Raw genomic sequence first — 114957 nt, forward strand, 5'->3', positions numbered from 1 at the left:
CGCAGCTCTCTTTTTGTTGCCTTTTTGTTGGACACACGAGTTTCGTGACGAATGCAGCTCGGTTTTAAATTAAAATAAAAACATCTACGAATCTACGTTTTCATTAACTGGTAAATTGTTTAAATTGGGTGCTGACTTACATTTGGTTCGATGGAGGCGAAATGCTAATTTTAGGCAGCCAAAGTAGGTTTTACAAAAACAAATATCTTTGTACAGAAACAGCTCCGTGCCGATTATGTTTTGCTACAATCTTCGTTCCTCTGGAATCCATAAAATATTCGATTTTTCATATTTTTTTTTTAATTCGTTTATTTCAATAAAAACAGAAAATATATTTACAGTCACATGTTTCTTTTGTTTCACTTCCGTCTCAACCCATTTTCTTCTGTATGGGTTGAATGTACACTATATTTAAACGCTTTGCAATCCCCTATCAATTTTAGATTAGCTAAAAATATCGATGTAAATCCAATAGATTATTCTTAAAAATATTTTTATTTTTGATATAATATATCTATCTGTCTGTGTTGTAATTTATATTTAATAATAACCTTCCATAAAGAATATTTTCAATTTTTCCTTTCACTTATCGCTGTTTATTTTTAATATTATAATTAGTTTTTCTTGTTTATTGTTGTTTAAATATATTTTTATATTTTGTTCCAACACATCTTTTAACTCTAGTAAAATATTTTTTTTTAACTATTTTGTTGTTTTGTTATTTTTAATAACATCTAAGATCTCTTTTTCATTATAATTTTACCTGTTACATACTTTTCAACGTAAACCCCACACCCCCTTGTTACAACAGCACGGAATGAAAATTAACATAAAATTTCCGAGAAAATTAAAAGTGTAATCTAGTTAGTGCAGAGTGCAGCTCAACTGGAATGAATTTTTTTGCTTCAACCGTTTTGCGTGTGGAGAATTGAAGACCTGCTATTAACAAGAGCTAATAAACATTAAACATACACCTACTTTGCAGACGAAGTATTAATAGAGAAAAATTAAAAAATTATTTAAAAAAAATACTTCAAAGGCAACTGCTGTGGTTGGAAACACTTGAATGTCGACTTATATAATTGGCAAGCTAATGCATGTCACGGCTACTTCGCATAGTCAAAATGGTTAATGAAATTAGTTGTAAAAAAAACTGAAGTAAAATGTAGAGGAAATTCAATGCTAAATTTTGAAAATGATTCGCGACCAGTTCTTTTTCTGGAGCGGTATTACGGCAATCGTATTCTATTTTCTTCTCTACCCACAAAATGCCGTGGCCCATGATCTCGGCAGTATATGAAACTGATAAGAATTTGGAAAGTCGAATTTCGTCTTAAGGAAACGGTTGCTAGGCATAGACATCCCCACAGGTATGCCATACGGCCACTTAATTTCAAACAGCGAGATTTCGAATGGAATCTATACTGTGTTTTACTGGTGTTCATACAGGCAGGTAACTGTAACTTTATACCTCAGCCCTTTATTTTGACAGCTGTCACGCCCAGTCACTGTTTAGGAGTTCGTTAAGTTGTTCACTATTCATCACAAACGCTTTTAGACAAAGACTTAAAGAAATAAGTATTTCATACGATCATGACCACCTCAAAGTTCCGCCGTGTTATTAAATCTCTTAATTTTATTAGTCTACTTTGTTCCACACATTCAAATGGTGTTTGAGTCACAAGATGTGAATGTGTGGGACAAAGTGGAATAAAAAAAAGATATTGATAACACGGTGGCACTTTGAGGTGCTCAATGCTCCTGGCTGTTTGAAATTCAAACCTATTTTTTACATTTTACAAAATTAAATTCCTTGAGCTATGCTTATAATATCGAAATGTTTGCAGTTCACATAAATGTAGGATATACTTGTATCATATGAAGCGTAGTGTGAACGGATGGAAAATCTCCATATATTGGAGCTAACATACCAAGATGTCGCCTAGAATGTGTTAATTTACAATGAGGCGGGAATTTCAGTGAAACATTTTTTGTTATAAATTCTTGACATTTTATAAAGGATTTCCTTTTTGTGTGCAGTCGCTTTGGATAATAAAATGAATCTAAATCTTTTGCCGCAATATTCACTGCTGTTTCACGTAACATTTCCAAATTGCATCTTCTGTTTCCGTTAAATAACGAGCGCGGTTCCTGAATGCAATCAGACTTCCTATACCAACAAAGGCAAATATCATCAGCGAATAGTCAATTTCTATTTAGAAAACTAAAATCAAATTTTATAAGTTACACAGTTCGAATATCTAAGAAACGAATGAATGTAAGACATTGGCATTGTGATGACTAACGTACTAACCAGGGTTGTATTAGCGTCACTAGTCGTTATCGCTCTCAACGGCAACTCAATGGCGTAATGGTTAGCATGTCTGCTTTCCAATATACGATTGAGTTGTCGGTGGTTCGAGCCTCAACCAGGCCAGAAAAAAAATCGGTTGTCACATGTACACAAATACACAGCTGGTTGAATCGATTCATAAAAATCTGGTATGGTTGTGCACATTGTTGGAAGCTGCCGGTATTCTACTCCTACTGCGCTTTAGTAGGTTTAGCACTGCTATAGGTACTAAGGCGCAATATTCAAAAAATCCTTCAGAGTGTAAAATACTTAGATGGCGTGGTCACGTTAAGCATGTGGTATTGCGATTAGCGCTTCCTAAATATCGCTAATTCACATGCATTGCCCAGTTTCACGACTCAAATATTCGGTATTTCAATATACAACCAGACGTTTACGCATACAACGCTGGTATGGTATGTGATTTGTTCGCTTAAACCAGCGTCGTGGTCGCTGCACCACGAGATCCGCATGTGTTAGCAGATGCAGTGATGAGATGATGCGAAAGACAACTTTCATTTCATTTATGATTCGCTAGACTTGTACATGCAAAAGGGTATGACCTGCTTCTTTAGTCATTTCCTTCCCACTGTTGGCATGGCCTAAAGAGATGTAGCATTTTTGAAGATCAATATTAAATTATTGAATGCAAAGCATCGTAAGGTGTTAAAATCTCATAGTTCGAAACAGTGGCAGAGACCGGTTTCGTTCAAATCTTGGATTTGTTCGTGTAACGAAAACGTGTTTAGCGCATACAACCCTGGTCCTGACATAACAAATGAGCAGCCACGTTTCGCAGCCACCCTTGGAAACGAGATCGAAGCGAGTAAACAAACTTTTTACACATTTAAACATAAAACGTACGTGTCAGCAATTTGAAAAATAAAAGATTTTCTTTTTTATTCTGTCTATCCTGATTGAGATGTTGTTATAGCTGTTGTAACTGTGCACCATATTAAACAAATTTTACTATCGAAAACGAATATAAAATTATCCCATCACTGCCATAAACATGAACAAAAGTTAAAATGTTTTATTTAAATTTACTTAGTTGTTATAACTATAATACGAATTTCCTTTCCTATTTTTATTTATTTTTATTTTTTATTAGTTTATATAAAGACTTAACTGTATTATATCCTTGCATCGTATCCGACTGCTATGCATTCCATCAACATAATTAATTAGATTCTTTTTTTATTACATTTGTTTCGCTTTCCTTAGTCAGTATACAATAAATGGAAAGCATAAACGCAAACACAGAAGAAAGAAAAAACGTATAGAACAGAAAACTCAATAATTCAGTTACCTATTCAGCTCCCATAAAATTAAATTCACAACAATAAATAATAGAAATATTCTAGTTCCGGTAGCGATAACTTTACAAGAGTTGCCGTGATGTAATTCCGCGAAGCTTTCTCCTGAAACAAATACATCACTGAAAATTGTGTGTCATGATATTTCGTTACGTTCGTTTTTTTCTCTCTCTCTACTTTCGCATTATGTGCTTTTAATGTGGGTCATAGTTGTACGATAAAAGTATAAAAGGGATTTCATGTGGTATACATAACAGTTATATCAAGCGCAATGTTAGAAGCTTTTCATATTTTTTTTGGTTGCTTTTTAAAATCGTATTGTAGTTTTACCAGGGCCTATTTTTGGATTTTTTTTTAATTTAAAAAAAATTGCCAAACATTTCCAAAAACTGCGAACGTCCAAAAGCCGAATTTTTCGATCATTTTGAACGGGTTTGGCAGCTCCTGAGCTCAGTCTTATGTTTTATCCGGCTCTCAATGATTTTTTTTTGATTATTGACGCTCATCTTTCAAATTAATCATGCTCGACTTCACTTGGAAGCTGATAGTGTCAAGAATCAAACAAAATAATTGAGAGTCAGCTAAAACGCAAGGCTGAGCTCATGAGTTGCCAAAACCATCCGAAATGGTGGAAAAATATTTGGAAATTTTTGGAATTTTTGTTGAAATTTTGAAAAAAAAATCTAAAAATAGGCTCTGTGTTTGACAATATCTGGAAAGTAAACGTAAATTAAATAATGCAGAGGAAGACTTACCATTTTAATGAAATTGTATAGCGCTCGTGATGTTATGAGATGACTACAATTATTTCACATGTTAGAGATATGTCGTTCGTTTAATACGTGGTAGAAAAAAAAACGTATGAAAACTATTGTACTTAGAGGAGTTGCATTATAAAATCGTTTTTTTTTTTGCGACACATTCATAACATCTTCCTTTTTGAAGAAGTCGTTTCGTTCGTTGTGTAGCAAGATAGCGAAGTGCAACCAAGAATATAACATGGTACGACAGCATTTATTTGCATCATTTAAAGAATATTTGAAAGCTTTAGAAAATTATGAATACAAAAGACAAACATTCGTTTGAAAGTTTTCGAGATTTTTGTGTTTCGACAAAACTCTCTCTAGCAAACAAACTCTTAGCTAGCTGTGTCAAATTCACACATTATTTCTTTGTATTCTACACACACTATTCTACATTTTGACTGACTACCCTTAATAAAAGTAGTTTGATTGCTAGACAGAGTATTGGTTTCGATGTTAATTTAACTTACAAATAGTCTCCACTCCATTGGCTAGATTGCAGTCCTTATATCATTAATTTTTCTAAAAAATATTTTTTTTTAAATTCGGGAAAATACACTCAAATGATTGTACGAGAATGTCACTGTATGAAGTACTAGATTTTTTTAAATTTTTTGGTAGGGTTCTCAGTTCCTTAAATATTTCATGTTTTCATTGTATTTATCATATTGTCCTTAATTTTCCCACATTTCCCAAAAAAAAATGAAAAACACTGAAAAAATCTAGAAAATTTAATAAAAACTTTATTTAAAAAAATCCTGACAAAAGTACTAGATTTTTTGATTCTATTGGATTTACAAACTAATACCAGACTTTCCCATAATTTCCTTGAATTTTCCATTTTTTTAATTCACCGAAAAATTTCATGGAAAATTTGGAAAAATTTCTAAAAACTTCGGAAAATTTAGTAAAGATTTTTCTCAAAAATAGTTCTCGGTTGAAGTACTAGATTTTTTGATTTCATGTGATACATTTACTATTTCAGATTTTCCCATAATTTATTTAAATTTTCCACATTTTCCTAAATTTTCCAAAAAAAAACATTTGGAAAAATTTCGATAAATTGTGGAAAATTTAGGAAAATGTTTTCCCAAAAATAGTCACTAAGTGAAGTAAAAGATTTTTTGTCTGCGCTCACTGTAAATGCAAAATACTGTAACTTGAATATCTGATTCTTCGTCTGTTTACCGGAATATTTAGATTCCACGTCCCATGTCCCATGCTGTTAAAAGTTTCCAATACTCTCAGTTGTTTTAGTTTTCAGTTCCGAAAATTTGTTGGGCTTCAAAGTTCCGTGCGTGTTTACTAGGTAAGTATTACGACCCCATAAGTAAGACATATTAATTGTTGCAGGTTGCTGCTTAAATAGTAACACAAAAAACATAAGATGTTTGAAATTCATCGTGACATGTCACCATCTCTCCAACTCGCTTATATTTCGGATGCCGTTATCATATTTCGTAAGTAAAGTTCGTAAAGTAATAAATTACCGGCACAACACCGACGTCCAATATTTATTTTAACGCAAAGATTTCATCACGATAGATTACCGATAGATTTGTCACTGTACGGTTAGCCCCGGTTAGGCGCATATGCTTTCCACACATTATTATATCGTTAACATTGATCTCTTCCAATAAACTTTCCTCAACTTGAAACAAATTCTCCACTTTTCGCAACTGATTGTGTTGATATTCGGATTAAAGATCGTACAACAAGGCTTCGACATAATGGAATATTGTTGAAAAGTTAAAAGTTCCCAAATCCACTTCCTATCGCACATGTACACATATATCGTTTTCAACTTCGGAGTTACACAAATCATCAATGAATTCTCGCAAAACTTTTGTTTGAATTGGATCGAGAGCCGTTTTGTATAGTTAGAGGTATTTGCTATTGGGAGGGGTGTTAGTTTTGTGTTAGCAAATAAATATGGAGAGGTTTCGCTTTCATTTTAATTTGAATTCGGTGTAAATACACCAACCGAATTCTAGTGTAAATTTACCATGAAAATCGTAGAAGGTGGATCATTTGTCCCGTGTCAATATTATCCGAATTACGAATCTATTTATTGGAAATGAATAAGGAAGGAAACCGATATAACCATCTAAAGTGTTATTTCCTCTCAAATTCATGGACCAGATTTAATGTTTATTGTCACGTGGGTGGTTTGATGAGGAATTATTGCGGTGAGGCAGACTTACTGATTTTTACTCTCCTGAATCATATAAACAAAACGAAAGTACGGATATTGAAAGCCAGCATAAAAACGAGAAAAGAAAGTTTGTTATTTCAATAACGCAATACATAGTTGAGCCGATATCAAACATCAGCCAAATTTTATTACGAAAATCATATAAAAACGAAAGCCGCAATATATTGGTATCGAATGAGCTTACAATACAAAACCGAATTATATATCGGAAAATAAAATTTTAAAAGCCAAAAATATCGATACGAAGCAGTCCTGTCGATGCAGGAATTTAGTTAGGGTTGCCAGTTGCCACTCATCTTTTTATTTAAGAGGCAGCGTCCCCTTTACTTGCCAAATTCTATGACTAAAGCGAAAAGAAAGTTGTATCGTAGATGTTGATATTAATGGGCTTATCCACGTCAAAGGTGAGTACAAAAAAAATCTTTTCTTCCTCTTTTTTGCTTCGTACTACGGACTTTTTAGCCCGCTATGTCGTTTGTAACGCATAGAGTTCGATGCATACGGTAAGCGCAAATAATGTGTCTACGGGTTTCGGAAATGTAATCATAATTTACGCTATAACTGCGTTAAAAATGGCAAAATGACGATGACGTCATATAACCATTGTAAAACATGGCGCTAAAATGGTATGGTATGTTTTGAATTGAAAGGTTTGACATATTTATATCGGTCCTTCCGTAGCTGGTGCCGCAAGGGAAGTGTTCTTTTTTTCAAGACAATAGACAATGTCAACGGGCTTTTCGCCTAACTGAATGAATGACAATACAAAAGTCATATAACACTTAGGACAACGGGAGAACGATAGATGTCGCTCGTTAGTCAGCTGCTACACTGAGAAAAAAGTTGACAGTTCTGTCCCCAGGTAATGTAATTTTTCATATAAAAATCACATTCAGGCATGAGCGCCGCCGAAAATAAGCCGCCGATCTAGCCGCCGCCGGACATTTTTAAGCAAGCCGCGCCGCAGCCGAGCCGGTGCCAAAAACACGGCTCAAGCCGGCTTGAAACGGCTGGAAAATGAAATAAAGATTTCGAAAGGTGAATGGGTGAAATAATTTTGAAAACCTGAGATTCCTGTTGATCCTAAGCAGCTCAAGTACTTTTTGAATTTTTTTTACAAAATTAAGAAAATTTTGAAAATTTTCTTGAATTTTCATGAATTTTCCAGAATGGTATATTACGTCCTCGCTTCTAAGTTTGTTGTTTTGGCAAGTATGACCTTTGCAGAACGAGCCGAAGGCGCACAATCAGTTAATTCACAAATTTGAGAAAACTTTATCGATCTTTGCGAATTTTCTCGATTTTTTTTTCTTTTCAATTTTTACTTGATTTTCGATTTCTTATCGAAAACCATTTTCTTAATGAGTTAAATGAGTGTACCGGAGCATGATTTTCCATTTAGTTCAAGTTTTGAGGCAATAAAACTTGACGTGTTAGTAAACCATAGACTTACAGACTTGCTTGTAACAAGACCAGTTCCACTTGCACTTTGAACAACCTAATCTACCTACATTTTCGCTTTCCGTACAATTTCATTTTCATGCTTACTAGTTCATTTTCCATGAATTTATCTAAACGTTTTTATTTTGAAAAAAAGTTAAAAGGAACCTCCAGCCGAGCCGTTTTAAGCCGGCTCAAGCCGACTTTTTCGCCGCCGCCGAGAAATTTTTTTCGGCTACCCGCCGCCGAGGTTTCTCCGTCGGCGCTCATGCCTGATCACATTATCTGTGACAGGAAATGCTGTTTTTGTATGAGAAATTACATTACCTGGGGAAAGATTATCTGTCACAGGTAATAATCTGAAAACTTTTTTGTCACTGTAACCAATGAACCGATTCAATCAGATATTGTTTTTATGGATAAATGAAAGGGCAAATTGCCGATAACAATCCCTGGAAAAAAAGGTTGATTAAAATAGATTGAGTGGATCGTGAGTGAGGGCTGAGGCCGGTACTCGACCCAAAGTGGTTTTTGCACGTAAATCCAGTAAATTTTAACTGATTTTGCATTTCTCGTTAGGTTTATGGGGGCAAGAGCATGAAGTACGTAATACGGTTACTAGCGTTCCGGGTTCGTACGGGCCTTATGTCTCAGCGTCTGGTACATTCTCCCCGTTGTAAATGCAAAAGGTTCCTCTTTTTTGTCTTGTTTTTCACTGCCAAACAGAACTTTATTTCAAAATATTGAAAAATAGCCACCCTGATTCACCACAACGCAATCAATGGAAAACATAAAAAAGGGCCAAAAACTTCGATCGAAAGAAATAATAAAAAAAAATGTGCGTTTTTGTTGCGTTATATTGACGGATATGGAATAGACAAGAGAAAGCAGAAAAAAAGATTAAAACTTCCGTCTAGCGCAAAAAAATCATCGCATGCATGGGGGGGGAAACTTTTATATTATAAGACGAGAATAACCAACCGCATTAATTCAAATGGTGGCTGGATATTCTATCCATATATGGCTGCATAAAATTTGAAGAATTTGTCGATGAAAGCAATTGATAAAATGGTAAGCTTATTGTAAGCAGCATTGCTGGTACAATACAATGATTTGGTTTTATCAATTCGTGTAGAAACTGTATAAAGCAACCAAAAAAAATATTGATGTATGCCGCCAGCTCGACGCTAGTTTCTGATAAATCGTAACAACAAAAAATCTAAAAACTAACGAAAAAATCTCCGAAAAGTTGGCTTGTATTCAAGAATAAAATACTGAAAATTTTATTTTCAAATCGTTAGAGACAAGCACCGTTGTACACAACGTACATAATATAATACTGCCACAAATATAACATTTCGATTCCAGAAAAACAGAATCGGGATATTATTGATGTTGATATATAAATTCGAGGGATCGTTGCTTTGACATCGGTTTGCGTTGTAAACTAGTGAAATGTGGTGAAAATAACGTAATGAAGAGTTGTCGACATAATTTATGTCTTTTCTTTCTTATTTTATTCCTTAAATCGTTTTTATCTTGATTTCCGTCCGACTCATTTTATTTCCCCTTTTTCTCGAAATAATCGAAACTGAATTCCCAATTTTGTTTTCATTTTTGGTTGCATTAGTGGCTGAAGGGTATTTTGTACATATATATATAATCACACCCGTATTCTATATGGCGTAACATCTCAACATAATCCCATAATCGCTATATCGATTCCGAAGTTTAAATATAAATCGTTAAATGGTGATGGTGAAACGTTTCCGGGTTATAACAATGCGATTCATTTGCAACAGACATACGGAATAATAAAAAAATGGAATTCATTCCGGAAAACGTTTTCAATCGTTTGAGCAGATTATTGAAGCCCAACGCATTTTTATGTGCCACATGGGCGTGTTGTAAAATTTGATATGCAGACCGGTGCAAAAGTTTTTTTTTATCTGACTGAATTGTATACAGAATGGAAGTCGGAACATCCGTATTGGACTTGATGAACTGATCACATTTAACAGGTTTGATGGATACGATTGTGTTCAATGTAAAAGGGTTATTGAGGCCGGGGAAATTGCTCTCGAAAGTTTCAGAATTAAATCTGAAATAAGTCGAGAAATATGCAAACTGCGAAGGTAAAATTATGTCTAGTCCCATAAAGAGATGACAGACCATAGACCACTTCATAAAATTTGTATTCCCCAAGTGATTTAAAAGCAATGGACCCTTTGCAAAGTAGCCTATATTTAGGCGGAAAAATATTTTTTTTTTGATGGTTTCTCTGAACCAAAATTATTGTTTTTTTAAGACGTAAAATCATTAAAGCACGCAAAAAGAGGTCACTTTTAAGACGAATCTACACATGCCTGAATTGTTGCCTACATTTCGGGGCAAAATTATTATTATTTTGATGATAATTTTGGACTCGAAGTCTTTTTCGAAAATGTACGACCATCGTTTGGTGTTCAAATGCGTTAGCTTCCAGCAAAAAATTTAATGTTTGTGGTGATGGAACTTCAGTCCGAGAAAACTCAGTATTTCACGGAAATTTACACATATTTTGAGTTTTCTCGGACTGAGGTTACATCACCACAAACATTAAAATGTTTGCTGAAAGCTAACTCATATTAACACCAAACGATGGTCGTACTTTTTCGAAAAAGGCTTCGAGTCCAAAATTATCATCAAAATAATAATAATTTTGCCCCGAAATGTAGGCAACAATTTAGCCAAGTGTAGATTCGTCTTAAAGGAAAAATTGGTTCGTAGGTGCAGATTGTGTAAAGTTATGACTCACAGACCAATTTTTCCTTCTAAAAGTAACACATTTTTCCGTGCTTTAATGGTTTTATTTCTTCAAAAAAAGATTTTGGTTCAGAGAATTCATCAAAAACGATTATCTTTCTGTCTAAATGAAGGCTTCAAATTTGCCAAGAGTCCATTGCTCTTCAGATTTAATTCTGACGACTTCACTGAAAAAGTGTTACATCATTGGGACATGACAGGACAATTTCCCGAAAATGTATGAAAAATTGTATCACAAAAATTCACCGAAAGAATTCAAATAAACCCACAAATGATATGTCAGATTAGCTTCATTAAGCCTTACAACAACTTGCTTAAGCCTAACAAACACTTATTGAAGCCTATCGGAGACTTTCTTTGCACTAAGGGGTAGCGTTACCCCAGGCTGTACTTAGAATTGACCTGAAAAATAAGGGGGATAGAGACAGACATTTCATTCAATCAGTGATTGAATATCCTGTGTAGATCAAACCTCTGCCAATATTTATATGCAAAGAGGTGGCATAATTAGACTTAGTGAAGTCTTGGTGGCTCACTGAAGAAGTGTGAAACCTAAACCTACATTTATTTATGCTCAGCGCAGTATCATGAGAGGTTACAATTTTAATGACATGAAGAGACTATGCACGATACAATGGAAAGCATCAGAGAATTCTTTTGGTGAATTTTTGTGATACAATTTCCCATACATTTTCGAGAAATTGTCCTGTCATATCCCAATGACTGGACTTCATTTTTGAATGATCCCTTATTGACTAAAACTTATCAAAAATTTCAGGTAACTTAGCAAATTGGACGGTGTTACCAACACCTCGTTACCACCATTAAATAAACAACGATAAAATTGAGACAACAATAGCATACACCGGTCCCCCTAGGAGTTTTTTTTTCTCATTTATAATAGAGTAGGTAGACGAATTTCTACCTAAACTCTGTATAAAATTGTAATAAATTCTTGGATATTTCAACAGAGACGTCTGACCCAACTAATGCATTTAAAAAAAAAGATGAAGAAAGCAACGAAGAAATATCGAATAAATCTGAGCATAAAAGGAATGGTATAGAACTGACAAGATAAAGTACAAGCAGATACGTTACAATTAATCATTATTATAAACTGTTCCATTTGAGGTTCCATTTCGATTATTCCTCGAAAGTTCCCTTTCAAGAAAAGGGAAATAGTAAATCAATGTCACATCATTTTCGGCTACTATGTAACGTAGCTCGAGTTGGTATTCATCGCTGTACGATAATGTTGAGTTTTCGTTTCAACCGGTTTCAACGGAAAACATGGAAAACTTTAAAAGTTGAAAATTTAATTTTTCCTTCTTTAAGTTGTCTAAATGGGTTTTATTAGTCTCGGCGGTGCTGTTTGCAGAACTTGTGTATTTCGACGAATGGATTTTAATAATAAACTAAAGTACACAAGAACCGAATGGATACATAAACAATTTGTTATATTCCTTATTATGACATGCTATGTGCTGTATAGAATGGAGCAGTTTCGTTGCAATAGAATATAATAGGATATTGAGTGTGTAGAGCACTTGAAAGTTATACGATAATGTAGATAATGTAGAGCGATTTGATTTACGAAAGTGCTTTAGCTAATTTTTTGTTTGTTGTGGCGTGGAGTCGGAATAATGAAGCAACGTTTTTTGGAAACTTATTCTTGCACTCAAAAATTTAACACTTTTGAAATAAGCGGTTGGATAGGTCTCCGTGCCCAGATCGAAAAGTCTGTCTGACTTAGAAAATTACTAGAGATCCTATATCAAGTGACAATGATGCCACGCTTACCGAATATTGGGGAATGAGAAAGACTCCGAACTAGCCAGAAATGGACGTAGTACGGTATTCATTGAAGCTGAACCAGCGGTCGCAAGTTGCGCAGGTTTGATCAACACTTTGGCGAGAATGGAGGTAGTCAAAGAAATTTCTGGTGATCTGCATTAAGAAGAACACCAAATTCATTGTAAGTCTGTATCTAAGCAATCATCTTAACAGTGAGAAGGGAATCGGTAACGACCCAGTCGGTAGAGGACGTGGATTGGGTGGATTAGACCCAGAGGTAGCGAGACATTTTGCGTGCACATGTCCAGCGTAAAACTAAGCGTTTATGACATTTTTTATAACTCTCGAAGAGCCATTGGAACTCGATTTAACTTACAGGATTTCTTATATGTATTCCAGCTAATTTGAGACTTTTCGAAATATTTTCACCAAATGAAAACCGATTTCAGTAAACTTTTTTTCCTTGAAAGTTGTTGACCAGTCGTTTAAGTCTCATATTAGGTCGGTGGCCGAAAATCTCGGGGAGATACCACCATAAAAGTGTATGCTTGTTTTTTAGCAAATTTTTGAAAATTCTAGTTTATTTCACGAAACCTGAACCGATTTTACTGAACTTTTTTTTTGCTGAAAGCTATTGACAAGACGCGTAGTTTAACACCAATATTACGTCAATATGAGTATAACGTCTCGGGGAGATATGACCAAAAAGTGTTTGTTTGTATTCGACTTTCCAAGATATTCTCAATAAATCTCAAATGATTTCTGTAAACTTGTTTCCCTGTAGAAACGAACGCTATAATTCCACAATTGCACCAAATGACACGAAATTAAATTTTTAGAAGATTTTTGGTTCATTCTGCTTCGAAGTAAGGTGAAATCACCTCGACCCAAACGTTGCCAAAATTACATTTTTTCATATAAAAACTGAAGATCGGTGTCATTCGAAAGCTACAGCATATGACTTCACGAGAAAAATAAGTTTGGCTCGATCAGGTTAGTTGGGTAAGTGAAGTAGGTGAAATCAGCTTAACAGTGGTGATAAGTGTCATCCTCGAATTTTTACTCGTCGAGGTTATCTTGGAAAATTTTGTAACCATTTTTTTAAACGGTTTTGAACCAAAGAAACATTTTCTGTGAGACAAGCACCACCAATTACGAAAAAAAATTGCTGGCTATTAATGACCACCGAAAAATATCACTTTTATAGTCATATCTTCCATAAATTTTGGGCTACCAACCTCATATTGGGCTTAAACTGCTTTCAGGGGAAAAAAAGCCGACTTCTTCGATCACAAAAGTCACACTTCGCAAGCTAAAAATTCCAATTCTTGCAATGGTCATTTTTAAATCACTTAAAGAGGTGTACAGCACAATGGACACAACACCTAGGTATTTTGGCAAGAATTTGTGCTTTAATTTGTTCCAATTTAATTTAATTTAGCTCTTAAGTGCACTTAATTAAGTGTTTAAATTGTGAATTATGTTGTACGAAACTTCTTACTTCTTAATAAATCAAACCAACTACTCTTCAAAAATTATAAACAACACCTACTTCCACCAACTTTGAACTGCTCTTCTTGTGTATATAACTGAACTTAAACTAGAAAACAACTACAACAAAGATCTCATTTGACCGGCAACAATTCAGATGCAAAAATTATTTTAAAATATTGCAAGTCAAAGCACACATACAGTAAACGAATCACAGCTTTCACAGTACTTAGATACCACATTCAGCTAACCCACAAAATCCACATGTGTATAGACTGTATTATGTAAACTCTAATGCTGAAAACAAACGAAGCATTCAAAACATGTTTTGGTCCTTGTTTTCATGACGAAATTGTCGCAACTGTCAAAAAAAGTAAGAAATTTCTCTATCGAAAATTACGATTGCTGAATTTATCAATGAAAACTAGGACCGAAACACGTTTTCAATGTCTCGTTTGTTTTCAGCTTAACGACTCATCATTTTCATCATTTCTAAAGTGGCGACATCTGTATATTTTCACAGCAGATATACGGTTCAAGCTTTAACCGGTCCTCATTTGTTATGTGGCGCAATCTTTGCTTTCACAGCTGAATACGGATTAGGATAAAAATAATGACACGCTGTATTTTATTGACCGTTGAGAAGCGCTCGAAATACAGGTTGCTCTCTGGCATTGCGTAGCATAATTTACGTTCAGGTGTCAGGTTGAAAAAAAGTTTCTAAGCTATTTCCGTCTGGTGTAAATACCAACTTCGGTGACCGGATTTAATGCCAATCAAAAAAAAAAAAAATTACGCGACGCTACCCTCTCCGGGCGAATTTGTGTGAAGCTCAATCTGTTCTTTAGTATATATTGAACTTACAGTTTCATCAGAAATTATGGTATGTGACAGATCAAATATTGGAAATACGTTAAAATCGTATGTGATGTGAGACACTGAAGAAATGTTAAAGCTTCAGTTAGCTTACAGCAGCTTTTTCGAAACAATATACTTTCAAGACATATTTCGAACGTCATATTTTGAGTCATCGTTCTATCCAAATTTGGAAAGTTCACAACAAGGCGTAAGTTCATTTCATAAAACATAAATTGTGATAGCTTCCACATTGCCCTGATTTTTATGCACAACATTCACTGTGCATATGAATCCATTATTCAGCTTATATTCTTCACCCGTCTAAAAAGAAGTCTTAGCAACAAAGTTGTGTCTAATGAAAACGTTTTTTGCTCATTAAAGTTATAATGCATGTCCCCGAACGATAAAGAAATTTAAAAGTTCGTACTAAATGAAATTGCAACATTTTTGCGAAACTAAAAAAAAATTTAATGGAAAATATGGAGAAACTTTAGCCAAGAAAACTAAACTTTCAAAGCCACACACTTTTGCCGGGACGTATCAACTGCAAAATATGCTTGATATTTCACTTCATATTTAAGTGTTTCGAGGATGTCAATAAAACGTTCAAAATGTTCGTAAGATCTGCAGCAAAACTTATCGGCATCATGATGAGAAATAACTTACAATTTTGCAGTTTAAAGAGATATACCAACCGGGGGAGCTTATATTTATGTACACAACGAACGTCGGCGCTTTCTCCATTGGATAATGTTCGCAAACACCAACCGTATCACAAACAGAAGTATAACTTTTCCCAGCATCTCTTGTTGCAGTCATCCGCTATAGACGCCGTTAAATTTCATATTTGGCTGGTCGAAATATCGCCTTAGTTTCATGATAAACGATGCTTTATGGTATCGGGGTGTTAGTCAGCTGTATATCATTTAAGTGGAAAAATGGTAGCGGAAAATAGAACGAAAAATATTCATCAACATTTAACACGATTAAACCATCAGCGCTTGATATAACTGTTAAAACACAAGCTCTGTATAAAATATCCCATTTTTCTAATTACTGTAGGAAACAGTTTGCACTTACCATTCAAGACATGTACCAAAACAGTGAAATCATGCGTTGAATTTGGTATGGAACAGGAATAATTCCCGCTGTCTGATTTATTTATTTTTGCTATGAGCAATGTAGAGTTTGCACCTTTTTCCATTATTTCTGTTTTAACGCTGGAAAAATAAAAATATGTTTTTATGACGCTCCATTGTACGGTATAAGGATTTATTTATTTGACTTTCGAGAGTTTGAATGAGGCGGATGTGTGGGGTGGTTATAATTTTCTCACTTCTTCGAACACCCCGAAAAAGGACGTGTATTTGAAGAGATCATCCAAATATGGTTGTGTTGTCATTTTGTTGTTGGTTGTCCTAATTTTCTTTACTTGTAAAACTCTCTAAAAGTTTTACCTGACTGTTTAGGGTGGGTCGATATTATCTTTTTGAAAATCAACACTCACACAAAAAATAGTTGAAAATCTCACCTACAACAGGTAACTTTGTCTCTAGGCAATCTGCATTATCTGCCACAGTTGTATTTTTTGTATTGAGTTCTACGGCTGAGGCGGCTATCGTAGATTACCTGGAGACAGAGTTACCTGATACAGGTGAAAGTTTCAACTCCTATTTGTCACTGTCCACTTTCTGCGTTTTTATTTTTATCATTTCCGACTACTTCCACGGCTGCTTGAATGATTTTTTTTGTGTTATTGTCGTAAGTTTTCCTAGATTTTCCCACATTTTTCTATACTTTCCAGAATTTTCATATATTTTTCCAAAGTTGTCTAAAAATATTTTTAAAGGAAAATTGAGGAAAATAGAAAAGATGGTATAAGGTTTGCCAAAAATAGTCCCTGATCTTTCTACAGACTGCCTCATATTTCGAGTAGATGTGACATATTTACACTACTTGATATCAGGAGAGGGATTACGGCATCAATTCTCTTTCCTCTATTCCATGTCAACTCTACCGATAAATTACGATTCACTATTTCACCGAAAGATGTCGCTGCAACGAAGCCCATGTCAACCGAAATAATTATTTTTTTTTACCAGACGAATTTTACTCAAATAAATTGCCATCGTAGCACATGACCTCAGGACTCCGGAACAGTAATCTTGGGGTTAAGAGTTTGAAAAAGCGTTTGGTATCGTTTCTTCATATCCTTTTCTGAGACTCTTATTGCCAAGCCGATATAGGACCGCTTGAAAAACTGATTACTGTTCTGCATTCCTGAGGTCGTGTGCTGCACGATGGCATTTCATTTTACTAAAATCTAAAAATATTTTTCTGTGGACATTGGCTTTGTTGACTTCTTTCAGTGAAATACTGAATCATACTCTACCAGAAAAGAAAACTGATGCGGAATTCCCTCTCCAGCTGTGTGGAAACTACGATGCATGTGGGGAAACTTTAGGTAAAGTACAAAATTTTCATGATCTTAATGTGATTTGTTGGAATAGCAGAACTACTCAACGATCACAGTATACGTTCATGCAGACGTTAGAAATGAGAAAATCGACCCACCCTACTAGTTACCTTTTATAGAAATAAACCTAAATATCGAAATACCGAAATGGTTTAAATACGTAAGATTGACTCAATTTTCGGGTGTCATACAAACAATAGTCACAGTTTTATGAATTAGTCTGAGATCCCGGCAACCGATTCACGGATAACAAAAAACCTCAAGTGATCTCCATCTTGAACATAAATTGAGAACCACCATATTTACCACAACTCAATTACCTAAAATTCCTTCTTTTCCGAAAGACAAGACGATTGGTTTCAAAGTTAAACTCCCGAATTCATTTGTAAAATATCTTATGATGTGCAATTCTACCACAAATTTTCCCAACATTCCGGTTGAAAGTTTCCTTTTGTTTGTAGCCATTGACGATGTAAGTGACAACTACATTTGGTTGAATCAATTGGGCGAGGCGGAACTAATTTGTAACCGCACACCGTTCTACAAATCGATTGTATGATTGTTCACTTAATTTACGGTATTTAGAAAGCTTTAAAATTTCGTGTTCTTTGAGATTGAATGTGACTGGAATTAATGAAATACTCAACGGCAGGTCCTACAATTATTAAACGTAAAACTTGTGCAGAACCAGCAACAGCTGAACTTCACCAGCTGATCAACAAACACACTCTACTTGTATAATATACAATCAAAACACATTCTAACCAACGAATTTACTACAGTCATACGTGTTATGTGCGCACATAGATGACCTTAACGTATGTATGCTGCTGTATTGCCTCTGAATTGTTGTCGATACAAATGTATTGTCTTTGTCGACCAGCTGGAGATGTTCAGCTGTTGCTGATTCTGCACAAGCTTTACGTTTAATAATTGTTTTTTTTTTCGTCAAATTTTAATTAAATTTCGTGAAATGTCGTAAAATTTCGTGATTGAAATAAAATTTCACAATAGCTGCTCGATGCTTCTCCGCCTTCTTTAAATTCTTCAAATTTGTAGGACAAATTGTCAAAAAAAGCAATACTTGAGAACAGCCACCAAGTCAATACTGAACGTGTCGTCAAATGCGCTACCTCAAGTATTAAAAGCTAATCAGGTAACAGATTGACACTGTCAGTCTGAAAGAAGTAACATCATCGATAAGTTGCCTGTTAAAGGGTTCATTACAGCATATCACTTATGTTAACGACGCAAAACATAAGTAGAAACAATTCTGCTATCCAAACCGAATGTAAAACTTCAGTTTCGTTGCTCTACTCCGAAAAAGGATTCGTAGCGCTTTTAAGCTTAGTTACAAACGCACATCCCACCGAACGTACGTGAGTAATAGGATATTTGAACTGTCGCTGCAGGACAACATTGTCACTCAGTTACAAATGTATGAAACACAAAAATGAATTTCAAAATTAAACCCAACGAATGAACACTAAATTCACGTTAAAATCGTGCACCCATATCAAACAGATATGTGAATACACACATTTTGAATAAAAGACGTTTCCTCAGCTTATTAACCCTTGTATGTGTAAATAAACATATCAACCCTCTTTTTAAGAAATCTTCACATCACACAGCTTGAATGTATAATGTGTATATACCGCACAAACTCGTGAACATATATATATATTGGCTTTCCACTCAATTTCTCGGAAACATATACAATACACAATACATGGTTATGCGAAAATGTTCCTATAAACACTCTCGTTATGCCAACATGATTATTTACATTTCTAATGTAATCAAAACATAATATCAAAGAGAAAATTACTTCGAATTCAAAATGTAATTTATGCAAATTTACCTTACTCCGCCACGGTTCGTATCATAGTTTAGTATACGATCACCATGACTCCAATAAACCACAGACGTTGACATGGCCACATGACGAACGATGCAGGATAATTGCATTGTTGAATCGACTTCATAATATTTATCTTGTAATGGAATACCTTTTTCGTCGATGATTAATACTTTTGGATCTGAAACGAATTTAAAAAGTCCACACAATGGACGACGATGAAAATGTTGAAAATATTTTAAAATGATTTAATGGCAACTTAAGAAAGAAAGAAAAAAATCATAAATTAGTCCGAAGGGAAAGGACCAATTTATGGAGCAAATTGTTGTTTGTGGAAAAAAATGATTTTTTTTTACTGTTAACAAACACCCCCATAGTCCCTCCGTTTCAAATTTTCAGCAACAACAGAGTGTTTATTTTCTTGGCGAGATTGAATTTTATCCCTCATTAGTTTTGATTGATTGCAATAACGTAATTAATTGGTTGGTTTGGCGTAAATAAATTGGTTATTCGGTGCACAATGATGATATCGGGTAGAAGTTTAAAAAAAAGAAAACAGAAGTTTAACAAGACAGAAATGCAAAAAAAGTGTAATTAAAAGCGATTGAAAATCTGCGAAGCAAATCATTTTCAAATAAAAAATGACTTTTCGAAGTTAGCGCCATTCAAAATTAACTTCGGATAATCAGACATTTTATCGAAAATGGGGTGAGTTCTCTTATGACGTTATGATGTTTTAAGATTTCTTTTCATACTTTTTGGGTTTGTATGAGAGAAAGTTTTATATAAATTGCTTTTGTTACATGGCAGTTGACGAGATGGTTGCTGTTTTTTTCGTCTTTCATTTACATGTTATTTTCGTGGTCGGAAAACGTCGGGAAACTTTTAAGGATTTAAACTATTAAAGAGCGCAGTTTAGCCAAATAACTAAAAGTTTTCTGCAGAAAACCTTTTGATTTTTCTTTGCATTTCATACTTTTCTCTGAAATATTAGACACTTTACTGGCATGATCAGTAAAAAAAGAATGAAAATATGATGAATATAACGAGGTCTCTGCACTAGACATGACATTTTATCGTAATTTTGTTATCTTGATCTTTTGCTTTGTTGTTGAGTAAAATACCTGCAAGAGAATAGTTTTATCGCGAGACTTTATTCTGAGGCTAGGATGATAAAAGCCTCCGGCTCGAAAGAAAAGCTTCTCCCTCGACGATAAACAAATCTTCTCGCAGAAATGTGAGCTGTTTGAGTCAAAACAAAGCAAAAAGCACAACAAATTTTCGTTTTTACCACTTTAAGAGCAATGGACCTATTGCATATTTGTAACCTACATTCAGGCGGAAAAATATTGGTTTTTGTATGATTTCACTGAACCAAAATCTTTTTTTGAAAACTTAAAACACGCAAAAATGTGTTACTTTTATAGGAAAAATTACTTATGTCACTTCGAGAAACCTTTGTAGATTGTGTAAATTTATGTAATCTACACAGGTAAGTGGCTCAAGTGATGACTCACAAAACAATTTTTCCGTTAAATTTTTCAAAAAAAGATTTTGGTTCATATAAATCATCAAAAAACGAATATTTTTGCGCCTAAATGTGGGCTAGAAATTGCAAAGGGCTCATTGCTCTTAAGAGCAATCTACACATGGCTAAATTGTAGCCTACATTTCGGGGCAATATTATTATTATTTTGATGATAATTTCGGACTCGCATCATTTTTCGAAAAAGTACGACCATCGTTAGCTTTCAGTAAAAATTTAAATGATTGTGGTGATGTAACCTCAGTCCGAGAAAACTCAATATTTCACGAAAATTGACACTTATTTTGAGTTTTCTCGGATTTAGGTCACATCACCACAAACATTTAAACTTTTGCTGAAAACTAACACATTTTAACACCAAACTATGGTCGTACTTTTTCGAAAAAGGATGCGGATCCACAATTATCATCAAAATAATAATAATTTTGCCCCGAAATGTAGGCTACAATTTAGCCTAGTGTAGATTCGTCTTAATATTATTAGTTTGCTAGAGGGACTAAAGCAAGAATACAATTACGTTAATTTATCTCCGTAGACGCATGCTGCATTGAGTAGAAGCATATTGCAAATCTCTGGGAGATACATTGACCCAAGTAAGTCAATTTTCCATCATTTCTCTAATAGATTATACCAGTCCGGAAAGAAGTTGATTAATAGTATTTGTTGTTGCGAGTGCTGAAAAGCGTAACTTTTCAGGACACGTCGTAAGCTTGTCCTACTCCGCTTCGCCTCGTTACGACAAGCTTACGAGTGGTAATGTCAATATGTGAAAACTGTGGATTCAGTGGAATTATGCTTCAATTTTTAGGTGGTGGCTTTATCTTGTGGTAATTCCGTAAAATTCTATAAAAATTCCTGAAATATTTTTAGCCCCGTACGAAGTACTGGGGGCTTATAAGATTAATATGCCGTTTGTAACACGTCGAATTGGAAGCAGACAGTAAGGGCAAAGCATTTGGTTATGTTCATAGATGACGAATCCGCAATAAAAAAATGTCCGTCCGTCCGTCCGTCCAAATCACAACCTTTTTTCAAAATTCTTTTTTTCCTGCTTGTGATATATCAAATGAAAGGTATTGACGAGTAGAACAAAGTTGCTGAACATTGTTTTTGTGTAGGATGCAACGCGAGCTTGTTGGGAGGGCTCAAAGGTCGTTACTCGGCCCTAAGTGTTTTTTCCACATAAATCGAGTAAATCTCATCCGATTTTGCTAGTTTTTGTTTCATTTGAGAGATAATTGAATACCCAATAGAAAGTTGGCAAAAATTTTGGGTTTCTAAAATAATATCGTAAATTGTTGGTTTTATTTGAGAGGTACTTCGTACGGGCTTTCGTAATTTTAAAAATGAACAGTTTCAGTAAATTTGACAATGCCCAACTTGACTTGCATTTTGGTAACAGACGCATTAGAGGGTTGTAGACGTATTAGGGTTCCGGGTATTACGGTATTACGGCTACGGATGTATTATGGTTACGGACGAAATAGGATTACGGGTCGTACGGGGCTAAGTCGCAGCAAACGCTCCGACTGTTCTGATGCCTTGTTTATTTATTTTTTTCAATTCTGAAATTGTTTCAGGGTTATAGCTTATGCCCTGAGTGCCTACCATTCATATTTTTTTTTTTAATTTTGCAGTTTTTAGGATTTTTTCCGGCTAATAAGCCCTGTTTTAGCTATATCTTAAAGTGCAATCTAAAGTTAAAATCGAGGCTAAAAGTCGTTTTTCGTGTAAGTATCAATAGAATAGAACTTCTGAATCCATTTTATTGACTCAGGTAAATGGCAGAAAATTAAAAACAAGAACAAACTAGGATTACAAACAACCATAATTTATCACCGTTTTCCTACTCATTTCATTATACGATTCGTTTCTTCACAAAAGTATTACTTCCCGTCTTAGGATTTATCTTTCAGAATGCAAACAGAGTTCTTTACAGAACATTTAGCAGATAATTGACGATTCAACATCGCGCGAAACTATTCCATCACTTACGAATAAATTTCAGTTAAAATATTCATCATCCGAAATGTTCATTTAGAAAAAATCCATTTAAGTTTTCCAACCGACTAACCAATAATCAAATTTCATTGTAGAAATTCGCAGCAAAGCTCTCAATTGTTACTTTGATCGCTAGAGAGCCCCGGCACCAAATTACGTTACAACTATTCAAGAACATAAAATAAATATTTGGGATAAGAAAAAATTGAGAAGGAGACCTTTACATTGTGCACAACAATCTTTATCAAAATGCTGAATCCATATACCAACAACTGATTCTCATATTATGTCAATAATTTTCATAAAATCTTTACTCAAATGAATGGAAAATCTCTTCAATAAATCTTTTGCCCATGTATTTACAGTCGCACAAAAAAAAACTTCTTATCCCTTATCTTTGTTACGAATTTAACATCTATACACTGTGAAGAGGAATTTATTTCTGAAAGGGAGACACAATGTTCACAAGTAGTCTTTTATTCAGAATATTATATTTAAGGGAAATGGAAATTTTTTTCGAGAACGAGGATTCTATGGAATTGTGTTTAAAAAAAAAACTGGCTTTTAGTTGTAAATGGAAAATATTATGCAATCTCATTCAGTGAAAGAAGTTGCAGCTATGGAATACCAGTTTACAGTTGAGTATTATGTTTGGGCTGTGGTGATTTGATTTTTTTTTCTTTTTGCCTCTTACAAACTTTTTGAGGAACCGCTGAAAATTTGAATGCACACTCATAAGTTGCAAAATTATTACTTTTAACGTTTTTAATGAAGGTCCACAATTTTAAAAAAGAACATTGAAAATTAGAAGATTCAACCATTTCGTTATACGTTCGCAAAAAGAGTAAGGATAAGAGCACAAGCCTGGAAAACCATACAAGAGGGTACGCTATTTACAGAAGAAGTAGGAAAGTACTTCTGAAATTGAAGAACTAAGTATGGTTACTCTTTAGATTCAGAGATGCTTCAAATAGATATTTTGCATAGGGAACATCTATAAATGTCGTCAGCTGTTTACGACAATTTTTCGACACTTCGTCGCCTGTGAACTCATGTCCCTTCGGTAATTATTCGAAAATAAACGAAATCATTAAGTAAAACTAGAGATCTTCAAAATGAGAAGACGAAAAACTTACTCAATTAAAAGTAATAAATGCAAAAACGGGGCGTGTCACATTAGCGACTTGTAAGAAATATAAAATTTCATTCATTTAGTACCGACTCAAATAGGCTAACGATGTTTTATGTTTTAAACTATCGCTAAAACTTTTATTGACACCGTCATCCGATTTGAAACAGAGCTGATTCAATGAAATTTCATTTTTCTTATATAATTCGCTAATAGATAGTTTGCGCAAATGACGTATTTATAAGTCAACTTAAATGTTGGAAACTAGAAGTAACCGTCCAGAACTTCTTGTATGTGACTTGTAATTTCCAACTCATAAGTTTATTTATAAGTCATTCGCGCAAACTGTCTTATGAGACATGTGACAATAGCTACACGCTAGGAATAGCCTTTTCAAATAATTTCTAATTGTTGTATTGCTGGTCTGGGAATATTAAATTAATTTTTCAATGAGATCCCAAATTTATTGTTACAAAATTGTAGTGAACTGAACTCAAACAAGTTTTTCATGGGTTTTTCATCGTTCTGTGCGTTCTTCTCCAAGCGATATAGTGCACATCTGCAATAGTTTTCGAAACATTTTTGCGTAAAGTCTCGCTATTTCACATTATTACATTGAAATTTCAATTGCACAATCAATACATACAGTTCTTGTATCTGTTTTGCAAGCTTAGAAAGTGGTGTGGGACAAACGAAACTATTGATCCATAGGAAACCTCCGTTGGCTTATATAGAAGTGCAAAAACTGTTATTTCCAGTACTTCCTTCTTTGCGCTCTATTTCTTAATGAAATAACTTTACTCTGGTAAATATCGATGAAATGTAATAGCAGTGAAGTTTGCAAAACAAGAGCGCTAACACTAGTAATTATCTGACTAGAAAAGTAACAAAATTATACAAAAATCTATTATTTACATTTGTGATTTAGTTTCCAACAGCACTTCCCAATTAGAAACGTACAAACTTATGTTGAATTAAGGTTACGTCCCCCTCTCCCGTCGGTTCTTGTCTTCTTTTTGTCTTGACGTATACTTTAGTAAACCAACCATAATTTTACCACCCAAAAGAATGTGTAACAGGCCACACCGAGATTTTCTACGGTAAATTCTCCCATTTTTTGTAACCACTCCAAATGTTTTGAATTTTGTTTTTTTGAATTATAATTATCTCTCAATTGAAGTTCGTATTGAAACATGAACATTTCAATTGTGTGATATTTTCTTCCCTTTTTCTGACTTCCATGGAATTGAATTGAAACAAAAAACAGAATCCAACAGAAAATAAAAAGAAAAATTCTTAACTTTTAATGCATGAAATGTTTATACGAAATCAAATAAAATTCACAAGAAAAGAACTGAAAGCATTCAAACTGAAGTACATGTATAACTCTTCAGTAAACATTAAGTACGCTTTTTATTTACTTTTCTTTCGTACGTACGCAGATAAGGTATGTTATAACGGGGTTTTTCTTTATGTTTTTTATCGTGAATTTGAAAATTTTTCATTTTTTATTTCGTGTGCCTAATGTAATGTCTGACATTATAAAGTAATAAAAATGAATAAAAACGCGGTTTATACCATCAACACATGTATGTATAGAACACACATTTCGTTGAATGACTGAACATTTCGGAAACATTTATTTTCATTTTTACTTTCAAATATCGACTGCATCGGATTTTATACCATTTTTAATGGTATCATTCAAGCCAATGTTGCAGCATCAACTGATATTTTTGTTTGATTCCTTTTTATTGTTTTCTTTCACTTTCAGCAGTAGATTACAATACAAAGAATTTTATTTCAGACACCCAGGTATTACTTGGCAAGTAAGTAGTTGCGCACGTTCTAAACAATAAAATAGGCAATGGTTAGCTTCTATTGTTCTATTGTTTGCTTGTTCCCTTCTTCGTCAACTTTCTGATTGCACTGTATCTATTTTGCTCAGAGAAGTGATAACAGATGGAGTTTGCTACAGCCTCACCGGGCAGATGCAGCGCCATCTGTTATCATTTCTCTGATTTTGTTTCATAGCAATACCCGAGAATTGTTACGGTTAATATCCATTCCCTTCTATTCATTGCAACTTGCCACATCATGCCCGCACGTTACTAAGCGGGTGTGACGCAAGTCCACTACCAAAAAGTTTAAAAATATTTTTTTGGTGACGGCGGATATTTCTTACAGCACAAATAGTAGATTAAATTGGATGAATCGGACGCGATTCATTACATGACGGATCAATGTTGTGATTTGATTTGAACATACAAGAGTACTTTCGAGCAACGAGCTTCGGAAACTGTTATTTTGACGAGTGTATTTTTACCGCAGGCGAGTAAAAATAACAGTTTCCAAGCGAGATATGCTTAGAATCATACAGTTGGCGAGTGTCACAAAATATTCCCGAAATTATGAACCACTTCGCAGCATCAAATGAATTGTATTTTATTCGCTGCCCTGTCGCAAAGTTCAACCTAAAACAAATAAATTAGAACAACAACTCGTTCATGAGATCAACGTTTTCCCCAAGGGACCGAACATTGCACGTGTATGTAATAATAACTGTTCGAGTGGGCCAGCGAATCATAGTATACGTTGGATAATGTGAAAGTAATGAATTACATGAAGTAACAGTTTTTAAGCAACAAACTGTGGTTTCGACAATTGTAGAGTCGGAGGCGAGGTATACAATACATTTGTCGAAGAAGAAAAAAACAGTTACCAACAGAAGCAACACAAAAATTTTAATTATAAATTTGAACTCCTAGAATCAGTGGACCGTGGAACTGCAATATTACCAGTCCATATAAAATAAAAACTAAAGCCAATAAAACTTTCAACTTTAACCTTCTCCTTATTTACTCACCATTGACATATAAATTCTTTTGTATTACTCGTGGTGGATGTGTCGATATTTGACAAAAATAAGATCCCTCGTCTTCTTTAACGGTTGATTCAATCTTCAGTTTCCAATTGTTCGGATACTGGAATTCCATTTTATATCGAGTGTCACCACTGTATGTGTGCATTCCAACAGTCAACAGATCCAAATGGGTTTCTCCGCTCTTCCGTCGCACCCAAGATACCTAGACGAATGGGAATTATGTGTTTAAAAAAAAAAGTGAAATTCCTTGGGTTGGATTCTCCAGTTAACTTTCATATTGTGATGCTTAATGAGAATGTTTCGGCGAAATGAAAAGCAATCTTCCAGTACACACACAAGAGAAAACCAATAACAAAAGAACTGGACGATTATATAGTTAAGTATAGTCGGAGTCGACGATATCACAGTGATGCGCAACCCCATGAAAACAATCAGCATTCCAATTTCGATTCTAATGAAATAATGACATAGAGATATATATATAGACGTTGTGTGTACGTTGTGACCGTAGTGAAGTGATGATGATGACATAGGTATAACCGTCTAATCTCACAGACAAAATACGAAGCCGGTGGTTTTGCGCTCTTGTTCGAGTTAAGCTTTTTCTCTTACAATAAATGACAATATAAGCAGTAGACTACCGCACGTCGTCACTAACATATAATAAAATTAGTTATTCATAATAGCTAACAACAGATTTAACAAGGAGGTGTGCTGTGAGTCATTAGACGAGCCGGTTTTTCACACCCTGATTATATGGCTGAACGTATAGTTAATAGCAAGGGATGTGTATATTCATAGCAATTTACTTCGATCGTCTGCAATTTATGGCAGCACCCACTCAGCGCTTTATCCAATTTACTTTGAGGTAATAATAAAACATCAAAATTTCTGGATAAACGCTTCACATTTATGTAAGCAGTGTCGGACTGGCCACACTGGGAATTCGGGGGATTACCGAAGAGTCTTTTGCCTGAGTCGGACGAACACCCAAATGGTTTTTTTTTTTAGATTTTCATTCACCAAGATTTGAATGTCGCCTTTCAATGAACATGACACAGGACGACCATTTTTCCGTTGCTTATTATAGCTTCAGACATCTTTCACAAGCGGGTACAACATTATGAAAAATTTATATGAAAAACATATGTTGCTTCGTGTGCAAGCAAGTGAGACGTCTGATTCATTAATTTTTTGCACTCGGCTGATTACCCGACGTGACCTTTCATTAAAAACGTTTCATTTTTAAAGCACAATTTCTACTCGCGTGAATATCCGACGTGAGCTTTCATCGAAACGTTTGAAACGGTTTATTTGAAGAACTATTTCTACTCGGGATTTTCGCGCAATGTTTCTATGAATTAGTTAATTCTTCTTGAATTAAGGCCCTTATGATAAGCAAATGAATCTAGATTTCGAAACTCAATGAAACTTCTTAATGCTTAGTTTCCTCTTACCAAAAAAGTACTCCGTGTGAGAGACAAAATTGAATTTTTTCTTGATTATTTGACAGCTCGCTCTCTCACGGCCCTCTCACGGAGTACTTTTTGTTGAGTGGAGTGGACACTTAAGAATATGAAGAAGATGAACACAAGATGAAGTCAGTCGGATCGCCATTTTAAGCATTGAATGACGTTGAGAGCAAAGATTTTCTTCAGTGATTCACCGAAGAAGCCGAGCTTGGCGCTGGGTAAAATTTGGTGCAATTTTTTAACTTTAGTCAATCGAAACCATTTTTAATTGAATTCATAAACCAGAACAAAATTATAGAGTTTTCACTCGCTCCGCTCGTGGTAATAATATCTCGTGGACACTCTTCGTAACCGTTGTTGCAAATAGCGTCTACCTTTTCGTATAGCTTCTAAATTGTGAGCAGACGCAGCCAATGAGCCTTATTTGAAACAGTCGTCAGAAAAGATGGATTTTCCCCGAAGAGATTTTTCAAGCCAGTCCGGCACTGTAATGTAGGAGCTACTAATTTATATAATACCATGACTGAATAGAATAACCGATAAATTTGTTAACAATGCATTAGTAAATTGATCGTACCCACACACCGATTAATGCCGATAATTTCATTAAAACGTGATGTGCTTTTAATATCCGTATCATTAAGATATATATTGCACACTTCACCCTTTTCCCATTGAACGAATATTTTTTTATGGAACAATTAACCTATACGTAACACCTCGCATACATACATCCATTATTAAAGTACATAAAGTGCAAATTGAAATTAATGGTCAGCTCTCCATCAATTAAACCCCCGAAACTCGGTACACATTAGTCATTCAAGATTATTCAAATTCACCTAATTCAATTCCATCTTCTATCGGATAAATAATGTTCGCCGCTCCATGCTCGTATACAATAGCTGCAAACAGCAAAAGTACTACAAAATAATAAATAAAAGTCTGTTTTTGTCCTTAATTAAAAATTATTGATGTTGGTTTTCCCTGGGTTTTGTATTCTGCTTTGAAATTTCCTGATTCCGAGATATTTTCGGATATGGTAACGAAAAACCGTCACGAGTCAAAATGTTTCATTGCTGATATATGACTCTAATTGGAAACCAGAAAATGAATAATCTTTTTTATTTGGCTTTCAATACGGTATTTTTTACCAAACATTTTTTTTGCTGTTCGTTTTTGTTCACAGCAATCGTACCACTCTCTTTAAACAGCAAAATATTTTTTGTTCCCTCTATCCATGGGAAAGCTAAAGAGATTTTGTTTCATAATTTATGACAATACATTACAAGCGAAGGGAAACACGCAAAAAAATAAAACTTTTAAGCGAGGCTTGTTTCCGCAACCGAAAGGGAAAAAGGCAAAAATTAAATGTTGAATAGAACCAGTGTGTGTGTGTGTGTACGGTATCGGCGCAAATACATATGGCCATACCATCCTATACGTATAATTCCCTTGACTGTAAGTCATGGGTCTTACAACAGAACCGTACGTAACACGATCACTATGATTAAAAATGTACGGAAATATGATTAACAGCGTTAATTGTACTTAAATGTAACACTTTTCTGCACTTTGTTAACACCATAACTTGAGTATATATCTCAACCGATTTTCAAAAACTTTTTTTTTCATTCTTATGAAGTATATTGAAAACCTCAGGTCAAGTTCGAAAATGGGTTTTATCGGTTCAGCAAGCTGAACACAAATTCACCGAAAAAATTCAAAGAAACTCACCTCTTATACTTTCCATTGTATTCGGCATAGTCTCTTTAGGTCGCCAAGGCATATTTGAACACTAAAACACTTTTTACTCGATGCTTTTACTCGAGTTTTTTTTTGTTTTGTCGCGACAAAAACACAGAAAATATTTCGACACAACTGTGACACTCCGCTATTAAAAGTACTAGAATGAATGTTTCCTGTGTTCACTTCGGCGGTAAAATATCTTCATTCAAAAAAGTGTCGGACATTTTAGCGATGGTAGACATTTATTAAAATTGTAACCTTTCCCATTTTTTTAGTAAGCTAACAAGACTTCGCTAAGTCTAATTATGCCGAAGTGAACACAGCAAACATTCATTCTAGTACTTATAGTAGCGGAGTGTCACAGTTGTGTCGAAATATTTTCTGTGTTTTTGTCGCGACAAAACAAAAAAAACTTTTTGTTTTTGCATCGAGTAAAAAGTTTTTAGTGTTCAAATATGCCTTGGCGACCTAAAGAGACTATGCCCGAATACAATGGAAAGTATAAGAGGTTTCTTTGAATTTTTTCGTTGAATTTTTATGTTACAATTTGTCATACATTTTCGGGAAACTGTCCTGTCATTTCCCTATTACGGGCCTTAACCGTTCAAATGTCAAACAGGTTAATGTCTTTGGTAGAGAAAACAATTAAAATGTTGGACATTCAAATGGTTTTCTCCACTGAAAACCAGGAAAAATGATAAGTTGGTACGCCCGTGGCGAGATAGAAGGAGCATGTCGAAAAAATTGGCACCTCTCTTGAGAGAATTCGTATGTAATTCTATCCCATACCGTACACAATTTGTAACCTCAGATTTCTTCTATCTCGCCACAGGCGTACCAACTTATCATTTCTCTGCTGAAAACACTAAAATGTACGACATTTTAATGGATCATGGTCCAGGTCCAGGTCATGGTCGAATATATCGCACAGATGTAAGCGAGCATGACCTGACCTTAACTGCAATGGAATTGAAAAAGGAACCCGTTAGAGAATGACAACCGTAATTCCTCTCCATAAAATGAAGTTATCGGTGTTCACAGAACTTTTCGAAGATTCTCAGAAAAGATAGATAAAGACCGTTCACGTAGTTCTTGTTATAATTATGTTTTTGTGGCATTAAAATTACATTTCATTGAAATCAATCAATTCAATACAAAAACTATTGAGAAGTTCAGACATTCAAGGGATATGATCCTACCAATAGGTGCGACCTAGTGTGCGGTGCAGAGAGATGGTAATAAGGAACATACGCCGAACATCTCGTTTCCATTATTATGTTTATTATTTGAATTTGAAATTATATTTAATATATCATCCCCGGCGTATATGCCAAGCGTATGTATATTATAGCACAAAATGGGATCATACAAGATTGATGCCAAAATCGTGATCAACTAAATTGATTTTTATCAACAAAAAAAAAATTCGATTTGTTTTTGGTAGAATTTGAAACAGCCTCTGTTTATACGCCATCAATATATTTTCAAGCATGAAGTCGACTTAAAGTGTGTGTATGTGTGTGGGTGGGTGTATGTGGTGATTTTGATATACACAAATTTCCAAGCATAAACCCAAACAACGTGTCAGTGAGCCAAATTTTGTGAATATAGGCAGTTTTTATTATTCATTTTACGTTCATCACCGAAAACCGATGGTGTACATTTGTCATTATTATTCATTTTTCCCAAAACGAGTGCTTTATAAAACGTTACAATGTATAACGTGGCGCTCTCATGCAGATTATTATCCGATCTACGTACACAAAACACACTTTATCCTCGGCGTGTCAGTTATATATCATCCCTAACCATTCCGACATAGTTACATAAGAGAGCGTAAGAGGTATGCTATTTTTAATGTAGCCACTGATTCTTCTTATAGCCCGACGGCGACCGACGACGCCATTCTTTCTTTTAAAAAAATTTGAGAGAGTAAATCGATTTTTATGATAAACTGCCAGAATGCTATTGTTCATTGAATCTGAATTATTTTTAAAGAAAAGTAAAAAAAAAACATTTTCTGTTAGGAATAGACACAAAAGTTTGGTTGCGTGGTATGGGGAAAACCTCTCCGCAAAAACATTTAACTTTCCGACATCAAGGATGATTTAAAGTTTGCGATTTCTTTTAGAATTCCGATACCAGGGTAAACAGTTTAGTTTCAGCTGAGATTTAAATCAAAATAAAAAATAAATGGTAAACTTGAGGTTAAACCACAATGTAACGCATTCATAGAACACTGTGTGCATCACTACCTTTTAAAGGTATCATTCATAAATTACGAAACGCTTTTTCAGTGCTGCCATCAAAATTAAATCTTAAATAAGTCGATAAATACACGGCCTGCGAGGTTAAAACCATTTTCTATCTTTCTAATAATCCCCGTAATGAGGGGATGAACATAATTTTAACTTCACAGGATGAGTATTGCTCGAGTTATTTAGGATTTAATTTTGGTGACAACACTGAAAAAGCGATACGTAATTTATGAATGATCCCTAAACTGTGAAGAATTGACCAGATTTGTAATCGGTCAAAGGGTGTGAAGGGTTTGTCACTAAATTTTCAATAGATTGATTCATATTCCATGACCTCCGAACCATCGCAAGAACTTATTGAAGGAAACTCTTCATTCAAATTATACATCAGTGTCACTGCTTATACAGTTGTATCGCTCATCATTCGATTTTTTACTGGTTTTCTGGTAATTTTCGGCCTGCGAAATTATCCTTATTACCCCCAAACATTCGTCACAATCTAAAATGGCTATTCACTTAATCCCAATATTAATTTGTTTGTTCTGCTATGCTATATATGGTCGCATTGCATAATTTTAGAATACACCACACAGAATTGGTTTATGTATGTTTATCAAACCCATTCGAAATTTCGTCAGACACAAACAAACTTTGGCATTATTATCAAAGTTGTTGTTGCTTGTGGTTGTGGCTGGAAATGTTAATAATCTATTTATAACCGGAAGATCATATTGCTGAAATGAATAATCAAGATGTACGGTTACTGTTCTAAATTGCACACATTTCGGTTTAGACATCGGTAATTGATTCAAACTTGCAATGTCTGAATAGTGATGTAGGTCTAGCACTAGAACATAATTGTAATGGATGGAGCGTCTGATAAGTTGCTACTTTAGTTTAAATTTTAAGTTGTGCCGGTTTGCTTGATATTAATAGATGAAGTCATTGCGGATAGTATGCTCTGGCTGATGCAATTTTGATGATGGTAACTTTCAATCATTTTAAAATTTTTTGCTCTTCTGCTGAAGTTACAAACAAATAGGCCGCTCATCACATAACAACTTTGGATAATGGAAAATGTTTCTGCCACTGTTTTAGACTGTGAAATAGTGTGATAAGCATGTTACGGTGCCTTGCATTTAATAATGCTTTTGAAAAATAAAACCACATCTCATCAGGCCATAGCGACAGTGGTAAAGAAATAATCAACCTTTATGAAGTAGGTCATACCTTTTTGCATGTACAAGTCTAGTGAATCATAAATGAAATGAAACTTTGAATAGATATTAAACGAAATCATTAGAGTAGACATTCGAATTTCTGTGTGAGAAAGGGGTTGCCATACATTTTACTAACATTGTATTATGAGCTCTTTAAAAGAGCCTCTTTTATCATCGTAGCATCGGTCACACTAGTAGTCACACAATAGCAGATTGATGTGATTTGCATATGATCTGTATCATTGTGAATAAGCAGGGTACCGATGGAATATTTGCTTCCTTATGAGTTGAACGAGGTATGACCATCAGTCAGAAGATCAAATTTTATGATTGTTTAACAACAAAACTTCCTCCAGTAACTAGGGAGTGTGGTTCTTCACTATAGTATGACATTGTGCTTAGGTATCAGTGTACATGGAAGTGCTTAGGAATCAGTGGACAATGTCCACTGGACATAGAAGAATTTTTATTAATTTAGCCACTGGAGCTATACTAGTACAACCAAACGTTTCGACATATTTGTTGTCTTGTGTGATTGGCCTAATTATTTCCCCTAATATTTAAACGAACTTATTATCCGACAGTAGCGTTTAAAACCAGCGTTAAAACACGACACTTCAGAGAGAGGTGAACTCGCAATGAAGCGAGGATTCCATCGGTACAATGCTTTTCGAAATTCCGAATGGGATGACTAGTCGATTGTTCGAAGAGTTTCACTTTTACAATGAAAGTTCTACGTAAGGTTCTACTTCTTCCTCGCTTAATTTTTGCCTATGACCGAGCCTACGACTAATGTCTGCAAAAATATTCCTGATTTTTAGTTGTTTTAACTTTCAGGGTCAGCGTTGTAATGATACGTACAAACACGTTTAGACATACGTACGTATACGAACTAGTTCCCAACGGCATATAGCTTGTTACTTTTCCTGTAACGAGCCTAATTAAACCACATAGCAAACGTGGTAGCACAATAATTGCCCGTCATTTTCCCGTTAAAACGTTTTACGTCTTACTATTGTCATTAGAAGTCACACAATAGCACCACTCACCTCGACTACAGACAATACAAGCATTCAGCATTTTTTTGTTAGTCATATCCATCTAATGGATCACATTATATTCGTCTTACACACATCCTCAATGATAAGCTTCCATACACTACATTTAAACCATTTCCATTTACTCCATTTAAAGTCTGAAAGTGTAAAATATACGTACCGTCTTATCTTGCAATAAACTGATTCGGCAATTAAGATAAACAGCACTACCAACTTGCACTGTAATGTTTGTTACATTTCCTGCACTGGAAATATCTTCAAAATGTGGTCCATATCTAGAACAAGAATTTATATATAAAAAAGATGGGGGGGGAAGATACCGTTTTCCATTTTGTATTGTTCATTTAAACATGCTATTTATAGTGCCGAATGCATCGAAGTGAAAATTGGTGATACGTATTCAGCTGTACCATCAAATAAATGAGATGGTACACCATACGGATAATACAGATACACTTTCAAGCACATCCCATAAAAATGGTTCCATCTTCGATAGTTACCTGTGGTCGTGGTGATGATGTTTGTTTGCCGATGATATTGAATCGAAAATGTAGTTCAACATTGGTGCATCAGTACGTTGAATTTTCGGTAAGTGTTTTTTCGGTGAATTCTGTGGCTGTTTGGTTACTACTTTATTTGGTGCCACAGTTGTTACGTTAATTAATGCTGTACTATCTACTGTAAGAGTGTTTAAGTACGTTGAGAATGTAGATGTCGGACGTGGCAGTGTGTAGTCGGTAACACTTTCTGTAATTAAAATATTCGATCTGAACCATTTGGTAATTGTTTAAAGTGTTTCTATCCCTCTCTCCCTCTCTGAGTACAAGTCAACTAAATGAAATAAAAATGTAGCAGAATCCGGAGCAAGATCATCGCGTGAAAAATTGTAATTCCGATTTATGCTAACAACAAATTTAATGTCTGTTTGCTAATGCAGATACAGGAAAAACGTAAACGTTCCGCCATAATACACTCCGTTCAATCATATCAATTTTATAACGGTGGATTTTGCGATAATAAATTTGAATTTAAATTGAAGGATCCGTTCAGATAACAGTGTCGTTGCATTTATTCGTGTAAAATGAGATGCATTTGGGTTATCTCAATAGGAAAACAGTAAATGAAGCGAGAATGGAAAATAACGTTATTCGCTCCGCAAGAATGGAGAAATGGAATATATTGCAAAATCGAACCAGTTTCTATTTGATGAAATTTCCGTAGTAGGGTTCATCCATAAATGACGAGTAGGGTTCATCCACTTTTGTCAGTGCTGTCAGCATAATTAAATCCTTAGTAGTAACTCGACAAATATGCGTTTTCGTAAGTCAAATTTGTTTTTCAATTAGGGGGAAATATTTGGGGGAAGAACTCGTTGAACACACATTTCACTCATAAAAACGCATTTTTGTCAAGGTGATTCAATGATGCTGGCAGCACTGTAAAAAATTGTCGTCCTTAATGGATGAACACTTAGAAGCTCCTCTATAATCTGTTTAAAGAGCGAAATAAAAGCATGAGTGTAGTAGTAAAACCGACCAGTTAAAACTTCCTGGAGGTGTAGCTGTCAAACTTCTTGTTGTAAACATTCCATTGTCAATTTCAATTTTGTTTTGTTATATTTGACAGCCGAATCTGACCAAAAGTAGTCTCAACTCACAAAACTGGTCTCTTTCTCGATTTAAGTGTTAAATGAGCGGAAAAAGAGAGAAAAAGGAAAATTAATCAACTGGTCTCTATATGTCAGAATTTGTATGTAAAAGTCCAGTTAACAAGTAACAAACCAATTAATTTAACTGAGCTCGACGGGGAACACTCTCATTGACATTTTCTTTTAACACTCTATTGACGATATTGCGGAAAAATCTAATTATCTCTCTCCGCACAGCCTCTACACGAATTATGTTTAAAAAAATTGAAGAGAAATCATCAAAAAAGAAGCTCTCTGTCGTAATTAATTTGATAGAGAATGACCCTCAGTCAATCAAATTAAATTGTGTGCACTAGGACATCATATAATGTCCTTAAACGTTTGCACTTCGTTTAGCTCCGTTAGCTTAATGACCTAAGATTATCTGAATGTACAACATTTAATCAAAATGTTTCAGTTGAACGATCAGAAGAAACGAGTTGAAGGAAGTGCTGAAATCATGTTCATAACACATACAGAAAAGTTCTCTCGGAACTCTCCGTAAATTTTTAATAGAAAAACTTCCGCAAAAGTGCAACGAAAACTGAATTAGGACAGATATACCAGCAAACGATCAATCAATTATTTATAAAATGATGAAACATACCCACTGTACCATCAACATAGCTTTGTATTTCGGTGCCAACATTTCCATCATCATTCGTTTTAATCGAATTACCAGAAACAATCATTGCAGTTTCTTGCAATTTGTCTGCAATCCGTTCAATTCCATTGTTATCGTTTCGATTGTTTTGTGCTTGATTTCCCATTATAATACGACAACTATGTAATAATAAATGCACAATGTGAAACAAATAAATTTTTCGCATTTTCCAGGGTATTATTATTTATGCTTGTCAATTATTGTGGCACATTTCTCTGGCTTATTTGACATGTTTTCACTTTCTATTTTTTTTGTTTTATTTGCGGTAGTTTTCGTATTGTGGTTGACTCATGCACACAGTAAATGAGTTAACTTTTTTCTCTCGCCTTTGTTGTTGTTGTTGTAAAGCGTCTAGTTGCAAATGATTTATGTTGCTTGGTTAAAAACAGCAGTCTGAAAGGAAAAGAGAACGGAAAATTCTATTATAAATTTTCTTTTCGGTTTGCATTGTTTTTGTGACTGATATTGTCTCAATTTAAATGCGAATGGAAATTTGGATAGAAAGATTTACAATGTTTGGTTATCGAATGCAGCGTGTGAAATAGCATACAGTGTGTGAGTTGTATGAACGTCATAAGTTTTCTGTATTATGAGTTCATGTTAAATATTCATGTGATGCATACACGAAGTGTCATCGTCTTTGTGTATACAATGAGATGCGGGAAATTTGGAAAGGTACGAAACTATGTAGTTTTGCTTGCCTTCTCGTCTATAACTACTGATCGACTAAAATGTAGATATTCGAATTTATCTCGTCAATACATTTCATTTCATATAAAAAACAGGCAAAAAAAAACAAAAACACTGTCCCGGAAACTTGACTCCAAACTTCTGTCGCTGTTTTGGAGTTAGGCTTTTCCACCAGTTCCGCATATTTAGGAAACGTTTTAAAAATAAAAAGCGAACTCTTTCGAGAAAATGGGACAACAACAATTAAGATAAAACGTTTATACGACTTATTGTGCGATATGTCAAATAAAAAGTATTGACGAGACGAAACAAAATATTTAATTTTCAAGAAAATCTAGTTTCTTCATATATAACAGTAGCTATTGATGAGAAAGCAAGCAAAGCTGCATATTTTCCTACATTTCCTGTTTTCCCGCATCTCCCTCAGTATAAATTCAATGCTTATCGAGTGATTTTATTTTCAAAATAAATTATAAGAAATTGAGTCTGCTTTCGCTCAATTTATACATTAATGATGCATGCTTCCCACTTCGCCGGCTAACCTTCATGAAATACGTAATCAACGAAAAACCGCTTTTTAATTAAAATTTTAAATCGAATGTCACATCCAAACCGTCGTCAGTTTAAAGACATTAATCATGTGAACAATTTTGGTTGCCTTAAATCGAAACAATGTCAATCATTCTTTGAGGTTTCTTTATATTGTAATGAACTCAAAAATGACTTTGAAATTTAAAACGCGTTAGTACTCAAAAGACCTCCTGAATTTTCTCACATTTGTACACAAAAAAAACTGACAGAACTAGTGTAAGAAACCGAATCTCTATGATTCAAGTCTTAAAAAAATTAAGTTGCAAAATGACTATAAACTTCACAAAACTCTTAAAGTTTACGACGCGACGTAAGCTTAAACTGCACAAAAACTAGTCCATATCACGAAAGTCATAATTGGAGGCCGAAATGACGGCTGATCGTCACAAATATTTTAATTTTTTATTGAAAGCTAATTTTAACAATAAACCATGTTCGTACTTTTTCGAAAAAGGATGCGAGTCCAAATTTATCTTCAGAATAACAAAAATTTGCGCGCAAATGTAGACCACAATTTAGCGTTGAGAAATTCATCTTGAGGCCGACTTTGTTTGCCTCATCATTCAATTGTTGTAACATGTCTTGAGCATGGTCACGATTGACTGCTATAAGAACGATGTCATCTGATAATCGGAGATGGTTCAGGTACTCTCCATTTATGTTGATTAGCATTTTACTCCGGTCCAGTTTCTTGAAAACACTTTCCAGAGTTGATGCGAATAACTTCGGTGAGATGGTATCATCCTGTCGTACACCTGTACCGATCGTAAATTTCGTCGTGTTTTTATGAAGCTTTATGCACGACGAAGCATTTTTTTAAACATATGGAATTGTGTTGGAGTACCTTGAGTCTACTCTACATTCGTCCAACGAATCCAATATTGACCATGTTTCCATACTTAGTCGAACGCTTTTTCGAAAACGAACAATGCCAATCTCATAACTTGCAAATGGTAATTCGTGGAACGATTGCATTTTGCCATCCTTCTGGTGTTTGTTCCCATTGGAGATATAGATTGAATAATTTCGTTATTGTACTAATGTAGAGTGTTTTCACCCAGGTCAATCGTCTTGATTGGTAGACCGTCTTCGCCAGAAGATTTTTTGTTTTTCATTTCAGATACAGCAGCTTTTACTTCTTCAATCGTTATGTTGACATTGGTTAAGACTTAAGAGTTAAGACCAAGATAAGGCTTTTTGTCTGCTTCTGGCACTTTCGATGTTAGTATTTTCAACAGATTAGAGAGCAACCGAAAAGCATATTTTCATGTGAACAGAAGAAAATGAATCGTTATTACCAAATAATCAGAGAGAACAACTTATTGGGAAGTCTTTATGGATGGGAAGAACTTGTAGGGATGCCTCTATCTGCGTCCTTGCCAGTGGGAAGAATTTATCTGGAAGTTTTTATAAGGGTGAGGAACTCATTGGGTAAATCATCATTTGGGAAACTCTGCCGGTAGTAAAAAACTACGGAAATAAACACGAAGAAATAGTGAGGTCCGAACTGGCCATCTTGCCGTCATGCAATTTGCATTTCTACATTTTAAATCTTATTTTTATTCGAAAGATGAATTAATTGCTTGCGACAACGGCTCAAACTGGAATTTTGTTTTCGGAATTTTTCAGAATATTCAAAATTAAACTTCCCAAAAACAAGCCCTGCTTTGCTAGCCTATAATCACTTATTTCGCAGAAATATTCAATACACTGATGTGTGAATGAGCCTGCAATCGGCAAAGCTGATAGAACACACAAATTTCTTCCCGACGACAGCTTCCTGCAACAAGGATATCAAATTTTATTTTCACATTTCGTTATTATCACCAAATAAATTCATTAAAAACGAGAGTGGCTTCATACATTATTCATCAAGTTTCGAATTTACTATGTCGGAAGGAATTTCGTTTCGTTTAGATCCATAAAAACAAAACATAAAAGTCGGAATATAAAGCCGCTTCAAAGGAATTTTCATGATCCATAACATTAGAGATTTTTTTCCCCTTTTGTATGGCTGTCACCCCACAAGTTCATGCTTAAATTTTCAGCAAAAATCCTGCCTTATCATTTACGCCAACGTTAACATTAAGTGTAGGTAATAATTTTCTTCTTTTTTAAATTTACAATTCTGCTCATATATTTCATAATACGAACACTCCTTTTATTTCTTTTCTTCCGCACATAAAAATACTCTCGTTCTAAACGAGTGAACGAACACCACCACCCCCATTCAATGTGCGAGTAAATGACTTAAACCACACTACATTAAGTACTGTGATTTCGACTGCCATATCATTGTAACTTGATTTCAAAAACATTTTCTCACCAAGTTTTTCCATGGAAAAATTCATAGGAAATTTTTGCTGGGGAACTCGTGCTCAACGCAATGAAATATTTATTAATATGTGTGGGAAATATCGCATTTTCCGCAGACAGCTTAAGATGTGAGAAAATGATTAATCGAGTAATATCAACTTTAATGTCATTGTGAACGTCAATGTTATTAATTTCCATGTGAGGAGGTACACCAGGGACTATTTTTAGGGAAAAGTGTGTTATCATATGTTTAACAAATTTCCCGATTTTTTCCAAAATTTCCTCAAAAATGTACCAAAACCTTTTTCTGGGAAAACTTGGGAAATTGTAGGAAGATTCGGAAAACTTAGGAACATATTTTTCTCAATAGTCAGAGGCACACACACCCATGCTACCATATTTTCTTAAAATTTACAGAATTTTTCCAAAATGTCCTTAAAAATGTCTATTTTTTTGAAAACGTGGTAAATTGTAGAAAAATTCGGAAAATGTTTTTCTCAAAAATAGTGTCGAAGGCACACACACCAATGTTACTTATTTTCTTAAAATTTCCAGAATTTTTCCAAAATGTCATCAAAAATGTCCCAAAACCTTTTTTTCGAAATATAGGAAAATTCGGAAAAATTAGGAACTTGTCTTTCTCAAAAATAGTCTAAGAGGCAAACACACCATATTTTCTTAAAATTTCCAGATTTTTTAAGATTTTAAGATTCGGAAAACTTATTAGGAACCTTGTTAGGAACGTTTTTTTCTCAATAGTTCGAGGCACACACACCCATGCTACAATATTTTCTTAAAATTTCCAGAATTTGTCCAAAATGTCCTTAAAAATGTCTATTTTTTTTAAGCGTGGTAAATTGTAGAAAAATTCGGAAAAGTTAGGAAAATGTTTTTCTCAAAAATAGTGCCGGAAGCACACACACCAATGTTACTTATTTTCTTAAAATTTCCAGAATTTTTCCAAAATGTCATCAAAAATGTCCCAAAACGTTTTTTTCACACACATTCATCCTACTATATTTTCTTAAAATTTCCAGATTTTTTCCAAAATGTCCCCAAAAATGTACCAAAAACATTTTTTTTTTGGGAAAACGTGGGAAATCGTAGAAAGATTCGGAAAACTTAGGAACATATTTTTCTCAATAGTCAGAGGCACACACACATATGCTACCATATTTTCTTAAAATTTCCAGACTTTTTTGAAAAAAATATAGGAAATTGTGGGAAACTTCTGAAAAATTAGGAAAATGTTTTCCCAATAAATAGTCCCTGCGGCGCACACACCCCATCCAAAAATTGAGTTATCGAATGTACAATTCGAACGCATGGATTATCGGATAAATTTGGATATATAAATATACAAAATAAGTTCATGATTAATAGAAAAGAAAAAACCAAATATTCATCGGAACAATATTTCCTTAAACGATAAAAAAAAGGAAAAAAGGCCTCCCCAAAAAAATGCTATAAAAAAGGTGCTTACATTCGAATTCTTTTTTATCCGGTTTCGGTTACGACTGATAACAGGACTTTTATATAGCCTTTTGTTTGGTTAGACAGCCCACATAATGGCCTACATTGGTATTTCCGGTGAATAGTTTTTGGAATGTCAATAATACCACTATATGAGTGTCATTATACGGTTGGGTTACACGTGAAACTGTATAGATATATATGGTTGGAGAATGGAGGTATTAGGTGGAAGAACATTAATTACGGGGATGTATTTATATGAGATTTTCACAAAATCCGGTTTGATGCAAGGTAATCTGAAATTTTGTGCTTTACAACCGAGTAAGTCTGTCATGCCTCACAGAGTACAAAAACTAAAATCAACATCAACGAACGTTGTACTGTTTTTCGGAAAACAACGTTTCGCTTTATACCGTCTGTAATACATTCGTGTTTGTTTTACCATCTCATGTAGTCATGCAATGATGTTGCTTACTCGTTAAACACAAATCATAAACAGAACGATAGGTAACAAAAGTAGCTTGAGTAGTGTAATTACCCATTCTCAACGAAATTTACTGGGAAATTAATGTTGTCAATCTACAACATAACGGCTGCGTTGGGTTAGGCTAATTATAGAAAGTCAAAAGCAGGCCTCCCACACATCCGAAAAAACACTCAGAAAATTTCAAAAATGTCGCGAAAATGTAAATTTGGTGTACGAGGAAGCAAATGTCCAAAATTGGTTCTGGATAGATCCATTTCCGATCCTTTAAAACGGACCATCCCTAAATACTTAGTCTAATAGTATGTTAAAAGGTGAGTTTAATTTTTATGCACGAACAAGATAATACGAAGGAAATCAAAGGATGTTACAAGAACTAGAGACTTCCCAGCAATAGCCATTGTACAAGGAAAAATATGAGTTTTATCCAGAAGATAACACATCGAGCTGTTTGTGCGAGGAAACATAACAGGTTGTTAAAAAATATATTCTTCCCAAAACCTAGGCCTAAAATATCCTAAAACTACAATGAACGACATCTCATTCATTCATTCATCATTTTATTTTCCCATTATGCAAGGGTAACCCTTATACAAAAATTTGCGCATAATTTCGTTGGCCCACAACAGTAAGATAAAAACAGAAGAAGAAAAAGAAAAAAAGGAAACAAAAGACGTTACACTCTACATTAACACATGAAAAATTTACGAAGAAGAATAAAAATAAAAATAAGAGAACAATAGCAGAATTGGCACCACCCTCACTACTTAATAATAATTTATACAAACAAAGTATTAAAACATAACGTTTGTCTGTCATGAACAAAGCAACTCAAAACCGGATACAACTAGTCTCGTATCATAACTTTCATCTCAACATTATCTGATTTACGGAGTTCTCTCACTCACAAAAATAGACTAATCCGATAAAAGTCCTCACTCACACATATATCGTTGGCCTTCTTTGACCATTGAAAAATTCCACACATTCCTTCCGAAACAGGCTCAACGAACTAGCCATTCTCGTCCTCACTGGTATTGAATTCCAATCGTTGATTCCTTGTACAAACAAAGTCTGCTTTCCCACCACATGTTCGGCTCGAGGAATAACAAATTGTTTCGTCCGAGTTGACCGACCACGCACAAGAATTTCATTCAGATAAGCCGGTTGCCATTTGACATCTCAAATGTCTCACTGTCATTTTTTTCAGATAATGTCATTGTGAATTTGCAATGACACAAGAAAATTCTCAGAAAAAATTGACAGTGAGACATTTGAGATATCGTTCACTGTACTAAAATAGGAGTATTTTTTAAGAGTGGGAGGCCTGCAAATGATACATCAAAAATCGAACCACATTTGTGGCTCATTTTATAATACAAACTTTGTATTGTGTGTCACAAAGGCTTGTATTTTGCAACGAGATACAAGAACCACACAAATAAACCGAAATATGTGAACTGTTGATCCTTGATAAAGTGTTGGCAATTAAATTAAAATTTTCTCCTTCGGCATAAAATTGGAAAACTCGGCACAACAACAGTATCCGGTACATTTTCTTTTGCATTTTGAACGGATCTGTATTGGCTCAAGACCAAGATCCTTATAGTTGCAGTATAATACACTTTTCATTGCTCTTGGTGTGGCTGTCTACAGCTTCTTCTTTGTTTATCATATCAGGTCATATGGCCAAGAATATTTAATACAAGGTTGGTTGGGTGACAGACATTATCAAGTAGGTGCCAAACTAAATCAAACAAACCAAAAAAAAAAATGTTGCGAAACTGTCTGAGCTAACCAATCAAATATGAGATGATCAGTCACATCGTGAATTCAAAATTTATTGGTAGCGTCAAGAATATGGCAAGAACACTCATTTTGAGAAATATCGCGATGACAGCAATATCAATGATAACATCCGTAAGGAAAGTCACTTGTTCAGAATTCTTTTCCAACAAAAATTGTACTTCCTTTCTAATTCTGTTCGTGCATCGTAGTGTACCACATTAAGCCTCTGTTGGCCTGTTAGTCTGGGTTCTTATGGTAAAAAAAACCGGTCTGCGCGCAAAAAATGTATGAAAAATGACTATTTTTGAATGACATATGTTTCATGATTTTTCAAGCCCAATCGAACAACGAAAGTGTAAAACAGGTTTGGTCTATTGTCCGCCCGGAGGACATAAAAATTTGATTTTCGTACTTAAACGCGCTCATTTTCATATTATTTTGACATAAAATATGAGTGCGTTTAAGACGAATTCGCCGATCGACCATACCTGTTCTAGACTTTCATTGCAATCGAATGCTATAACGGAAAAACTCGGGAAACGCCTAGCTCACGTATTGACTGACTATGTCGCAACGATTTTTTCAGTACTTTATTTTTTGCGCTCTAATTTCTGGTGAAATAACTTCACTCTGGTGAATATCCATAAAATGTTACAGCTGTGAAGTTGGTTCACAAAAAATTGAATGCTGCCATTGGTAATCTTATGACGAAATCAGAGAGATGCTAATATGACGACTGGGACGACGAAATGTGCTAGAAATGTCGAGTGAAACTACCCGAATTAATACTGAGACAGGTGCTACTTGTTATTGGTTATTTAGACGGAAATAGTACGTCAATAGACGCAAATTAAAGTAGTTGGGGCAGTAGTTGAGCGAGTAGTTTCTCCCTCGAGAAATGTAATAGAATTATGCAACCGAGCAGCTCTTGCCTACAGCGAATCATTGTAACACTGGCTATAAATGAGGTCACAATTACCCAGTGTCGATTCCAATTTATTATTCCTTCGACGACATTAAAATTATGCACAAACTTGGAATAATTGTGAAAGAAAACGATGTCTGCGAATGCTACAAAAATATCGTGCAGTTGTTACATGCACACGACAAAACGATAATAAGTTTGGCTTAAACAATATTCTTATTTGTTATTGAGTATTGCCAGTTTAAGCTCGCAATAAAGGAAAAGAAAACGTTTCGGGAATTAGAAATTTTAATTGCAAACTTTACTTTTCCAACAGTGAAAATGTTTAAAACTGTTTATTTAGTAGTCAAAGTTTGTTTAGTGCACGTAGAGTTAACGAAACCAGTTTAAATTGAATCTCAGCAGTGCCAAATGATAATTACATTGATAGATCGTCAGACAGGCTGCAGTTGAATGGAGTTTAATGTAGATGTACTGTCGATATTTTTTGGTTATAATTAGTCAATTTGGAGGCCTTGGAACCGCACCATTTGAACTATACGAACATTCTGCTACGAATCACAAAAAAAAGGAATTTTCGAAAACAATCTGAATGAGCACTCACAGCGGTTGAAATACGATAACCATCTTCGTATGTACATTTTCATACAAAGTAAGTTCTGCGGAATCCGGTGTAATCTTATAACAGTAGTGAGCGCTCGTACAGATCGTTTTCAAAAATGCCTTTCTTCTAATTCGTAGCAGGACTAATTAGAAAATGTATTTCGCACGATTGCCTTCAGAAAATTGCAATTTCTGAACTTCAGCCACTAGCTTCCCTTGCATCCAGGGAACTTTGTACAGGGCATTCACATACTTAAATAAAGTTCATTCAACCGCACCGTGCAGAAACATATACATAGTATTTGCAAGCCGTAAAACGTATCTTTATTCCATGCAGAAATAGTGAAATAATAAAATTCTTGGAATTTAAAGCAGATGGATACATGCAGTGCAATGGCAGAAATAAAAAATTCCGTTTGAATTTTATTCTATTTCATTTCCTATGCTCTATGCTCAAGGTAAATACATTCAACGATGCAAGACATAAAAACCAAGGATAAAGAAAATATTAAAATAAAAAGCTTTAGCCTCCAATATCACTATGTCCTACACAAACGACAACATCCTTATCATAGACATGATGCATTACACTATGCAACCTCGTTATCTTTCTGTTTTCTGAAACAATTTTCAATATTCCGAAATGAGACACTATATAATACGTACTGGGCTAGGTGCCAAATTGTAGCCAAACAAGTTTTCGAGCCAAGAAAATATATCATCTTTATTTTGTACAAACTAAATTACACCCAGGGCTAAGTACATACCGTGTCTGTACCTAGGATGATTTCGTTCGGAACAGTTACATTTTATTCGTCGCAAAATATGATATGCAACATGAGTTAGCTTGGTTAAGAGTTAGATGTGTGGGTAACCAGATAACCGGTAGAAATTGTTTTTATCTCGTTTCCGGAATATATTTTATTGGGGAAACATTATTTATTACCAAGAACGAACATAATTAACTTCTTTCCCAAATATTTTCCGTTTTATTGATTGGATGAGAACAACATTTTTTGTGCATACCATGGTGGCATGGACGCGTCCATCTGAATAGAATTTTATACTTCATTATCGTCGTCATTCTAGCGTTAATCGATAAAGGTTTCGTACACGGTGAAACCAATTTATTTCTGTATCGAATCGGTGCTTTAATCCAATTGCAAGGTATTTCGGCTCGAAATTTTCGAGTGTTTGTTTGTTATATAGAAATATTTGATGGATCCACCCTCTGTCTGTTGTATTATTGTTGGACCTGATTCAAAATATTTTGTTTAATCCGAGTTTCTAACTCATATGTAGAGCATATGTGATCTTGTGTGAATCAAATCGGAGCCGATTTTTTTTGAGACAACACAATCATCAATACAAAGGCTTTTGCCCAGCTGACTGAATGGCATTTACCAATACTCTCTCCAGCAAACAAACTTCCAATACCCTCTCCAGCAAACAAACTTCCTTTTGACGAAGTCAAAATACAATCTTATTTTGACAAATTTGACACTGACTTTGCTGTAATGCTGTGCCGCCAAACTGTCAAACTTTCCCTTTCCGTTTGGTTTTTGTTTTCATAAAATCTGACGTTCCTTAATGGTAAGATTGCGATTTTCCCTTATAGTTATAAGTTGACGTAAAACTTGAAAGTTATAAGCTTACTCTACCCTCCATATAAACATTGTATGGAGAAAATACATATAATTTCCACGTTCTACGCTACTTATGAGTGAAAAGTCAGTATGGCGATTGTACTCAACTACCGACTAAAATGTACTAGCCACCAAGTTGAGCCGACGAAAATCTTCAAAGCATCGTTTCCCGTTCTAGAAGAGTTTCTGCTTTCAGTGTTTCGCATAAAAAACCATAGTTCTCTCTGATCAGACCTTGTAAACAGGTCTAGGGATATAGATGATGTTTTACTCGCATGCGACCTGTTTTGAATTGATGTATACGAAGGCGGAGCTAACTCTCTCACTTTCTTTTGCTCTTTTTGCTTTTTTCTGTTTTTCGTATCATAAGCGTATAAAATTGTGTTCATCATATGGAGAGAGCACACTCAATCACAGTATATGTGTGAATTCGTATCCCACGAGAATTATTTTTGCATACGTATGTATGTTGCGTCTCGAAACATACATACCTATGCAAAATAATTCTCTCGGCATACGAATTCACACGTATAATGTAATTTCGTAGTTTCTCTCCTTATGATGAAAATAACTATACTTCCACTGAGCACACTAAGGTCGAAAGCTTTACTGCTGGACACCAACATTTTTATGTTTTTGTTCCAACTAAAGTGTGATTGGGAGAAAAGAATCATGTTGTGTAATCAAACACTTTACGGCCCAAAAACCCATGCAAAGCCATCGAAACAAATTCATTTTTCCACTGATTAAATTATCGGATTTAATTAAACAGCTCGGACATAACAATTTTACCATGAATTTCATGGCCGACATAACATCAAGAAATTAAATAACTAATCGAATCGAGCTTTTCATTCCGCAAAACAACCACATTTCGTATCGGTAATCTATTTTATTGCATTTAATCGTTGCTCTACCGAAATATGGGTCACACTCACATTATATGAGGCATTATAATCATTTTGATTAATATTTACAGTTTGAAATTAGTTCGTAAAAAATGTAATTTCAACTTTATTCAGTTATTGTTCTATGAAACTAATAACAATAAAGCCGGGGCTTTTTGATCGTAGTGATAATGCGAATTGAATGTTAGGCTAAATTAAACAAAGGAGGAAATTCGCATGGGTCACCACAAGCGGCATAGATGGTGGTAAATTTATTTAAATTAGATTTAATGGTCAACAACTGTTTCTACTTTCACAATAGGAAACGTCAGATTTTCTGAACAGAAAAGCCAAACAAAAACGCAAACGGTCCGTTTGAAACGGAATGGATAAGTGTGTCAGATTCACTGAAAAATAATTAATTTTTGGGATTGTAATTAAACGAAATGTCATTATGTAGTGCCATGATCTCGGGAGTCCACTAAACTAATTGTTTCTCATTCAGGCCAATAGTGTCCGAGCGATAAGACTTTGAAATCATCAATGCAAACGTCACATTTTCAAATGTTTATCGCTCGGCATATATTAGTCCGATTGAGAAAACAATTAACGGACTGCTGATATCATGCGGTACATATTCGCATTTTGTTTAATTAAAATCCTTGCCGTCTGCATTTGATCATTTTTCAGTGAATCTGTCAAACTTGCCCTTTTACCGTTTGCGTTTCCTTTTGTGTTTTTGTTTGAAGTTTCTATTCAGAAAATCTGACGTTCCCTAAACGATAAACAAAGTATACACAAAAACAGGAAGCTTTTCATTGATTGCCTTTTTGATTGAAGCTTACAATATTCAAAGCTAAGTTTGCAACTGGCTTTATCATCTAAATCAGAAACAAGAATCGACTAGTCGTTAACTTCAAATGATTTACATCAGAACTTCCGTTCGTAGAAAAGAGGATTAATTCACCGGCAACCATTCACTGTATGTGGCTGTAATTTGATACAGAGAGCATCGTTAAGTGTTCCATTCTTCGAAACGCATACGGTGAATTTACAATGATAAACGAAGTGTACAGACTAAGTACCGCTTCAAAGAAGTGTCTTCCAGAAATTGCTTACATTGAGCTAGGCCCCACATCTTGGGTGGGTCAGGTGCCTTTACTAAAAATTTAATCAATAAATTTATGAATTTGGAAAAATTATATTTTATTGGGAATGGACCGTAAACCTCGCTTCGCTCTGCTCGCAAACGTCACAATCGTTAATACTTACTGACGTTATCGAGAGAAGAGAAAAAACCTTCTTTCGGGAAATACTTCCAGATCGTTCAGCTTCACCGATTTTTATTTTAAGTTGGGTGATAAATTAATGATCTGTGTCGCGGATCTCCGGCACTTGTCGTATTGTTCCTAGATTATGCTAAAAAGCTTTTTTGGCTAAATCGATTCCAGAATTTGGAGGTTCGTGTTCGTGCCCTATTTTTCTTCTAAATTACACGGACAAAAGAGTTGAACATCTTACCTGTTGCAGGTAATTTTGTCTCCAGGTAAGCTGTGTTATCTGCGACAGACTGTATCCTACAGCTGTATTTTTCGTATGGAGATTGGATATATACAGTTGTGGCAGCTATTTTAAGTTACCTGGAGACAATGTTACCTGCAACATGTAGAATTTTTTTTCTGTTCTCAACGTTATTCAATCCACAAATACAACCCATATTGAAACACAGCTCGATTCCACACTCATGCGCGCGAGACAGCATCAGTATCAGACTGATACTATCAGTATGAATACTACCATCTCACTCCTCAAATATTATTTTTTAAGAATTTCATCCTCCGTCAATAAAAGAAATTTTTTTGAAATCAGTTGAGAATTACTCGAGCTATCGTAATAGCAAGCGTTAAGGATCTTTTGTGGTTTTAACGTTTTTTCCAATGTAAAACAATTTCAAAAAATCGTTGTGTTACTGACATTTCAAGTGATTTTTCTTTTGTAAGACCCTGACATTCAGTCAAGGGCATAACTTATGTGTGAGTTAAGCAGTTTGGCATAAATTGAATTCTGTCGAAAACCAATTCAAGAAAGCCAAATACGCTCAGCATATCTCATGACGAACCGAAATGATTAAATATTGCGACGCATGCATATTCACAAAATCGTTCTGAATCGAAATCTTTAATTGCAGAGAAGTCAATTAGTTGTAACTTTTACTTTTCCCCGAGTTAATAATATATTCGTAATTGAATTGTGTGTCTGAATTAACATCGTACAAGATGAATGTCAATTAAATAATTCCTTTCATGAGCAGAACTTTTGTATAATTGAATCTCTGTGTATACCAGTATTATCAATTTACAGCCAGCAGTTGGAATCAATTCATATGTTGCTAATATACGGCTACACCCGGCCTTCTCCATACCATATAACCCTCAATTTTAATTTGACCCTACTAATAGAAGTTTCATATAAAGTTTTATGCGATTTACCATCTTGCTATAATTTTCTTTGCTACTATTGCCATCATTTAACATCAAGCAGTTCAGCATTTCCATTTATCTAAAAGTCTGTCCTATTTATATAAGTGCCTCCACATTCCGATCTTAATGCTAAAAGATGTTCTACTTTTGCTCCCGCCGCACCTCCACCACCGAAAAAAGGACACCCCTCTACTCTTTCACATTCATCTATATATATCTGGGATCTTCTATTATACATTATGAGAAATGAATGAAAATAAAAAGAACATGGTCGAGTACAACTTTGGAATAAATTTGAAAATGATTTATTGACGATTCGCATTGTGGATATTGTAATGGGTCGACATAAACGAATCGAGAGAGAGAATGGGTATCGAATACTGACGGCAAAAAAATGAAATGAAAAATAAAAAGAAGATCAATTCCCATGCCCTGCTTCTGCCGCAAGGGGGACACTACGCGAGCAAATCTTGTCCCAGTTACTTCCATTGATGACTTATTGGCGTCTATTCAATAAAAATAATTCATCAAATTAATTTCCATTAGATTGAAGCAATTTCATCATTTTATATGACAGCTAATTGGCATCAATAGCAAATCCACCTCACCTAGTCTTTTTCCCGCGTAGTTCTTTCTCAGAACAGTCAACACTCATAGAGTTATACTCGAGAGGTGACATGGAGGCGCTGATGCTAATCGGCACTCAAAAACCACATGAGTACAAAAACATGTTTAAAAATGACAGCGTCACCATGCCATCTCTCGAGTGTACCTCTATGTCACCAATCGTCACCAGCAAAGACCAATAGTCACCATTAGATCCAAATAGACACCGACACATGGCACATGACTAATAGTTACTGATATAAAGAAATAGTACGTCAATACATGTCGATGATTCCGTCTATATTGGTAAGTCTGTTGGTGAGTTTTGGGTTTACTATTGGCGTCTATTGGTTTCTGTTGGGTTTACTATTGGCATCTATTGGTTTCTGTTGGGGTTTATTGGCGTTTATTGGTGTTATTGGTGTTATTGGCGTTTATTGGCGTTTATTGGCGTTATTGGCGTTTATTGGCGTTCATTGGCGTTTATTGGCGTTCATTGGCGTTTATTGGCGTTTATTGGCGTTCATTGGCGTTTATTGGCGTTTATTGGCGTTCATTGGCGTTCATTGGCGTTCATTGGCGTTTATTGGCGTTCATTGGCGTTTATTGGCGTTCATTGGCGTTTATTGGCATTATTGGCGTTTATTGAAGTTATTGGCGTTTATTGGCGTTGTTGGCGTTTATTGGTATCTACTGGTATGTACCAATAGCAAAATGCACATGTCCCAGTATTTGTTCACGTATTTTCCCCTCGTTCTGCCGTTCATTCTTTTTTTTTCTAATTCTTCGTAAGTGTATCGACTTTGAGAGAAAAGTTTTCAGTTTTTATACACAAGAAAAAAAAAAGTTGCCCGCCTGCCGTTACTTCCCTTCGTTTCTATTTAAAATTATTTTGAAAGAATTTATTTTTGTAAATTGGCATCAACTGGATATATTCTGTTATTTAGTATGGCTATTAAGTAATTAGAGAGAGAGAACGGAATTTCTAAGCATTTCATCTTTCTTAAATGTTCAATTGGGATTATTAGCCGGTTTTAAATAAAGACGTTCATAAAAGAGATAATTATAAATTTGGAAAATATTGTGTAGAGATTAGGTTGGGATTTTTTATTTGAATTAATTTGGCTGGGTGATGGAAAAGCTTTTACGGAATTAATAACTTTTTAATTCGGTTTATGGGTTTATGAGTGTAATTTCTTTTCGGGCAGAAGAAATACGAATTAAAAAAAAAAAAATCGACGGCAAGGGTCGGTTGAAAACTTGGAATTAAGTCTCAGAATTAACTGCTTTTCTTGCCGACTTTTCGGAACGATGAGGAAATTAAAAAAAAAAAAATGTTTTCATGCTACGAATTTTCGTGAAACTTCTACATATTACTCCTATCACTTTTGAGGATTAACTTTATTTTAATTAAAACGAAAAGGGAATCAACAAAGATAGCGATCACAACGCGAAGTACAAAAAGGTGCCAGTCACGAAATCCACAACTCGAAAGTTTTTGACACTACTCCCCCCACATAAATAAAGCAAAAGGAAATTTCACAATTCAAATTAGTAGAGTTACACTTAACTAATAAAAGCCAGCACGGATATGCTTGTGAAGTATATTATATTCCATGTAATGCTTCGTTTGAAGTTTTCCTAAACCAAGCAAAATGGTATTCCATCATAAATCACTTAGCACGAACATTTATATATATCAAATTACACACAATAATCCATTGAACCCAGTCACTTCTTGTTTGAGCACAATAATAAAGCATCACCATTAACCGCATCGGAAAATCTGACTGAACTCCAAAACATATTTCCATGTCCCACATCGACTTAACAGTTCTGCTTTGGCGTCAATTTGTGTCTTCTCTTACCCAGAAGTATACCTAATCTGATGGATTAAAAGTTTGACTTTGTGATGTATGTCTTAGCAAAAATCCGCCAAGATATTTGTGTAGAGAATGGAGCTCAAAATTTTCTCTTTATTTGTATTTGAAGACAGCCATCTGGGAAGAAAAATCAATAAGGATTTTTCGAACAATTTTTTTTTGTGTGAGTATAAATTACGGTATTAAGCTGTAAGGAATCGTTGGTGTTAGACGGTTTTAGACGAGGCAAATTTTTGATGATTGAATAATTGAAGGGAAAACTTATTCAAATTGAAACATCACCAGAGAGAATCCGAAAGCGATGTGAACATTATCGGATCGCTTTATTCATATTCAATTTGGATGGTGTGAATTAAATATTCCTTTATAACGCATAGCACTTGTAATTTCATTGAGAATAGAGGAGGTTTAAGAGGAAGAAGAACAAAAAAAAATCGGAAAAGTTTTATCAAACTAATCAGGAAAAGTTTGTCGGGGGAGGGAAGTGTATTTGTGTTTCCGTTAAAGGACTCACCATAGCTTTTAATTATAAAAGATTTCCAGCACTGAATATTGAAATAATAAAAGAAGACGAACACAAAAAAAATCAAAAGAAAATGTAGAACGAGATTTACAGATGGTTCATGTTGGAGAACTGAAATTTAATTTCTTTTGTGTCCTGAACATTTCAATTCCATAATGGAGGTTAAGTCCTTTATAATAAAAATGAATCCAAGAGCGGAAAAATATGAAAAGAAAATTTAATTAACGTTCCAAGAACATTGTTCTTAGTACGAACACAGTGAATATTGCCAACTGTTGTCTAGATTACAATTTTTCATAGTTTGAGAGCCTCCTACAGGATTATCGCATTGGAGTTAATGAGCTCAGGCTAATTTAAATGCTGTTGTTCAGTGTTCGAAAGTAAAGATTTTTGAGACTCAGCGGAAATTTCTTTCAATTCGTTTCAACAAATTTTCTTTTTAAATAATACAATGGGGACGAAGCATCCTAATTTAAACTCATGATTGGAATAAGAAGTGCGAGAGTAACCTTTGCAGCGCCCCACGAAAATGGTTCGAACAAATTTTCCCTATCCTGTTTTCACTGACCTCCTCTTTCTCCCAGCGCGCTTGGGGCTAGGAGAATAACGCTGGAAGAATCTGGACTGAACAGCTATGATTTCGATGCATATTGTAAGGACCTTGTAGACACAAGTTCCGTTTCCGATATAATTATGAATGCTGTTCTGGTTCTACACATCTACTATTTTCGGTGCAAAGCGTTCAAAAGTGAAGGCATCCCAGAGGGTACCGAAATAAGTTTTTCGGCAATAATTCAAGAAGTAATTATATTATTATAAATTATTGTAATGTTGTACTAATGTTGGCCTTGGAATGACATACAGTTAGAGTATATGCATTGGTTGGCGGAAGTACTTCCACGAGAGTTATGACTAAAATGTTCGGAGACGGAGAGTCCGCCTTCCTTGCAGCATTGATGTTCCGCGGAACTGAGTATATCGTATTGTAGCTGCACATATATATATGAACCCAGTACTTTTGTGTTGCAAGTCTTGAAAAAAAGTTGGTGAGGGATTCTTTTGAAAAACAGAGTCTTGAAATCGGACGCATTTTCCATTGGACTTTTTTATATGTGCCAAGATTGGTACTAGTCCCTAGAACCTAAAACTACTTTCAAAAAAAAAAAAAAATCTTCGAAGCTTTTGTGGCTGGTATGAGGTCATCAAAAACCGTAAGCATGCACTTTTCTTACAAAAATTTCTCCAGTTACACGAGCCGTACAAGGTTGTGTGGGGTGTCATTAGAAAGGTAATTTAATGTACTTCCGGGGCAAATAGGGTCTTATTGAGTTTAAAATTCCTCCACTTTGAGATATGTACAGTTGAAGTTTTCAACCGAAAAAAGACAAAAAACATACACTTTTCTAACAGAAATTTCTCGAGGTACACGAAACGTACATGGTCGCGTGGCGTGTCATTAGAAAGGTAATTGCATATACTTTCAGGAAAAGTAGAGCTTACGGAAGTTTGGTTGCATCTGCGAGTACGTAAACATTTCAACTTCTCATATTTCGTCGTAGATGCTTCCAAACCCTGATAAGACCATATTTGCTATGAAAGTACATGCAATTACCTTTCTAATGACACCGTACACGACCATGTGCGGCTCGTGTAACTGGAGAAATTTTTGTAAGAAAAGTGCAGGTTTTCGGTTTTTGATCACTTTTCACCAGTCACACAAGCTTCGAAGAATTTTTTTGAATGTGGTTTTGGCTTCTGGGGTCGAATACCTTACTGGGCACATATAGAAAATTCCAATAGAAAATGCGTCCGATTTCGGTCTTCTGTTTTTCAGAAGAGAAGAATCCTCATGGGAAACTCAGGACAAGAAAATAATTCGTAGTCGGTGGATAAGTGATATTTCAGGACACGAGTAAAGGAAAAATTGAGATTTCCATGTGGATATCTAACACTATCTAGTACACCATTACCCTTCAATTTCTAAAATATGAATATTTTTTTCCTATTGAAAGTAAACACCGCACCGAGCCAAACCAATGTACATGTGTTTTACAGCATAATAGTCTCGAATTGCACAAAGCTATGTTGGCAACATAACCGAAAACATGCTTTCCCGAGACAAAATTCCTATACCGCTTAAGACAGAAACGTACCGAATTGTATTACGTACGACACACAGCCACGCCTTTTGAATTTGTCATGCTCTAAATTGAAAGAGAATATCCTTAGAAATGGCAGTAAATCTTTGTATGGCTAAAAGGACATCTTTTCTACTCAAGTTAGTGATATTTATATATGCCATGTCATGTATGCGTATGTGGCATTCGGTTCAACTTCCCTTATTTTTTTTTGTTTCAAATAAAAGAGGATACTATTTTATATATGCGAAGCGCGTAATAAATCTAAGGCGAATCCATATTAGATTGGGTTTTGGTTTTATGTTGGCCAATTTATCAAAACAAAAAAATATTCGAAATAAGGAAACGGCTCGTGAAAAATGAATCGGATTGAATGAATCTTCATATTTTCTCGCATCGGGTCGGTAGTATAATTATAATGAGAAGCTTATGGAATCATATCGACAAAAATGAAATGGTTTACGGTGCGATAATTTGATCTTTATTGGATCAGTATACATCACGGATAGGATAGATGAAAGGGTGGTGGTGTTGAGTGACAAAAGTTGAATTATATTTGGGTTGAGCAGTCGCCTGTCGGATTCCTGATAGAGTATCGAAAAAGCAACACCGACGCACTAGACACCCGGATGGTTCAAACACTCACTCCATGGAACATAACGGCAGATCCTACATTTTCATCACCCTTTTCCAGGTGGTTCCGATGCGATGGTTTTGATGATGACAAAATCTTATAAATCTTGAGATAGATCAGTTTGAGCTAATAATTACAATTTATCCGCTAAGGTCTACAATGACTAAGCCAAGCCACAAACCGATCAATCAACGTCATTTGTCTTATGTTAGATAGCTTTAGCCAATCAGTATTCAGATGATAGTAGTTATATACGTCAAGAGTGCAATAACGGGAAATTTCTCTCCCGTTAGGCAACCACTATCATGTTGAAAAAGTGAGTAAAAATTTGTTCTATCGGTTCATCTGCATCCGAAACGCAGCGAAAACATCAAACAACGGTTTTCACTGGTCACTACCCTGCCGTGTTAGGCCAAAACATCGTATCGCATTGTCTGCGTGCTTTGGAGAGCTTTCGAAAGCTTTGAGCTTCTCTAAGATTCCATTGTAAAATTTGAATATTTTGGTGGAATACAAAGAAGCTTAAAGCTATCGAAAAGCTTTAATGGTCATATTTTAAATTGTATTCAAAAGAAGCTCGAAGCTTTCAAAAGCTATGTAAAACACACTCTCAGTGCTGTCGTATTAAGCAAAAACATCGCATGTCTTTTCGCATTAGCTTTTAAAAGCTTTCGAATTTTTTTTTGAGCTTCGAGCTTCTTTTGAATTCCAATGGAATGTTCCACCTTTTGAATGGAATCTAAAAGAAGCTGAAAGCTCACAGAAGCTTTCGAAAGCTAGTAAAAGCTAATGCGAAAAAGACGTGCGATGTTTTTGGTTAACACGGCAGAGTACTGGTCTGACACTAGTGATATTAAATGCATGGGTAGTTTCACGATGGATGCATCTTTAAAGTTTAAATTTGAGACTATTCAACTTCATCTAATAATTCGAATATTTCCGTGATGATCTGTGTCGCAACATGATTCTTCTCATGAAAAATGGGACGCATAGAACATAGATACTCAGCTTACGTTCTAGTTTTTTTTTTAAGAACCGAAAAGGAAATTTCCAGTAAATCTCGCTATTTGTTGATCTTACTGTAAATTCTCTTACCATAGAGGTACGAAAGCAGTACGAGTATATTTGGGGAAATGAAAAGTTATCTAGCTTTTTTCTGCGAACTGATCACCTTTGCATAATTGAAATTCACAAAAATTAGTCCTGCCTTAGTCTTGATTTCCACTTAAGAAAAAAGCACTCCGTTTTCTCTCCGTTTACACTTTAAACAATAGGAAAGAGGCGTGGTTTAGCTAAACGGAGGCAAAGCGAAGTAGTTTTTTGGGAGTGGAAATCAAGCCTAAGGATGAGCAATTTTCAAGCAAAGTTAAGAATGAAAAATCATCACACAAATCTTAACACCAAAATTTTAATCTACCGACATTTTTAATCAACAACAAAGAAGTTTACGGGAACACCCAAACCATTTTATTTGAAGATTAATTGGATGATCCAATTTTTTTCAGCTTTCTAAGGAAAATCACTTTTCAGCGAAAGTCGGAAGTTACAAAATTAGGCAGTAAGTCAACCGTGTTAGAAGAAAGTTTTTTCTTCTTTTTTTTTGAAATTTAAATTTTTTGGAAAGTATACCGGAGTCCATGAATAAAACATCGTTCACTGAAGAAAAAACAAATATGTTTGTGTCTTCCAAAATACCTCAACTTGTAACATCGACCTCATCTAGCATAAAACACTGTCCAATTTAATATGACAAATTTTTCCGTGAAATTTCACTTCCACACATAAAAACAGTTTTCATTACGAGAACGTTTGATTTATGAACTGAGATGACAGTAAACCCATATCTGAAAATGAATTGAAGATGTTTTACTATACACTTAAACGTCTATATCAGTTCTCCCGGCCCCCGAAAGGGAGTTCATTTTTTTGACGTTGTTGTTGGTGGTGGTGGTGATGGTTTCGCGATGTGTGCTCATTTCTGTATTAAAAGAATGAAACATTCAAGAAATTTGCATTTTATTATATTTTTTTTTCTGCCTTCCTTTTGAAAAGTGAAGATGAAAATGATGAAGTAACTTTGAGAGAGAGATGACTGAATATATACCATGAGATTGATGCTTGATGTGTAAATTTAATAGGGGTTTGGAATGGATTTCTTTTTTCCGAGGGTCTATTAGTGGAACATAAATTACGGAATGAAAAGTAAATTATTGGGGCTTTTCGGTGGAAAACAAGCTATAATGTTATTCAAATATTTTGTAGCGTAACAAAGTTGATTTATTGAAATGTCGAGAGCGTTGCATGGAAATCTGAAGGCTTTAAAAGCCGTGCTTATAATAAAAGAAGAAAAATCATCGTATGCATTAGGGGGTTGTTATAAGAAATTGAGTTTAAAAATACTGAATGAATGTGGGAGCTACATTTGCGACAATTCTCCAAATTATTATTAATTGTGGATTTAATTAGGACCTGTCTAGACGTAGATGAAGACCCCACACAATCATTAGAATAATTGAATAAGTACCGTCAGTACCAATTAGCATCGAAGACCAGATTCATCAAGCAAATTAATAATATTTTTTGCTTTGACAGAATGGCTACAAAAATTTGAATTCTCCCGAATTTTTAATAACAAAGCTGAAAATTTTTCGAGAGAATGCCGGGAAATTTGAACGATTAATTGTAGTAATTATGTATTCAACAACTCAATAGCGTAATGGTTAACTCGTTTGCTTTCCACTACAAGATTGAGTTGCCAAGTGCGAGGGTTCCAAACTCAACCGCAACAGGAACAAACCGATTGTCAGACTTTTATACCAAACACAACAGCTGATTGAATCGGTTCAAAAATCTGGTGTAATTGCGTTAGAGCTTTAACAACACGGCTTACCGATCACGATATTGTTGGGCGCCGCCGGTTTTCCATTCCTTCTGATTTCGTTCCTAGTTCACTAGATGTCACTAGGTTACTAGTAACAGTTTACAGCTGAGCACTGAAGAATGTGCGAATCAGTATGAAACGATCTCATAAAACTAGTAAAAAATAGCGATTCAGCAATGCTTCATTGCAGAGTAGGGTCTGTTGAGACAATACTATATCAATTTGCACACGAACAAGTCTAGCGAATCATAATCCAAATAAAATTATCATCACTATTCCTAAGTTGACATTGTATGAGACACATAAGCCAACACTCTTCTTTTCAATTGATAATGCTGTAACTAATGCTATAAATTCCCATAAGACGTTGTGTGAAATTGTTTTTATTCAATGCAGCTGTTCCATTCAAGCGCTTCTAGTATCGGTATAATCTAGTTGCAAAGAAATTATGGCAAAAGTGGAAAGCATCGCAGGCAAAATTTAACAGTGATAAAGACTGCAGAGTTACAATTCAAGGAGATTAACACAACAGGAGACATGGCTTTTTGGTGTTAAGCCCACAACACATTTAATTGTACATGCGAATAAGTATTGTGACACCTGATGACAAAACTTATCAGTGTGAAATAGAAAATCCTTCCAAGAAAGCAAAGGTTTCCTACTGTCTTAGATGCTCATTTCAAAATATAATTTTAAACTTACGAAACTTAACTACTGTTCACAGGTGATGTTAATAAGTCCTGTGGGGGATTCGTCCCTAGACTTTTTGTATCTTAGAAGTGGCTCTGACCACTTCAAAATCTATAAATTAGCTACATGGTTTCTGCCACTGTCTCGATCTGAGATACAGTGCAACATAATTTCATAATTCCTCAAAAGTATTAAAGAATTATTTTTGCCAACATTTTTGCCAAGCAGACTATGACATTCTAGTGCATAATAGTGAATATGCAAAAAAATTGCATAAAGAAAACAGTGACCTACAATCGAGTCTTGATGCATGTATTAAACGAATTGCTGAGTTTGAAATCAGTGAAACTGCACAAAGTGCTACAAATGCTGACCTAAAAAAACAACTGGAGAAGTTGAGTGAAAAAATTTCTGCGATGGAAAATTCTTCCAAAAACACAGAACTAGAAAATTCAGTCGTCATAAATAATGTGGAATACACAACAGATGAAAGTGAGTTAGAAAAGGAAATTGATCCTAATAGCTTCAAACGTCAATCTAGTAAAAGACGGAAGAAATTTAAAAAGCCAATGGAAACGGATTCCAAAGGCTCGACGAGTGATGCAACAACAAAAGAAAAACCTATTAAAAATGAGAAACCTCCACTACCGCCGCCGATCAACGTGAGCAATGTGAAAAATTTCTCTACATTTAGTGAAAAAATCATTGCTAGTGCTAGCTCAGCCAAATTTAAAGCTACTTCAGCAAACGATATAAAAATCACAGTAGAGAATGAAAAAGAGTACAGGAATATTAAAAAAATTCTAGAAGAACAAGTGTCAGAAGAAGGAGATTTAGCTGGCATCGTATACCACACTTATCAGCTGAAAAGCGAAAGAAGCTTCCGTGTAGTAATTAGAGGCCTCCCCCCCACTTGCGACGAGCAGGACGTTACTACTGAGTTAACCAAATTAGGACACGAAGTCCTCAAGACAACCAATATAATCAAAAAAATTAAAAACAACGAAGGAAAAACAATCGTGAAAAAATTTCCATTATTCATGGTTGAAATTAAACAAAGCATTAATAACAAAGATATATATGATCTCAAATATTTGATGCACTGTAAAATCGCAGTAGAAGCACCAAGAAAAGTTAAAGCAATTCCTCAATGTTTGAATTGCCAACAGCTAGGCCACACCAAAAATTTCTGCACGAGAGAATCAAGATGTGTGAAATGTGCAGGACAGCACAGCACCACCACATGTACCAAAAAATTCAATTCTACACCAAAATGTGCTCTTTGTCAACAGGAAGGGCACACGGCTAACTACAAAGGATGCTCAGTTTACCAAAAGAAACTAAAAAATCAAAATCAACCAGCAAAAACAGCACTAAGCCGCCTCAGAGAGTCCCATTCTGAGGCTGTTAGTACACTTAAACCGTCTGAATCTGGACTATCGTATGCGCAAGTGACAAAAAATATAAATGAAAGCAAATCGTCTAAAGTCACACAAAACACAAATGAACCATCAATCAATGACTTGATGAATATGCTCACCGATATCAACAACAATATCGGCCAGTTATCAAACAGATTGGTAAAATTGGAAAAACTCCATTTACCAAAAAAAAAATCGAACGTTCAACACAACAAAAATGATTAACTCGTTCCTGCGCATAATAACTTGGAACGCAAATGGGCTGATAGAAAGAGCCCGTGAACTTGAAATTTTTCTGCGAAGAAGAAATATAGATATAGCACTGATCACTGAAATACATTTTACGGACAAAAGCTTCCTAAAATTATATGGTTATGAAATTCACTGGACTACTCATCCTAGCGATAGAGCGAGGGGTGGATCAGCAATTATTATTAAGAATAATATAAAACACCATAAACAAGAAGATATACGAGAAAAGTTTATCCAAGCAAATATTATAACTATACACTTCAACAATCAGGATGTGAATATTGCAGCAGCTTACTGCCCTCCAAAACAAACACCTACATATCTACAATGGAATGAAATCTTCAAAAAAATGGGACAACGATTCATCATCGGAGGAGATTTCAACACCAAACACACAGCATGGGGATCGAGACTAATAACTCCCGTTAAAGGTAACGGTCTGCTGAACGCAATTAAAAAGGAAAACTGTACCTACCACTCTGCACGACGGCCCACATATTGGCCCGCAGACCCGAAAAAAATACCGGATTTACTGGACCTCTTCATTTCTAAAGGAATCTCAACAAACAACGTGGAACTGGAAAACATTGTTGATCTAACATCAGATCACACGCCGGTTCTATTGACCCTCAATGCATCAGTTGTACTAAAAAACAAAAAGGAAAATCTCACTAATAAATACACAGATTGGAACTTCTTCAGGAAATTGGTGGAAGAGTCAATAAACTTAAACGTCAGCCTAAAAACAAAACAGGAAGTTGATCTTCAGTGTGAAAAATTCATCAGCCTGCTTCGAGATGCAGCAAGAAAAGCAACTCCGAAACTAAAACCAAAGCCCATTCAAGAAGTAAATTATCCAGCCGAGATAAGAGACTTAATCAAAGAAAGAAGGAAAGCACGGAGATACTGGCATAGAACCAGAAATCGGAATGACAAAAATTACTTCAACCACATAAGCAACAAAGTCAACAAACTCATAAAACTGCATAAACAAAAATGTTTAGACAAATACCTGAGTAATTTGGGATCGGGTAAGGAAAATGATTATTCATTATGGAAAGCTACAAGAAAGTTCAAGCGACCGTGCGTACAAAACCAACCTATCAAAGACTCTAATGGAAAATGGATAAGGAAGGATAGCGAAAAAACGGAATATTTTGCAAAATACCTAGCAGAAGTGTTTCAACCCAACGAGATACAATCGAACGTTGATACAACAAAATTATATCAACCATACAAAAAAATTAAGAAAATAACTCCGCATGAAATCGCAACGGAAATTGACAAGCTAAACAAAAAAAAAGGCACCAGGAGTAGATGAGATTGCTCCAGGTGTATTCAAAGAACTGCCAAAACAAGCCATGTATATGATCACATATATTTTCAACGCCTGTCTAAAATTGAAGTGTGTACCAGGGAGCTTCAAGATTGCACAAGTAATTATGTTGAGAAAACCCGACAAGCCAGCTGAGAAAGTTACATCGTATAGACCAATTTCTCTCCTACCAACAATCTCAAAAATTTTCGAGAAACTACTGATCAAACGTATAAAACCTTTTGTGAATATCCCTGATTTCCAATTTGGTTTTAGAAACAAACATTCAACAATAGAGCAAATTCATAGATTGACTACTACAATTGAAAGAGCATTCGAAAATAAGGAATACTGTCCAGCAGCATTTCTAGATGTATCACAGGCATTTGATAAAGTATGGCACGAAGGACTCATTTACAAATTGAGCAAAATACTTCCAGAAAACTACTGTAAATTGCTTGAATCATATATGTCGGAAAGGAAATTCCGAGTGAAAGACGAAGAAACTTATTCCAACTACTATCCAATCATGGCAGGTGTACCACAAGGAAGCGTACTAGCTCCTCTCCTTTACACGATATACACTGCCGACATACCCGTCTCAGAGAACTCTTTCATTGGCACATTCGCTGATGACACAGCGATTATGGCAACGGATTCATCTCATAGTGAGGCTGTTAAAAAACTGCAAGAATCATTGGATAAAATAAATCAGTGGACCATCGATTGGAAAATAAAACTCAATGAGTCAAAATCTAATCACATCACTTTCGCATTGCGTCACATAAATAGCAATCTCCGCATCTTCCTAAATGGAAATCCAGTTCCACAGGCAGAGTCAGCAAAATATCTGGGACTAAATTTGGACAACAAATTAAACTGGAAACATCATGTGAAACAGAAAGCACAACAAATTAAACTGAAATCAAGACAAATGTACTGGCTAGTTGGATACAACTCACAACTGAACCTGTATTGCAAGAGATTGATCTACAAATCAATATTAGCACCGATCTGGATGTACGGTGCAGCACTCTGGGGCTGCGCTAAAAAATCAAACATCGAAGTCATCCAAACATGCCAAAACAAATTTCTACGAATGATCACCAACGCATACCGTTTTGTGACGAACAAAGAAATACACAGAGATCTAGAAATAAAATGGGTAGCCGAAGTAATTCGAGAATATGCCATCAAACACGAAACGAGGCTGTTAAACCACACCAACATAGAAGCCATTCTCCTGCTCGACATCACAAGCGAAGTAAGGAGGCTGAACCGACTCAAACCACACGAATTGACGTGATGAGGAATCCGAACACTTCATTTGGGCCCGGTCAATGGATCGTCAACCCACTCACGTTTTACTAATTTCGATGCATTCGTAAAGAAATTAGTACACTTCATCAGTAGTAATAAATTAACGTCAAGCTAAGATTGTACTATTCATACCAATAAAGGTGTTTTTGAAAAAAAAAAAAAAAAAAAACATTTTTGCCAACATTTTTGCCAACATTTTTGCCAACATTTTTGCCAACAGTTTTGCCAACATTTTTGCCAAAAGTGGCTAGTCATACCCTGTTGCATGTACAAGTCTAGCGAATCATTAGCAAAATGTACAAAGTAAACTTTCATTCCGCTCCATAACTAGTCATGCAGTCACATGCATAAATCTATAAATTCTTTTCCACTCACTCGGTTGGATCACATTTTGAAAGCTTCAGAAGAAACTGCTGTAAACCCACTTTCATTCTAATTTTATGACTTTTTCAAGATAAACTTCCTAGAAAGAAATGCAAAAATTAAATTAAAATGAATTTGTATTTGCTTCGCATCTTGCATCAACATCAACATCATTTGTAACAACTCAAAGCGTCATGTACTCAAACACTGGGGAAATCAGCTATAATATTCTGCATTCGAGTGCATTTTTGAGAGAGTAAAAATAAACAGCACCGACAAATTCAACGAATTCCGCACATTTTTCAAACGTTAACTTTTAAAACTCACAAATTAAAATTTCAAAGTTTAATGTTTGACTCAACGTTGCCGGCGAAAATACAATCTTATATATTATTAAAGGTATATGTACGGTATAATGTGATGAGAATCGTATTTACGATTTTAACCGTGCAACACTTATCTCTGCAGCACATCTCTACTGGCTGCTTTAAAAAGTCGTTCAAATACAGCCGATTAGCAACACCATTTCCGCTTAAATTTTCTTGAATATTCTTCAAATCGATGTAGCTACTTACCAGAAAAAGGCAATGCATATAAGTTTGAGGAGAAGTATTTTTTGTGTGTCGTCGTATAACGTTTTTTGCTTCTCATGCATTATGTTTGTTTTGCATTTCCATTTGAATAAACATGAGCAGCAGTTCCACATACGACAACATCAGTTCCTATATGCAATGTGAAGTAGCAATGCTACAACATGAAATGTTGATATGTTTATTATACACACGCTTACCTTATGCGCTGCATATACTTTTTGAAAGCTGGAAAGCTTTGCATAAACAGTAAGAACCAACAAATGATAAACGAAATGGTAAAGGAGCTAAAGTATAGTTTCCACTTAAAAAGAGTACTCCGTTTAGCCTCCGTCTACATGACAGTTGTAAAATAGAACAAAAGAACTGTCACGCAAACGGAGTGAAAAATTGAAATCAATTCAATTTTTTACTTCGTTTACGTGACAGTTCTTTTGTTTTATTTTACAACTGTCATGTAGACGGAGGCTAAACGGAGTGCTCTTTTTAAGTGGAAACTATACTTAAACATCGAAACATTTCTCGAAGGATTCGAAATTTTTGTGGTTTTTTTTATTTTCTATATTTTGTATAAAGTTTCAGTTTCAGTTAGAGATGGGGTGGGGATGGGATCTTTTTCCGCGGGGTTTTATATGTTTTCTCGGTTAACTTTAGAAAATATTTGAAATTCTTGTCTGTGTTCCTTCACATCTTAATGTAGCATCGACAGAACAATCATACCGTACACAAAATTCCATTGACACAATTAACCTACAAACATTCCACTAAAAGAGATTTTAATTGAACAAATAACGGAGAAAATTTCATTTACGCCAATTAATTATTTTCCAACAGTAAATTTCGGTACAATATTGTACGGATGTAGTGGAAACCGTAACGAAATTCGCGAAGACAATTCAGAGAATAACTTCAACCCTTCAATGTGCGTGGAACTCATTCTGAAACAATTTCCCATTGTAACATGCACAATGTGATTATGTGAAATTCTCTAAAACCAGCCAATTTCAGAGTTGACACAACGAACGCTAATTATAAATAATTAAGTCTTTCAAACATTGTAAAACAAAGTGGAAGGAGGAGATGAATATAAAGAAGGATTGGTGGTGTTATACATAGAGAGAGAGATTTTACCAGATTTACCAGAATACTTACAGAAAACGATAGAAAGTCTTGCCGTTTTATCGGTTAAATAAAATTTCGGTAACATTTCAGTTGCTTTGACTTTGAAATAAAGTTGACTAAAATTACGCCTGCGTTTATACTATGGCACGTTATTTGTCGTGATGCCATAAAATTTCGTACAAATTGTCAAGAGGTATGAAAAGCTGATATCAATCGAAAAATACAATAATTTCGTTATCTCTAATTTGATTTTAATTAGATTCATAAATACACATATACCCATCAACCCGAGGGTTAACCACTACCGAAAATGGTGGTACAAGCTAATAGAATTTGGTAATAAAATGGAATTTTTGGTATTGAGTGGAATTTTCAATGGAATTTTTGGAAACAAATGGCATTTTTTGGTATTGAAAGGAACTATTGGTATTGATGGAATTTTTAGAGTTTTCGTGGAATTTTTGGTATTGAAGGTGTTGAATTTGTGTGAGGAAATATTGGAATTTATTGTCGATTTTTTTGAAACAAATGGATTTTTGTGGAACAACTGAAACTTTTCACATTCAGTGGCATTTTGGGATAAAAATAATTTTTTTGGTATAAAATATAATTTGTGGAATCCACGCCATTAGTCGTATAAATTTATACGTCAGAGAGAGCTTTTTTCTCCTTTGTTACGATCTGTCAGTTTTTCTATTTTGCGATTTAGTATGGAAATGAAAACAGATTGTGTGAAAATATTTTTTTCTATCTTATTATTTTGTTAATGTCAATCGATTCCAAACACACTTTAAAACATTTTGGTCCAAAAAAAATATGAAAAACCACTTAAAACAGCAAAGATATCTCAATTTTAGTTTTCATTTCCATACTAAATCGAAAAATAGAAAAACTGACAGATCGTAACAAAGGAGAAAAAAGCTCTCTCTGACGTATAAATTTATCCGACTAATGGTGTTGGAATTTTTCGTGTAATTTATTGAAACAAACGGAATTATTGGTAGCAAGTGGAATCGCTGCAATAAATATTGGAATTTTCAGTGAAATTTTCTGAAACAAATACCAAATTGAGTGAAATGGTTGGTTGGAATTGTTTAAATTTTTTTTAAATATTGAAATTTTGAGTGGAATTTTCTTTATTTTTTGGTTATTGAATGGAGTTGGTGAAATGAATTTTTGGAAATATTGTAATTTTCAGTGGGACTTTTGGAAACAAATGAAATTGTTGGTATTGAGTATTTTTTAAGGAATTATTGGAATTTTCAATGGAACTTTTCGAAAGAAATGGTATTTTTTTGGTATTAAATGGAACTTTTGATATTGAGTGGGATCGATGGAATTTTCATTGAAATTTTCGTATTGAATTCTATTAAATTTTCAGTGGACTTTTTTGTAAAAAAATTTTTTGGTATTGAATAGAATTTGTGGAATTGCTGGAATTTTGAGTGGAATTTATTTGAAACAAACGGCATTATTGGAATTTTTGGAAATATTTAAATTATCAGCGAAATTTTCTGAAACAAAAACAAATACCAAATTGAGTAAATAGTCCACTAGTCCAGTTGCTTGTGTCGATCCGCTCCCTTGAAGCTTTTCGAGCTTTTCCGTCATCGTATATAGTTGGTAGAGGGATTCTTTTGAAAAACATCCTACCGAAATCGGACGCATTTTCCAGTGGACTTTTTTATATGTGCCTAGAAAGGTATTCGACCCTAGAAGCCAAAACAACTTTCAAAAAAATTGTTCGAAGTTTGCATGGCTGATGAAAGTTGATCAAAAACCAAAAACTTGCACTTTTCTTACAAAAATTTCTCCAGTTACACGAGCCGTACAGGGTCGTGTGGGGTGTCATTAGAAAGGTAATCACATGTACTATGGAGCCGAATAGGCACTTATTGGGTTTAAAATTCATCGACACTGAAATATGTGCACTTAAAGTTTTCAACCAAAGACTTACACTGTTCTTACTGAAATTTCTCGAGGTACACAAAGTTGTGGAACTCTTTTTGGTGGATCGACTTTTTCAGTACATTCCTGGCAATGGACAAGTGCTTAGACTAGAAATCGTTGGAACTGTTGACATTTTTTTGGTGAAATTTTGAGTGGAATTTTTATGGATTTTTTTTTGTATTGAATGCAATTTGCGGAATAGACCGTGTGAAGTATAAAAAATGTATTTTTAATTGATGTAGATTATTATTCTGTAGAACAAAAGTGTAAACAGAATATCTGAAAAATGTCTGCTTGATTTTATATCTCACTTTGAAAGCTGTAATTTGAATGAGACTAAAAGGATATCCGAACCATTCTAATTCATTCTAATTGGATTCTAATAAGTGGGATGGCATCGGGATGGCAACAATATTTTTCAATAATTTCTATTAAAAAAATTAAATATTTTTTTCAATGGTTTTCATGGTAAATCTTCTTTTTATTGAAAAATGAAACTTTTTTTGTCAAAATCGCACACGGTCTATTGCTGGAATATTTGATGTTTACTGAAACAAATGGAATTTTTGGTATTGATTGCAATTGTTAGAATTAATGGAATTGTTTATATGGTATTTGTTATTCGCAATACACAATTTGAGACAGTGGTTAACCCCTCACATCCACCTATATATCTCAACACTCTACGCGAGGTATGATTCGGGGTAGTCATTAAAATAAATGAATGCCGGGGTGCAGAAGTATTAATCGTTTCGCTTAACGGTAGACATTTGCCTACATACACCGTATACCATACAATAATATTGTTCAGACTGCTTATGCATATTATAGTCGCGTAAATTGCCTACTTAAGATTAAAATCATAAGCATAAATTATACAAACGAAAAATTATACGTACATAGGCATCGAATCAACTGATTTGAGACTGAGTCGCATACACAACCGTCAACAATTTATAGCGGAAAACCATAAAATGTATGGGTTCGTTATAATACGTATAATTTTTCACCGACGACATTCGTTAAATTCCACAGAGCTTTTTTTTTTCAAAGTGACTGTTTGTGCTTCATAAATTTATGGAAATTATATTGTAACGATGGTGTAGAGAGAAAGAACGAAGAAAAAAACAAAAAGTGAAAATGTTTGCTTATTAGAATTTATGTTTGAGCATATAATTTTGTGCTTTTCGTCTTAGCATTTATTTTATTCAAGCCGTGCTAAATTGAGTTGTCCCCGAATTGAGTTATGAACATTATAAACAACAGGACAAAAAAAGAACGTTGTCGTTAAGGTGGGCAGTTAAATATTTTTTTTGCAAACCGACTCCAATTATACGTATTGTTATTACAAATGAAAATGTGAAAGGCCTGCGGTAAATTGTTTGGCAGAACCGAGTTTCGCATTTTAATTCTTTGAGGGAATATTTTCCATGCCGAATGATGTTGGTGGTGTGGCGCCATTTTGATCCGAATGTGGAAAATGAGCGGAAATTAATTTAATTAAACTTTTAATTTCTTCTGTTGAATTTCTCGAATTCCGGTTAATTAAAACACGTACTGCTAGGTCATGGACAGAAATGAAATAAAGCAACAAAAGACGAGGAAAAATTTGTGTTAATTTCTTCAATTTAATAAAGTTGAGCCTGGTAAAATTCTTGGCTAGGCTAATTATTAACTATAAATTTCTGGTCCTACAGATCATAACCGCAAAGTCAACCCTTATATTGGACCTAGTTACAATGATTTTTATTCATCAAACCATGCTTGCTAATATAATAAGTCAAGTAAAATCATTCCGTACCATCATGGAATAGTTGTCCAACCATTTAAAAAGCAATCAACACGTGCTGTGTCAGTTTGTCTATGTCAGAACTCTTTTTTTTATTTCATTTCATCCTAAATAAATCAACAGATGTACAACACACAACGTGTGTACGTTATCCGTGTAGCGAGAAAAAAACCACATTCGAAATATATCCAAATAGCTAGCTAACATATGGGTTGACATCGGAAAATTATGGCTAGACATGATAAATATGTGGGAAATAAAAAAGCGAGAAAAATGTCTTCAATTAGATCGGGAAAAATTAAATGAAAAAGAATTCGATTAAACGACTAATTTATACATAAATCACCATCAGTCTTGGTACACAAATATGTGTTAGGCTGACAGAGTGGGAAAGCAAGTGATACAATGCGTTGGTTCTCCAGATCCAGGAGCAGTACAGTATGAATTTGCTTCACTGCCTGTGAGTGTAATAACAATAATCATAAAGTATGCAAAATGAACAAGAAAATGTATCGAAGTGAGTATTTGAACTCGCGTGCGAATAATCAATTGAGTCAGCAACAGCCAAAATTTATTGTAGAAGGTCCGAAGAAATTGATTGTCTAACTAAATCTAATTTTCTTCTTAGCACACTAAATTGATTACTAGATTATCCAAAGGTGTCAATAGTCTCTTCATCAATAGTTTGGCTATTGACACTTTAATAGCTTTTTCGTTATCCAAATTACGCATTGACTGTTTGTTGTAGTTGCTTAAGTTCGACAAAATAAAAATTCAAGGATTCATTTGTTTGCACTGGTATAATTATTGTACCGAGCTTTCCACTGTTTGATCAGATCTGAGTATACGTGAAATTACCTATCTAATGACACCCCAAACGACCTTGTACGTTTCGTGTACCTGGAGTCTGAAAAGTGCATATTTTCGGTTTTTGATCACCTACCATTAACCACAGATGTGTCGTGGTATTTTTGAAAGTGTGTCTAGCTTCTCGGTTCGAATACCTTTCTACGCACTCCTAAAAAAGTCCAATTGGAAATTCGTACCATTTCTGTATGCGGTTTTTGAAAAGAATCCCTCCAAACAAAATCCTATAAAAAACACTATTCACGTTCTCTGGGCCCATAACCTGTTGCTTTTCCAGATTCCAGGTTTTGCGAAATTCGTACCATTTCTGTAGGCGGTTTTTGAAAAGAATCCAATCCAATCAAAATCCTATAAAAAACCACTATTCACGTTCTATGGGCCCATAACCTGTTGCTTTTCCAGATTACAGGTTTTGCGAAATGAACAAGGGAATTTATATTAGAGCATCGGAATAAATTGATTGACTAACTAAAACTCATTTTATTTACTCAGCTGTACATCATACGTTTTTTGATGACTAGATTGTCCCACATTGTATAATCTAGCATCAAGAAAGTACTCATTTAGTAAAATCATTTCTTCTTCTTCATCATTTGATCGGACATAACTGTCGAGAAACAGCTTAGGTGTGAGATTCCCAACGTTATTCACCCACTTACACTTACCATAACCTTTCAATTCTATTTTTATATTATTCAATAAAAAAATATTGAAAAACGATCAAAATTGACAAAGGTTTTTTTTTTCAATTGGAAGCTCTCCACAAAAGTATTTGGTATGTGGCTGGAGCCAATTTATCTTTACTAGAGCAGCAGAAAAAAAAAGTGAAATGAGAGACTAAATCATAAGCTCACAAGTAGTTCTATTTCCGAACTACCACCTTGGTATTTGAAATATTTATTCACTCAACAAGTGTCATTCCAAGTACCCATATATGGTTTATAACGCAAATAAAGTGTTTCTAAATAACGTAGATGCTGACGTAAGTGTATATGTGTGGTGTATATTTATAAGCTGATACCAGGGAGATTTATATTTTTGTTGGGTAGAAACAATTTTCCAATTCTAGGTAAAACCGAGCCTAATTTACTCAAACATGACGACCCATTTATTTCTATAAAAAAGTACAAAAAAATACCGAATGCCTCACCCTCTTACAGATTAAGATTAATTACTTTATTTTCACCGAAACACTTTTAAGCCGACACCGTAGCTTAGCCAGCACAGTTAATATAAATGTACAAAATGTGAAAAGCTTCAAAAATAAATAAAAAAAGGTTACATCTTCTCGTAGATGTTTGGATAAAATACACGACACATCCCACCATGAATTATTAAGTGCGATTTCTCAACAACTATAACATGTACTACACTTGTACACACACAGACAGCTCGATGGTCGAGTGTTATTTTTGTCTCACAATTTATAATGCTTGTAGGAAAGCGGCAACCTTTCAAAATGTCTGTAAAAAACATGAAAATATAAAAACACTTTCCTCTAGCCATTAACTTTTTTCCTTTCCCGGATAAATTTATCTGTTGTAGCGCTTCTTTTGAGCTATGCGTCGAAAATTGAAGTGTGTAATAAGTAATTGAAATTCTTTTTTTTATGCCGGTGGAAATGTGTGTCATACCTTCCCTCAAGTGTTTTGCTTCTCCATTCAACGTAACAAGAATTTCATCTACTTCGGACAGCAAGCATTTCATTAACCCAAGTACTTTCTACAGGACACGGGTAATAGTCAATGTGTACATGCCGCGTCACCACAAAATCTTTTACTTCACTGGCTTTAACATACATTTCCAGTGCCGCAATAGCATTTCTATTTTTTTTTTATGTTCCGCACGTTCCCAGTGCTTCTTATTCTCCCAGCGCCATTGGCCAGGTCCATTTTGCCCATGGTCTAATCCGTCACTATACATTTTTCAATATAAGAGAGAGCTGCTCATTTATTGTTTTGTCATCGATGTCGATAACAGATGAAGGATGATTTTGTTTATTTTTGATCCCTATACCGATGAGTCACCGCGACATGCAAAACATGCAAAATCTGTAGTCTGTCTCCCTTTCCCAATGAACGTACACCGTTTTCCTTTCCAATTCGTCCAGCTTCAGTGAATTATCTCCATTTACATGGTATATAGCCTGGACGCCCAGTTACCTTCAACATTGTTGTAAAGCCTTCTTCTCCAATTTTATAATTAAACAGACTATGGAATTGCTTCGGAGTTTGGGTTGCAACAAATTAAAGTCAAATATTTTTCGGTACAATGGCTTTGCAAACTTGTGCACAAAGTTTTCGACAAAAGAATTTGTATTTTTCCGGGAATTTCTTCTTGCATTGTATCGCCTTCAACATAATCAGATTCAAGTTAAATTTCCGTATACAAGCACAGCGTAAAGTATACATAAAATGTTCTATGTTAAAATGCAATATCAAACATGTTGCACCGTTCAATGTTTATTACTTAGAGTTTATAATACTGTGGGTGGATGTTCAATTCGGTTGTGCACGGTAGCGACGAGAAGAAGTTTAGGTAATTTATCAAGAGCATAAAGAGTTTTCATTCGCATCAAGTTCAATGGTTTACAGTGCAATGTTATTATATTTTATTACGGAAGCATAAAGCGTTAAATGTTATGCAATGAATGCAAACGATATGCACATTTTAAAAATAAAAAAAAAAATTGTGAAAGCTTTTTGTGTTACAGTTGTACGGATTCCATAATTTTATTTCTACAATTTCTGGGCAACGAAAACATGGATTTCATGGATGCATGACATAGTTTCAAAATAAGTCTTTGCCATTCACTCGGGATTTTCTATTTCCATGTGAAATAAATAGTTTCGAACAATTGAACAATTTGAAAGTAGCACAGTCAGCAATTTCGCATTTTCTTTATAGTCTGTTACTCAACTAGTTTGTTTCCGTTTAAATGTAGTTAGAATAACAGAAATGATTGTCGAATTCGTCTAAGTGACTAGAAGTAGTTCTTTGTCGAAGGAAAAGCGTGAAATTTTTCTTTGTAACATTTGTTCTTTTAAGTGAAATGGTTGATTCATTTGTAAAATTCTGAGAAAAGACCGATATAGTATTCTTAGAATAGACCTTATCCTTCACTTAAAGGCGAAATAGGTATAGGTATTACGATACAAAATCTTGTACTTCATTAGTTTGAATATAAAGTTTTTGGTATGAAAAATCGTCACCTCACCTTATAGGCGCAATGGGACACGTAGGTATTACTATACTAGATCTTGTCTTTTAAGTTGTATTGCTGGCTTTGGGAGCAATTATTAGCTTGATTTTGTATAGCTTGCATCCAACCAAATACTAGATCTTGTACTTCATTAATTTAAACATACAGACTAAATTAGTCATCTAGATATGAAGATAAAAATCTTGTCCTTCATTAGTTTGAATATAAAGTTTTTGATATTTTATAGACCTTCTCCTCCCCTTATAGGCGAAATGAGACACATAGGTGTTACGATACAAAATCTTGTCCTTCAATAATTGAACATAAAGTTTTTGGCATTAAAGACCGCATTCGACAGAGCTCGTCCTTTATTCATATGTGAAGAAGAACTACATGTCGTACTGTAGAAGAAAAACGTATTGTGCGAGAAAATGAACAAATAAAAACAATTTCACAAAAAAAATTGGAAAAACATTTAGGGAAAATTGTGAAAAATTTCCTCAAAAACAGTCTCTGCTACCAACTCAGTTTTGTTCTTTTCTACATACAATTGTTTAGTATTTCTCACGTCCATCAGTTTAAGGATTTTGTTTTCGAGAATTGTCCTTTGACAAGTAAATTGCACGGTTTTCGAATAGGCTCTGATTTTTGTGTTGCTGGCAAATTCAAGTTTTTTTTTAATCGAAGGTTGTTGAAAAAGGACTCCCTAGCACAAATTACGGTACTTGAACATATACTTGACATGTGTGCAACATAGAGAGAGAAACTTAATTTCAAAGCCCACCGAAACCCCGTGCTTTCTATATACAAAAACTCCGTTCCGGACGAGTTGTTAAACCTCTAAACGTCATAATATTTAATTCTATATACCTTAGAGTAATCATACTCTAAGCTATATACAGATCTCGTACCATCCGGCGCTCTCTACGCAAACTTTATACCGTTAAATTTCTCCTCGATTTTCATCCCATTCGTCAATTATCAAAGTAATTTAAGGCCATCTGAATGGGATGTGAGAAGAAAGTTAACAAATTTACACCAACAATTTAATTTTGCCATAAATTTTCCACAACATTGAAAGATCGTCGATTTAGATTACTTTCTATTTTCAATTCTTCCATTTTATTTCGTAAATAAGATAAGAACATCCTTTCTTATCGGATTACAAGTTTCACATAAGGGTACTCTTTTACACCATTCATTGTGAGAAAGCACGCAATAAAATACCTTTTGATATATTGCTATACTTACGAAAGTGTACATACTTTCCGAGCACACAATATTTGACGACAAACAAATCATTACAAATGTAGCAAAACCAGATATTCAACATTTTCTTATCGCCCCGACAACCCACTTGACAATGACAGATAGTTTTCCTTTCTTGAGCTGTGTAACATATAGTTGGTACATTCAACCAAAATATTGTGTCGTGCTCAACATATAGAACCGCTGAATCATTTCAGTTTCTATATAGAATATACCGCATGTATCACCATACAAAATGCGTGTAACATACACTCCAATACCAAACTTAATATCAACCCTCCCTGAGCTTCAGACCAAAATGATATTTATATTTGAAACCGAAAAAAAAAGTCGGAAAAAGAAAAATCCAATTTTCCATACATTTTTGGTTGCGTTTCAGTTGAGTTCTGTTCGGTATAGATTTCTCAAGCAGCTGCTACTTTAAATATGCCGTCATGAAACTATAAAAACAGCCGAACAGCCCGTATCCTTGGTGAATGGCGTATACAAATAATAATCCATTTTAAAAGCTCGTTTAAAACAAAATCCTTTATCGCATATCATAAGGCCCGACTTCTCGTCGTACATATATATATACGGTTATCAATGTCTTACATTAAACCACATCGCACAAGAGTGGTTAAAATTTATGACAGACTTTCCTTGTACACACCATTTTCTGTGTAAAATCAGTCTTATATCTTATGGTTGCTAGCTGGATGGGTGTACAGAACGGATTGGTAGAGCTAATATATTTTTGTAAAATAAAAGCGAAATGCGAATGTTCGATATATATTTTATAGGGATATAGATGGTGTAGTTGGAACCACAGTACAATGTTTGCACACATAAGTCAAAAATAAAGTTTTATTATTGTACATAAAGGGGTTGACATGACATTGTTATGGATATTTCATATCAGATGTCTTTTGACGAAAAGAAATTTTTTTGTTGCGTTTTTTTGTTTCCGTAAAAAATTTGTAACCGGAAAGTATAAGTGGAATTTTGATTATAATGTATGGATATTTGATATCCAATAAATGTTATTGCATTAAGCATGAAATGAAATATATTTATCACGATTTGTATAATTTTGTGTTACAATTATGATTTATACATTCGTTGGATAGGTACATATTTCGTGCACAACACTCCTGTTTCAAATGGCAGTGGGTACGGTAATAATTGTCGAGGCGAACCGACTCAGTCATGGCTTCTACAAGAAGTCAAAAACTCTTAAGGGGTGAAGGTGACGCAAGTCCTAGTGCCTTAACTTAACTGGCGAAGAAACAGTATTCTATTTCCATGAACACAAAAGATAATACTTAAACCATAATTTAAACAGTAAATTCCAACTGCTCGACATTTTTCATATTTTCCACTGTATTCTACTCCCAAAACTCTTAAGGCTTTGCCGAAGACAACCTTCCATCTTGACATACATTTCGAAAAAGGTCTGGTATTCGGTCAAAATAACCCCACCAAAATAACGAATTGTAGTAATAACTAATGTCAAAAAAATTATTGGAAAAATGACGAGATGACCAGTATATCGACAAAATTCGAGCATATCGACAGAATTCGAGGATATCGACTATATTCGAGTCTATGGATAGTATTCAAGTCTATCGATTATATTCGAGGATATCGACTATATTCGAGGATATGACTATATTCGAGGATATGACTATATTCGAGGATATGACTATATTCTAGTGTATCGACAGAATTCGAGGATAACGACTATATTCGAGGATATCGACTATATTCGAGGATATCGACTATATTCGAGGATATCGACTATATTCGAGGATATCGACTATATTCGAGGATATCGACTATATTCGAGTATATCTACTATGAGATGACCAGTATATCGACAAAATTCGAGTATATCGACAGAATTCGAGTCTATCGACTATATTCGAGTCTATCGATAGTATTCGAGTCTATCGACTATATTCGATGATATCGACTATATTCTAGTGTATCGACAGAATTCGACTATATTCGATTATATCGACTATATTCGAGGATATCGACTATATTCGAGGATATCGACTATATTCGAGGATATCGACTATATTCGAGGATATCGACTATATTCGAGGATATCGACTATATTCGAGTATATCTACTATGAGATGACCAGTATATCGACAAAATTCGAGTATATCGACAGAATTCGAGTCTATCGACTATATTCGAATCTATCGATAGTATTCGAGTCTATCGACTATATTCGAGGATATCGACTATATTCGAGGATATAGACTATATTCGAGGATATCGACTATATTCGAGGATATCGACTATATTCGAGGATATCGACTATATTCGAGGATATCGACTATATTCGAGGATATCGACTATATTCGAGGATATCGACTACATTCGAGGATATCGACTATATTCGAGGATATCGACTATATTCGCGGATATCGACTATATTCGAGGATATCGACTATATTCGAGGATATCGACTATATTCGAGTATATCTACTATATACGAGTTCGACTGTAATTGGAAGATATAAAAATTGTGACTAGAACTTGCCCAGAATTCAATAAGTACAACATCGCAAATGCAAATACAATTATTATTTTTAGGGAAGTTAGCGCCGCAGGCCGTGAAGAATTAAAAAAAATAAAAAAGCAGGGTCGAGGGGCGGCAGCCCCCGCATAGGGGGTCAAGGGGGAATATCCCCCTTGCGGGGTCTAAGGGCGGAGCCCCTAGCGGGGTTTGGGGCAGAGCCCCATTAAAGTCTGCAAAGTATGAAAAAGCTCGCCGCTTTTAAATTATAAGAAAACGAGTTCGAGACTGACCCTAAATATTAGGGGTAATTATCAGTGTTTTTTTGTCCTCTTTTTTTTCACCGGGGTTATTTTGGTAGTAGTTATTTTGTCTCGTCGATATTTTATTGGGGTTATTTTAACCTAGAGCCAAAAGGTCTAAAACCCTAAAATTGAAATACTTTTCCATTTTTGGTTATTTCTCCCGTATTCTACTATCAAAACTCTGAGACATTGCCGATGTCACCAACCTTCGATCTGACATCATTTCGACAAAAGTCTAAAACTGAAAACTTTTCCATTTTTGGTCATTTCTCCCGTATTCTACTACCAAAACTCTGAGACTTTGCCGAAGACACCAACCTTCCATCTGCCATCATTTCGACGAAAGTCTTAAACTAATAACTTTTCAATTTTTGGTCATTTCTCCCGTATTCTACTACCAAAACTCTGAGACTTTGCCGAAGACACCAATATTCCGTCTTGCTTGGTTCCAAAAATAATTCTTAAAACAAAATTGAAACAGCAAATTCCAACGATAGATCAGAACAATCGCAACACAACAGATATATCCATCGCAACCCTCATCATATAACACATACACACACACAACACGCTGTTATATTATGGCATTTGTATGGAAACTTCCGGGAACCCTAAGTCCCAAAAACGCTCTCATATCCCCATTTTTTAAAAGCTTGTTTTGATCTTGGGCCCGAGATTTCGTAAAAATCTAAGGAAACGTTTAGGAGTTACGAAATCGTGCTTTTTCATAGGAACTAACTAAACTAGCTAACGTAGGCAATTTGAGTTATCTGAAAATACGAAAAACCAATATTTTGAAATTCCTTTGTCCCTAGATTTCATCCTTAGTCCCTCAAAAAAAATTGTAAAATTTTGTAGTAGAGAAGTTGCTTACTAACGTGCGAAATTCGGTTGAGTCTGACACTCAGCATTTCAATTATTCATAATTACTTTCGACTCATTCCCATCATTGTGACCAGCTCAGTGAAATTGAATCTCTGTTTCTAATTTTTATTTTTATTTTCTGAATCAACCTCGTCCCTTTTTTATTTTTTGGATTACCATCGTAATGCAAACAACAAACATCGTCGCATATTGTAAATTTAATTCTTTCCATTTCTTCATGTTTGGAGAAACCGGAGACACAAGTTTGCATAATAAAATAATTTGAAAGATTTTAAGCTGTTGAAGGTATGGTACACAATAGAGAAATGTCTATGTCTACAGCTGTTGCACAATAAAGATGTCGTTCAGTATAATCTTCTAAGCTTTAGTATAGTATCATAACACTGCTCCTAGCATGAAAATTGAATTGACAAGACTTAGTGTCACATTTCGAGGCTTCAGCGATAGGAAGATTGCTTGAGTTGTATGACTCATACAATGAAAACAAGTCATCTATATTCACACAAAAAAGCGTGGTGCCTACTCTGATTTCATCAGCCTCCGAAAATTGTCTATGTTCATGCTAGGAGCAGTGCTGTGACAGTATGCTTACGCTTACAATGTCTTCAGTCGGACGAGGTCATTGTCATGCCATCCTATCGGGGCATTTCAATTTATCAAAATGTTCACATCAATTATGTTAATGTGTATATGAAACAGGGGCTATTTAGTTGAATTATTAGCGAATTTTGGCGAATTTGGCGAATTTGACGAATTTTGGCGAATTTTGACGAATTTTGGCGAACTTTGACGAATTTTTGCGAATTTTTGTGAATTTATACATGATTTTAAGAAATTTCAAAGAATCCTAGAACTTAGTTACATATTTTTGGCCAAGACATTCTAAAAATCTATTTTTAACCGGGAAGCCATGAAGGTTTTTTTTTGGCCAAACGATGAAAAATGTCCTAATTTTGTGAATTTTACATATATTTGTGAATTTGGTAGATTCTTGCATATTTTTGTTATGCTATATCACAAAACTAGCAAAATATTCCAAAAAACATAAATTTGGAAGAAAATTTTCAAAATTTGAATTTTTTAATTTGGGAGAATTTTGGCGAATTTCGACGAATTTCGGCGAATTTTGGCGAATTTCGGCAAATTAATTCGACTAAATAGCCCCTGATATGAAATGCAGTTAATTTTAGAGGCAGAGGTGAATAAACATAGAAAATATTTTGTTTGCCATTGGAAGAATCTTTTGTCTTGAGAAAGTGTTCTGGAAAGTGCTTTAATTAATAATTTTGCTAAAACATCACTGAAATTCAAGAGAATTCTTGGAAAAACATTTAGAGACTTTAAAGGAACGACTAAAACCTAACATAAGTACCGAAATGAATTAACCCTCTGTCATCCTGTCTCGGAATTTCCAAGAAAATCCTTGGTCAACGGTCACTCAACTTTTGTATCGAAGAAAAGTGAATTCATTTAGCGTATGAAAATCTAATATTTAATGGTTCGTGTCGAGCGATCGAACGGAAAGATAGAAAATAAAATTCTGGAGCTTTCCTTTCTTAAATGAAATATGTGGATTACAAATATCGACCACAACAACTCCCACATTCAGCTGTTGCAGGTAACTTTGTCTCCAGGTAATCTACAATAGCTGTCACAGCTGTAGCGCCCCTTAAAAAAAGAAGCTGCGGCAGATAATGTAGATTACCTGGAGACAAAATAACCTGCGACAGCTGAGTTTTTCGAAACTTTTTTGTCCGTGGACGACACTTAGATTATCAGGAAGTAATTATCAGGAATATTCCTACATATTCCACAGATTCTGACAGCTGTGCTGAAGTTTTTATCGCAAACACATAACGACAAAATCCAAAAAACCATTCAATATCAAGTTGGTCAAAATTTGTGGGTCGAATAAGTTTGGATTTTATTCATAAATAAAAAATGTGACGCTTCCTTCAATAATTTGACGATATAGGCAAGTACGCAGTTGGGGAGAAATGGTTGACAATGGTGAAAAATAGAATACCTTCCACTACCATTGGAATGTAAATTGGTAACTGTGTACTATAATTCCACACATTTGTCAAACATTTTTCAGCGAGTGGATCGTATGCTACACCATTTAGCAAAGATCGTGATACGTCAAAAAATATGAAAAAATGAGAGACATGACAACTCGTGATCTTTTCTCATGCTCATTTTTTCATACAAAGTAGCAAACTGACAATACACTCGAAATCAAATTTAAAATTTTTCCCCTAGATTCACAAACAACTATTTTCTAACATAAGACATTCGACCACTGTTTCGATATGAAAGAAAATTTAAATACGTCTTTCGACGCAAGTTCACAATATTCTAACATTTCTAATATTCCACATTCCGTGCTTTTCACGGACAATCTCGATATCAATTGAATGAAATAAACAATTAAATGCAAAATCTTACCAACAAAGTGTAAATAATTATTTAAATTTGATTTTAATTATTTCCCCTTCCAATTATAAACAAACAAATAGGCCCACCGTGCTCGATAATTCTATGGTCATTAATAAAATGCGAACAGCATCCGATATTGTTGATAACAAAATTATTATCCATTGGATCAATGGATCCAACAAATAATTAAATTAATTTTAGTGATAAAATCTGCTAGCTTTTCAAATGGTTCAACGGTTCAATAAAATTTTCATTACCGGATAGAAGTTCAATGAAAAGGACACCTCTCCACCTCCAAAATTTTGAATTAATTTCCGTTCATTTAATTTCGAAAATTTAGTTGATCTCTCTCCACCTTCTGTCTATTAATATTATTTATAGTCACTGGAGTGTAAACATTACACATCGTTTAACTCCACAAATAAAATCAGTCAAATTATCGTATATTTAATATAAAATTGGTAAACAGTATTAGAAGTTTTCCGTTAAGTTCTTCTGGGGGATTTGGTGGTCTGCGACCACGACATTTAAAAGATTTAACTTCTTTTACTTGTGGTGAAGCTGCAAACCGTTTGTTGAAATCGATAGCTTCATTAGTAGATGTTGTTAAGTATGGCAGTGCTCAGATAGACATAGCAAAAATTTTTTTTGGGGCTTCGTTGACTGCACTTTTAAAAGGTGAAGACGATATAAGACCTATAGCAGTAGGTATTGTCTGGAGACGTTTGACAGGCAAAATTGCCTGTTTTAATATTAGGGCTAACTTAGTTGAGAAGTTAAAACCTGTTCAGTTAGGATTCGGTGTTAAAGGGGGTGCTGAAGCTCTGGTTCATGCAGTACGTGCTTTTTGTACTGCTGAACATAAGGGGCCATTGGCTTTGGTTAAATTTGATTTTGGAAATGCATTTAATATGCTATTCAGAAAGTTTATGTTAGGAGAGGTTAAGGATATATGCCCAGAATTACTTCCTTTGTTGCAGCAAGCGTATAGACTTTTTACGAATCTGTATTATCTCGATGAGCCTTTGCTTTCTAAGAGAGGATTCCAACAAGGTGATCCCCTAGGTCCCCCAGGTTTTTGTATTGGTATTATGAGGATGACGCATTCTCTTTCGTCTAGGTTGAATGGTTGGTATTTAGACGATGGTACAATTGCTGATAAGCTATCAGTAATTTTAGATGATATTAGGAAAGTTTTAGATTTCTGTGAGTTGTCAGGTTTACCATTGAACACGAATAAGTGCGAGGTATATTTTATTAATGCTTCTGAAGAAGAGGAAGCTAAAATGTTTGCTGAAATATCGGCATTACTGCCAGGAATTAGGCAAGTTGATGAGTCTTCACTTGAGATTTTAGGGTCGCCAGTTTTTGAATCAGGTTTAGAGAGGATGTTTGCATCAAAAGTTGAAACGATTAAGTTAATGTGTGATCGTTTAAAGTTGATGGATGTTCATCCGGCCTTGTGTATTTTCAGAAAGTCTTTAGGTAGCTGCAGGTTTAATTATTTGTTGCGTACGTCTAGGGCATTTATGTTGCGTGATCATTTGAGGACTGTTGATGAGATTTTTCGTTCAACACTCGAAGCTATCGCGAATGTTAGGATATCGGATTTTTCTTGGGATCAGGCTTCTCTTCCTTTAGTTTTCGGCGGGTTAGGTATTCGGAAAGTTGAAGATCTAGCAGTACCAGCCTATTTGTCATCTGTGTATTCTTCATCTGATTTGTCAAATGAACTTTTAAAGAATTTTAATATTCATATAATTAACGATAACATTTTAGGATTAATTGAACAGGTTCCTAGAGATTTTATTCCAGAGAATGATGAAAATAAAAAGGTGCAAAAAAATTGGGATACCCCGATGATTAGGAGTAAGTTTTGCGAGATGTTTGAATCTAGTGAACCTATTACACGTGCCAGATTACTTGCGTCATCTACTAAAGAATCTTCAAAGTGGCTGCAGGTGGTCCCATCGAGTAAATTAGGTTTGCTATTAGATAACAACGCCGCGAGAATTGCTGTTGGTCTTCGTATAGGTTCCCAATTATGCGAAGAGTATAAATGTATCTGTGGTAAAATGGTAAAAAAGGACGGTTTGCACGGTTTGTCTTGTAATATGACTGGAGCAATAACACCTAGACATGACGATGTTAATGGAATATTTTCTCATGCATTTTCTTCTGCAGGAGTACCAACTATATTGCAACCACCAGGTATTTCTAGAAGTGACGGTAAAAGAGTTGACGGTATGACCATAATTCCGTGGAGTCATGGAAAGTCTCTTTTATGGGATGTGACAATACGTGATACGTTGGCTCCTTCATACATAAATGAATCTTCTAAGAAATCAGGGTCAATCGCAGAAAAGGCAGAAAGATTGAAGCATAACCATTATATAGATCTAAAAGAAAATTATTTATTCACTCCTATTGCTTTCGAATCGCTAGGTTGCATGGGCCCAGAAACGAAAAAATTTGTCTACAAATTGGGGTCATTAATGAAAGCAGCTTCAGGAGAACCGCGCTCCACCGATTACTTATTACAGAAAATTTCAATCGCTATTCAAAGAGGAAATGCGGCATGCATTCTAGGAACATTAGGGAGAAGTAGAGTAGATGATTTTTATTTATTGTAATATTTATTTGTTGATGAAAAGATCGTTTTTTTACTGACTGCGCCTTTGTGAGCAGTCTTTTTTTTCGCTTGTAAACAGTAAACATATTGTGGCACACAGTCACCATGAAGCCAATAATCAAAGTTGATTATATCGCCATATCCTCCTACACGTTAAGAAAAACAAACAAATCGATTCGGATTGCTCTCTATACACGTACGCTACGCACGCGTTATTTTCAGCAAAGTGTTGCGATACGTAGCCCCAAAAAAACCCACCCAAATTTTGCAATGATTCCACTATCGATGGACAAACGGACTGCACTCAGAACGTTGGGATTTTCTTGATGTTTTATTAAATAATTATTACGTTACACATTACCTGATCAAATTAAAGTAAATTTGCTTCTAGAACAAGTAAAAACTACGTGAAAGAAAAGCACTCGTACTGAAATGGAAGTGTTTCCATTTTGCATGCACTGAATATATTTTCTATTTGATCCATTGTCAATTAACAAGACAAGTGCAACGAAAAAAAATGCTACGCCTAAAGCAAGAAAAAGTGTCAAACATATGGCAGCTTTCAAACTAAACAAAATGAAGCGATGGAATCAGTCCTCATCTGAGATGAAGGCTAATCCCGTATGGATTCGAGCAATGACGTGAAATACAGGAGAAATACGAAGCAAAAGAATGGGGCACGAGTTACGAAATGGCAGAAAACAATGACAACGCTATATTTCCTAACAACGCCTAAAATCGTGCAAGTTTGAAATTTATTCTTTACAGCTAAGTCTTAAACACAATCACAGTCAATAACAAATGAAGTAACAGATTCAATAGAAATTTCACTCTTGATTCTCATCGAGTAATACTTTGGCGGCGCAAACCTCTAATTGCAGCCTTTAAAATTTAACCAAAAAAAATATCTAAAGGCAACAACAGGCCAACATCATTTATTATCGCTGATAAAGCGTAGTTCCGGACATACATTTACAAGAAAACCCACCCAAATATATTTTGCAATGTTACCACTTTTGATGGACATATTTCCAAGAAAACAACTCAATTTTCTCGAGAAACCACTTAGGAAATGTACTCATAATGGTTGGTTATCGGAATATGATTCTTTTTTCTCTCGAAATTGCCTTCATTTAGTCGGGTAATTTCAAAGTTTCATCCACGGAAATCGATTCGATGGAACAATTTCACTATTTTATAAGCTTTAATGCCATCGATTTTAAAATCGACGAAGAAATAAAAGCGCAAACTTTTTTGCATAAAATAGTTGAACAAATAATCCTCGAATTATATACTGTTTGCTCGAATTGCCAGACTAACCCAACGAAAATATCATTCTCAGCAATACTTAACTGAACTTACGTACACGCGACGGAAATTCATGCAGTATAATATATTGTTAAGTGGCTATAACAACAATTCGCTAAGGAAAGCTTTGGGCGAAATGGTAAAAGCTATTTTAGATGATATTCGTGTTATAATATAAAAAAAGAACATTTTTAATGACGCATCCACCTATTGGGACCAATTGAACATGAGATTTTCGGGTTGCGGATTTCTTTTTTATATTTTCTATAAAAAAATGAAGCTCAAGCCGCTCTCGGATACACACAATACTTTCACACGATTATTACCACCAAGCACAAATGTATCGTAAAAAAAAGGATTTCTACAACGGAAAATTTACGAAAGTCGTTGAAACGCTGTAATTGGTTTCAATGTAACACCACTTCATGAATAAAGGAATTATTACGTTTTAAATAGAAAAGATGTTCATTCTAAGTGGGTCTCTTGTAATGCGAAATAATATTTTTGTCGGCGATATAAAAAGGGGTTCGAGTAGATTTATTGTTGCAGGAGTTTTGTGTTTCCTTGATACTATATAGATGGTATGTATATCCGTCAGTACAGTACACGTTACCATTGTGTCGAATGGAAAGTGGGCGCATTTTTCTGTATTGTGTCAGTGGGTGATGCCTTGTTGCTCGGTTTGGAATTAATTTAAATAAAGAAATAAAGTGTTTTGGGTAAACACTTAGAGCGGGCGATTTATTAATTTTTTTTTGTCTTGCTTGCGGGTGGATTTATTGCGGGCGACATTTCGCAAACAAAGATTTATTTACCAACTACGCACTTTCTGAGAAACTCTTTCATTTTTTATAAAGAAAAAATTATAACAACGTTGTTGATGATTTTAAAATGCCCTTACCCCATTAATTAGAAGGATTTCATGTTCTATTTTCTTCTTTTTGTTTTCGCAAAAATAAAAGAAAATCTGAAATGCCGAGGTATCTGAAAAAATCTTTTTTTAACGATGGAACAACACATTTTTGTCGTTTATTATACAGCCTGGAGATAGCCCATTTTCTGTCGAGAAAATCCTAATTTAAATGAAAATGAGCCATCAGAACAGTCGGAGCGTTTGCTGCGACTGAACCCCGTACAAACCCGTATATCTATTGCGTACGTGACCCTAGTGCGTCTTTCACCCTACTTTGACCGTAAGCCTATTGCGCCCGTTAGTTTAGTTAAAGTAAAATTATTATGAAATGTGTACATCTTAGAAATTGCGCATAGCGCAATTACGAAGCCCCGAACGATGTTCCTTGCAAATGAAACAAAAATTGTAATTTATTGAGTATAAATACACATAGGGCCTAGTATCGGCCTCAGTCCAAGGACCCAATTTTTTTTTTCAACAACATTCTATTCGGTGTTCGATTACCTTTCAAATGAAACAAAAATTAGGAAAAACGGATGAAATTTACTCGAGTTATATACAAGATACACATAGGGCCCTAGTAGCAGCCTTAGTCCAAGGATCCAAATTTAAATTTTTTTCAACAACGTTCTATTCGGCCTTCGATTACCTTCCAAATCAAACAAAAATTACGAAAAACGGATGAAATTTACTCGAGTTCTATGGAAAATACACATAGGGCCATAGTAGCGGTCTTAGTCCAAGGACCCAAATTTAATTTTTTTTCAACAACATTCTATTCGGTGTTCGACTACCTTTTAAATGGAACAAAAGCTAGGAAAAACGGATCCTATAAGCCCCTTTGTACTTCGTACGGGGCTAAAAATAAAATGAAACCCCTCGGTTTGGGTTGAAAAGGTCAATTACGCAGCTCAATATTTCGTTCAATTGCATGGTCCCATTTCAGTGCAGTGCATTTTAATAAAAATTTCAACGATACTTTAAATATTTGAAAGAACGATTTTCAGCTGTGCATTGTTCTATTTTGCTGTACGGAATTGTATCGGAAATTTTCCGAATATTTTCGAAATTCTTTTATCTGTTAATTAATTAGTTCACAAGCGATGCATCGACATTCATGTGTGCAAGGTGTTGCCATTATTTCACAAGGGTCGTATCGTATAAAAAAACGTGTATGGGCTATAACTGCACTTTAGTAGAAAATTTCAAGTGAACTGAAATTGCTCTATAATTCCGCATGAAAATTACAGCAAAGTTTGACGGATATTTTGCCCCAACTGTTTTCGTAACCTCCTCATACAAGTGTAAGTCACTGAGAAAATTAAAGCAAAACTAATTAAATTAAATTAAATTAAATTAAATTAAATTAAAGCACTGACATAATCCGAACAGCAAAACAAAGGAAGTAACAGATTCATTTCATATAAAAGTAATTGGAAACATCCTAATGTTTCACAAAGCTCTTTTGTTTTAATATTACGTCCTCTAAGAGGACTCCTCTTAACGTTTAATTCGGTTATTACGTCTGCGATAATATAAAATGAAATAACAATCGTTTGCGGTGTGGTCTGACAAAACTTGGATTGTGATTAAAACTTTCTGTGTGGGGGGATGTAAAATACCTTCAAGAGCTGACTTTTGCATTATAAATTTTTAATATGCGCATCTAGAGAGTATTAACGGATAATAATTGCGGTGAGATTGTTTTGGCTGTCATAAAGGTGTAAGGTGATAGCATTAGCAAATTACGTTACTCATTGGTAGAATGACTTTATTATCTCGGAATCGGAAAATCTGTTTGATTTCAACGGAATAAAACAGTGCATTACTTATAAATGGGACAAAGTCTCGATCGGCAAACTTCACACAAGAAGTACCATTATTTCCATCATTTACCCTATTGCCAAATATGGCATTTTATTCAAAAACTTGAGGTAAAGTTTTGGATCCGTGCAGTAAAGTTAACTTTACCTCACGTTTTTGAATAAAGCTAAAGGATTTACTTTCTAGAAGTTTAATTCTGAAAACTCAGAAAAATTATGAAATTATTTTTTAGAAATTGTCGGAAATTTCAGAATTAAAATTCTCAAAAATAAGCGTTGGTGGAAAAAGTGCAGGATCACGGGAGTGACACTCCAGAGAAGCCCTCCCTGTTGTCGACGTATTTGATGTTAAACTCAAAACTTGGAAATTTTTACTTACAAAACGGGAAGCTTTACATTTGTTTTTGCTTCCGGGAAGAAAACATTTTTTCCACCAGCGACAGTATGCCTTGGGGATAGCAAGATGGATATTTACTTTTTCCAACTTTTTCCCTTACCGACTGATTACTCCGAACAACTATATCTTGATTTTTATGATTTCTTGTTATTTTTCTGAATTTTTATGTCTCAAACTTTGCTATTGAAAAAACTCTGTTATCTTACAACACGGGTGTGACACTATTCTCGCTATTCACATATATTTTATGTCGAAGTGTCTTGCGGGTGTCTTACAGTTTAGAAGTCGGAATAAAGAAAACCCACTGTCGGGTGGGTCAGATCCCTTGACTGTCTGAACTTCTCAATAGCTTTTGTATTGGTAACGATTTATTGGTTTGGTTTATTTCAATGAATTGTAATTTTGATGGCCACTGAAATATAATTAGAAGAAGAACTACTAGAACGGTCATAATCTCTCATTAATAATTTTATTTTGTTTAGTTTAGTTTAGTTTCAATAAAACTTAAAGTCGTGTAAACTGTGGCCCTCGCTTCGCTCTAGCAGCAAACTTCACACTCTTTTGATTTGTTTATTCGCTTTTGATAACTAGACAAAATCACATAGCACGAAAAATACTATTAAAGTAGATACCAAAATTCGTACAGCAACAGCATCCAGATTGTTGGACCAACATAATCTACCTAGAAACCTAGCCTCAGGGATTCTATTCTTCATCTAACAATAATTTTAATCGGCAGAGAATTACTCAAGTTATGGTGTTAACAAAGAGTAGAAAATGCTTCTTTTGAGAACTACTCCTAGATGGTGGAGCTGGAACTTGACCGAGAATTCGAATACTTCATCGTCCAAAAAATTTTTTTTAAAAATCGGTTGAGATTTACTCAAGTTAACAAAGAGTAGAAAAGTGTTACATTTAACGTTCTTAATCGCATTTCATAGAGATCGGTGTTACACGTCCGGTGTATTTTCTGTTGTAAGACCCATAACTTACAGTCAAGGGAATATAAAACCCAACCACCCTAAAGATACTAAGGTGTTGTATTATAGATACAAGTCTTAAACCAGAATATTTAATAACTTTCTAAGATCTCGCCATATTTTCTTATGATAAATCACATTTGAAAAATTGTAATATTAATGAATTATGTATTTTATGGAAATAATTTCTTTTTTATAATATGTTGTCTTCGACGGTAAACGTTGGTAAACGACGACACATATTACACAAAAAGTTATAGAACATTACACACAATGTATACCATATAACCGTACATATCGTGCACATGAATTTATACGTTCAAATAATTTGGTTCAGTTCGTACCGCACATAATATTAAATAATTATGTAAAATGTTACATGGCGAAAATAATAAAAAGTTTTTACCTAACTTTAAATGTTTAAAATGTTGCTTTCGCGGAAAAGTTTTCCATATCCCATCTTTTACATTTTGTTTTCCATCTCGCACTGCATATTTCCCTTACATTGTACCGGGCGAATGTTACACGAATATTGTATCTAAATAAAAAGTAAACATGTTTTTAGCTTTCATTTCAGTCCCCCACACCACCCCTCAACCACATAAAAATTGTGTTTTCAGTCTACCATACTACCACTGAAATGGCGCAAGTAAAAAAAGCATTAAATATCCACATCTTCGGTGTGTATGGAGAGGATGCTGCTATTGTGTGAAAATATGTTACATTGTTACAGTGGTATAGGCGCTTCAGTTAAACCGCAAAAAAGAAGAGAACCGAATGTTTACCGGGGAAAGCGTAGACGAAGAAGAAGTCATGACCGCAAAATTTCTTTTTCTCTTCGCTACATATTTTTGAATTGTTATAGTATTATGTTACCTACTTTAAGAGGGTAGAAGTTAAATGGTATATGTGTTTCACATGATTTATCTACCCTTTTTTCGGGAATGTTTTATGTGCTTATTATTGTAATCTTTATCATCATAATAATCATGGCATGACATAAATACTTATATAAAGAAATCTGATATTAACCATAGACAGTTGAACATTTATACGAACATTTATATACTTCCTGCGCTACATTTATAATATATTGGATAAACGTTGGTACCCCGGAAAGTTATACCTTTTTTCCGTATACTTACACACACTATACACACAGCACAAAGCATTTTCCGTAAAAAGTAACCGAACAACATAAAGGAAACTTTCGGTTGATTTAATTGATCTGGAAAAGCTTAGTGTTTGTGCGTAACGCGGTGCTTGTACAGATGAGCCTAGTGGTTTTATCCGTCAAAGATGTAATACGTTTGTCTGCTTTGAATATTGTTTGATGGAATTGTTTTTTCAATGAAACGAAAATCGTTTGTTTGTACGATTCAGTGGTATATATTGGGGGGCATAGGTTTGGCGGATGTTCGCTGATAGGAACGTGATTTGAAATGGATAAATAAAATATTTTCTTGTCCCTTTTTCTGGGCAGAGTCGCGAATTTACATATTTCGTTTTTTTTTTGCTTTCATTTTTGATTTTCTTTCCCTCCTTTTTCGAATTACATTTTCGTTGTGTCGCTGTTTCAATTTCTTTTATTTTTCTGGTCCTTTTTTATGTTTTACATTTATATGTTAGCTAGCGGTCATCATAAATCACGTAACGCTTTTACAGCGCTGTCATCCGAATTAAGTCTTTAATAACTCGAGAAGTTTAGACAATATTCTACGCCCCACAAATGATGAGATGGGAGTAGATGATTTTAACTCTGAAGAACGAGTATTTGTCGAGTTATTTAAGTTTTAATTTTAATGACACTGAACAAGCGTTACGTAATTTATGAATGATCCCCTAGCCAAGTGCAAAGCAAAATGTTTTATACGAAGAAAAAACGGCTAAAATCCTTGTGTACAACAAAAGCAGAAATTCATGTCAAATTGTGAAAACAACATTTCACTTTGTTCAATTTAAACCAAACTCGCTACCGATAAAGGACACCTGTTGCAGCTTCATCAATGCCATACGTTTTAACCGTTAATTTTTAGGAATCACATTGTTTAGCCTTATGGGGTGCAATTTAGCGTAATTTTCGACTAGGAAATTTTATTCATACAAGACGTCTGGTTTATTCTCTAGTAGTGTCTCGCCTTAAACGATATTTATGATTCCTTTTTCAAATTGAAATTTGTTGATCGAGAAAAGTGATGTTTTTTTAACGAGTAAGACATTCTTACTGAAATGGTAAAAGTCCCCTTTAGAATATTGTAATGAATAGGTTGGAAAAAGTGGTTTTTCATCAATGTAAAATTTCATTTCATTTCAAAAAAAAAATCTTTTTACAGATGAACCGCGTAGCTCCAGCTTTTGACGAATTGTCTGGAAAATTGATAGTTTGGAGGGAAGAATCATAAAACTTAGTGACAGTTTGTGGCAAAGACATTCTTCAAATCGATTTTTTACCATGAAGCTATGATGGCTCATTTTTGGTCAAATGTAGAAAAATGTAGAACACAACCAGATCTACATTTTTCTCCATTTGACCAAAAATGAGCCATCATAGCTTCATGGTAAAAAATCGATTTGAAGAATGTCTTGGCCAGAAATATGTCAGTAAGTTCTATGAAACCATCACGCATCCTATTTCCTATTTTAAACGAGAACTAGGAAATAGGAAGAAATTTGATGCTATTTGGACCACTCCGTTCCGGAGCTATGATGAAATTAAATAAGCTGCATGAAGGTGGGAAGGTACCGACTTTAACTTTAACATGCGATTGCTCGTTGTAAAGGTCTCGATGAGTTCCAAGAAATAGGAATAGGAAATAGAATTTTGACAATTTTAATTGCGCTGCAGCGCTGCATGAAGCGCTACAAAAAGGGATAGATTTGAACGAAATTTTCCTCAAATTTCATCGAAAAGTGGTCTAAATTCAACAAATGGTGATTCTTTGGAAACGTTTCGACGAGATCTAGGAAATAGGATAAATTTGGGAAAACTTGAAGTGAAGAAAAATATTTTCAAAAAATCGCTAAAAGTGACAAATATGTCGAAAATATCCTAACATTTCGGATTCAGGGCTCGTCAGGAAATCTGGAAATGGGTAAAGCTTGAAGCGAAGTTAAATCGAAAATATGACGAAATTTTTATTATTTTAACAAGTTACACCGCTAAGGGAAGCTGTACGAAAGTATCAAACAGTGGTGTGCTTAGCTTATTTTATTTAAGTCAGTGTCTGCATTCAAATAAAGCTCCGGTATAAGAATAGTCTTTGAACATCACACATTCTTTCTGATGGAAGAGGAGCACTAGATGCAAAAAAAGCTTTCACGTTCAAATTGATGGAATTATAATAAATTTCGAATATATTGAAATAATGGTAGAAAAGGTGGTTTACTCGGTCGATTACCGCAGCTCCCAGTGGATTTTCATATATTTTGAAAGGTAGAATTTCCTATAAGTTTCTCACGGATTCTTTTCTAAAGAAAATTTCCTTATTTTCTCCCAAATTTTTCTAGTCTTTCTCATAGTTTTCCTTAATTTTTCAAACATAATTTTGCAAAATTTGGGAAAATGTGGGAAAAATCTGAGCGATTTATGTGAAACATTTTTACCAAAAATAAATTGTACTATTTTGTCTCCACAGCCGGATCTTTACCGTCAGATCTACTTCGAATCTCGATTCATGATGTATGACGTATTGGAACGTTAAATTTTACGAGTACTATCAAAAGGTCCAAAAATCTGCTCCACTTTATAGGGTGTAATTACCATTCACCGCTACGATATATAACCACCACCACCACTCTGTACAATTTTCAAAGGCTTGATGATTGAATATGAGGGTGGAATATAACTTTCTGCAAAGTAATAGACATAGATTGAAAGTCTTTTTTGTAGGACAGAAACAGCAACAAACTCATGAATAATAAGGGCAAAGCAACAGAGTAATTAAAACCGACGAGAACACGGAATATAAACACAATATTTGCTCGAAACCTTTTTTTTGATCTCAGCTTTAACATCGAACTTTTTGTTTGCATTATTCTTACCGATTCTATTTTTGAGATGGAACAGTACCCTTCAATTAAATTCCATTCTATTGCTAATTTTATAAGTCTTTTCAATTCGACGACTTCACATGTTTCCACATTCTAAAAATTTCAAATAAAAAATCGACAAAAACCAAAACCAAAACCCACCAACAAATATCTAGAGCAAGTATTTGTCAAAGTAAATATCACGAAGATTTCCACCAACTCTCCATTTATTTTCAGACAACTTAATTTCTACCCCACAGTATTTATAGTATACATTCGCTTTAAACAAAACAACATGAAATCCAATCACGTACCAACGATAACAATTTATTAAATCGATTCTAAAATTGCTACTGTGTTTCAGTGTTCTTAAAAGTAAAATAAAAAGAAAAAAATGAAGAAGAAAAATAACAAGAAACCAAAGATAAAAATGTCTTCGCTTTTATACAAAGCGACTATGTTTATTAGAAGAAGAATGGTGTAAGCTCGTTTGTAAATAAAAAAAAGTTTTTTACACTTCAATTAATTCGTTTATGCTTAAAGAAGTCACAGATGGAAGGAGAGATGTGACGGTACTTTTTCCAACAATCTTTTTATTCTTCGGTATTGTTGTCGTTAAAGAGTCTTTGATTAATTCAATTACCTTTTTTATTCCAAAGCAAGACACCCCTTCAACATTCTTCCCTTTTCTCGCGAATTCACAAGTGTTTTTGTATCCTTCTTATGTAAATTACTGATAATATTAATCCTATTATGAAAATTTATGTCACTTTTTCACTCTTATCACCAAATCTTATTATAATGACAAATATATTCCCGTCATAATAATGTTTTGTGTTGCTTACATATTATATTATGTCGTCGGCAAAAGACGTTGGATAAACAAACAGCATGAAAAGAACGAGCAATTTCTTGCTGAATAAATTACAACTGGCAGAAACAACTTTGTGTGTGTGCTTTCTTTGTGGTCACTTGTCCTGTCCCGGTTTCGTTGACAAGAAAATTGATAAAAATCTTTCACAAATTTTTTTCATGCCTTGGGCAAAAATTACGGAATTTTTCTCGTAATTTGGGCCCTCGGCATGAAAAGTTGTATACGCATCTGTTGTGGACGGTTTATTTTAGGCACTTTCCCTAGTCGCCCTCACTTCGTTCGGGCTACAACTCGCGAAATTGCCTAAAATATACCGTCCACAACAGATACGTAAATAACTATTTCTCTTCACATTTAATCGTTAAATCACCAGCAAAATCATAGACATTCTGATCAAATAAGTTTGCTTTGAAAACTATGCATCAGAAAAACCGTTACAGTGAAACCGCCTTAATTTACGTAACATCACCAGTCCACTGTTGATAACATACTATGCCATTCGCTTCGAACGGAAAAACCACAAAAAGGATATTTTTCCGTGTGTGTATCAACAAGAATCAAAATCTGGGCAACTACTGTCATTTCATTCATTTAACATCTGTAAACTAAGCTAAGAACATTTCTCCAAGTCACAAGCAAATTTCAAATTCCACAAGCGAGACGGGGAAATTTTCACAACGTCTGCGCCGCACTGATGTGTATGTTTTTTCTTGTCTTTTTTTGGAATCAGAGACAACATGTGATGTTTGCTTTCGGTGGAGAAATGAGTGGCAAATGCGATGCATTTTTTTAGACTGAATTTGTGGTGAGTTTTTTACTTTTAAATTTAGTACAATAACGATAAAGTCGCGGTACTAAAGAGATATGCATCATTCAGTTGATTTTTACTCAAAATTAAATCTTGAAACAGTATCCGTATAGTTCCGCGCGCTGGGCAACTTATCGAAAATTTTACAATGGGACATGATAGAGGTGTGAAAGTTCCAGAACTATTTTTTTGTGGGTGTCGCGAACCGGTAATACCGGTAAAATAACCGGTTTATTGTAAAACTTAAAACTCGAATATCTCCGTTAAAAAGCAACATTTTCTAATGGGGTTTGTTTTGCTCGAAGGTCTGATTCATTGCCGATATTTTATGGAAGAACTTTTTTCTGGAACTGAAAAAATGCTCTAGCTATTTGGGAATCCCCAAAAAGTGGCACAAAAAAACCGCTAACTTTGACCCCAATTTCCCTGGCCAAATCGAAACATATTTCATTGATATGCAGTTCTTCGAAAAGCTAAGGACTAGCTCTTTCAGATCTAACCGACCGAGCCATGAACTTTTCAGATGGACCTTAGATACGAGCATGGAAACTGGTAGTAGCAAAAGTGCAATTTTTTTTCGTCAAGTTTTCCAAGTTTTCCAACTATGAAGTTGTTCTTTTGGGTATTTTTGTTCCTAAAATGTGGTCGAAGTGTCATAATACATATTAGTAAGTAGAACCTACAATGCTCCACTCCGTTCTCAATCCTATAAATCACGGATTACTTGTTTCTATAATTTTTTTTTTGGTTTTCTACTGGATTTCTAGCATTTTTGAGGTGAATAGAAGTATGTTCTTATGTTTCGACTATTTCTAAATGCTCCACCCTATTCCCAATCCTAGAACTCACGGATTACGTTCAAGTTTTTTTCGGTTTTCTACTGTATTTATAGTATTTTTAAGGTAAAACGAGGTATGTTCCTAGGATTTGACTATTACTATTCCTGAATACTCCACCCTATTCCTATAACTCATGAATTACGATCGCTTCGATCAAGTTTTATTAGTTTTCTAATTGTGTTATGGCGTCTATTTTCGCAGGCAGATTCTATAAAATTTGCCAACAAACTCCGAAATCGTTAATCTAACTTGAGTTTCAAATTTCAAAGTTTATAAAAACCGAAAATCAGAAATGAAAAAAAACGAAAAAGCCACGTTCGTCTTCTGCAAGGGTAATCACCAGACATACCCTTTGCCTCTTCGGAGCTTATGAAAAAGAATAATTACGAATTAATACTGAAAGATTAATCCACATCCATTCTGAAAATCGCTAGCTGTATTATTAAACTATGGGCGAGGATATCTCTTGAAAAGCAATTTTGTGGGTTATATACCGCTGAAAAAATGCGATAAAAAAAATTTGAATGTTTCTCTACGAATTCATAACAAGCGTATACATAAGATGTGCGTAACAGTACACGGAATTTTAAATAAACATTTCTTTACCAGAATATAATTGAATATTATTCTTGGCAAAGTTCTATGATTCAATTAAAATGGCCCAGCCCATATAGAATCAAAGCAATATTTCCGAACAAAGTTAACTGATGCAATGTTTCTTTTGCGAATTTGCCGTTTCCTTTGCGAAAGATAAAAAAACACAGTCAACTTTTCTCCTGCTATTTTATGGAAGGTTACGTACCTTTTCCGGCTATACCGTCGTACGTATACATTTGATTATAATGTTAGAATGTAATATCTAAAATGTGATTTCACGGTCCAAGGCGTAAGTCCTTTGGCACGTTTTCTGTACGATATTATATGTAGCGGGTGTTATAACAAAATAAAGAACCAGTCTAAAACCATTGATAATGGAAGGACGCTACATTAAATTTTTGTATAGTTTTCTTGCCCGTAATGCGAAAGTTCTAACATTATGAAATGAGATTAATTCGAACTATTAAAACATTGCAAGGAGTCATCCTTTGTTCAGTCACTACCAATGACAACGTCTCTCTGCTACACAGGGGTGTAACTTAGAACAATTTTTATTGTCGCTGCTTAGAACATTTTTGATTTTTGTACCAGCCCTTTGAATGTCGTTCAAAAACATCGAATCGTTTTTTAATTTTCTGAATAGTTTTCGGCAACAACGATTTTCTGTTATAGTAACTTTTAATTGTCTTCGGCAATTGCCTAACATCGATGGTACTTTACGACAATTTTTATGGTAAAGTGGTACACCCGTGCTCTGCTATAACATCTTAATCAAGAAAAATAAATAATTTTGTTTTATTAGATTTAGCTTTTCTGAAAAGCTTTTTCATCGTAAATGGTTTATACACACAGCAAATTTTCGAATTTCAGGTCAACAAGGAATTTATAAGCTTCTTCGAACTCCTAATTTTTCTGTGTGCAAATCTTCTGCAGAACCATGGTTATTTTGTATGTAATGTAAAATATAAATAACTCTTGAAGTTTGCATAGCGCAAATTAGTAATTTCAATCGTCTTAAGAAACGCCCATGGCGTAGATTTTCGTAGCGTTCGTTGACAGTTCTTATGGGATTTTATACACGCAACTGTAAAGTTACGAATATTTAGAGTTACTAAAATTACGACAATCGACGCCAAGTTTCAAATCGCGGATTATTCAGAACCCTTTAACGAATCAAATGTGACGCAGTTCCCTGTTCATATTTGCAAAACAATTGATATCATTTTAGGTGATGCATTCTGCCGTCTGTATGACGTTTTAACCGTTAACTACCATAAAACTTAAAAAGATTCCCGATAGAGAATGACAACCGTAATTCCTCTGAAGAAGTTCCTGCTAGAAATCCCTGCCACTCACTCATTTTTGTCACCTTTAACCGTACTCTAAGAAACTTTATACGGAAGTTATCAACGTTTCAGAAGGTTTTGAGCTCTCTAACAGAAAATAACTATTTCGTCAATATAGGAATTTCAAGCAAATCCAGCGGAGGCTTTGTTCGAGATTACTATTGACAAAATATCTAGATATTTTTACGCGTCAAAAGTAAATTTTTCTTTCAAAATTATTTGCACGCGTAAAACTAAAAAATATTTTTCATACCTAGGACTTCGCCTTCGGCTCTGTCTGGAAACTTCTCACACGCTAAAAAAGACTTTTAGTCCTAGGTACGAAATGTACTATTCTTGCATCAAAGTTTCAGCTGATTAAACAGACGTTAAATGAAATTATCTTTCATTATTTCACTGCATTTTCTGTCAAAATTTCATTTCACGACTGACCGTATAATTAGCTTTAAAGAATGCAACCTAAACAAAACAGGCGGTAGGTCAAGTTTCGCTGCATTCACTCCTGGGATCGCTTACGTATGTTTTATGACTTTATCAGCTGTTTTCGATGTGCTCTAGCCAACCAACCAACATTTAAAAATAAATAAATTTAGGAATTTTCGAAAACTTTTAACATTTTTTGGGAATTATAAAGGTCATTTGTAACAAAAAGAGAAAATTTTCAAATTTACTGTACATATGGTACCATCAGTCCAAGAATTTTTTTGTTATAATGGGACTTGCGTCACGGGCACACACTAACGCGTATTCGAATCCATTCATTTGAAATGCTTAAATTTAGGAATACTTTTAGGAATTTCACTTTATCAAATTCCTAAAAATGGGCCCTATATAACGACCACTTTGGCCACTTTCGTGAGGTTATTTGAACAATTCTTTCACAACAAAATTCTTATTTGAAATAGGAAATGACTGAGTTCTGTCAATTATTGCATAAATGAAGTTAGAAACTTACCTTTCATCTGTTTTAGGTAAACATCTATTTGCGATAGTCGATCATCATTGAATGCAAACATAAAGTTCGGTGCGTAAATGAAGTTTTGTGTACACACTGGGGATTGTTGTTTATTTAAATATTTCGGGTTACACATCATTCGCCACATCAATTTCATGTTTGATGTTATAACACTGAACTTCATCGAATTACATTCAGAATTCTTGCATTGATTCGACCAATGAATTGCAATAATTTGCATGGCAATGAAGCCGATTTAAGCTACACAATTTGCAATTTATTTGCTCTATTTCGTCATTCGTATTCACATCAATTAATTAAACTATTCTTTGTAATAGGGTTTTGATGCAGCATCACAATGTTTAATAATTAAAATACAAATATATTCGAACATTTATGGCTTAGGTATGTCCGGTTAAAACATGGGTTTCCACTAAAAAATCTGGTTTGAAAAAGTACTATCGGTGTAAGTGTGTACGGGCCTTTAAAATTGATCAAAAAGGATATCATTCTTTATCTCTGATAAAACGTGGAACTGGTCGTTCACTCGATCTAGACAATTCAATGATGTGTCCCAACTTGAGTAGCTCAGGTTCCGAATTAAGTTTACCCAATAGACACAATCCGAACGGCAAACCTGTATTTGTACTATCGACTCCTACGGGCACCTGAAAAATATTTGGGAAATTTAATTCGAATCCGTTCAATTTCCTTCATTATCCCAACCGAAATTGATGGATATCCCGCAAACGCTCCATACGAATACAACAGATGGCACGGAGAAGCCAAAACATCCACTTCGTACTTTTCGAAAATGGAATCTAAGAACGAAATCGATTGTTCGCGGCTTTGGTTCTTCGCATTGATGTACGTTACACTTTCCAGACCGTCTGTAAACTCGGCCAATTTGAGTAGACGCTGTCTGTAACCTTCGTTTGGTGGATTGATTTCGTTGTACTGAATGATGTCAGCCAGGCTTGATATATTTCTGCCCAGTTCGGATTCGAAATGATCAACGTCATCGCGTAAGTAGTTGTTTATCGAAAATTTAAACTCGTGGCCAAAGATGACGACTGAGGAGAACCAAACAATTTGTGGGGAGAATTGAGATTTTTTGCTGGCGATAACAGTCAGCTTGAATCCTACGTTAGACTCTTACCGACTTCTTCTTTGATTGCTGGAATTGGCTTAGGACTCAAAGCCGGATCTATAACTTGCACCAGTTTGACTTTATTTATGTTATTCAAACAATTGTCAAGTTGAGACAAAGTTCCGATTGTATCCCATGAGATCCAAAACATTTCTCGCAAAACCCCAATCGTCAAATTCTGCAATTACGATTCTACGTGAAACACTATGTAATCACCGAAGAGTTCGTGATACCTTTTCCGGGAGACAAGCACTAACATCCACATCACATCCGTGTAAATCAATATCGGAAATGGCACCCAATAAAATAGCAGCGTCTTGTACAGTTCGAGCCATCGGACCAACCTGGATCGAGCTTGGTACAGTACATACAAAGAAAATATTGGATAGGATAGTGAGTTACCACATCTCTCGAAAACGATAGGGGTATCACACCCCTTGTTGAAACTTTGCCAATCGTTGTCTTTAGACCAACAACTGCGTTCCGCGAGGCCGGCGAAATAATCGAACCATCGGTCTCCGTTCCCAATGATACAGTTGCCAGATTTGTCGACACAGACACTGCTGAACCTGTGCTAGAACCGGACGGATCAGCATTCATTACATAAGCGGAAACTGTTTGTCCTCCGCGACCACTCCATCCGTTTGGTGTGCTGGTGTCTCGGAACCTACAACATTTATGATTATAGTCAGTTCATCCTGATTCTAAGTCATCATTCCTACGACGCCCATTCTGACAAATTGGTTTTTCCTAAGATTATCGCTCCAGCCTTCCGCAATCGGCGTACGACATCCGCGTCGTACTTAGGTTTTATATTTTCTAAGGCTACTGCACCTGCAGTTGTTTGCATACAATCGGCGGTACCAATGTTATCCTTAATCAGAATCGGAATGCCATGCATGGGAGATTGATTCGAACTGGAATCGGAAAATAATCATTTGGATCAACGGTAACGCAATAATCGTATATTATGTCACTAGGACCAAAAAGGCGCATTTTTGACCCAAGTGATGAAAACATCCGAGGATCTAGCAGAGAACGAAGACGTTTTCACCACCTTTGTCCGAGAAACGTATAATCAGGTGCACCAAAAAGTCACATTCCGAACCAAAATCGACACAACAAGGTCGAAAAAGTGGGACAAAAAATCGGGTTTTGACTCTCTTTCTGGATATGTGACGTTTTTAGCTCGGCTGTATATAAAAGAAATTACTTTGCACTTCGTTCCCTGTCAGCTTTTCTAGCCAATGTAATTGCTTCCGGATTAATTTCGATGACTGATTTCAGGTGAACATCGATACGCTCGATTCGATCCAGATAGCACTGTGTCAGTTCCGCAGAAGTCAGTCTACCCGCTTGAAAGTGCTCTTGGAACTGAGATATTGTCAGATCACGAATATCAATTTTGTATTGTCCACACCGGGACAGCGATTCATCCAGAGCAATCAAGAAAGCGCTGTCTATAGATTCTGTCGTTGGCTGATTTTGCCTTTAATTGAAAAACAAAATTGCTGAGTAAGATTGACAGCCACTTTTCGTATTTAAATAAATTATTCACTTGCAGTGCATTGGTATGCAACTTACAACCATAGAGCACGCAACACTAAGCATTAGAAAGACGAGTAAATAATGCATTTTGTAAACTGACACTGTTAAAAATCGGATTTTTGATTATTTCGTGTACTGAGACAAATTTATACTCAGCATGAAAACAAAGTTTCGAAATAGCTTATTGACGTTGAGCGCTATGAGCGGTAAATATAAACTGATTTGTTTTCCGTTTTTTGCATAAAACTTTTAGCATATTTGTCGTCGTTTACATTTCAGGGTCATCAACAATACGCTACAATTAGCAAAATCAATTAACAATCACACTGACGACAGGATATAATACGTATATGAGAGACTGGCATATTGTCTCATCTTCTATCGCAATAAAAGACATAAGACAATTGCAATTATAGCGTAACTGTTAATTAATCAATTAATCAATTTGTGTTACACATGCAATCGTCGGTTTCGCGGTCAAAACATTCATTGTCAGACAGTTGCATTTTACGTTTTCTTTGTTTCCATTTTGATCTGATTGGTAGTAGTGGTGCTCAAATTACAGTTATGGATACTTTCACAGGTGAATGAGTGGACGGAGAAACGTCGATTGAAGTGTGGAATTCTCTATTAACACTAACATCCACTTGTAACAAAAGTTCTTTATTTCCATAAAAACCTAACAACAATTTTCCAACAAAAAAAAATCTGCAACAGCTGCATAATCACCAGTTGATCATTACAGATATGTTCGTATCAATAATGTACTGCTCGCATCTTACTATAGTTAAGCTGAAAACTGTTTCGGAAAAACTGTTTTCGAATTCGATTCCAGAACTCGCCTCCGGCTCGTGCTAGAAAAAGACGAAGTCGTGATATTTCAACTTGTTAATAAAAATATATTCGTACTGAGCGGTATAAATGATTTTTGTGAAGATTGCTTCGCTTGGTTCAAATTCACCATTTCCTGCAACCATACCACCACATAGTAAAGAGGCAGTAGATGATTTAAATGAAAATTTTAAACTATTGTAATGTTGTACATGGAAATATCGACAGGTAAGGTAGAGTATACGCAATGACTGGTGCGAGCAGTTCCAAAAGATTTATGACCAAAAATATAGCAAATGCAACATGGATGTTCCGCGGATCTGAGTATGGGGTGTCATTTTTGGTCTTAACTCTCGTGGAAGTACTTGCACCAGCCAGTGCATATACTCTACCTGTCGGTCCTTCCACGACCGATATTAGGACAACATTACAGTAATTTAAAATGATTATTTCTTGAGTTATCGCCGAAAAGCTGTTTTCAGGACCTCCTAACATTCATTTACATTTAAATGCTTTACACCGAAAATTAAAAAAAAAAAAACGAAAAAAATGAAACATACGTGTTCTCTAGAATTGAAACACGAATCTACCGAGCATTGCTACTCATTAAAATCGGAGACCGCTTGTTCTCAAAGTCAATTTAATTTATTCAGAAAATTTAAATTTTACTGAGTCTTACTTACTTGAGTCTACATTGACAGAAAATATAAATGTCCATTTAAGGCCAGTTCATGGTCGCATATATCGCAAAAATGTATGCGAGTATGAACTGGCCTTAACAGTAACCATTAAAACATACATTTTTAACAAACTCCATTCCATCTAGCAAATTGTGCAGATGAATTTAAACGATACTTTGTGTCAATTAACGGTTATTATATTTTCCTTACAATTTTCACGATACGAATGGATGCAAATAATGTTTTGAAATGATATTCTGGAAGATAATCCGAAGCATTTATTATAACGAGAATGAAAAGCCTTTTATATACCATACATTGACGCAGAACAATAAAACAAACCTTTCTTCGCCGTAGGAATAGATTTTCGGATTATTTCTCTTCATCTCTTCATAGTCATGTTTTTCACCTAATTACAGACAATACTATTTTGAGGGTAACGAAGTAAAGTTTAAATTAAGTTTGAACTAATTAAATTAAACACATTATTGTGTTGTCTACATAGTGCAAGAAAAGGCTTATTTAATTTATTTTCCAATTATTCATTAATTATGTATGGGGATGATGTTATAGTTTCATTACGGGCATAACCTTCTTTGTTATCGACACCGAGACAATTGTTTATAACGAATGTTTCTACTTCATTCCCATTTCGCATATTCCAATTTATTGTACATACAGCGTACGGTTTAGATCTAATTAGGTACAATATAATGTTTCGCAAATGCATTTTAAGTCGCCTTCTATATGTGTGACGTTTTCATAAATTACACAAGCGCGAAATGTCGAATTCAGCTGTTAAACGTCAGCGCTTGGAGAAAATATCATCAACATTCATAACTTAGACCAATCAAACAACTTTGACCGTTTTTAACTCTCTGCCATTATTACGGATAAATTAACACGGTCAAAGACGTGCAAGGCGTTGTGTGATTAACCTTGTGATACAGGCTGACGTTGTGTAACAGGTCAACGTTTTGTAACAGGTCAACGTTTTGTAACAGGTCAACGTTGTGTAACAGGTCAACGTTGTGTAACAGGTCAACGTTGTGTAACAGGTCAACGTTGTGTAACAGGTCAACGTTGTGTAACAGGTCAACGTTGTGTAACAGGTCAATGTTGTGTAACTGGTCAACGTTGTGTAACTGGTCAACGTTGCGTAACTGGTCAACGTTGTGTAACAGGTCAACTTTGTGTAACAGGTCAACGTTGTGTAACTGGTCAAAGTTATGAATGTTGATTCGAAGATGTTGGAAGTGTAAGTTTTTGTTTAACCCTTCTCATCCGCAATTCCTTGGCACATCAAATCTTGTATGTAGAGATTACATATAATTTCTAATTTAAACCGACTTATTAGCAGTGCTTTAATAACTAAAAAAATATGAACTCTAAGAAGGTAAAATTATGTATTCTTAATGGAAAAGATTCAATTATGATGACAGCGCTGAAAAATCTTTAAATAATTTATGAATGATCCCTAATACGCTACTGGCGTGTTCTGTTGACATTAATCAATAATTTTAAACAAACCAAAAACCTTACATTTTAATTGACCACACTGCATCCACAAAACTTCTTTCTCGAGATCGTCGCAAATTTATATATATTGTGTTTTGTGTAGACGTAACATCACTTCGAAGACGTGCGTCACCATTAAATAACTCCTTGAAAATCTACATCTAACACTATACGATACTTTACAGTCAGCGATGCAACTCATAGATTTATTATCCATAATCATTTGAAAAGATTTTGTGGCTGATAGTCTTACCAAAACCACCAGTAAATGCGAGGTCATTTTTTTAAAGTTTTAAATCAAACTGATCTTCGTATTCAATTAAGGTCTCAACTAAAATAATCAAATGCAATGTAACTAGTCAAATGATGCATGTGCAACGCCACAACATATATTGTGATTGTGTTATTTGTTCCAAATGCTAAACGCAAGGGGATCTGCAATTGGCACCTAGCGTCGCATGTTTTGATTTCCATCACCACCAACAACATTTATTTATGTGACCGAGTGAAAGATGCCTTTTCAGGAACGGAAATGCTATTCACACATAGTGAGATCAGTCACTTCGGCTATTCGAACATTGTGCCAATAGCCAAAACATTATAGAGCGACTATTCGCCTAATGTAAAAAAAAGTCGCACACTGTACGATAAGTTGGTTGACTTTAAACGAAAATTACTACACTCCGTTTAATCACAGTTATGCTATAACAATGGAAGGAGAGAACAGTTTTCATTGTTATTTTGAAAACGGTGAGTAAACGGAGTGTAGTTATGAAACGTGAAGACTTTATCCCAATACAAACTTTAGAAGGTTTGGTTGGAGTTTGGCTCGATCCCATTAAATTCATCCTTACACAAATTGTGTACGGAGTAGGCCTGTTCATTTTTGAGAAATAGTCTCAAATTCATCTGGCATGGTGTCTATCTGGTCCGGAAGGCTAAAATATTGGACCCGTATTTTTTTAGAATTTTAAAAAATAGTTTAGATCTGGGGAGCGAAGCATTTGTTCAAATGTACGAAAGCGTTGGTTATTTTTAATTTTCTAACCAACGCATTCGTACATATGAACAAATGCTTCGCTCAGGGACTTTGGTTCAATGCGATTGAATTCATCCTTTACAAATGGTGTAGGGAAGGTCAAAAAGAATATGAGTGTGTCTCAAAGAATATGAGTGTGTCTCATTCTTTCCATTTGCATTAAGTGTAAATTTAAACAATACCGTACAGCGAAGAGAGCCTGAGCGAATCCTCTCTTTGCATTGATATATTGCGGCTATCATTCTCTATTGGCTCTCTTTTTCAATTATATCGTAGTTGACATTTTAATGTTTTTGGCAGAGAAAACAAGTAAAAATGTTCAAACGGTTTTCTTTACTGAAGCCACTAAAATATATGACATTTTAACGGTTAACTACGATAGAATCGAAAGAGAGACCCGATATAGAATAATTTAATTCCTCTCCAGTTCATAAAATTGCGTTGTTCTCGAGTTAGCAAAGATTTAAAACAATTTGTACGATGTTCGAACAGCTAAACAATGATAGAGAGACCAAAGTATTATACTATACTCTTCGCGGAATATCAGTCACCCTTTAAACATTTATTTAATTAATTTGGTTGACATACGGGTTGTAAGAAACAAGATGTTTAATTGTCATTCGAGACCATATGTCGAGTGAGACAATACACATCGTGTGCCTAAAACTCTGTTCTGGATTTTGATTTCCCAAGAAACTCATTATTTACCTTCTTCTACATAAAAAAATGGTCCCAGCATTTTCTCATATTGTTTTCCCTCTGTTGAATGCAATGTTATTTTTCTTTGTATAAAATGGAAAATGCAACGTAAAATATCTAAATGGAGTCTTTACAGAATTATTAATTATATTCACAGTATATTCAATATGGATTTCATTCCATAACTAACACATGTTCGTACACCATACTCGATTGAAATGAAGCAGTTGTTGAAATTTTCCTTTCAGTTAATTAACTTCAAACAGATTAAAATTTTAATGAGATTTTTCGCTAAGCTTATTTTGCCTTCTGTCTTAATCGATCCATTCAGATGAAAGCGAAAAGAATGCGATTTCTTCGTAATTAGATTTAATATTTCTTCCTTCGAGAAGTGGATCCGTTCTGTTCACTTCTTATGTATAACTATAGTACTTGAAAGTTCATTACATTTATTAATAGTATGCTTGGGTGATTGTAATACTATTTCACTAATAGTTTGAACGATAAATTCTTCATCCAATTTCCCACACTATTTTTCTGCAAGACGCGATGATAATTTTTATTCCCTGCATTATTATTGTCATCGTTATACGACCAACCGGAGCGGATTCTACTTATTACAGCCGAAAGAGCGTTCTTCCGTTTATGGCAAAAAAACATATTTTCCCATTAAATTTTTTTTTTGTTCGGGTCTATTTAAAGACAGTGTAAATTAAAACGATCGATTATGAAGATTTCTAGCGAGAAAGAAGTAACCTCTTGAAATGAGACTAGTCGAAGGTGGCCATGAATCAGGGTATAAAGACAAGGTGCTTGTGTGGAAAGAAATCAGAATAAAGATGAACGTTGATCGGGCAACAAGCCCAATATGAAGTGTTTCATTTTCAGGTAGAGGGTCGCAGCAGTAGTAGCTGTAGTGGCAGCAGTGGTAGCAGTAGAAGTAGTAGCAGTAGAAGTAGTAGTAGCAGTAGAAGTAGTAGTAGTAGTAGTAGAAGTAGTAGTAGTAGTAGCAGTAGAAGTAGTAGTAGCAGTAGAAGTAGTAGTAGCAGTAGAAGTAGTAGTAGTAGTAGTAGTAGCCGATTATGAAGAACGAAGCTTCTATAAAATTTCGAACAAGGCGAAATAACGAGCTTTTCAACAATTTGTATAACATTCACAATTGAGCTTGCTCGCGCACGTATGCACTCCGAAGTCGAGCTTATGCGTTTGCATTGGAATTGTTTGCAGATAGTACACTCCAAATCGATCATTTTAATTTGAATTTACTTTAAATTCCGACGAGCTATGTTCATGGTTGTGTACATTTTTAATTAAGTTAATCCAACAATTTTATTGAACGACAGGTCGAACATTAATTGAGTTGATGACACATTGAAAATAACTTCAAATATATACGCAACAGAGATAAGAAATTATTGCAAGAAGACGATAATAACGAATGTATACATCAAGGAATATGAATACATAAACGAAGTTAAACATTTCATTTAATCATAGATTCTTGGGATACTAGGATATGACTTTGACTTTCGACATGTATTCGACATATCTTCAGGCTTCACTCAAAAAATCAGACACTTTATAAGACGAATTGACACAACGCTAATTATAGCCAGTTTTTTTTGCAAACATTTAAGCCGCTACAATGCTGTGAGTAGAATCTTTTACTTCATTTGTTTAAATATACATTTTGCTGTACATAAATTATGTCAGGCAACTGTTTCCTTATTAAGTAAAGAGTTGCCTGTCACCATCTTCGTTGGTGAAAGATCAACTTTTTTTAAATTAAAATCTTGTTCGTTATTGAATAGAAACAAAACACAATAGACAAGTTCAAAAAGTCTTTTGAACACATTTTCCTTCCTTTGAGTGCATCTTAAGCCAACGAGTAAACGCTCTATAGCCATCCTATAATTTTTCCGATAATCACCTCCAGTACATAAGGGAAACTCATTGCAATATTGTATACGTAACATAATCGAACACTCAACGAATAAATTAAGTTCGCAACGAAAAAAATATTTCGCAAATTCCAAACTTCGCCAAATCCATAAAGACAATACAGAAAAATGCAATTAAATTCACCATCTGAACTTTGGTGGGACGCTGCGGATAAAGTTTAGCGTACAAGTATATCTATATACAAACACACGTTTCTGCAAAGTTGGTTATAAAAATTGTACGTGCGGTGCATTTTCTCGTGCTGATGGAAACCACAAAGTTTAAATACGTTGTGCATATTATCTTACCTCTATAGTGTGCATATTTCCTAATAATGCATTAGACAGAAGCCCACAAATAGCCCCAATAAACAGCAATATTATGTTATAAAAAACAATTTTTTATGAAGGTGATACGTATCGTGCAAAGGCCCTAATTAGTTTTGCTGCGAGCTTTAAGTATATGTTTTTCTTTGTCAGACTTCTTTAGGTATACAAACCAAACTTTGTTACATAAAGATGGAAAATTGTACGTTTGTTACGTTGGTTTACGACATGGCGCTACCAAATAATATGGCAAATTTGATGTTTGTTACCGCCATCAATAAAATAAGCTTTTCATTGACATGACTTGAATGTAATTTCCAATAAATTCTGCAGCAATGAAATTCAGAATTTCCATGAAATGCAGAAAGGATGCGTCTTAGCATTCATTGTGTGGCATGAGTTTGCCTCTTACTGTTATTATTCGAATAGTGAACAAGACTAATGAATTCGAAGCAATTTCATGAAAGAAGTTTATTGATAAAAGCGTTTTCAATGCATGTTAGTTATTGGTTTCAATTAGACCTCTGGTGACTTCAAACTTGTTAAAAGTTCAAATGTTAGCCGAAAACGTGATAAATGTATCGTTTCTAGAATTAAAACATGAAGATGAGGATTCGACATTACTTTGGATGATTTACTCCTTACCTCGCTCCTTACACAGCCTTACAGAGTCACAAAAAATACCTTAGCCTATGAACCCTATGAACGAGAGATTAATGACATAGGAAAAACCTTTCATAGGCAAAATTGTCAATAACGGTCCAAAAATGGAAGGAGAGGGGAAGTAGTGATGAAGTTTTTGTGCAAGAAACACTAGTGGTAACCACTGAAGTACAGGGTTTTTTTTAAGCTTGGAGAATATTTGAGATTTTCTAGAGTTTTTAAAATCATAGACGTTCCCAGTCAATAAAGTGTTTCCAGGTTTGGCACAAAATTTGAAAATCCCTCAGCGAATTCAAATTTCACGCCAAAATATCATATGCTGAGAATTGACTGGTGACGTCGATGACTTAACTCTGTAAATCGAAAATTGTGAAAATACGTGAAAATAGCTCTCAAATGACACCTCTTTTATAAAAGAAATGGATTGGATTGGGTAGGGAAAATGGCTTCAAAGTTGATCCAAGACACTTTTGTACTTTTGTGGAAATACCGACCCCACAAAAAAAAGTTGCTCCATGTACCATCGGTAATGAGGCATAACTATCCAGAACAGAAGAAATTTTACAAAAATGATATTGTGGTTTCGGAGTAATTCGACTTTAAAGGTTTTCCAAAGCCATTTTTCTGGCTGCAAAATTATTTTCCATTTTCCCGAAAAAAAAAGTTTGTCATAAAATCGTCAAGAACATATGACGCAAGAAACCATTTTTTCGACGCAAGGATCTAGACTATAATGAGTGCAAGGTTCACCGTGCGTGGATAAATAAGCTCGTGTACATACACGAAAGTCTGTGTAATTTTGGCGTCAATTTTATTAGTATATTAAGTATATTAGGTCGAATCGTTCATTCTTGTCGACTGATAAACGAGAGTGATATTTGCCTATCAACCCCTCTGTCTACGTAAAAAACCAAATCATGGCTCTCGTGACACGTGTTAAAATCAACCGCGAATCATGTTTTTTTCCGGGTTCGAGTAATAATTATTATGCATACTCAGACGGAGCAGATAAAAATTGGTTTTGGTTGAGCTGAATGTAAAATGTAATTAATCAGAAATGAATAAATTACAAAATTACGAAGTCAAAGATATTTTCCATTATTCAGCAAAATCAACCGGATTAATTCGAATAAGAATTATCCCTCTCCCTCGCCCATTCGCGAAAACTTATTACATTCGACGAATGTGTTGGCAGCATAATATAAATGCAAATTATTTTTGAACGAGTACAAAATCAATACATTTTTATTCTGACAACATTGGGTTAAAAATAATGGACGTATGAGAGTTATTGTAGTTTGTTTGCAGAAAATTGAACAGCAAATATGACCCGACAATGTTCTATTGCACTGTAGATACGAATATCCATATACGTACTAGCCTTCCAGCAAAATGATCCGGGTTCGAATCCCGTGTCAGATTATTCCACATGGAATTTTTCTAGCGATTACATCGCTTTGGCAACATCCTAAAGTTCACTCAAGCTTTATAATTTGGGTAGTTGCAGTGTGCTTGGTGACTGCAACTATGTGCACACTGAATGACTCGTAGGACGTAACCGATATACGATGAATTTGTGTGCAGTGTCTAGACTAAATTTGAGCGAGAAATCAATTAGACACCTAACTTTCCTCAGAGAGTATTTGAATACTTCGAGGCGTGGTTCGGAAGTCACGTTAAGCCGGTGGTCCAGACTGCATTTGATATAGCCTGTAAAAGGCTGTTAGTGAGGTCTCTAAACGAATAATCCAAATCAAACTACGTTGGAAACCGTTTCCTTTCTATTTATTCCACATGTTCCACAAACTGAAAATAAACTGACAACTTTGAATTGCTGAAACCGACAATTATGCTGTCTTTTCCATTGTTTAGCCAGTTATAAATATCAGACTCAAAATGGCAAACATTGCATAATTGTCGGTTTTAGCAATTCAAAATTGTCAGTCTACTTTCGGTCTGTGGAACTTGTGGAGTTAATTAGAAAGGAAACGGTTTCTAATGTAGTTTGATTTGATTTATTCATTTAGAAACCTCACTAAAATCCTTTTACACGCAATATCAAATGCTCCGAAGGCTAAACAATGGAAAACGCAGCATAATGGTCGATCCCTTCATTGAGTCAAAATAAAAAGTTTCCAATTAAAATTTTTGGCTGTATTCAGGTCCGGACGCGCTCGAAAATGTCACTGGGGTGCTACGCTTCATACAACTCGTTTGTAAAAAGCGCTAAAATTAAAAATTTTCATACAAAAATCCAGAAGGACCTTCGGGAATCACACAAATTCTCAATATGGCCAGTCCGGGCCTGGTTGTTTTTCTCTGAATAATTTTACATCGAATACACCTCACAACGCAAGTATAATAAATTGTCGGTAGTGCTTTCCAAACTGCTATGTAAGAGTAAATTTCAACGTCATTCCTCCACACGAAAAACTAAAATGTGTAATTTACCCAAGTAATCATCGACGCCGCGCCATGAGAGTACGTATAGTATAATAAACTATTTTCTTAATTGCATAGAATTTGTAAACGGAACACAAGCTACATTATTTTCGTAACCATGACTGGGTGAAGAATACTTTGTGTGCATGGAAGACAATCTCTTCTATCCATCAACCACAAAGTACTTAAATGAAATTATTTACTGAGTTTTCTTCGTATGGCATTTTCACCTGTTCCACAGTGTGGAGGAGTATTTTTCTGTTGTCACTTGAGAAAAAGCGAATTTTCCTAACCACATCTTTTTTGGAGCAGAGAAAAACCATAATTTCATTTCCACAACTTGGTCTGTGGGCTAAAAAATTTCGACAATAAAAATGAAGATAATTGCCATTTCGTGATATTTTGAAAACTCTCTCACCACCAAGTCTTCAGTTGAATTATATCGCATAGCGTTTGGTGAAAATGAGAATTTATTCAATGTACGTTTTCTTTGATGTGTTTTTTTCCCTCTTTATTTTGTTAAAATGCATTACAATGAAAACTGTATAGCATTTAGGAGGTTGGATTGTTTGTATAACGATTTGAAAATGGTTCCCACAATAGAAACCAACGTGAAATGAAGACTTAAAATTTATTATTGCCATTTCGTGGAGCAGGGGAAAAAGCTGGTTGAATACGTTGTTAAATTATGTTACCGTTTCCTAAAGCAAGAAATACGAAATGCATCGCACTATTGTGTGAAAAAAAATCCACTTCGGTGAGTTTTCTTACAATCGATTGCAATCGAATGCATTACGATTGGTAAATTCGGTTTGTCGCTGTAAAATACAAATCAAGATAAATTGATTCTTCTAAATCTTATTCGTGAGAATGTGCTCCAAGCTTTACATTTTCCTTTTCCTTCGGTACACCTACGACACATACACTCCTTTGAAATTTTATATCAGAAATAGATATTCACATTTATCAAAGAACTTCCGTCGTTTAATTATCCCGAGTAAAAAATATCGATTTCAGGTTTCGAAGTATTCGTGCAATACCAGGTACTGGAAATGATCAAATATGTTATACAGTGTTAAGAGAGAGTTCTCATTTTGACATATCACCCATTTGGCAAATAAAATAGAATTTCTGTTTTTCCCCTGATTAAATACCAATTTTGACATATCACCCATCGGGATCAGTTTAATTAACTGGTTTTTTCCCATGCTTTTACTCTCTTTTAATACTGTATATCCAAAACTGCTTATTTCTTATTGACTCAGCAAAAAATGCGACTCGTATGTACCTATGAACCTTTACATAGAATGAGGCGATAATTGTTTAATGTGAACAATATTTACACAAACTTATATACGATATTTAAATTTTTTAACAAAAAAAGTAGTGTCATCTATTGAAAACTATACAGTGTCAAAAGAGAGTCGAAATTTTGACATATCACCCATCGAGCTGAGTTAAATTAACTGGTTTTTCCACTGTTTTTAGCCTCTTTTAACACTGTATATCTGTCGGTTTTCATCTGTCAAAGTGACGGTTTAAACGTCAAACGAAAATTCATATTCTAAATAGTGAACATGCAAAATATTTGACAGATGACAGAAAATGAACGCTGTCAAAATTCTGCAAGAATTTTTCATGAGTCTATTTTTCAACATTTTTTTCAGACAATTTTCACGAATCTTCTTATAGAATTGCTGTACGTGCTCTTAGTGACCACTTCGCATATTTTTTTACGTTTAAAATGTCACTTTGACAGATTCCAAGATCGATTTTGATCACAGTTTCACAAACTTCACAGTGTTAAAAGAGCGTAAAAGAGAGGAAAATGACCAGTTGCTTAACTGGTTGCGATGGGTGATACGTCAAAATTTGTTTTATATCAAGTCCAGTTAACCACGAACAATTGTTTAATTTAACTGAGCTCGATGGGTGAACACTCTTTTTGACATTCTCTTTTAACACTCTATATGTTATAAATGGCGTCCGAATATAAAGTTCAAATTATTTGTTGAAAAGCCATTGTTGGATAACGTTGCTGACGTGCACTGACCGAATGGAGATTTTGGTCCCTAACATGATTGCGTGCCTTTTTAAAAATTCATTGTTAACTTTAGTCAATAGTAATCGTCACATCATCGTGACATAATAGTAATCGTCCTATACATCATACATGAGAGATCATTGAGACCATGTGCGACGTCACCCTACTTCCAAAAGATGCATGGAAGAAACGAATTTATATCCAGAAGAAAAATAACAAGTTTAGTCTGGACTAAAGGCTTAAGAGCTTCCGAGCCTACGCTGAAATTGTAGCCTACATTTCTGCGTTTCGAAATTTTTGATCGCTGATATCTTTTTACGAGAGCCCTTTTTGAAAAATGTACGACCACATTTTCGAGTGAAAATATGTCAGCTTTGAATAAAAAATAAAATTGTCTGTGAAAGTTCCATGTGCTTTGAGAAAAGTGTACCTTTGATGCAAATTTGGGGCATCGGTACAGTTTTCTCAAAGCACATGGAACTTTCACAGACAATTTTATTTTTTATTCAAAGCTAACATATTTTTACTCATTAAAGCATGCAGATTGAGTAAATTTGTATAATCTGCACAGGTTTCTCCAAGTGGGTTAAGTTATGAATTACAAACCAACTTTTCCTTTATTAAAAATTCCACATTTTTGCGTGCTTTAAGACGAA

At 34.8% G+C, this 114957-nt stretch overlaps 2 protein-coding genes across 3 annotated transcripts; both read right to left on the reverse strand.

The window, feature by feature from the left end:
* Window positions 1-599: 599 nt before the first annotated feature.
* Window positions 600-95436, reverse strand: LOC119077788. 2 transcript variants are annotated; one of them, XM_037185095.1, is made up of 9 exons: window positions 95246-95436; window positions 94645-94978; window positions 37024-37473; window positions 35230-35476; window positions 34890-35004; window positions 26955-27174; window positions 19416-19593; window positions 16156-16295; window positions 600-3774 (listed from the first exon to the last, which is right to left on the reverse strand). In XM_037185095.1, exons 3-9 carry the CDS (start codon window positions 37244-37246, stop codon window positions 3659-3661), a joined length of 1239 nt encoding a protein of 412 aa, XP_037040990.1. In that variant the 5' UTR covers window positions 37247-37473; window positions 94645-94978; window positions 95246-95436; the 3' UTR covers window positions 600-3658. The 2 variants fall into 2 exon arrangements, with proteins under 2 accessions (XP_037040990.1, XP_037040992.1); XM_037185097.1 differs by lacking the exon at window positions 95246-95436 and having other exon boundaries at window positions 600-3771; window positions 94645-95027.
* A 4259-nt stretch (window positions 95437-99695) lies between these two features.
* On the reverse strand, window positions 99696-102337 carry LOC119077789 (probable amidase At4g34880). Its single transcript, XM_037185098.1, has 9 exons — window positions 102281-102337; window positions 102129-102233; window positions 101784-102059; window positions 101293-101487; window positions 100973-101237; window positions 100804-100914; window positions 100580-100748; window positions 100147-100493; window positions 99696-100088 (listed from the first exon to the last, which is right to left on the reverse strand). Exons 2-9 carry the CDS (start codon window positions 102203-102205, stop codon window positions 99927-99929), a joined length of 1602 nt encoding a protein of 533 aa, XP_037040993.1. The 5' UTR covers window positions 102206-102233; window positions 102281-102337; the 3' UTR covers window positions 99696-99926.
* Window positions 102338-114957: the final 12620 nt, after the last annotated feature.

Source organism: Bradysia coprophila, unplaced genomic scaffold (genome assembly GCF_014529535.1).
Source record: "Bradysia coprophila strain Holo2 unplaced genomic scaffold, BU_Bcop_v1 contig_24, whole genome shotgun sequence".
NCBI lineage: Eukaryota > Metazoa > Arthropoda > Insecta > Diptera > Sciaridae > Bradysia > Bradysia coprophila.

What these genes read in the sequence shown, in the direction of transcription:
- LOC119077788 (XM_037185095.1), bottom strand. Translation starts at nt 37,246, where the DNA reads ATGCGAAAAATTTATTTGTTTCACATTGTGCATTTATTATTACATAGT. An exon ending in CTATGTTGATGGTACAGTGG is followed by an intron (nt 35,477 to 37,023) that starts GTATGTTTCATC and finishes TTTTAATTACAG; the next exon opens with AAAGTGTTACCGACTACACA. An exon ending in TTTGGTACATGTCTTGAATG is followed by an intron (nt 3,775 to 16,155) that starts GTAAGTGCAAAC and finishes TATTTGTTTCAG; the next exon opens with GAGAAAGCTTCGCGGAATTA.
- LOC119077789 (XM_037185098.1), bottom strand. Translation starts at nt 102,205, where the DNA reads ATGCATTATTTACTCGTCTTTCTAATGCTTAGTGTTGCGTGCTCTATG. An exon ending in GTGCTTGTCTCCCGGAAAAG is followed by an intron (nt 100,749 to 100,803) that starts GTATCACGAACT and finishes TCGTAATTGCAG; the next exon opens with AATTTGACGATTGGGGTTTT. An exon ending in CGGGATATCCATCAATTTCG is followed by an intron (nt 100,089 to 100,146) that starts GTTGGGATAATG and finishes AATATTTTTCAG; the next exon opens with GTGCCCGTAGGAGTCGATAG.